Source organism: Dasypus novemcinctus, chromosome 15 (assembly GCF_030445035.2).
Source record: "Dasypus novemcinctus isolate mDasNov1 chromosome 15, mDasNov1.1.hap2, whole genome shotgun sequence".
NCBI classification, from domain to species: Eukaryota; Metazoa; Chordata; class Mammalia; order Cingulata; family Dasypodidae; genus Dasypus; species Dasypus novemcinctus.
Window position 1 is genome coordinate 31,787,664 of NC_080687.1, and position 111,546 is coordinate 31,899,209.

General features: G+C 37.0%; 3 protein-coding genes and 2 pseudogenes across 5 annotated transcripts in view; 2 read left to right on the forward strand and 3 right to left on the reverse strand.

Moving 5' to 3' along the window:
* The window catches only part of LOC101416123 (putative methyltransferase-like protein 21E), a 26,221-nt gene extending 16,270 nt beyond the window's left edge, over positions 1–9,951 (reverse strand). Inside the window, exons 1-3 of one of the 2 annotated variants that reach the window (XM_058276448.2) lie at positions 9,645–9,951; positions 8,661–8,731; positions 5,009–5,179 (exon numbers count right to left, since the gene is read on the reverse strand). Coding sequence is in view for 1 of the 2 variants with exons in the window: in XM_004458378.3 (XP_004458435.1) it covers positions 8,661–8,682 (22 nt within the window). In the remaining variant the exon portion in view is untranslated. The remainder of the gene's footprint in view (positions 1–5,008; positions 5,180–8,660; positions 8,732–9,644) is intronic. The other variant, XM_004458378.3, reaches the window with a different exon arrangement.
* A 10,318-nt stretch (positions 9,952–20,269) lies between these two features.
* ERCC5 (ERCC excision repair 5, endonuclease) lies at positions 20,270–92,233 on the reverse strand. The gene is made up of 24 exons (XM_071208210.1): positions 92,101–92,233; positions 87,039–87,634; positions 78,220–78,346; positions 73,351–73,446; positions 72,960–73,064; positions 72,646–72,740; positions 61,854–61,986; positions 59,427–59,513; positions 57,050–57,146; positions 55,248–55,479; positions 46,870–47,045; positions 46,459–46,574; positions 45,864–45,950; positions 44,431–44,491; positions 42,054–42,197; positions 37,305–37,512; positions 35,475–36,590; positions 32,997–33,259; positions 32,551–32,670; positions 32,170–32,383; positions 30,821–30,965; positions 23,694–23,896; positions 22,553–22,635; positions 20,270–20,944 (listed from the first exon to the last, which is right to left on the reverse strand). The coding sequence occupies exons 2-24, from the start codon at positions 87,514–87,516 to the stop codon at positions 20,366–20,368; spliced, it is 4,965 nt and encodes a 1,654-aa protein (XP_071064311.1). The 5' UTR covers positions 87,517–87,634; positions 92,101–92,233; the 3' UTR covers positions 20,270–20,365.
* LOC139436526 (protein-L-histidine N-pros-methyltransferase pseudogene) lies at positions 38,288–39,218 on the forward strand (annotated as a pseudogene).
* A 49-nt stretch (positions 92,234–92,282) lies between the features above and the next one.
* POGLUT2 (protein O-glucosyltransferase 2) lies at positions 92,283–106,212 on the forward strand. Of its 2 annotated transcripts, XM_004458381.5 has the most exons (10): positions 92,283–92,936; positions 95,457–95,662; positions 97,189–97,394; positions 97,523–97,600; positions 99,634–99,806; positions 99,920–100,157; positions 101,485–101,694; positions 102,518–102,607; positions 103,797–103,904; positions 105,976–106,212. In XM_004458381.5, the coding sequence occupies exons 1-10, from the start codon at positions 92,752–92,754 to the stop codon at positions 105,991–105,993; spliced, it is 1,512 nt and encodes a 503-aa protein (XP_004458438.1). In that variant the 5' UTR covers positions 92,283–92,751; the 3' UTR covers positions 105,994–106,212. The 2 variants fall into 2 exon arrangements, with proteins under 2 accessions (XP_004458438.1, XP_058132432.1); XM_058276449.2 differs by lacking the exon at positions 102,518–102,607.
* LOC139436574 (small ribosomal subunit protein uS5 pseudogene) lies at positions 94,380–95,013 on the reverse strand (annotated as a pseudogene).
* Positions 106,213–111,546: the final 5,334 nt, after the last annotated feature.

Consider the following 111,546-nt stretch of genomic DNA (forward strand, 5'->3'; position numbering starts at 1 on the left):
TTCCAACTAAGGTTTTTGAGATACTTGATATAGTTACTCCATACTTATTTCAAAACTTGAATAATACATACCTATGAAAAGAAAACTTTGCAAAGTTGTACAATGTATACAAAGTTGTATAAAGAAGTACAAGGGGTGGGAAAAGACTTGCTCTATTAGATATTTATATATACAACAAAGCAACAGTAATTTTTTTAAAAGTACAGTATTGGTGCAAGAGATAAATGGACCAATGAACAAAATAGAAATAAAAGAGACAATCCATGTAAATATTGATAAAGGGTAAACTAGCACATTATATGGAGAAAAATAAAACTGGCTCCCTATGAAACATCTTTTATAAAAGTGGATTCCAGATGAACTGAAGACCTAAATGTGAAAGGCAATACAATTAAATTAATACTAAATAAGTTTGTGACATGGGGGAGGAGAAAAAAGTCTTAAATAAAACCTGTATCCTTATATTGAAAGTGAAGATTTCTATTCAATGAAGGACATCACAGACAAAATTAAATGAAAGATGACAAATGGGAGAAGATACTCTGCAATGTCTAAAACTGAAAAGAGACTAATATCTAGAATATACGGGAAATCTATATATTCTCCAAATCAACAAGGAAAAAAGAAAATGATCAAAGGGTATGAACTGGCAGATTACAGAAGAAGAAAACAAAAAGCCACAATGCAATATGAAGATGTTCAAATTCAGACAAATGCAAATTAAAGCAACAAGGTATCACTCTACACCCAAAGAACTGGCAAAAATTAGAAAATTGGACAGTGGGTGTTAGTGGGTATGTGGAGCCTCGAGTACTTCTGGTGAGAATAGAGAATGTTGCAGTCATTCTGAAAATCGATCTAACAGTATTTTGTTAAACTAAATATAAAAATATATTATGATCCAGGTATCCTGTGCCTGTGTATACTTCCCAACAAGTCCATAAGCGGATATGTAGGAGAATATTTATCAAATGTTGCTGATTGCTGGGGGCAGGGGAGGAGTTGGCCCCTTGACAGAGATGAAAGGAAAACAAAGAGATGAAAAATTTATATTCTTCAGCAAAAGCCACCTTTTCTAATATATTTCAGTATACTTTAAGTTCCTTAAACAATTTCATGCATTCAAATTTAGTTAAAGCCCTAGAACTAAATAATCTTGGTAATATGTTTTATTTGAACTTTAATTTCATTATATTCTCTTTCCTTGCTTAGATTAAGGGGAAAGTGCAACATTTGCTGGGAATGTTCTTTAGGGAAAAGTAGAGAACATTAATTGCTTCCTTGACCTTTAGCTGAATTTGTCCTCTAGGGCCTCCTTGCACACTCCTTGTAAATGCAGCACTTCTTTGACAAGTCACCTAAGATATTAGGAATTAATAGATGTTAGAGAACACTAAATCCCAGGAGCATCTCCTAAAGTTCCAATCTTTGATATATAAACGTTGCCAGTGAATATTTACTGATATAATCTGATATCTCTGACTTTGCACTTTCTTTTAAAGGTTAGTTGACCAGGTTAGTATTGCTGTCCTAACAGCTAGAGGGTAATACATGAATTCTTGTTTTTTGACTGCATCTTTCTAAATAAACAGAGCTAGTGATTTCTTTTTAAGACTGACCACATCTTTATCTTCATAAGGGAAATGAGATTTTCTAAAAGATATGTTAACTTATAATTGAAAATTATTTGCACCCCCAAAATAAAGGATTTTCAAATAGATTTTATGAAACACTCATAAGCACTATTAATTGCATTCACACTCTAAAAGAGCATGACTCAATTCATCATACATGGTAATCCAAAATTAGCCATCCACCTAGAATGACCACATATCATATGGGAAACATCAGGTTGAATAAAACTTACCTGAAAATGTTTCATTGTTTCATTTTTAAAATCTCTTTTACATTTAAATATTATTATGAATACTACAGGTATTCCATTTTAAGTAACCCTCATAAAAATAATTAGCATATTGACAGCTTGAAACCAAAATTTCCTGAACTTGGTTGTTTAAAATACTTTGTCTAGATATAATGTGTGAGATTTTAAAAGCAATCAAGACACACACATACATGCACCAATTATTTCTGTCTTAAAACTTTGACAGCTCTTTTCCAACATGAACTTCTATTTAAAGATTTTGAGGGAAAAATTCTAAAAATAAATTTTAATTTAAATCAAAAGACATATTTAATTTTAAGTGTTAGTAATATCACAATCATTTTAAGGATGATAATAAGTCTCTTTGAACTGGAATCTAATGGGAAGAGCTGCATTATTATAAGGGCATCCCTGAAGCAGCTTTGTTTTAATAAGAGCAATAAATCTGTTCTCCAAACATAATTTAACCAAACATAACCTGCATGCTTGATTATTTGTGGAATACAGGATTAAATTTTTAGAAGAGTAATGAATTAATAGATACTCTTTGGTTTTTAGTTAAGATTTGAAGAGCAATTTCCTCTGAAAACCAATAGTATTACCATATAATGGAATTCTAATATACATTTCTGAAGAATACGTTTTCCACATATATTGTCCCCTTATGTACCACTCAGGCTCTAAGACAGACAACTGGAACAGGTAACCTTACATAAAATGCTGCATCTTAGTTTCCCTATATAAAAATACAGAAAACTTATAATTTTCTGTACCTTTAGATAAAAGATATCTACCATAATATTAGAATAGTATTTTATTAATGAATTTTAAATTAAAACATAATCAAGAGTTAGAATTACAATAGGTTGCTATCTTGGCTTACCTATTTTAATGCTTTTTTGTATATTATCTTCATTTTATAAATAAGAAATGCCAACACTATTTTCTTGCTGTTAAATCTTTGCTGATAGTGAATAAAATCTACCAGATGCTTTTGTTCTACTGAGAATTAAAGGAGTTTCAAGTATGAAGTGAAAATTAGCAAAATTATAACACATTATGATGATTTTCTTCAGAGGAAAATTCAACAGTGAATTGCCTTCCACTGCTGAATTGCAGCAAGCCTTCAAAATTAGAGGCTCTGTCTATGTTCTTCTCTTTTCTACTTTTAAGATCAATAATAACGATAATAAGTGAAAGAGTCAGAGCACAGAAATATACCAAACAACAACAACAACAACAACCCCATTCCTTTAATAGGTATTACAGTGAATTCAAGTTTCCATCTGAGGTTGTCATTAAAATCTGTCAGCAAAATTTAAAGTAAAAACCCCTCAACTAAATAAAGAGACTGTCATTCAACTGAAATATCTATTCAAAGACGAATGTCATATCTGTCTTAAAAATGTGTAGAGATTCAGAAAAGGGGGGGGACAGATGTTAAAGATATTTTCAGATTAGTAAATGGTCACAGGCTAACCTTGAAAGATATAATTCTGAATGCCTCTGCATTGTCAAGGTCTTGGGTCCTTATGTTCAAACTAATTCCTGAGACAATTCCACAGATATTTTCTGCTGTAGGTCTGCTTAGTTTCAAGAACTGGTCAGATGCTGTAACTCTGATCAAGTAGACCAAACAATACAAAATTTTATGTCTTTACAGAAGAAGAAAAAATTTATCTTTTACTAAAACTGTCCAGGGTGCAAGTGAGGGGAAAAAAATTTAATTGTACTCAAAGTTTGCTGCTGGTATGATGGAGAGAGGAAGGGTGATGGTATGGGAAGCACCACTGGTTGACTGAATCAGGAGAAGCATTAAAAATGTGGAGAATTTTGGGAAATGAGAGATGAGTTTGAGAGATGAGAGAAGGAAGAAAGTATAGGCAAGACAGATGAAAAACCCGCCATGGCATTAGAAGCTTGGTGAGGCTAGTGTACAAGGTGTTTTATGTTGGTAAGTTGTAGAAAATAAGCCTAAAGAAGTAGGTTGGAGGGAAACGGACTTTGGCCCAGTGGTTAGGGCGTCCGTCTACCACATGGGAGGCCCGCGGTTCAAGCCCCGGGCCCCCTTGACCCGTGTGGAGCTGGCCATGCGCAGTGCTGATGCGCGCAAGGAGTGCCGTGCCACGCAAGGGTGTCCCCCGCGTGGGGGAGCCCCACGTGCAAGGAGTGCGCCCGTGAGGAGAGCCGCCCAGCGTGAAAAGAAAGAGCAGCCTGCCCAGGAATGGCGCCGCCCACACTTCCCGTGCCGCTGACGACAACAGAAGCGGACAAAGAAACAAGACGCAGCAAATAGACACCAAGAACAGACAACCAGGGGGAGGGGGGGGAATTAAATAAATAAATCTTTAAAAAAAAAAAAAAAAAAAAAAAAAAAAAGAAGTAGGTTGGGATCAGACTTGGGTGCAATTCTGATCTTTATTCTAAGATAAGGAGGAGTCAGTAAAAGATTTTTAGGACAGGAATTAACATGATCAGATTAGATATTTGAACTTACCTCAGACAGTAGTGTAATAGAAGGGCTAGCTACCTTAAAAGCCAATTTAAAAACAAAACTTTTATTCAGACAAAATGAGACAAGAGTCTATAATAAGACAGCAGCATTGGGTCCAGAAACAAAGATTGAACCTTTGTGCTTTTGAAGCAGTGGTATGCCTCCAAGAGAGCAACAATTGACACTCAAAGTTGACATTCAAACCTGAGTTTTGAAGATATTTGTGGTAGTTATATTAAATAGTTATTTTTATGCAGCATGAAGACAATGTATTAGTCTTATCTAGCAGCTACTTATTCAGGTTACTTTTTAAGCACTTAAATGTATGTTAATAAATGATACTTGTATTAGTAATTATATGCACTAGTTTTTAAAATATATTGCCTCAGACCATCGTTTGATACATTTCTTAAACAACGGTAATATTAGTCAAATTTTCTTTTTCATACATTAAGGCAATATTGTTTATAAAATCTCTATTACTATTGTATTAGTCAGCCAAAGGGGGGCTGATGCAAAGTACCAGAAATCTGTTGGTTTTTATAAAAGATATTTATTTTGGGTAAAAGCTTACAGTTACAAGATCCTAAAGAGTCCAACTCAAGGTACAGTAAGAGGTACTTTCTCACCAAAGTCAGTTGCCACGTGTTGAAGTAAAATGGTTAACCTAGTCTTTCCTTCCTTCTTCCTCTTAAGGCTCCATGAGTCCAGCTTCTTCCAATCTCAGCTGTAAACTGGCATAGGGTTGTTTCTTTCCAGAGTTTCCTCAGCTCAGATGCTCTTTTCTCTTCAGCTGCAAACTATCAAGAAAATAGCTCATTTCTCTTTTTGGAGGTGCAGGATCAAAGTTCTCTTCTCTGCCATGTTTTTGGAGCTCTCTTTCTTCCTATGCCTTCTACTTACTGTGTGTCTTCTTGAGTGAGTGTCCATTTATATATAGCCACCAAGGAAGTGGGGACTTAAACTGAGTTACACCATACTGATGTGGTCAAATCAAAGCCCTAATCTTAACATAATTTAATCAAAGACATCTCAGGTGAATCTAATACAATCAAAGGGTATCAAGCCCAGAGGAACAAACCAGTTTACAAACATAATCTCTCTTTTTGGAATTCATGAGTAATATAAAACTGCCACACTTATTAACCAAAGTCTAAAAATTTATGAAGATCCTCATGAAATATTTTCATGTGATACCTCTGAGCAGTAATTTGTAGTATATCCTGAAAGGAATCAACTGACTGGTGGCCAGGAACACAGGATCATCATCAGTGAGAAAATGGTATTCCAGTCAATAGGCCTAAATTACATTTCATTCATTCATTCACTCATTCAATAATCACTGAATTATTAAGCACCAGAGCACTATGAATACAAAGAGAGACCAATATTTAAATGCTACTATATAAACTTAACTAGGCAATTCAAAAATAGAAAAGAGAGGGCCCTGTGCCTCTAGAGAGCTCAGGAAAAGTTTACCTGATCTTTGATGATTATGAATTTGTCAGTCAAATAAGAGAGGGGAAGGTGTTTTATACACAGGAAATGACATGTACTAAAGCACAATGGCAAAAACAAAATCCCTTCATCAGTTCTCTAATTTAGGAAACTCTAAGAACAAGAATATAAGATCCTTGAGGCATGAGATAAAGCACTCTTTATGCCATGCAAAAACATTTTCTATTTTATCTACAGGAAATATTGAGGCACTGAAATTTAAGTAGAAGACAAATGTGACACAATTTGAAATGTTAGATAATGCAGGCTGTATTGGGGAGAAGAACAGGAGAGGGTAAACAAAGGGAGCTAACCCAGCATGGGAGCAGCCAATTAGAAGACAATTACCACAGTCTAGAGAAGAAATAACAATAGACTTGACTCAAGGCAATTTACAATGGAATTGGGGGTAGGGAAAATAATAGGGAGGTAAATTCAACGGGATGTAATGATGAAGGGTATGAAGGAGAGGAAGGAGACTAGGATAATTCCCGGTTTTTGACTTGGATAGCAGAAAGGATGATTTTGCAATGAATGGAGATAAAAAATACATGTGGAGAGGCAAATGAGCAAAGTAAAATTGTGGGTTTTTAATGCACATTAATTCATGACATAATGTGCCAGGCGTGGAGCATACCACTCAGATTAAAAGAACCTGCTGCCACTAGGATAGCTGACTGACAGTGCCAGCTGCCACACTTTAGGTTCCATGGAGACCAAACTTCCCCCTATTGCTGCCTTTGAAAGCTCACTCCTATTCAATGTAGTACTCCCCATTAGCCTGCCAGAGATGTTCTCTGTGATAGTCTTAGGTTTTCCTAACAAATCTGTTCTCTCTCTCCTTTCACAGGTGTCAGACCTGCATCATAATCTACAGGCTCCTGCCTAGTTCTTTTCCTTTCTTCTTCTTTTACAAACATTTTCCCCAATATATTTCTTACATGTTTAATCCTATTTTATTTTTTTGCTTTGTTTTTTTTTTAATCCCATTCAGGTGTCTGTTTCTCAAAGGATCGCAGCTGACTCAAGACAATATGTAAGATGTCAAGTAAAACAATTAGAGTGACAGATTTGGGAGTCACTGAACCTTGAATTAGGATTAAGTTATCTCAAGGCAACAGGCCTTCAGGAGCACCCCACTATTTTATAACACATTGTTGCATAAGCTAAGAGCTGGAGAATAGCTGTTGACAAGAGGCAGACAACATAGGATATTTAGAATAGTCAATGTGGATGAGGTTTTAGAGAACTTAGATTGCAATATGGCATTAAAAAAAAAAATCCATATACAAAGGAATTTTTTAGCATCTACCATAGTCCTAACTTTAATATTTGTATAAATGACACCTATGATTCTTGGATCTTCATGCCAGTGCTGAAATATGAGAACTGGGCTAAGGGATGATTCTACCCTTTCCACGAGCAAGGTACTATGAATAAAAGAGTTAGTGCAGGAAACATCAATATCCTCCAGGACTTGAGAACTAAGTGTTCCTCTAGTTAGTGGAAGCCTTTCCAACAAAATGTTATCTGACTCTGCTGTAATAAAACATACTTAATTCCATTAGCACTGAACATGTGAACATATTTTAAAGGTTTAATAAGCTACATAGATGATTATGGGGTGTGTTTGTGTTGCAAAATATTTTAATACTAGCTCTGTCTCAATCTTACCTTGAATTTCTTCCTTTTCCTTTGTAATTTGCCAAATTATTGTGTGAACTGTTGAAAGCAAGAATTGGTACTAATGGTAATGATTATGATGTAATTCTATTCATAAACCCAAAAGAAACTGCATCTTCATTCAAATCATCTAAATGGCTGAATTCTCTAAGTGATTACAACTTAAATGTTTAGGGTTGCAAAAATCGCTACAGTAAAACCGTTCATGTTTAAACTACATAGGCTGCCAGCACTGGGCATACACCCAGTTATATTAGCCTAAAAATATGCTCACTGAGGTAGAAGCCACCTGGTACATCTTATAAAAGAAAAAAATCAAGTCTATTGTTCTTAGAAAAGATATGCAGTGTGTAGAAAAGGAACGAGAGATAAAGAAACCCAGATTACATTTGTATTACAACTGTTCTACAAAAACATGGTAATCCTTCAACTCTATGTCAAGAGTGTTATGTCTGCACTTTTTATCCCTAGACAAGGGGGATAGTTATATAATCTAACACAAAGTTGCACTTAATATTTAAACCTATGTATAAACAGTGGGTCAATTCCAAATAATTACACTTGTAGAATTCAAACTTTAGATTCTCTTTGCATTTAGAGGTCAAATTTACATTTTGGATTTGCCTTTAATTTATATATTAGAGGGACCATAAGTAGAGACTAGAAACATGCTTATAGTTTAAATTCATCTTTGCTCTAAACATTGTAAAAATTTGTCATTTTACATAAAAATATTTTTACTTTTCTTAGAATCTTCTCATCTGAAATATATTTAGTGTATAGCTCTTGGGAAATAAATTTATTCTCCTCTGCGGATCACAAAAAACATCTAAATTATTAAAGTCTGTATATTTAATTTATTACCTGTCAAGTTTATCTCTAACATATCATAAGAACAATAGGTATTACAGAAGTAGACATTAAACATTATTAGAGATATTTGAAGATTAGCAAACATAAGCCAAGATATAATATGCAGTAGATAAAAGACCAAGCTTCCTTTAAAATGTTAATAAATACTGCAAAGCTAAGATTTTATATTCTATTGTTTATCTGTTTTAGAATTAGTTAAGTTACATAAAGAAACATTAAATGGTTTACCTTTTTGAGTTTCTTGATCCATTTAGTGAAGATGGCTATATTGTGATGTTTTCTTGATCAATTCTTGAAGACTAGGCAATTAATACATTAAAACATCAAATGATAATAATTAATTCAAAGTGTGTACTGAGTGCTTTTATATTTACCTCATAAAACTTAACTTCGATGTGAAACAAGTATATTAAAATATTAATAAGTCATGATTAAAGAAATACCATTTAATCACAATCTAGTACCATTCTAAATTAGGACAAACCTTCAGTCAGAAATTTTAGAAGCTACTAGAAAAGAATACCTCAGCTAACACGAAGATATCATCTATATTTTGACTAAAATAGAATTTCTAAATTTTAAGAGGTAATGATTAAAACATCATGAGGAAATGGGTTTAATTCCGTGTAGTTAAAACCCTGGTATAAATCTAAAACAAGGTTTCCTTCACAGCAATAGACACAAAATTCAGTTGTTCCCATTGACATATACATTAACTTACACAATGACAAACTGCCTGAATGCCAAATGATCTTTTGAGTAGTTTCTTCCTTAATGATTCCTTATAATCCCAGCAAACATATTTAAAACTGAACGCATTATTTTATTGCCTCTCAAGTAGAGCATATAACGTGAATAAGCTTAAACAAGCTATTATTCAAACTTTGGAAAACAACAATCTGATGTTTTACATTCTCATAAATAATGACTACACTATCCTGAGTTAATATAACACTCCTTTCTTCCAAGTCTCCCAAAACAATTCTCATTGTCACCACATTTTTCTTTATAATATCCCCCAGTTAGAAGACAAACTATTTTCCCAACCATTTACAAATGAAAATAAGCAAGAGGTTAAATTAAGTCACAGAGGTCACATAGCTAAGCGATAGCAAAACTGGTCACAGATTTTGTTCCCAATTTAGTATCTCTTTCATTAAATGAAATAGCCTTTATTATACAAAACTTATTAAATGTTAAGTCTGCACATACCTAAAAGAGTTAGGTGAGTTTCTAGAAGGTTAAAAATGATACTCCACATAACATTTGTTTTCCTGATGAGACTTCCAATAAAAACAGAAAGGATACCACTAAAGCAAACAGTTTACTACTATCCACACTGGCAACAAATCCACACGGGAGGGATTAAGGATCCTGACAGCTGCAGCTGCACAGCCACTGGTAATACAGCAATGAAAGTTTGAAACACCCATAAATAAAGAGGCTGAGGAAAAGCCGGAATATTCCATGTGGGTGTCTCAAAGAAAGAACAGGGCTAGAGCTAAGAGGTGAGTATAAACCACTCCTGCAAGCGAGTGAAGGCTATCTGGGGAAGGCTACTCATTTTCTAATATTGATGCCAAGAATTATTCTAGGGCTCTAAGGCTATGACAGCCTATCAAATAGAGACTGCGTATGTTTCCTACCACCTGCCTGAGAGAGAGGAAGAGAGAGGAGAGAGGGAGGGGGAGAATAGAACTGAAAAAGGCAATAAATGAAATGAAGAACTCAGTAGTTGGGTTTAGTATCAGATGTATATAAATATAAAGATTAATGAATGAGTAAATAATTTTACTGAAAAAGCATATGGTGGTTGTCATTCTAAATAAGTTTTAGGTATACTAACTTGCATTGACTAATGATAAATTTACTTTACTGCTGTTCATTTTAAGGAGGCAGCCTTTTTTTAATAGGTAAAATGGTTCCCTGGATTTTTTATTAGAGAAATTGAAGGTTTACCAAAACATCATATAAAAGAGTTCACAATACAGTTTTCTCTGCTAATAATACTTTGCATTAGTATGAATATTTATTACAATTGATGAAATAATACTATTATAATTATACTATTAACTTGAGTCCATAGTTTCCATTAGAGTACAGTTTGTGTTGTACAGTCCTATATTGCCATTTTTTTCTAGTGATATATACACAACCTAAAATTTCTTTTTAATTGCATTCATATATATAATTCACTGTTATTAATTATAATCACAATGTTATTCTACCATCACCATCTACCATCTACCATTACCAAAACTTTTCCACCACCCAAACAGAAATTCTGTAGCAATTAAGCATTTATTATCACCTATGACCCCTGGAAACCTGCATTCTAGTTTCTGACCCTATGAATTTTCTTATTCTAATTATTTCATATCTGTAAGATCATAAAATCTTTGTCCTTTTGTATCTAGCTTACTTCACCCAACAGGATATCTTCAAGGTTCATCCACGTTGTTGCTTCTATCAGTATACCATTCCTTTTTATTGCTGTATAATATTCCATTGTGTATATATACAATATTTTATCCATTTATCCATTGATGGACATTTGGGTTGCTTCCATCTTCTGACAATTCTAAATAATGCCACTGTGAACATCAGAGTGAAAATATCATTTGAGTTCCTGCTTTCAATTCTTCGGGTATATACCTAGAGATGGGATTGCTGGGTAATATGGTAACTCCACATTTAACTTTCTGAGAAAACCAAACTGCTTCCTACAGTTGAGCCATTTGATATTCCCATCAAGAAATGAACAGATATTCCTATTTCTCCTCATCCTCTCCAACATTTGTTATTTTCCATTTTTTAAAATAGTAGCCATTCCAGTGGGGGTGAAATGGTATCTCATTATGGTTTGGATTTGCTTTCCTTAATGGCTATTTGATGTTGAACATTTTTTCATGTGTTTATTGGCCATTTGTGCATCTTCTTTGGAGAAATGTTGATTCTTTTGTCCATTTTTAAAATTTGCTTGTCTTTTGTTGTTACATTGTAGTATTTTTTATATATTCCAGATATTAAACACTTATCAGATATGTGATTTACAAATGTTTTCTTTTATTCTGTAGGTTTTTACTTTAATGCAGAAGTCTTTTGATGCAGTTTTTAAGTTTGATGAAGTCACATTTACCTATTTTTTCCTTTAGTTGTTTGTGCTTTTGGTGTAAAGTCTAAGAAATGATTGCCAATGTTTTAGCTTCCTGGCTGTTAAAACAAATACCATGCAATAGGTTGGTTTAAACAAAAGGAATTTATTGGCTCCAGTTTTGAGGTTAGGCAAAGTCAAACATCAAGGTATCACCAAGGTGATGTTTTGTCCCTGAAGATCATGGTGTCCTGGGGCTGGGTATTGATTATCCTTGGTACTTGGCTTTCTGTCACAAAGCAATGGCAGCCTCTCCTGGCTTTTCCCATCTCTTCTGTGTTCCATTGACTTTCAGCTTCTAGCTGCTCCCTCTGGCTTTCTCTCTGTGTGTATCTAAATTTCATTCTGTTTATGAAGGACTCAGTAATAGGATTAAGACCTATCCTGATTCAGCTGAGCAAGGGTTCATGCCCACAGGAATAAACTAAGTTTAAGAACATATTTTTCTGGGATACATAGTTTCAAGTCATCAGAGCCTGTCATAAAGTCTTGCAGATGCTTCCCTATGTTTTCTTCTAGGAGTTTTACAGTTTGGGTTATTATATTTAGATTTTTTTATCCATTTTGAGTTATCTGAGTTAATTTTTGGATAAAGTATGAGGTAGAAGCCCATTTTCATTCTTTTGCTTATGGATATCCAGTTTTCCCAGCAACATTTATTCTTTCCTGATTGAGTGGACTGGGCACCATTGTCAGCAATCAATTGGCCATAGATATGAGGGATTAGTCTGAACTCTCAATTAGATTCCATTGGTCTGTATGTCTCCTTCTGTAAGTACCATGCTATTTTTTTTTTTTTTCAGTTTTCTCTCAAGATTTTATTTTTTTTTTTTTTTGGTCTTTTCTTTTTTTTTTTTTTTTTAATTGACTTTGTAATAATATTACATTAAAAATATATATGTGAGGTCCCATTCAGCCCCACCCCCCACCCCCCTCTCCCCCCCCCCAACAACACTCGTTCCCATCATCATGACACATCCATTGGATTTGGTAAGTACATCTTTGGGTACCTCTGCACCTCATAGTCAATGGTCCACATCATGGCCCATACTCTCCTCCATTCCATCCAGTGGGCCCTGTGAGGATTTACAATGTCCGGTGATTACCTCTGAAGCACCATCCAGGGCAGCTCCATGTCCCAAAGACGCCTCCACCTCTCATCTCTTCCTGCCTTTCCCCATACCCATCGTCCACCATGTCCACTTTTCCCAATCCAATGCCACCTCTTCTATGTGGACATTGGATTGGTTGTGTCCATTGCACCTCTATGTCAAGAGGAGGCTCAGATTCCACATGGATGCTGGATGCAATCCTCCCATTTTCAGTTGTAATCACTCTAGGCTCCATGGTGTGGTGGTTGTCCTTCTTCAACTCCATCTTAGCTGAGTGTGGTAAGTCCAATAGATCAGATTGTAGGTGCTGGAGTCTGTTGAGGCTCAGGACCTGGCTATCACATTGTCAGTCCAGAGATTCAAATCCCCTAAATATATCTTAAACCCCAACATTAACTGCACCTCCAGCACATTAGCATGAAAGTCTTATGAAGGGAGATCCCATCTGAGTCCAGATTCATCACACATAAACACCATTTCCAAAGAGGGGCCATCTGCCCTGGTAGTTGACCCCATTGGCCATGACCATAACTCCCATGGGTCTCTTTAGCCCTCACAGGAACCAATATCTGGGGGTTGTATCTGCTTTATCTGTCTCTCTGACTCTGCTCAGTTGTGCATGAGGGCAATCCTTCTGCCAGCCTCCAGACTCTTTTTTAGAAACTCGTAGCCATATAAACTCATTTCTCCTTTCCATTTCCCCCTTACTTTAGGTCAAACAGCATTTTAAAGTCATGGTATTTTATGTAGACATGGATATTCTGCCGATCCGCATTGAACCTTCCGTATAAGGTCATTTTCCAGTTGCATCATCAGTTGAGTACCATGCTATTTTGATTACTGTTGCTTTGTAATAAGTTTTAAAATGGGAAGTGTGAGTCCTCCAAATTTGTCCTTTTTCGTGATGGTTTTGGCTATAAATTTCATGATTGGCTTTTCTATTTCTGCAAAGAAGTCTGCTAAAATTTTGACTGGGATTGTATCAAATCTGTTACTCACTTTTGTTAGAATTGACATATTAATATTTATTTTTTCAATCCATGAACATGGAATGTCATTCCATTTATTTAATCTTGATTCTGTCAGCAACTTTTTGTAGATTTCCATGTACAAGTTCTTTACAAACTTGGTTAAATTTATTCCTAGATATTTGACTTACTGTTGCAATTGTAGATGGAATTTTTTCCCTTGATTTCCTCTTCAGATCATGCAATAATAATGTATTGAAACACTACTGACACTTGCCTGTTGATCTTGTACATTGTCACTTTGCTGAATTCATTTATTAGCTCTAGTTCTTCCAGTGTGGATTTTTCAGGATTTTCTTTAAGTGGGATCATGTTATTTGCAAATAGGGAAAATTTTACTTCTTCCTTTCCAATTTGGATGCCTTTTTTTTTTTTTTTTTTTTTTGTCTAATTGCTCTAGCTAGAACTTCCAGTACAATGTTGTAACAGTGGTGACAGTGGGCATCCTTGTCTTGTTCTTGATCTTAGAGGGAAGGCTTTCAGTCCTTCACCACTGAGTATGATTTTAGCTGTGGGTTTTTCATATATTCCCTTTATGATGTTGAGAAAGTTTACTTCTATTCTAATTTTCTAAGTGTTTTTATCGAGAAGGATGCTAGATTTTATAAAATGCCCTTTCTGTTTCAATTGAGATGATCATTTGGTTCTTTCCCCCTCCATTCTATTAATGTGGTGATTTACACTAATTGATTTTCTTGTTGAACCACCCTTACATATCTGATATAAATCCCATTTGATCATGGTGTATAATTCTTTTGATGTGCTGTTAGATTCAGTATGCTCTTTTTTTTTTTAAGTTTTTACATCTATATTCATAGGAGGTAATTTTATGTTTTTGTGGTATCTTTATCTGGCTTAGGTATTAGGGTGATATTGGCCTCGTAGAATGAGTTAAGAAATGTTCCTTCCTCTTCTATTTTTTGGAAAAATGTGAGCAGGATGGCATTGATTCTTGAAATGTTTGGTAAAATTCACCTTTGAAGGCATCCAGTCCTGGCCTTTTTCTTTGTTGGAAGGTTTTTGCTGATTCCAATCTCTTTACTTGTTATTGGTCTGTTGAGATCTTCTATTTCTTCTTGAGTCATTGTGGATAGTTTGTGAATTTCTTGAAAGTTGTCAGTTTCATCTAAGTTATCTAATTTGATGGCATATAGTTGCTCATAGTGTCCTCTTATGACATCTTTTCATTTCTTTGGGGTGAGGAAACTCCCCTTTCATTTCTGATTTTATTTGCATCCTTTCTTTTTCCTTGTCAGTCAAGCTAAAGATTTGTAGATTTTATTGATCTTTTCAAAGAACTTTTGGTTTCATTGATTCCCTCTATAACTTTTTTAATTCTCTATTTCATTTATTCCTTCTCTAATCTTTGTTATTTCCTTCCTTCTGCTCACTTTGGACTTAGTTTGCTCTTTTTTTTCTGGACCCTTTAGTTGTGAGGTTAGGCCTCTGATTTGAGATCTTTAATTTCAATGTAAGCATTTAGAACTATAAATTTCCCTGTCAGACTTACCACACTCAGCTAAGATGGAGGTGAAGAAGGACAACCACCACACCATGGAGCCTAGAGTGATTACAACTGAAAATGGGAGGATTGCATCCAGCATCCAGGTGGAATCTGAGCCTCCTCTTGACATAAAGGTGCAATGGACACAACCAATCCAGTGTCCACATAGAAGAGGTGGCATTGGATTGGGAAAAGTGGACATAATGGACAAAGGGTATGGGGAAAGGCAGGAAGAGATGAGAGGTGGAGGCGTCTTCGGGACATGGAGCTGCCCTGGATGGTGCTTCAGAGGTAATCACCGGACATTGTAAATCCTCACAGGGCCTACATGATGGAATAGAGGAGAGTATGGGCCATGATGTGAACCAATGTATATGAGGTGCAGAGGTGCCCAAAGATGTACTTACCAAATCCAATGGATGTGTCATGATGATGGGAACGAGTGTTGTTGGGGGGGGGGGGGAGAGGGGGGGGTGGGGGGGTGGGGTTGAATGGGACCTCACATATATATTTTTAATGTAATATTATTACAAAGTCAATAAAAAATAAAAAAATTAAAAAAAAAAAAATTTCCCTGTCAGCACTGCCTTTGTTGCATTCTGTAAGTTTTAGCATATTGTGCTTTTGTTTTCATTTGTTTCAAGTTATTTCATAATTTCCCTTGTGATTTCTTCTTTGACCCACTGGTTGTCTAAAAAAGTGTGTGGTTTAATTTCCACATATTTGTTAATTTCCTGTCCTCCATTATTGACTTCTAGTTTCATTCCATTGTCAAGAAGAAACATTGTATGTTTTCAATATTTTTTAATTTATTGAGACTTGTTTTGTGATCTATTGTGTATGATCTATCCTGGAGAATGATCCATGTGCACTAGAGAATAATGTGCATTCTGCTGCTGTTGGATGTAACATTCTGTATATGTGTTAGGTCAAATTCAGGGGTTCTTAACCTTTTTTTTCCACGGACCCCTTTGCCAGTCAGGTGAAAACCAAGGAACCCTTACCATGTCCACACTCTACTGTGTATTATTTAATAAATATATCACACCTGCACCAACAAATCCCCACAAGAATAATGTTTTGGGTTTTTTTTTTTTTAGTTTCAGTTCAAGTTCATGGACCCCTTGGTAAGAACTCCTGGTTTAGCTGGTTTATAGTATCATTCAAGTCTTCTATTTCCATATTGATCTTCTGTCTACATGTTCTATCCCTTATTGAAAGTGTACTGAAGTCTCCTACTATTAATCTGGAACCATCAATTTTGCTCTTCAAATCTGTCATATACTCAAGACATACATTCATATATTTTGCTTCATATATTTTGGGACTCTGCCATTAGATGCATATATATTTATAGCATTATGTCTTCTTGTTGAATTAACTCATCAGTACAAAATGATCTTCTTAGCCCATTGTAACAGGATTTTTAAAAACTTTATTCTCTTTTATCTGATTTCAGAATAGCTACCCCGGCTATCTTTTGGCTGCGATTTACATGGTATAGTTTTTCCATCCTTTCACTTTCAACTTATGTCGTTGAATTTAAGATGAGTCTCTTGTAAGCAGCATATAGGTGAGCCATGCTTTTCTTTAATTCACTCTGCTAAGCTCTGTCTTTTGACTGGAGAATTCAGCCCCTTTACATTTAAAATAACTATTCAGGACTTTCTTCTGACATTTTGCTATTTGGTCTCTGTAAGTCATATATCTTTTTTGGTTCAATTTTTCTGCTAATGCCTATGTTCATATTTATTTTATTTTTTGTCCATTTTAAGTCCCATCTCATTTTCTTCTGTATATATTTTTCAATTTTTTTGTGTGGTTACTATAAGCCTTAAATTTAGCATCCTAATTTGATAACAATCATATTTGATTTGATACCAACTTAGTTTCAAAAGCATACACAAACACTGTTCCTATAGTCCTCTATCCCCTAATTTTTTGTTGTACTTGCTACAAGTTATATCTTTATGCACTGCATGTCCCAACTCATAGATATATCATTATTTTTATGCGTTTGCATTTTAGAACCTGTAAAAAGTGAAAAGTGGAGTTACATACCAAAACCTCCAATAGTACTGGCATTTATATTTACCCACATGGTTATCTTTACCAGAGCTCTTTATTTCTTTATGTTGATTTGATCCACTAAACAGTGTCCTTTCCTTTCTGTCTGAAGAATTCCCTTTATCACTGCCTATAGGGCATGTCTAATGGTGACTAACTCCCCCAGCATTTATCTGGAAAAATATTAATCTCTTTCTCATTTGTGAAAAAAATCTCTACAGATATAAAATTCTTGGTGGTTATTTTCTTTCAGCACTTTAAATATTTTATTCCATTGCCTTCTTGCTTCCATGGTTTCTGATGAGGAATCAGTATCTTATTAGGCTCCCTTGTACATAACATATTGCTTTTCTCTTATAGCATTCAGAACTCTCTCTTTGTCCTTAGTATTTTAGAGTTTGGCTACTATATATCCGGGCATGTTTCTAATTTATCCTGTTTGGGATCACTGACCTTCTTAAATGTGTATATTCATATCTTTCAGTAAGTATGGGAAATTTTCTGTCATTATTTTTTGAACATCTGTCTGTCTGTCTATACAAGTTTACTTGATGGTGATCTACAGGTCTCTTAGGCTCTGTTCACTTTTTTCACTCTTTTTTCTTTCTGATCCTTAGCCTGAATCATTTCATTTGTCTTGTTTTCAAGTTGAATGATTCTTTCTTCTTCCAGCTCCAATTTCCTGCTGAAATCCTCTAGGGAATTTTTCATTTGTTATAGTAGTCTTCAACTCCAGTATTTCTATTTGCTTTTTTAAGTTTTCTATCTCTTTATTGTGAGTCTCACATTGTTCATTCATCCTTTTCCTGGTATCCTTTAGTTCCTCATTGATGTATTCCTTTATCTTCCTGAGCATATTGAAGATGTTTTTTTCTTTTTTTAACTATTCGTCTGGTATACCCAAAGCCTGGTCTTCTTCATTGAAGACTGAATTTTTATCTTGTTCCTTGTGTGGGCAATTTCCTTTTTGTCTTGTAATCTTTTCTTGCACATTGTACATTTTAATATTGTAAAGTGTAAACTGTGATTTAGACCCAGAATTCTCTTATGTTCGTTTCCAGCTAGTGGCATGACAGAGTGCCAGGAACTAACACGAATTTAAAAATGCAAAAAAACAAAAACAAAAACAAACACCTTTTAGTCTTTGAAAATGGGCTCCGAGTTGACTGGTGTTCTCCTTCAGAGTTCAGTCCTCCTAAAAAGTAAAAGAAAAGTGCAGGGTCCTCTCGATTTTTTTCTAAGCCTCCATCTTGTCCCGGACTTGTACTCATTCTTGGCCTTCCATTTACAGGAATCCAAACGTCTCCTCTCCTCCCTATGAAATAGGCTTTCTCCCCTCCCAGGTGCTCTTTTGTATGTCTTAAAGCAGGTAAGCTGTTGCTCTAGACCACTTCAACTTATTTTTTACACTGCTTTACCTGTCCAAAAGCTGTTTCTGCCTGAAGGGCAAGTTCTGGGAGGGTGAACCAGTGAGTTTCCTGGTTCAATCTCTTAGGCTGCCACCTGATAGACTGGCACCGCAGTATGCACATAGAGGCTACTCTTCTCCCTCCAGAGTAGAGCCGGAGACCACCATGGGAGTGCAAAATGGCCCCATAGCACTAGAGAGGGCACCCTGGATTTTGAATCAATAAGATTCTGGTTCAGATCACTTTTTTCTGCTAGATGAGTGAATTTGGTGAAGTCAGTTAACATCTGTAAACTTGCTTCTTCCTTTGTGAGATTTAGATCTTGACTACAGGGTTAGGGGGAAAAAAGAACTTATAACATGAAACAGTACAATACTGTACTTATGGCATATACTGCTGATAGTCTTGAACATCCATACTCCCCTCTTGGCCCATAGGCCAGCCAGAGATTACATTTCTGAGCATACCTAGGTGTGGCCACATGCTTAATTAAGGCCAGTGGAATGGGAGCAACGGTAAGTTTGCATTCACCTCTAATATAAGACAATCCACTTTCTCTGTACTTTCTTTCCTCTCCCACAGATTGAAATGCAGATGTAGTAGTAACCCCACTTGGACCATTCAGGAGAACAGCACCTAGGGGATGGCTGACATGGGACCCCAAGTGATCTCATGGAGCAAAATGGCTCTACCAGTTCAGACTGGCCAGACAACATGTTGAACAAGAGAAAAATAATGTTCTAGCTTATTTAGGCTACTGTTCATTGACATCTCTGTTATAGCAGTGTAGGCTTTACCTCAGCAAATACAGTGCAAATAATATATATTAAAAGCAACAGAATTATTTTTTCTATCCTACATACAAATATATATGCAGAAAACCTAACAATTATAGTTCTGAGAAGTGGGAATAACATGGAAAAGTTGCTCAACTGTTCAAATAACTCCAGAGAAAATGAGCATTAAGAAAACATATGGGAGAGCTGGTATAGCTCAGTGGCTGAGCGCCAGCTTCCCATATACAAGGTACTGGGTTCACTCTCCAGCCCGGTATGTCAAAAAAGGAAAAGAAAAAATGAGGGTAGAGGATATTTATGTGGGTCATTGTTAACCTTAAAAGAAAGCTGCTATAGAAGACTGACAGAAGCAGAAGTCATTCAAATTGGGATGGAATAAACAATGAGCAAAGAAGAACCGGGGCTATGATCCAAGCACTTGAAAAGGCAGACAGAAAAGTAAAAATGAGAACCTAAAAATAGCACCCAGAATCATTTAAAGATTCTTGGAAAGTATCTGCTTATATTTTACTTTTATTAGGGAAAATTTTTCAACTCTTTGAAGACAGGGAAAGAAAATAAGATGGAAATACTAAAGACTTTTTTTAAATGTAGTCAGAAAGCATCAAACATTATAAGATAATGGAAACAAAATAGACAAAGAGCCTGTGACAACAAGAAAATATTCAATGAAATAGAAAACACTAGAGAAATGGAACATATTCAACATTTGAAAAAACTGTAGTTTTGCAACCATATTTTTTTAAAAACACACACTAAATACAAAGACTGTACAAATGTGCTTAATTTTATTATTTCCACACAGCAAATTCATTAGGAAATGTTAAGCTATATCTAATTACAGAAAATACATATTTTTTAATTAGATTTTTCTTTTTCTTCCCCTTGAATTTCTCAGTTTCCCTTTTTTCTTCCCAAACACAGGCCTGGCAGTAACCATGACTACTTTTATTTTCTTTTCATCATCACTAGAGCTGCTAGTAGTCACACCTTCATCCTTTACATGATCATGTTTCTTTGTGTCCTGCTGTTCAGAAGAGCTGATTTTTGAATCTTTAGTTGTTTTTCCTATTTGGATGTTATTTAAAGATAAACTTTCAGCATCTTCACTTGAAGATGATTCTGAGAGATAGGCATCCCCCAAAAATCCACCACATTTATTCTCTCGTTTAGAATCAGAGAGCCTCTTTCTTTTCAGGCTTGATGAATCTTTCAATTTATTTGCTATGTTTCTCTTCTGGTTTTTTTCTTTTGCTTTATCAAGTAACTCAAATTCTTTCTTCATAGCAACAGAAATTGCTTCTATTTCACTGGCTGCGGCTTCTCTTTCTTTTCTCAGCATACAGGTCACAGCTCTGCTGAGTCTCTGGCTCTTAATACCCTTAGCATCTTGTTTGTCCTGTTGAGCTAATCTGAAGAAAGAATCAATTCGAAGCTGGGTCTAAAAAATAATAAATTGGACAAGTAAGTAAAACTTCTGAACCAAATTTAAAAACCCAACTTTAATCACTGGCATTGGATTACTATTTCAGAGAATACTAATTCATTATCTCTCAAAAATCAATTCTTTCCCAAATGAATTACTAACAATAAACGTTACTTTCTAGATCATTCTTAAAACAGTACTAACACCAACTACATCATTAAGTCTTCTGTCCATACCTCAAATATGAAATCTCTTCCTCGGCATTTAAGGGGTGTTAAATATTTTTCTGTAGCCATATCTATTGTCTTCCCTTGGAGCAAAATAATTTTATAGGATCTATTTCTAAATTCTACTATTTTCTTCTTTGAAAAACATTACTATACAAATATCTTTATAGGAAGCACTTTCACAGTATTTATTAGGAGCAATCCACTTTTAGGAATATATTCTTTAAAACTAGTTACATATGAGAAAATTGTATGCCTAATATCATCACAGCATTATTTATGAAAGCTGAAAATTAGAGGTTCAATAAGTTAATGAACTAATTACGGTAAATCCCCTTGATGAAATATAATCTGGTCATTTGAAATTATGAAAACTAGGGAACAACACAGAAAAAAATATTATGTTAATAAGTAGGGAGAAAGTTAGATACATGAAGTTGCATTTATATATGGTAAAAACAAATGTTATTAGAAGGAAAAAGCAAAAGGAAATAAACTTAAATGTTAACATGTTAGAGGAGGTAAATAATGGGTATTTTAATTTTTTTCACTTTCTAATAGGGTGGGGGTACATTAACTTCTATAATGAAAGGGAAAAAAGTGTTATAACATAATTGATCTGAAATTAAGGAATTACTAAGCCAAACAGATTTCTTTCTCTGTTGGTTTACGTTCTAGTAAAGAAAGTCATCAGACAAAAAAGGGGAAACTTTCTGGAAATGTTTACCTCAGTTTTGATGTTCTTTTGTTTTTCCCCAAAATTAACCAAACCTAATGGAAATTTATTTAATTTGAATATATAATCTTAAAATATATGACCTTATTTCTGCTAAATGGTTTACTTGTGTGCATATTTTGTGAACTGGTTCTACGTAGAAGAAAGCTTGTTTTTGTGTGGGTAGAAACATGCAAGTAGAGCAAGATACAGTTACCTATATGGGTAAACTAAGTACCATAACAAAAGGCCTCCTTCCTCCATCAAAAATATTTCCTACCTATAATGGCTGAACTTCAGTACTTAAAGAAATTCAATGATCAGAATTACTGTGCATTTGATACTTCCCAGACTTTTTAAAAATGAAATATCCACGAAGGATTAATATATTTTATCAGAAAGATTTCTCTGTGAAATCAATTGCCAGACTGTGTTTTATCAAGTGTGAAACAGGAAAGGGCACCATAAACCAGACCTAAATGTGATATTAGAAAATGAAGATATAGTCAAAATTTTCTTTTCCTGTTTTCCTCTGTTCTCTTATCTAAAGTGTCATAATTATAAAAATGTATGTGATATACCCTAAAATAAAAGCATTAACTGGCCTTTAATAACAGCCAATCACAGCTTTAATAAGTTTACTCTTTATCCTGATCTTAGAAAAAAGCCGACCATAATTACCTGCTGGGCATTTAGTTGCTTTAGTACTGGAAACAGAGATTCATCCGTCTTAGTCCTATTCCAGCCAAAATACCGCTGACAAAATATGCAGGGAGTTAAGATTTATAAAAGTTTTTAAAGATATTTAAGCAAGTAATAAAACAAAAGGTTCAATGATCCCACCCATGATTCCCCATATCTTCAAAGATTTGCATATTTATAAAGACAAAAGTGATAAAATAAAATTACAAAACAAATTATTTGAACATAATTGTCTGGCACTATATAAGATAAAACATATCCAGGTATCATTTTTGAGCATAAAAGACTTGACTACACTAAGATGTTAACCTAGAATGAAAACAAGTTTCAGATACCATAGATATTTCTTTGAAAAGAAAAACAGGGGTGGCAGACTTGGCCCAGTAGTTAGCATATCCGTCTACCACATGGGAGGTCCATGGTTCAAACCCCGGGCCTCTTTGACCCGTGTGGAGGTGGCCCAAGCGCAGTGCTGATGCGCGCAAGGAGTGCCGTGCCACGCAGGGGTGTCCCCTACGTAGGGGAGCCCCACAAGCAAGGAGTGCGCCCCATAAGGAGAGCCGCCCAGCATGAAAGAAAGTGCAGCCTGCCCAGGAATGGTGCTGCACACACGGAGAACTGACACACAACAAGATGACGCAACAAAAAGAAACAAAGATTCCCGTGCCACTGACAACAACAGAAGCAAACAAAGAAGACGACGCAGCAAACAGACACAGAGAACAGACAATCGGGATTGGGGGGGGAGGGGAGAGAAATAAATAAATCTTTAAAAAGAAAAGAAAGAAAAACAGGTGTTAGATTATTTCTATTGTAAACTTTTAAACATTTATCCAAATGATTAAACACACACAAAGAATACCAGTAATAAAAAGGAAAAAATGAATAATGTTTTCTAGTCTTTCAGAATAAATAATACTTAAGAATGATATTGTATCTATGAATGCTTAGCATTGTTTATTTCAAAGATCCTCTTTAAAAATAAGGAGAGGGAAAAACCTAAAAGAGATTCTTAAATATACAGAATATGAAGAAAAAACTGATCCAAGTTCATGTTCTATAAGTTTTAAACCAAAACACTTATTTAGCTCAATATTTATGTTTTAAGAAATAAAAGGATATTCTCTAATTTTTTCAAGATCAGGTTTCCCCCAAAGAAATGATCCCTTTGAGTCATCGACTACAGGTTTGAGATATGCTTCTGCAACAGCTGGGTTAGGAAAGCCAGGTATGAGTTGCAACTTCCGTAATTTTTTTTTCACTTTGGTGTCATAAGGATTTGGTCTTATCTTCTTATTCTTTTGAGCTTCGTGCCACCATTCTCTACAAGGCAAAGAAAACTATTTATAAAGCAATAAGACTTGTTAGATTGCACTATAGAAAAAGAGCTAAACTCAAAGTTAGAAGATATAAATTCAAGTTCCAACTCCAAAACAAAGTATAAGACTTATAGAATATTATTATTTTTAATATCATTAACAATATATGGCAAATATTTATTGAATGTTTACTCCATCCTTGGCACTGTGTTATGCATTTTACATTCCCAATAATTACACAAGTAGAGTTCTATCATTATCCTCACTTACAGATTAGAGAACTGAACTCAAAAAGTAGTAACTTGCTCAAGATTTCATAGCTAGAATAGATACATTCAGAGTCCTGGCAATCTTCCTCCAGAACCCACACTGATGTATGTATGGTATTATAAAAAGTCCCAACTTTTCTGAGTCTCTTTCTCTGTGGTAAAGTGGAAATAAGATATCTACATTAACTACCTTGAATCAAACACAATCAAAGAATACTGAATGGAATGTAAAGACTCAAAAAACATGTTAAAATTGAAAAACAGACATAACTATAGATAATGATCCCAATTTTGTGAAGAACATATAAATGTAGAGAAAAAGCAGATATTCAAAATAATGTCAATAACTATTATTTTACTGTGTGCTAGGCAATGTTGTAACCTTTTAACCCATTTAATTTTCATATCTCAAATATGTATCTACTATTCATTTTCCTTGTTTTACAAATTTGAAAACAAATTTACATCTACAAAAGATTGGAATGGAAGCTATTTATTAAAGTGGCTCTTTCTCTGAGAGGTGGGAATATAGTCATTCATTTTAAAAATATTTTATCTACCCTGGCACCAAGGGATTACTACCAAGTACCAGCTGATGATGTAACTAGAAAATGACCTTGAATAAAAGGTTCAACTTGGACCAGCAGAATATCTCTGTCTACATATAATAACAGGAGTTAAAAATGCTTTTTGACCTAAATCAAGGGGGAAATGGAAAGGACAAATGAGTTTATATAGCTATGAGTCTCTTAAAAAAGAGCCGGGAGGTTATCAAAGGGGTTGCCCTCATGCACATCTGAACAGAGTCCCAGAGACGATAAAGTAGATACAACCCCAGGTATTGGTTCTTCTGAGGGCTACAGAGACCCACAGGTTTTATGGTCATGGCAGATGGAGTTCAGTGCCATGTCAGTTGGCCCTTCTTTGGAGTTGGTGTTTCTGTGTGATGGAGCTGGACTCAGATGTGATCTCTTTTCACAAGCCTTTCCTGTTACTTTACCAGAATTGTAGTTGGTGCTGGGGTTTAATATACACCCAGGGGATCTGAATCTCTGGACTGACCATATGATAGCCAGGCCCTGAGCCTCAACAGAGTTCAGCTCCTACACTCTGGTTTATTGGACTTAACCCACTCACCTAACATGGAGTTGAAGAAGGTCAACCATTACACCATGGAGCCAAGAGGGCCTACAACTGAAAGCAGGAGGATTGCATCCAGCATCCATGTGGAATCTAAGGCCCCTCTTGACATAGATGTGGAATGGACACAACCAACCAATCCGTCCACAGGATGGAGGAATAGAATATGGATTAGAGTGGACTTACTGATATTCTATTCAAGAACTATTGTGATTAGTAATCAAAGAAAATGTGGCATTGGTGTGGAGAAAGTGGCCATGGTGGCTGCTGGGTATAGGGAATGGGAGGAAGAGATGAGATGTGGAGGCATTTTTGGGACTTGGAGCTGTCCTGGGTGGTGCTGCAGGGACCATTACCAGACATTGTAGGTCCTCCCATGGCCCACTGGGTGGAACATGGGAGAGTGTGGGCTATGATGTGGACCATTGACCATGAGGTGCAGCGATGCTCAGGGATGTATTCACCAAATGCAATGAATGTCTCATGATGATGGAGGAGAATGTTGCTATGGGGGGAGTAGTGGGGTGAGGGGGGTGGGGGGTATATGGGGACCTCGTATTTTTTTAATGTAATATTTAAAAAATGAATAAAAACAAAAAAAAATCTTCAAACAGCTAATTGAATAAAGAAAAAGTATTAACGATAAAAAAATATTTTATCTATTTTTCCTTTATAAGCAAAAATTATTATGGAAAGTTAAAGATAACCACATTCTTTGACACTCTTCCTATCAAGAAGCAGAAACCATATCAGGTGAGTTATGTGACCTATATAACAGAGAAATGACACTGTACCAGGACTTAAAAGGCTGCAATTTCTGCTTCCTGTCTTTTGGAAATAATGCTCTTGAAAATCAGCCAAAACACTATGAGGAAGCTCAAGCTCATGAAGAGACCCAAATGGAGAGGATCCAAGGCTCAGGGCTAACAGTTTTGGCTGAGTTCCCAGCTGGCCATCAGCACCAACATGCTAGTCACTTGTGTGAACCATCTGAAATGGATTCTCTAACCCTGCTGAGTCACCTTAGTTGATGTGATGTGGAACAGAGATGATACATCTCCACTGACACTTGACTGAATTGTGGATTCATGAGCAAAATAAATTACTTCTGTTGTTTTAATCCACTAAACGCAGAGATAGATATCTCTGTAATACAGAGACTTTTAAAAAATTATAATTAGGAAAAATAAACAGTTAACTTACAAATATAAACGTAATTCTCACAAATTCTTATGTTCAATGGAACCTTAAAAACCACCTGTATCTCACATTTCAGGATTTCATGTATTTAGCATTAGGAACTGATTCACAGATTTGTCTCAGCCAAGATTTCACCTCACTGATGCAGGAGTGCCATCTAGCATTTAAAAAGAGTAACTAAAGCTGTCACTGTAGTATTAAATGAAAAAAGAAAAAAAAAGGGTAGTTTTTAAAAATCAGTTTTGCATTATTGTTTCTGGGAGTATACTGGGGGAATACATATAATCCTTCTCGACTTTATTTTTGTATTTTTATCTTTGAAATGGTAATCATGTTCCAGCTAGGAGTATCAGTACAACACACTGTGAGCTCATGAAATGAAAAGGATTATCACTCTTTAAACAAGAAAGTGAGGCACATAGCTAAAAGATGAAGATGGCACCTGTCAATCAGCTGAGCTGTGGTGGTGACTGTGATGACATGGAAGGACTCATGCCCTGGCCAAGACAGAGGGATGAAGGAGGGGAATTGCTGTTACTCCATCCCAATTATTTTTGGGCCATTTGGAAATTTGGGACTAGTATTACCAGATCTCCATTTCCCTTATGATACTTTTCCCCAAAAACTATCTGCAAAATCTCCCCAAGTTAAATGTTGATAACTAATTCAAAATTAAAGTTCTATAGAAGTGTTCACCAGGGAGGCCAAACCAAATACATCTGAGGTGAATGCAGCCTGCAGGTCCAAAGTACAAAGAGTTGCTAGCCAGGGTCTGGTTATGAGAAAGTGAAAGCAGAAAAAAAGCAGGTCAACTTCTCAATTTTATTTCTCTTTCAATGGTCTTCCTGCTCTTTAACTCCACGTTCCTCCCAAATCTCCTGAACCAGGGCTAAGACACCTCATATTTCCCACCAAGGAGCCAAAGAAAGGCTAGAAGACCAAAGACAGAAATTATTAAAGCTGACTCTAAAATATTAAACAAATCAACAGGCAACAAAATAAGCAAACATTTTTGAACAATAAATAAAAAGGAAAATGACAGCAAGAGACCACTCACTATATCAGAAATGTAAATTAAGGACACTCAAATAATATTTATACTTCTAAAATACAGAAATAACAAAATGCATTTGATTAATCATGAAACATTCCAAAACACAGAATACTGTGGAGCTATTAGAAACAATGATATAAATCAATATACTTTATTCTATCACAAGAGGGTTGGGGGGGGGTTGGGCTATCTATAGGGGAAACTGAAGGAAGGAACAGGTGAACTCTTAGGAGGTTGAGGACTGGTTGAGAATGCAATTGTGGGAGTGTTCTTTTCTATGGCAGGGGAGGGATACTGGTACAGGGTGTTAGTGGTGGGAGGATATGTGGGAAAGGGTGCGTCTGGAGCATGCTTCTATGGAATACGAATATACTCACCCTGTCACAGGGTGTTGTCTCAGTGGGTAGAGACCCACACAATAAACAACAATATATTAAACTCCCATTCTGGGGAGCCTGCTACATTCTCTAATAGAGGGGCAAGAATCTCTAGAATACATGGGTAGTGCCTAGTGAAGAAGGACAAACCAACATGCCAGGCCCTTAATACTGATGGTTATACTTATGAACCTTGTTCTTGTGAAACTGAAGCTTAACCTAGGAAGATATATTGCCAAAGAGTTACTTCCTGAAAACCTCCTTATTGCTCAAATGTGGTCTCTCTCTTAATCAAACTTAGCATATAAACTCATTACCTCACTGTCCCCTCCCCAGTATGGGACATGACTCCCAAGGATGAGCCTCCCTGGCACAGAGGGATTAATACCAAGTGCCAACCAGCAATGCATTTGAAAAAGACCTTGACCAGAAGGGGGAAACATTAAATACAGAAGAGTTTTCACAGGTAAGAGTTTTCACAGGTAAGAGATTTCAAAGTGAGTCAGGAGGTCATTCCAAAGGTTACACTTATGCATGTCTCAGGAGGATCTCACTTACTGCCACAGTAAACAAAGCCTCAAACAGGGGTGCTCCTGAGGGCCCTAGAGATATCCACACACTAAGGCAAGGCACACAACTCCATGATATCAGCATCCCGTCCATGGGCCTTACCTCGGAATATATGACAACCTATTTTCCTGATGTAACAGAGTTAGACTCATTTATAATTTCCCTACGCATGGTTCTTCTACCCCCTTTTATTTGAACCTATAATTAGCACTATATCCATTAAATATATGTCCCAGAGGCTTAAATCTTTGGTCTGTTCATGTGCTGGTTGAGCCCTGAATCTCAGCAGAGTTGCGGCCAACACCTACTCTCCAATTCATCAGACTCACCCAGGACAACTAACAAAATGATGATGATGGACAACTCCCATCCCAAAAAACAGAGTATCCACAACTGCAAGCAAAACAGTTCCTTCCATCTGGCCTATAAGATCCAAGGACCCTCTCAATTTGAAGCAAAGTGGGCATCACCATAACAAAATCCTCAAGAAATAGGAATGAACAAACCAAACATAAGGGGGTAATGTAACTATGAACCAAAGTAGATTTATTATTATTGTAGTAATTACAGAAGAATTTATAACACTGATACAAAGATATTAGTTACCAGAGGTTCTGAGGGGAGGGAGAGGGAAGATTAGGTGGAACATAGGGCATTTTTAGAGTCTTGGAATTGTTCTGCATGATACTGCAATGACAAATACAGGCCATTATACATTTTGTCACAATCTATAAAATTGTATGGAACAAAGTGTAAACCATAATGTAAACTATAGACCTTGGCTGAAGCAATGTTTCAATATTGGTTCAACAACTGTAACAATTGTAACATTGTACATCACAGTAGTGTAAGATGTTATTAATAGGGGAAAATATGAGAGGGGGAGGAGAGTGGGGTTTAGGGGAATCCCTATAATTATAATGTAACTTTTCTGTAATCTAAAACTTCTTTAAACATAAAGTTTACTATATGAAAAAAAAAAATGCAATGCTGATACTATACTTCATTCTAACACCAAATGAATTAGAGGTAACATAAAAAATATGTATCATCAGCCAATTCTTGTTTTCTAAAATTATACACAGATAAACATACATGAATATGAGTAATATATATATATAAAAATATACATAAGCATACATGTGCATAGAAGTCTAAAATTATATAAACCTAAATGTTCACTGTAATCATTTTTAATCTATATTTTACCATTTTTCTATTTTTTATTTGTATAACAAAGTTATTTTTAAAGTATCTGTAGTTCTTAATGATATTTACATACCTTAATCTATGAGTTACCTAATAACTTACCCCCAGAATGTAAGTTTCCTCAACAATAAAGAAGTATAAAGAGAGATAAAGAAAGCATAGAACAAAATACACTATTACATGTACTAAGGTTGGAGGATGTCAATCATTAAAGCAATTTTGTATTTAATTGCTTATTCTATTCACTCATTCTGCAGGCTAGACCATCCCAGAATTTTTCCAACACAGGGAATATAATGAGAGAACATGACTGAATCATCATATCAACTACTGCTAAATAGCATCTCATGACAAACTGATGTTTACAAGGTGCCACAACAACTCGTGAAAATCCTAAAAAACTTGGAATTGTATAATTTAAAAGGGTGAATTTTCAGGTTTATGAACTAGTTTTTTAAAAAAGATGCTATCAAGGGAAAATCTTAAGAACTACATTCATAAACATAGTCAATTATTACAGTCATACTATTATCACCTTACAACCTCCAAAACTGAAAAGTGTACTTCAAGTATCAATTATGGATTCTGGATGGTAGAAGATTCCATCAATGAATCTATCACAGTATACACATAGTGGGGGGGGGGGACAGCAGTATTGGCTATAAAGTTCATGGCATTATATTTCCACATCCCTATCTGGCAGCACTCTTTTTAGAATACTCAACATACAGAAGTAATATTATTTTTGCTTCTTCATTCCATCCACCCCACTCCTCAAGAGACTAAAAGCACAGTCTAAGACTTACTCATCTTTCTAATTTTTCAAGGGCCACACAGTGCCTGATACATAGTTCAGCTACTCAATAAATGTTTGAACGAATGACATGGCAACTTCTACACTCATGAAATTCCACAGGACTAGGCTTTGTACCTTTGAACTAGGATAAGACCATCAACACTAAAAATAAGGGGGGGGGGGCTTTTATAACCCCAACCTCTTATTTTCTCAATGAACAAAAATTTGTGACATTTCATTATGCAAATAGCAGTTCCATTTGTTAATTTGGGTGGTTAAACAAACATGTGAATTAATGAAATTAAGAACTTACGAGAATCTTAGGAGAGGTTCCAGGCCATGTCCAGGGAATTCATTGAGAATTTCCATGGCTGTTACACAACCTACAGTTGGTATTCCTTCTGTATAATCACTTCCGAGCAAATAGGCCAAGTTTATTAATTTGTTCCGGTCCAATCCTGTAAGAGCAAAAACTATATATATCTTCCCATTCAAGGGTATTTCTTTTTTACTATTTGAAAATTTGAAAACATATTATTTTCTTTGTGTCCTGTCAAGATTTTGAAAGTTGCATCCAGCTTTAAATGTACATTGACCCCCAAATTTAGTTACCCAGCCCAGGTCCCTCCTCATCTATCCAACTACTCAACCTAACATTTCCACCTGAATGTCCAAAAAGCAATTCAAATTTTACATGTCCAATCCTGAACTCTTCATTACTCCGCTACTTGACCCTGCTCCTTTCACAGCCTCCCTCATTTATTAAATAGCAAGCTCATTCCACTTGTTGCTCAGGACTTGGAATCATCTTTGACTTTAACAACTTCTCCTTCTCTCACATCACACATCTAATCCACCCACAAATCTGTTCTATAACACACTAAACCCTACTAGATTTTGCCCTCCCCCTACCTCTCTGACCTCAACTCTTGCATTCTCCTCCTTACTCACTGTGTTCCACTCACACTGGCCTCCTTGTTTTCCTGGAATACACCAAGCAAGCTTCTGCTTCAGGGCCTCTGCACTAGTCTCTCTGACATGCTCATCTCCATATCTGCTTTCTGTTTCCTTCACACCCTTGCCCAAAAGTTACCTATTAGAAAGTTTTGCTGATGACCCACTATTTAAACCAGCACTGCATTCTCTGTCAATTTCTCTCTCCCTTTACTTTTTCTATATGGCTCATACTACTGTCATATTAATATTTAGGTATTTGTTTCATAACTGTTTCCCTACTAGACTGTTTTATTCTCTATTGTATCCCCACTGACAAGAACAACAACTGGCATATAGGAATATATGTTTGTTGAATGAAAGAATGAATCATCAGTGCCAGAAACACCAAGAGAACAATGAGGTTCATGATTCCAGTAGGAGAGTCTCCATCTGTTTCTCGTTACTACCATCTTTAGCTTTACTCTGGAGTTCTCAGGGTAACCAGTCACTTCCCAACCAGATGATTAAACTGCAGAAAATGTCTAGAGACTTAGATTTTAATTTCTTAATTCTAACTTAAAAAATACTTTTTATCTAATAGGCAAAATATCAATTATATAGAAACTGCCATTTCCATTAATTCATATTAGTTCCTTGGAAAGAAAGAATTTAAATTCTAGATTCTAAATGCAAATTTCAGAAAGTAACCATTCTCTGAAGTCTTACCTAGTTGATTGTGAAAGTCCACATACTGGTAATATTCTACAAACTTGTTTTTACTAAAAAAGTTTTTATAGACATGCCGTGCTCCAAATAGCCAAATATCACTATCATCAGTGATTGTTCCAGAAGTTTGATCACTCAGGTCCAGGATGGCGCACTGTGCCTCTGCTTCCATAGGAGCCTCAATATACGGAATGCCAAACAGGCGAAGAAGTTCCTGAAGAGTTACAGATACACAATGACCCCTACTGAAATACATTAACTGGCCTTGATCCAGAAGTGGGAACAGTGCTTAAAAAGGGTATTCAATGCATTCACTGGGAAACGTGATTAAGTAAAACTATCAATAGGCATTGTTAAAGCCCCAAGGTTGAGTAAACTTACCTGGCTTTCCAGAAACATCTGTCCTGTTACAGTAGCAGCAATCCTTTCTTGCTGCTGTTTTTGAGCTTTCAATGAATTCTGCTGTGTTAAAAGATTGCTCTCCAGAGTTTCCAGCTCTTCCTATATAATAATTTCATTTGTAGATATATTAATAATTCAATTAAGTTTGTTACAAAAACTTGCATTTAATCTGACCAATAAGCATTTTTTCTCCTTATGAAGTATTCCACTGGATTTCAGAGCAAGATCTGTAATATCTTTAGAGTTCTCTCACTAAATGACAGTATCCCAGACAGCAACCTTCATAAAAAGGAGCCATTACCAAGAATAAGATGCATATAAATGGCTAATATTCATCCTTAAAATGCTTTAAAACTCAAAAGCTACTTAACTTGTCTTCCTTAACAATAAGTTAGAGCAGTTAAAGCACAATGTTACATTATTACCAAATCAATATCTTGCCATTCATTGAATAAATCCTCTGCATCTTTTTCAGCTTCTTCATGTGGCTCAATATCCGAGTCCTCGATTTCAGAGTTGTCTCTTAGGAGGCTCTCAATGTCACCTGTGGTTACTTCCTTCTTAGGGTCTATTGTTTCCTCTAAAGCAACTCGATTTTCACCTTGTTCAGAGGGAGGTTTAGAAGCTTCGTGTAATTCAGGTTGAGGTTCATTATTACTGACTACACTGTCCACTTCAATGAAACTTCCTGTATCAAAAAAAAAAGGTCATTTTACCTACTGCTGAAACATTTAAATTATCCTGAAAAATGTTTACACTAAAAAGAAAAGATTTTAATAAAAAAGAAACCACTGGACAAGTTACTACTATTAAATAAACTTGATAACAAATGCCTAAAACTTCAAAACAAGTCTTTTCAATTCAATAAAATTGGCACTGGCTTTGAAATTAGTAACAACACTTTCAGAGATTTGCATATTGGCTTTATGCAAATATATACTAAGCTAACTAATACTGTTTTAAAATTAAAAAAGGATAGCGGGAAGCAGCCTTGGCCCAGTAGATACGGCATCCGTCTACCACATGGGAGGTCTGCGGTTCAAACCCTGGGCCTCCTTGACCCCTGTGGAGCTGGCCCACGAGCAATGCTGATGTGTGCAAGGAGTGCCATGCCATGCAGGGCTGTCCCTGCATAGGGAAGCCCAACGGGCAAGGAGTGCTCCCCGTAAGGAGAGCCGCCCAGCGCGAAAGAAAGTTCAGCCTGCCCAGGAATGGCGCCGTACAGAGAGCTAACACGACGAGATGACGCAACCAAAAGAAACACAGATTCCCGTGCAGCTGACAACAACAGAAGCGGACAAAAAGAATAACATGCAGCAAATGGACACAGAGAACAGACAACTGGGTCAGGGGGGGAAGGGGAGAGAAATAAAATAAAAATAAATCACGGTATATAGCAATATATGTAAACAACCATGGAAGTCATTAAAAAATGTTTTTATACTATTTCACTATTAACATAGTAAAGAATAAAGCTGTAACTCAGTAAAAAGAATACTGGAATACTCAAGAGAAACTCTTCTCTTCCATTTCCTTCCCTTCTCTTTTCTTTAAAAAATATTTATTGGTTCCCTTCCTTCCCTTCAGGTAGTGAGGCTTGATGAGGGCTGAGGCTTGATGAGGAAGTAATGAGGACTGAAGAGGGGGCTGGGGCTATAATCAACAGGAGACTGGAATCAGGGAGGAACCCATGACCAAGAATAAGGTCAGTGGGATCAGGAGATTGGTTACATATAGGGAGACAATCAACAAGTAAGTCAATATTTTGAAGCTAATGAGAGCAAAGTATTTCACTGTTAGAAAGGGATATGATGGAAAGGAAGGGGTGGGGGGACCACTAGAATCAACCCGGTGATGATGGACCGGAACTGGAGGTAATAGGAACTCATGAATTTTAATAGAGCTAGACAAAGAAATAAATATAGAGGTATGTGTGTTTGTGTATAAACATACATAAATATATTTCCTGGTTCTGTCACTGAGAGAGCCTAAAGCAATGACACTCCAGTAACAATGAGGATACCCAGTGCCCAGATACTGGTTTCTAAATACCATGTTCCACTAAAATGAACCAGGGTTTGTTAATGAAATTGCTGGTTCCAGAGCCAGGACAAGGAAATTACAAGATAAACCTGAAAATCTTGGCCAGAAAGTAAGGAAATGCTCAAAAAACAAAGGGGGATTGTGAAAGCCATAGGAGATAGCCTGGACAAAGCTAGAACAACTTGAGCAACAAAATGAATTATGATAGTTATCAGATTATAACTCACAGGATAAAATAGAAATCCATGAGTCCACCCTGACGTTAAAAAAATAATAAACTGAGAAGGGAAAGATCTTCCATATATTATGATACAATTAGAAAACCACCATTTGGCAACCATGATAATTCAAGCAAAAATCATCAATGGATACTAAAAGAAGTAGATAAAAGCCTGTTTAGGAGCAATGTATTTATATAACTCCCAAACTATATTTCCACAAAATACTTATTAATTACAAAAGGGAAAATAAAAACTTCAGAGTAGAAAAACCTGGCAGACACTGGAATAAAAATTAATGTGTGTACATATGTGTGTATTTTTATGTGCACATGTATGTGCACGCAGAGAAGGATACTAATAAAGCAAATGCTGTAAGATGCTAGCAATTGAGATACTAGGTGAAGCAATCAGTTTTTTTGTAATATCTTTCAACACTTTTTTAAGTTTGTAATTTTTAAAATAATAAGTTAGAAAAAATAAAAACTGAAGAGAAACTTACCCTTACCTTCTCCAAATAAGGCACTCCCTCCCTGGTTCATTATCTGGAAAAAGTGGGAAATGGACTAGACTAAAAGATCTCTTAGTTCCTACAGATATGAAATTCTACTATGCTCTATTTCTAAGAGTTTAAGCACCTACCATCAGATTCACTTTCTTCAGAGTAGATTTCCATTGGTTCCATAGACTTTGGAACTGAAATTAAATTCTGGCCTGCAGATTCAATAGTCTCACTTTCTTGAATGGTTTTCAGTAAATTCTCATGATCTTTAGTAGTAAATGATACCACGTTTTCCAGGTTATTTAGAGCCTCTGAAGAGACACTTACTGTGTTTCTCATGTCTTGCAAATTGACAGTGCCAATGATTTCAGAAGCATGATATTTTTCACATTCTGTTTCATCATCACTTAAAAGAACAGAGGAATTATATTTACTTTCAGATATGCAAAGATCTTTTTGTATGTCAAGACCTTCGGTACCGGTTTCACATCTTGATACAGTAATTGTACTTGTTGAAGATATTGGTATCAGTTCTCTTCCATTCTGGAGTGCAGGAACATTACTGTCTATAACCACTGTATCTTCTAAAGGAATTGGCTCTTTTCTATCCTTAATCATAGATTCATCACTAATTTGAAGGGCTTCATTCACTGCATGAATAAATGATGTTTGTTCTTTTTGATTAGATTCACTGCCTTGATAAAAGACAGTACTTAATAAATTAGCTGAGTCTGTCAGCTCTTTATCCTTTTTAGTGCTGGTCACATTCTCCTTTACAAAGTTCTCACTGGATGAATGACATACTATTGTAACTAGCATTCCTTTTTCATCTCTAACAGTAACTTCTTTATCATTTTCCTCATCAGAACTGTTCATAACCAATTTTTTCACTCTTGACTTTCCCATCTGCACATTGTCCCCAGCATGCACTTTTATTACTTCATCATCATCAAGAGCTTTCTGAATAGCTATAAGAGTCCTTGGCGATACAGAGCCCTCATCTATAGCAGCAGATGGAATCTTCTCATCATGTTGCCTTTTATTTTCACTCTCTAACTCCTCTTCTGAGCTATTTCCCAACATGGCAGCTTGCATAGCTAGTAAGGTTCTTGGAGAAGGAGGGGTAGCATCAGACTCTTTCTTTGGCTTCAATTTTTCAACTGGAGATGACTTCATGTCAAAAGATATATTATGTACTTTGCTGGAAGAAGGAAGAGACTCTGAATCCACTTCTCCAACTTTCTTTGCTTGAATACCTTAAGAAAAATTTAAACACGTCTCGTTACATATTTTTACAGTGAAATGACATACTACTGGTAGAATTCATAAGAGAATAATGGCTCTCATAAAATTACAAACTTTCACTTAATTACCAACTAAGAGTTAATTGTTTAAAAGTAGGTTGGGGGAAGCGGACTTGGCCCAATGGATAGGGCATCTGCCTACCACATAGGAGGTCCACAGTTCAAACCCTGGGCCTCCTTGACCCGTGTGCAGCTGGCCCATGTGCAGTGCTGATGCGCCAAGGAGTGCCCTGCCATGCAGGGGTGCCCCCGCACAGGGGAGCCCCATGCACAAGGAGTGTGCCCCATATGGAGAGCTGCCCAGCACGAACATAAGTGCAGCCTGCCCAAGAATAGCACCACACACAGAGAGCTGACCCAGCAAGATGACGCAACAAAAAGAAACACAGATTCCCGGTGCCGCTGATAAGGACAGAAGCAGTCACAGAAGCACACACAGCAAATGGACACAAAGAACAAACAACTGGGGGGGCGGGGGAAGAGAAATAAATAAATAATAATAATAAAAGTAGGTTGGCATGACAGATATTAATCCATTAATAGCACTGTACAATTATTACTAAATAGGACTTCATTATTATTATTATGCAGGGAGGTAATTTGTAAAGTTCAGAAACATGACATATTTTTGGATTTTAACCATCAATGAATGATGAAGCCTGATACCTTTTATCAGGATATAATGTGAAGTGTCTTCAGAAACCACTCTCCTCGACTCTACCTCCTTCAGAAAGCCTCCTTCATTTTCGTATTGCCTTTGGATTTGCCCTGAATGTTGCTGATTCATTTCCTTTTGCACATTCTCTATGTGCTGGTTCAGATGGTTTTTTTTAAGCAAGCCTTGGAGTTGATACTGTGAGAAGTCATTGGACTCCTAAAAGCAAAATAAATAAAATGACTTTTAAATTTTTAAATAGAGATAATATTACTATATTTTTACCGCCTTCCCCCAAAAGGGACAAAGAGCAATTGATTCTTCATTGGTAGTGTTTCCATATTATCAAAGTAAAATTTAACTGTCTGCTTTTTAAAGAGTAATCTCTAAAAAAAATGTAGGCAAAAGAAAGTAGACACCATTTATGATTTCATCACTTATACAAAAAACATTTGTTAACCATCTTGCATGCAAGTCACTGTGAAATTTTGATTATGAGTTAACAGATAGCCAATACTCTAAAATGCAAGTAAATATGCAAGTAAAGTGCCCAACATAGTCCCTGGCTCATAAAAGACATACAATATAGTAAATCATAATTATAACTGCAAGCAAATCATAAATATAATTGCAAGCAATAATAGTTAACATCTATAATGTACTTCCCATGTATAGGACAATGCTTTTAAGTGCTTTTACATGTACTAGCTCATTTTCTCACAACCAGCCTATGAAACAGATATCATTGCCGTAGTTCTACAAATGAAGAAACTGAAACTTAACTAGGTTAAATAACCTCCCTAGAGTTAGATGGCTAATAAGTGGTAGACCTGGTATCAAAGGCGGTGTTATCCCCGCCTACACCCTGAACGGGCTGGATAGGCAAGTTAAGCACGATGGCTCAAACCCTGGAGGCAGGGGCTCCTCCTCCTCCCCCTCCTCCTCTTCTCACCCCGGTGCTGGTGGTAATCAGAGCGAGCAGCCGTGGCTCCCCATGAGACTGTTCGTGGACTGGCTGCGCCTGAGACGGACTGGCATCCGTGTGGCTGGTGCAAAGATGTAGATGCTGTGGAGCCCATTCACCCACTCCTATGCGTGGACTTGACCAGCGGCCCCAGTGGGCCGGCAGCAGCCACTGCTGGCAACAGGAAGGAGAACCACCAGTGGTATGTGTGCGAGAGAGAAGAGAAATTACGCGAATCACTCCAGGCTGTCTTTGTTCAGAGTTATCTTGATCAAGGAACACAGATCTTCTTAAACAACAGCATTGAGAAATCAAGCTGGCTATTTAGCCAAATATATCATTTTTTTGTGTCATCTGTTTTTAGCCTGTTTATGTCTAAGACATCTATCAGTGTTTTCACCAGATCCATTTCAGAGACTGCTTAAAATTAATCCAGACTGGAAATCCCATAGACTTCTTGATTTAGGTGCTGGAGATGGAGAAGTCACAAAAATCACGAGCCCTCATTTTGAAAAAATCTATGCCACTGAGCTATCTGAAAGTATGATCTGGCAGCTTCAGAAAAAGTACAGAGTGCTTGGTATAAATGAATGGCAGAATACAGGGTTCCAGTATGATGGCATCAGCTGCTTGAATTTGCTGGCCCACTGTGATCAGCCTCTGACTTTGTTGAAAGATACCAGAAGTGTCTTGGAGCCAACTAGAGGCTGGGTCTTCCTGGCCCTGGTCTTGCCCTTTCATCCCTATGTGGAAAACGGTGGCAAGTGGGAGAAACCATCAGAAATTATGGAAATCAAGGGACAGAATTGGGAAGAACAAGTGAATTAGTCTGCCTGAAGTTTTCAGAAAAGCTGGTTTTGTGATCAAGGCTTTCACCAGATTGCCATACCTGAGGGAAGGTGACATGTACGATGTCTACTACAGTCTGGATGACGAGGTCTTTGTTCTCAAGCCTGTATAAGCGCATGGAGTCCACCCCAGAGGAGAGTCTATGTTAATGATTTTGTGAAGGGGGGTACCTTTGGGGACTGCCATTCTAAATATCATATAGGAATTTAAAAAGCCAAAATACTAATTACTTCTTTGTAGTGTGTAAATGGACTGTTTAAAAAAAAAAACCTAACAGAGAATTTTTATCGACTCTTTACTCAGTAATGCAGGTCATACTCCAATTATAATGGAAGATATTTTTTATACATAATTGCAGTAGGGACTCATTCCCAGACAAAGCAATAGTCATGACTTCACATAGAATCAATAAATGGATTTTAATCAAATGAAGACTGGCAATAAAGCTGTCCATTCAGTTCCAAATATTGGGTATATGGTATTGTCACTGATACTCTTCCATGTTTAGAAATTCTTTTTCTCTGTTGTTATTCAAGAAAGTGTTTTCTTTTTTTTTTTTTTTTTTTTAAAGATTTATTTATTTATTTAATTTCCCCCCCTCCCCTGGTTGTCTGTTCTTGGTGTCTATTTGCTGCGTCTTGTTTCTTTGTCCGCTTCTGTTGTCGTCAGCGGCTCGGGAAGTGTGGGCGGCGCCATTCCTGGGCAGGCTGCTTTCTTTTCACGCAGGGCGGCTCTCCTTACGGGGCGCACTCCTTGCACGTGGGGCTCCCCCACGCGGGGGACACCCTTGCGTGGCACGGCACTCCTTGCACGCATCAGCACTGCGCATGGCCAGCTCCACACGGGTCAAGGAGGCCCGGGGTTTGAACCGCGGACCTCCCATGTGGTAGACGGACGCCCTAACCACTGGTCCAAAGTCCGTTTCCCCAAGAAAGTGTTTTCAATCATGCTAATAAACTTTGAGATGCAAAAAAAAAGGTGTTAGCCAATATACTATATATATATATAGTATAAAATCTTATATATATAGTATATATATAAGTATATATATAGTATATAAAATCTTATATATATAGTATAAAAATCTTAAAAAAATACATACATATATATGTATTTTTTTAAGATTTTTTTTTCCTTCCCTGACCCCACCCTGCCGTTTTTTCTGTTTGTGCCCATTTGCTGCTGTGTGATCTTCTTTATCCATTTCTCTTTTTTGTCTTCTCATCTATCTCCTCTAGGATTCAGAGAGATTCAATCCTGGGGACCTCTGATGTGGAGAGAGATTCCCTGTCAATTGCACCACCTCAGATCTTAGTCTTTGCTGCACTTCACCTTAACTCTCCCCTTCATGTCTTTTGTTGCATCATCATGCTGCTGTGTGACTCACTTTGTGTAGGTACTGGCTCACTGCGCAGGCACAGTTTCTCTTACTTTTCACCAGGAGGCTCCAGGGATCGAACCTGAGTCCTCCCATATCATGGGCAGAAGCCTTAGCACTTTAGCCACATCTGCCTCCTCATTACACTATACTGCTTCAATTAATATTTATTATTGCTTCTATTACTATTACTATCATAATTTATCATCACTATGATTATCAATATTGAGTTTGACAATGTATAGATGATACAAAAGTCTAATCTGCTATGACTTAGAACTTCCCTACACTATCAAAATTACAGATCCAACTCAGTTGTTACCCCATACTACCCAACAGTGAACCAACCCAAGAGACAATGTGGCGACAGAAAGAAAATAGAGTAAATCATTAGGAACCGCCTCTTTTTCTCTTAATCATTCCTAATATATATATTGTCTATATAATCCAAATTCCATTTCCTCAAGTGCCACCCAGGTATTCTTTCATACTCAAAAAATAAAATGTCTGATTGAGAGCATGGGCTTTTCCCCTGAAATGAAAATAAATTTACTCTGCCCTTTGTGTACACAAAGACCCAAGAACATATGCACAAGCCCACTTATATGAACCTTAGTATTTTCCTATCATCACACAAAAAATAGAAGAGAATAATGGGAAAAGATATAGTTCCTGCTTTTTTCATATTTTGGTAGCAATGTTTAAAATGTGCAAAAGTCTATAGGGAAAAAAATGTCACCATAAAGGATAACAGTGCTGTAAAACTATTAATAGTCTGTTCTACAGTGGGTTAAAGGAGAACTACATTGGAAATAATAGGTGGTAGAAAGAGAGGGAAACAAAACTCATTCACTAACTAAAGAAAGTGAGAAATTAATGGTATAGCATGATCAAGGGACATCATGAACAAAACCCAACTCCACACACCATTCCTGCTTCTGCTTTCTGCATCTGTGGGAACCACCTCCAGATGATGTGAGTTCAGGGAACCTATATCACTGTTCAAAAAAATGGAAAGGGTGGGGGAGATTTGACTGCATTGCTAGGGCTGAATCACAAGACGATGTGCCTGCAATTTCAAGTTAGAGCATACTTTTCCATTGTGATTAGATTCTCAGTTACTGTTCCACAGGCAAGACATATTTTGGGTTAAGATAGCTCTGAGAGCTAGCCTGAGAATTGAACCACTAGCAATACCCTGGGTGCTTACTATGGGAAAAATATTGAGCTAGTTGCTGCTAATGCAGAGGTGAGCAAGATAAGCACATTTTGGTGTGATAAACAAACTCATTTTGCTAAGAGATGTCACCAGGTGCTAAGAGAACATATAACAGGAGACAAGACCAAATCTTGGGTGGAAAGTCAAGAATGACTTCCTTAAGGAAGTATTATTATAGAAGTTCAAACTTATAAATATGTGATGTTTCTTAGGATCTCTGAGATACACAAATGCTGTTCACTGGAAACCAACATATAAATAATGTTTATCGCTTTATTTTTTTAACGAAAAATTCTGAAGTTCTTAGTTCTAATTTGAAAAAAAATGTAATGTACAGTTGTATATTTTACCTCAGGCATTGCTTCAAACAATGTTCTTCTTCGCTTGGTAAATTCTTTCATATCAGTCAAGATTTCATGCTTTACTTCGGGGGGCAAGCTGGTGAAGTCCTCAGATTCAATATCTATCGCATGAGGATTATGAAAGAACTCATCCTGTAAAGAGTAAAGTATAACACAACAGAATTTACATTGCATGCGCTTAAATCTATTCAACATGGCAGATGTTTATTGTGCTTATATTGAAAGCACAGTACTACATAATCTGCAATAGAGAAGTGGCAGATTAGGAAATATATCCATTCACTCATTCATTCATTCAAAAGAAAAAGTATTTACCAGGCAGCTCTGATGTGCCTGGCACTATTCTGGATGCTAGGGTACTGTGGTGATTAAGCCATATAAGGTTCCTAGACTTAGGAGTGGAAGAAGGCATACAACAATAAACATTAATTAACAAGATAATGTTAGGAGCTCTGACAAAAATAAAGCAGGTTAATCTGATAAGAATAATTAGGAGAAAAGGAAAAAGAAAAAAACTGATAGAAATGATCTCAGTAAAAAGATAACATGTGAACAAGGACTTGAATGGCAACGATGAGCATGCTATGCAGTGATCCAGGACAGAACATTACAGGCTGAAGGAACAGCAGGTACAAAAGCCCTATAGCAGGAATGGAGCCTTATGAGTTTAAATAGGTTTTAATTTTCTTAACTATTAGATTAGTTTTAACCTGAAATCAAAAACGAAATTATAAATGAGAAACTCCCCAGACACAGGGAAGTGCAAACCTTTCTCTATACTTTAGCTGATTACCAAAATTTCTTTTAACCCTTCCTTATTATAGAAGATAAAACAATACAATTTGGTTGCCTGATGTATGTATACTGTTTGCATATGTAAAAAACAGCACTTTCCTGCAGTCCAGTCACATTGCTTCAGGCTTCCCAAGCCTTATCTCATTTAATCCTCCCATCAACCCTATAAGGAATATATCATTCTTCTGTTTTACAAAAAAAGACAAAGCCGTGAGGAAGCTAATTAATTTGCCCAAGATCACACAGCTAACAAACAATAGAGCTTGGACTTAAATGCAGGTCTTGCTGACTATGAGGTCCATGCTCTTCACCAAGATTACTATAAATTTGCAGTATCAACATGCAGAACTGCTACAAGTTGAGGAATTCTACATTTTAGTTCAGAGATATTCTACTAGATGTCCGAAAATAATACAAATAAACAAGAAATAATGAATTAAGGAATCAAAGAATGTTATAGCCTATAAGAAGAAACTTAAAAAATGTTTATTAAAAAAAACTTGTATATACAGTACAATCTCAATATGTAAAAATGTTATTTGCTAAAATATTTATGGTGGTGGTTTTAAAACATGTCCACAAACTCTTGGACATTTTTCCCATCTAATTCCTTGCCCCTTAACTAGGACTGCCCCTGGTAATGTGCTTCTAACAAACAGAACACAGTAGAAGGGATATCTGCACAACTTCCAAGGCTAGGTTAGGAAGGCAACATGGTTTCTCTTGGGATGCTTATTCTTGGAATGCAGCCACTATGCTGTGAAAAAGTCCAAGCCACATGTAGCGGCCATAGGCAAGTGTTCTGGCTGATGCCCACATGAAGGCCTAGCCGACATCCCAGTCAAATGCCAGGCGCTTGAGTGACTCCAGTCACAGCTACAGTCTGACTAAATCTGCATGGGAGGCCAGAGAGAGAACTAACAACCTGAGCTCAGCAAACCCCTAAAATCATAAAAGATGAAAATAATCTGATGAAATAGTTATTTTATGCCACTAACTTTCAGAGTGATTATTACACAGCCATAGATAACTAAAATATATGCACAAATATACATACATGGATATGTATATACACACATATCAATACACACACACATTCAGCTATACAGAAAAGGGGACAAAAGAAAGGAATAAAATATTGAAAATGCTACTAGAACTTATTTATGGGTGCTAGGTTTTCTATAATTTCTATACAAGCAGCTATTTCCTTCTATTTATTTACTCATTTATTTGCTATTTACTTATTTATTGATTGGTTGTAAAACAAAATGGCTTCGCTTATTTTGGATAATAAAGACATAGGTAATGGAAAATTCTATATATATGTATGGATACATGTATATTTTATTACATGCATATATACACATGCATATACATAAATACAACGTAAAGAAGTCATCTACTTTTTATGAGGAACTGTTATAAACTCATACTAAATCACTAAAAATCATTCATTTTCATGTCATTCCTTTCAAATAGAATATATTCCTTCAAAATAATTCAGAAATTATTTTAAAAATTATTTTTTAAATTATTTAAAAATTAAATAATTTAAAAATTATTTAAATACCTGCAAGGCTTGTTTTTGATTCATTCTTTCTTGCCATTCTTTTTCATCTTCTTCTTCTGAACTTAAAGTCAAGCAAACAGTTAAAATAACCACTTACAAAAATATGTCTTCAATACATGGTGCTGCTAGTTATAGAGGTTACACAAAGTGAATAAGTCAGCAAGATTTTTACCATCACTGATCTTACAGTCTAGATTATAATAAAACTTAATAACTACCATGACAGGGGAAGAGCAGGTTGCTATGGTGCCACAGAAAGTTACTTCATCCCAATTTGGAGTGCATGAAAACTTTCTGGAATTTCTTCCAATCGCATCTCTCAGAGTTAGCCATGAAAAAGTGAGAGGTCTGGTTATAGGGTAGGAGGGAGTTTCATGGAGAAAAGTGTTTCAGGCAGAGGAACTATGTTCTACAAATATGTGGAAACAAGGAGGAAAAAGCCTGTCTATGGATGGGGTAAAGAGAGAAGGAAGGAGATTGTAGAAGCAAGTAATAGATTTAAAAGTCAAATTAAAGGGTTGAAGTTTTTTTCCTAAAGAATTCTAGAAAGTATTTTAAGCAAGGAATGACAATATCAGATTTATTTTTTAAAATAGATTCTACAGTGCAGAGAAGATACTGGATTTGGCAGGAAAGAGTTATTGCTAGAGGGGTAAGATCAAAGGTGAAGACAAGAAAGTCTTTTGGAAGCTATTACAGTAATCTAGATAAAAGATGGTAGTGAACTAGATTAGGGTGGTGTCACTAGAGATAAAGAGAACAGGAGTGCTTTAAATGTTAATTTGCCTCTGGAGCCCCTGGGAAAGGAATGGGTATGGGTGGGAGGTGGAAACAAACTGTCAAGGTTTCTAGGGGTCCACTTTCACTTCAACCACAGAAGCCAGTAACAATTAAGAGGAGTCCAAAAAGGAGCTTTTGAAAAAGAGATTAGCTAAACTGGTACCAAGAAAATAGGACAGTGCAGTAGCACTATTAAATGGTGCCAAGAAGTCAAACAAGCTGAGAACTGAAAAGCTTCTACTGAACTTAACTAAAAGGATGCCATATGACAATCTTTTAATGTTGAGCCATTATTGGACTGAGAAGTCAGTAGAGAAAGAAAGTGTAGCTTAAAGTGAAAGGAAAACTAAAATCCATGTCTTTATGAATTTTAAATCAACAGTGCTAGCAGAGATTCTTCAGAATGAAAAACAATCGTGTCACGAACCGTCACAAATCACCAGAACACTAAGGTATACTAGTAAATTAAAAATTTAGTTTTTGAAAAATATTCCGAAAGGTATGGACAAATGTGTTAATTTCAAATAATATTAATTATAATTAATATTTCAGGTGCATTAATTACCACATAACTTGTCATACACACAAAACATATATGTTTACCTCTGTGGAAATATAGCCATAATTAAAATTTTAAATAGTTAAATATTTACCTATTTTTTTCTTCCTCTTGTAGAGGAGGTAAAACATAGATGTCATCTTCTCTTTGAACTTGAGTAAGACTCGGTAGTGCTTCATCTCTAAAATATACACATATATTTAAACAGAGATTATATGAAACAGTATTTTCATTTAATAATATCATCTCATTGCTTACACAAACCCTACCCAGAGATGAAAAGGACAAAAACACACTGGCAATGGATTTCTACCCTCACTGATAAGACTCTTACTGGGCCGCTGCTTTGAAAAATAAGTACAACTTACAGAAGAAAAAGGAAATGTGCTAAGGTTCCACAGTGCCTTGGCAATAGCTTCAACTGTATCCATGAAGAAGAGCATCATAAAAGTAAAACATGTACGTAATGTAACACTACATTTTTTTCCCTCATTATCAAAGTTGATTCTCACAGAATGGAGAGTTTTCACTTCAAATTATCAGGTCAGACAGCATCCTATTTATTCATGCTTATTTCACTCTCTATTTTCAGTTAAGAATTTAAATTAAGAGAAAGGAACCAGAGGAATCCAATACAAAAATAAGAATTTTTAAATTTGTCCTTAAAATTAATATAATTATCTTCTTGCCTTTTGCTTTTTAAGGCAGTTTTGATAGCCTGTCTTTTCAAAAATGTTTTCAAAAGCTTCTCTGTAGTTTTCTTGGAGTCACTGGCTGCCGAATCCTTTCTTTGCCTTCTCTTAGCCTGTGAAAAGAAAAGACGTAAATATTTACTTCAGGCTTTTAGTATATTAAAAACATTTCTGTGATTTTCTTTCCCATAGAATTTCTTTGACTAAGTTTTCAGACTACATTTGTTTTTGTTTCTGCTTTTTAGAAAAAAAATTTTTAAATACTTACATTACACAAAAAGAAGTTGAAATAAAATTGTATACAGGTCAAAATTAGTCTTGGTTTCTAAAATTCTAAAAGAAAACTTTTCTGTCACTTTTTTTCTTTCCAAGAATTCAGTAAGAAAAAAACAACTGAATGACACTTACCAAAGTCTGTTTCTTCAATAGTGGAGCATCTCCATCAAAAACAAAAATAGGACGAATTCGAAAAAACAGGAGTTTGCAGAGCCGATGAAACAAAGTGAGAAGGTGAGCATTTTCTATTGAGTTCCCATGGCGATCCCGTACTCCTTTAAGTGCTTGGTTTAACCAAATGCTAATATCTGGAAGAATTGTTAATGGAAAACATTTTGGAATTGTTCTCCCATCCTTACAATTTCAAATCTTAATAGTTGATATCATTCAAACATTGACCACTAAGCACATATCACTATTTTTATTTTTACAAATTGAAAAATGTTTGGACTTTAATGGAATACACCTAAAATCAGTCAACTTTGAGCCTTTGTAACTACCTACCTACCTACCTACCTATATATCTATCTATCTGGATTCCCACTTTATCTATCTATCTATCCATCCATCCATCCATCCATCCCAGAGCTCTTGCCTGACCCTAGATCAGTGGAGCCAATGTTCCAGTTAGTATCATTACCTAATACCTCATAAACATTTCAAACTTAACATAATCAAACTGAACTGTCTTCCTCACAAGGCTGCTCATCTCAGTGAATGTCACTCCCATTCCCCAGCTCCATGACTTGCCTAGACCATATTTTTGCGCACAGCTCTATCACAGAGCCTGTCATACGGTAAATAAAAAGTTGCCATTAACTGAGTTAAATAGTTTAATATATATTACATAATTTATTGCCATAAAGTAACTTAGGCTCATTAAGAAGGAACTTACTAAACACTATAAACAAAGTACTGAAAAGCAAGCTATTAGTCCTATAATATTTGAGTGCTACTATATGTCAGATATTCCTAAGATCCTAGGTACAGAGTAGTAAAGAAGTGAACAAAACAGATATGGTCCCTGTCCCCAAAAGTTTCTATTCTACTGGAGAAAATAGACAATAAAAAGGTAAAGTAACAGATAAATGATGTTAGGTTCTTGTTAAGTGCCCCAAAATAAACAAATAAAGAAGAATAAAGGGACGAAAGAGTGACTGGGGTCAAGGGTACTTTAGTTTGGGAAGGTCTATGTGAAGAAGTAACATTTAAACAGAGACCTGAACCAGGGAGTATACCATGAGTCAAAGGAAGAGCAAATGCAAATGCCCTGACACAGAAGCACACTTCCGTTTAAGGGCAGTGTGGGAGGGGCACAGAGAGAGGGAGGAGTGGTAGGAGTTTTTGTCTGACCTTACAGGCCATCATGAAGCCATGTATCACCTCACACAGCCACTAGGTTTCTAGAAGGAAACTTAAGGATTGCTCTGGTGAACATGAAGAGTAAACTAAGGAAACAAGTTATTAGTTACAATAGCCAGGTAAAAATAGATGGTAGTGGTGGGACAATGAGAAATGGTCATATAAAAAGATCTATCTCAAAGGTAGGACTTGGTGTTCATTTACATCTGTATTGCATTGGATAAATGGTTTTACTCAGCTTGTTCGTAACTATTGTATTAGATTAAGTTTCTATATAGCTCATCATTTTACGTTTTATAACCAAGTAAGAAAATCTAACGTAAGACCAGTAGTTTTCAACTCTGCTATTCATTAGAATCTGATACGAAGCTTTTGAAATGTATAGATTAATAAACTCCATATGTGTAAAATTCTAAATCACAGCAACAAGGACAAGGTGATTTTTTGTTGGTTTTTTTGGTTGGTTTTTTAAATTAACCATAGGTAGTGACAATTCTCAGCTAGGGATGGAAACTCTAGCTCAAATTTCTTACAGAGAAGTAAGAAACATGTAAAATTAAGGAAGCTGAAAATGTTTACATATTTAACTTGTCTAATTTCAGTAGTCTTACAAAGGTAAAATTAAATTTCTCCCAGTTAAAATTTGCAGCAAGTCAAAAATCACTTTAGAGATAAGTTCCAACAGACCTATAAATTTTGAAACAAAAACATAAATTACTTTAGTTCTACAGTATGTGACTTAAAATTTAATTAATCCCAATTGGTACGCACAGCCTAAAGAGAGTAAAATATTTTGCTAATACATTTAAATGCATTTCACAAATGTTAAGGTCCATAAGGAACAAGTTAAACTGTTATTCCCTATTATTTGGTACAGTATAAGTAAGCAAGACAATCAGCTATGCAGTTGGTAAAAGAAAACTATTTTAGGAATCTAAGAGTAAACAATGAACGTGATTTAGTCATAAATAAGTTCTTATTAACAAACAAAACTATAAAATCTGAACACATTTCAGATGTTTGAATTCCCATGAAAATGAAACAAAGCAAAATGAATTGTAGAAAAAGCAATCTTTAGTACTCTTCAGATAAATAATTCATTCTTTCAGAAAAGCCTAATATCCCCCATGAAAATGGCTTGAAGTCCCCAAAAAGGTGCCTCTTGGAGCCATCTAAAAATATTCTAAATTAATTATTAGTTTAAATTTAAACTTAAATTACATTTTAGTTTAAAATTAAACCTTTCCTTTGACAACGTCCTAAAAATTAGAATGCTGAACTTCATTGCCATCTCAATGACTTTAAAACTTCTTAATGCTTCTCATGGACTACAATATAAATTGATCTAAATCTTTGCTAAAATTTTAAGAGATCCTGTAACTTAAAACTGTGCTTTTATCCACAGAAAACCTTTAGAATGCAGACATACTGAAAAACCACTGGAGGGCAGCAGTAGCTTATGGGCATTTAAAAAATTTACACTGCCCCCCCCCCCAAGGTACCCTGCATAAAAACTTAAGAAAGCCAAAAAATACTTACCTATGTAAGATTAATCACATTGCAAAAAAAAAAAAAAGATCTTCCTTTATTTCTTAAAACGGCCAATGTTCCATTATTTGTAATTTGTGTATAATTTTAAGAATTATGGCACCTTAGTCAAAGGCTCCTTTCTCTTAATTCCCGCATTCTCTTTCACTGCACTTACTACCCCGGACCGCATTTCAGGTGAGGCCGTCACCCTACAAATGACTCTCAGCATTCAACAGTGAGCTGCGAGTGAGTAAAATCCGGATGCAAATCACCACATCCCAAGAATCAACGATGCGTTAAGGATACCAACAGCAAGAATCTTCCCTTCCAGCGTTTCCGGGTTAATCTGCCTCCCGGAGCACTCCAGCAGCTTCCAGAGGCCTTGGACTCCCATAAGTCAAGTGCGTTCTCACAGCGGATCCTCGGGAGATAGCAGAACAAGGATAAGCTTTTCCACTGACTGCCTTTTTTTCTAATTATTCAAAGACGGGTTGTACCAATGCCCAAGACCCCGGAAGAGGCTCCCCTGCCCCTTACTCAAGAAAAGACAGAATAAAGAACCCACGATTTTCCAGGAAAAACCGGCTTCAACAAGAATGTGAAGGTGGAGAAATAAAAGCCATGCTGGATAACTTCCCAACAGCAGACACCGCGTCCTGGAAGAAGGAACCAAAAAATGGACGGTGGTGGAGAAAAGGAAATAAACCCGAGTCTCACCCAGCGCTTTGGCCCAAACGTTTGTACTCGCAGGGGAAAACAGGGGTGAAAGACAACGAACGCATCGAGGTAAACAACCAGAAGGCGTGCCACCAACACCGATTGCTTTCTCGGGTGGGACCTAAACCCAGGGTTAATGGGACGTCTCGGTTTCCGTCTAATGCAAAACGCAGGGTGGAAATTCCGCCTCCCCGTAGTGACGTATATATGCTGCGTCCGTAGCGTTCTGGCTGTGTGCTGGTGCAGCCAATGTTCGTGTCCTTTCAACCTGATGCTCTTTCTTCACGTGCTCGTCCATGCACCCTGTGTCCTTTACACGTAAAAACACAGCGCCAAGTGCCTACTTGCTCAGTTGAAAAATTAATAGGCTTTTTTTTAGGTATCATTTTCTCCCCATTGAGCTGCAAATTAAGAAAATTCTTTATACTATTATTTTACACGTAAAGACACAACCAAAAGGTGGAGGATAGTTGTTTTTAAACTAAGTATCGATATGTATTCAATAGCATGTAATGACTAGATAGTAATACAATGTAAAGCTTTAAACATTGAAATATACCATCGTTTTCTCTAGCATCTAAAATGTGGGGTTTCACAGTTTTAAAGTCAGAAATTACAAGAAATTAATTGCCAGAGTGACCTCTGGAAAGGCCTAGGCTCTGGAGCCTTCAAGATTGCAATCCCGACCATACCACCTTACACAATTTAGCATTGTTCAAGTCACATTTGTTCAGAACTTCCATTTCTTCATCTGTAAAATGGATATAAAACTAGTCTTTCAGGCTTATTAGTAAGGGTTTGAGGTTAAGCAATAGTAACTTCAATAAATGATATACACAGTTCAGATATGATCTAATGAAACTAGATTCAAACTCAATGAAAGTTCTATTTAAATGACAGGTAATTTTTTTTAAATTATCACACACAAGTTTTTGAGAAAGTCATTTCTATGCCTCAACAGATGGGTTACAGTAGCAATGTTTAGTTGATTTAATTACAACTGATTTTCTATCAGAAATAATTCCAATAAGGTGTTTTTGCATTTCCTGTATCTGTAAAGTAATCCCCAGAAATTGCTTCTAATTGTATTTCACTGAGATAAATATAATTGCCTATTCAATGTTTGTGCACACACACACACACACCAGTAGACTGTAAACTTATTGAATCCAAGGACTATTTTGTTGACTTGTTATATCCTCCAATCCTAACACATAGCAGGAGTTCCATAAATATTGTCTAAATGACTTCTTCCAGCCTTCAGTCTATAGCTCTCCAGTGCATCTTGCACCCTGCTGAAAGAGATTTTGCTTCAAATCCCATCCAAGCCACATAGCAAACCTGTGATCCTAGGCAAGTTTCTTCACCGGTGAAAGGCTCAGTTCCCCTCAGTAAAATGGGGATACCATTAACCTCTGAGAGTTGTTTGGAGACCAGTGATTTAATATAAAATACCTAAGTAGATAATAGTGCTCGAATTAGTTTGTTCAGTGACTGGGGAGAAGAAATGCAATGGGTAAACTGAAATACAGAATGTTGGATCCCAGAGGAGATGCCTGAGCTCCTCATTGTCTGAGAAAATGTAAGTTTTCTTAGGAAGTATAGCTACTGCAGCAGCCTGGCCTAATTATGAGGCATAGTTCTTAAACAATAATAGTAATTGGGCAAAGAACAGTTATAGGATTTGATCTAAATAAATATTTTTTTCTGCCTGACGGCTGGGTAAACACAAATAGCCAATGCAGACACTTGAATACTGTACATGCCAGAACAACATTTCTTGAATATTTTTTTGAAGGAAGAGTATCTAAGGGGTGTATATTTGACTTACAAAGAATTGGCTTCTTTAAATGGTGTTTAAAGGATTCTCTATACAGGCTCTCAACAGTAAAATATACATCTTTTACAAGAGTAGTACTAGCAAGGATTTAAATAACCTACCCTCAAGGCACTGTTCTAAATTAACTTTACATATATGAACTTCTCTGTTCTTCAAAACAATTTATGAAGTAGAGACATTAGTGTAATCCTATTTTACAAAGAAAGAAATAAGCATACAAGCCATTATACATTTTGTGAAAAACTATAAAAATGTGTGATGAAAAATGCAAACTATAATGTAAACTATAGACCACGGTTAGTAGCAATGCTACAATATGAGTTCATCAGTAGTAACAAATGTACCACACTAATGAAAGATGTTAATGGGGAAAAGTGTGTGTGTGTGGGGGGGGAATATATGGGAATCCCCCTATATTTTCTATGTATCATTGATGTAATCTAAAGCTTCTTTTAAAATAAAAATTTTAAATGTAAAAAAAAAAAAGATAAGCATAGAAAAGTTCATCTTAACTTGCTCAAAATCACACAGACTAAGTGCAGAACCAGGATTTGAACCTACTTTTCTTCTACGGAGACTTCTAAGAAGAGTTGGCCAAGAAATAAAATGACAGGAATGTTACTCATCTTGAAAGAGAAGTATGCAGTAACTCTTCTTGAGTTTTCTGAAAAAGCAGTCTCTGTAAGCCTTACTGTGTATGGTTTTTAAAGATTTATTTATATCTCCTGTCCCCCCCCCCCAATTCATGTCATTCCCCCTATTGTCTGATCTCTGTGTCCAATCACTGTGTATTCTCCTGTGTCTGCTTGTATTCTCATTAGACGGCTCCAGGAACCAATCCTGGGACCTTCCAGAGTGGGAGAGAGGCAATTACTCTCTTGTGCCACCTCCACTTCCTGTTGTGATACATCTTATTTTCTCTCCTCTGTGTCTCCTGTTGGGTCATCTTGCTGCGCCAGCTCTCAGTGTTTGCTGGCTCTCCTGCACAGGGCAGCATTCCTGTGTGGGTCAGCACTCTGCGTGGGCCAGCTCACCACATGGGCCAGCTTGCCCTTACCAGGAGGCCCTGGGCATCGAACCCTAGACTTCCTATATGGTAGACAGGAGTCCAGTTGGTTGAGTCACATTCGTTTCCCCTTACTGTGTTCTTAATAATTGCCAAACTTGTAAGCCAAATTATTAAATGATCTTATATCGCAAGACTTTCATAAAAATTGATCATGATCAACAAGGAGTCTACATAGTCTCACCCTCTTTTCCTAGGTATCACCATACATTTTCCTTTCTTATTTTGTGTTAAATGTGCTTCCTTCCCACTTGGCTCTTCCTGCCTACCTGCTCTCTGAAATACATGAAACTGCTGTTGTTTATATTTGACCTAAAAATGACAACTTCATTTGGTTCAAGCTAATGTAAGAATCACGTTTTCTAATTTCTACTGTAAAGTCATAGAAGAGTCTAAAACTATACTATCATAATGCATGTTATTTCGTTGTTTATAAAAGTCAGATACAAGATGGCTTCTTATAACACAATTTAGACAGAATTGACAAATTATCATGTACTTCAAACCAAATTATAAGAGTTCTCTTTACTCAAGAGTTCAAAATGATTCACATGATTAAAAGTAGAAAACAAAACTTTATTTGATGAAAACTTTTTAAAAGTTCCAGTATGAAGTAACAATAACAACCTACAAATCTTTCAATCCTTTGCATTTTAAGCAAAATATTCTCTTCAAAAAATGACCATTTCATAATATATATCACCTTCTGTAGGCTAGGCATGTATGAGTGGATAATGGATATAAAAATTCAAGAGAAAAAACAAAATATTTTAAAAATAAAAATCTGAACCCTCTCCTTGAGGTGTATTGCAATATGGTTACCAACATATCCAGCACCTTGTAACAACCAAGTTACTTATTTGAGTCCTGAAACAAACCCCTGAAATGAGAGAAGAGATCCTAGTCTTGTGAATCACAGGTTAGCAGCAGAAGAAAAAAATTACAGCAGCTAGAGAGAAAATCAAATATATGAAATCCACACTTTCTGAAATATTTGACACTTTAAACAGCAAATTATCTATATGTTTTTAAGAAGGAAACAGCTCAGAATTGGAAATGGAATATGGATGGTTGTCCTCTGAGTCACTTGGGCATTTCTAATGCATCTTTAATGTTGTTATCAATATATGACTCCATTTTGAGGGGCCAAACAAATCTCAGAAGATCTCACTTCACAGATTACTTTGGGTATAGAATCTTCAGATGCTACTTGCTCTTTTACTCTACCCCTAAAAAATGTTTATTCTAGATAGTCTTTCAAGATTTCAGAGTCTTGTCATTATTTGATGGTAACGTACAAAGTCAAGAATGTCATGAATATCCTGAATCAATGCACTAAGTCAACCATTTGCACCAATAGAAAAGATGAATTTCTTGAGTCTTTTCTGTTTGCCTCTTTATCAAAAATCCTGAGAAATCATAAGAGGCAGGCAAGTAAAAGAACTGGACTCATTGAATAATCTTAAATGAGCTTTTACCTTAAGAGAGAAAACTAGAAATTGACAGCCCCGTTTTTTAGGGCCAATGGTGCCCTACATCTTGATCTTAGGAGTCAAACTATCTACAACAAATGCCAGGGGATGAAGTCATAGAAATCATGTCATGCTTAAGTAATTAGTGACTTGTTACTATTAAGTGAATTTATGTTTGACTTGTTTAGATAGCAGTTGTAATTTACGTGAATTTTGTGAAACTTTCTGTTCAGATTGCTCATATACTTTTAACTTTAAAAAGACAATCTGTGCTTATCTGCTCATATATCTGAGATCACCCAACATAATCATATACAAGCTTATTTACTGGAGAACTACAAGATTATGTTTTGTACCACAAAACCTACTCACACTTAATGGAGACTAAATAAAAATCTACTGACAGTACAATCCTGTATCTATATCAGTTGTACACATCAGTTGTTCAGTACCCAGCACAGTCAATCATTCCCATCATAATCACTGTAACCCTGGTAGCCACTATTTCTTCTCTCATGGATACTGGACATCTTTTTCCATGCCGAGTCCTGATGGAAGCTAGCACTGAAAGATCGGCCCAGACGCCCATGCTGTTTCTTGGAAATGTTGTCTTCACTCTCAGATTTGGCAATTCCCTGGACATGGGCTTGAGGTTGTGATTCTTGTCTAATGGTTCCAAATGGAAAGTTCCAAAGGCCAAATCTCTGCCAATTAAGTCTCTGGAATGTTATGATGCAATGCAAATTTCCTCCAACCTGGGAAGAAAAAAAAAAGTTGGTTGAAGAATATGAAGGAAAACTATACTAATATTTGGATCCCTATGAATAACTCTATATTCCCCTTTCACCTGCCTCAAAACTAGTACTTTTTCTTTCAGACATCAGAATGTATTATCCTGCATCTTTCCTGACAGTTGCCTTTATACATAAAATATAACTAGGCCCACAGGTCCCCAAATGCCTTTTCCCATTACCTCTTACATTATGACCTCCCCATCTACCTAATTCAAACATTCCCCTTCCTCTCTCTCCTATATATTCTCCATATATTAGTAGGATTAAATCGATAGGATATCTACTTAGTCCATATTATCTAACTTTCTCTGAGAACTTCCTTCAGCAACCTTGTTTCTACCACATGACTGCCCCATGGCAGGTGATTTGAATCAAGAGTGGACACCTGATCCAAGCTAAGTCAATCTTATTATCTCTCAAGACTATGGGACTGGGCCTAGGGCAGGACAGCTTCAGTTTGGACTGTTCATCTGAAAGGAGACATAAGTTGAAACATGACCTTCAGAAAGCATATAATAAAACAAAAAAAGACAAGAACAACAACATATAGACCCCAAAAGAATGAGCATATTAGCTACTTGGTCCCTGCTCCTATTCCAATACCTAGTATTATTCCCTTATGACTCTGGACTCTACTCCTTGCCTTTGGGTTTTAATGATACTGCTTTATCCTTAAAATACTTTTCCTTTTTTCTGTTTAAGATGGTGATGAATTGGGTTTCTGTTATTTATAACCTGAAGAGTACTTAGTAAAAGACTATTTTGGTCAGCTGGGAAATACCTTCATATACACACGCATTCTTTTTTTTTTTAACATTTATTTATTTTCTTCTCCTCCCCACCCTGCTGTTTTTGCTGTCTCTGTCCATTTACCATGTAATCTTCTGTATCTATTTCTCTTTTTGTCTTCTCATCTTTCTCCTCATCTTTCTCCTCTAGGATTCACTGGGATTTGATCCTGGGAACCTCTGATGTGGAGAGAGGTTCCCTGTCAATTGCACCACCTCAGTTCCGGGTCTCTGCTGTGCTTCACCTTGACTCTCCCTTTCATCTCTCCTTTGTTGCGCCACCATCTTGCTGCGTGACTCACTTGCACGGGCACTGGCTCACCACGCAGGCACTCGGCTTGCTACACGGGCAATTGGCTCGCCATGTGGGCACTGGCTCACTGTGTGGGCACTAGCTCACCACACAGGCACTAACGGGCATTCAGCTCACCACACGGGCACTCACATGGGTACTCGGTTCACCACATGGGCACTCGGCTCTTCACACAGGCACTTGGCTCGCCATGCGGGCACTCACATGGGCACTGGGCTTGCTGCATGGGCACTCAGCTCATGACATGGGTACTTAGCTCATCGTGCCTGCACTCAGCTCACCAAGCAGGCACTGGCTTGCTGTGCAGGCATGCTTTCGCTTCTTCCTTTTCACCAGGAGGATCCAGAAATTGTACCCAGCTCCTCCCATATGGTAAGTGGAGGCCTTATCTCTTGAGCCACATCCTCTTCCCATACAAAGGTATTCTTACCTTCTTTGTTTTTCGATACTGTAGCCCTCTCTCTAAGTGCCGGATATCTAGATATTCTGGATTTTGAGTGTTCAGATCAGTAACAATATCTGCCCATCTATAGTTAAAAAGAAAGAATAAAGCACAATATGCTTTAAGTCCAAATTACCATTGTGATGGAACTTTTCATACGACCAAATTGCTGCAATATTATTACAGCAAAAACTGGCAATATTTCTCTTATCTCAAGCTTGTTCCTTCTAGTAAATATTAAAATATTCTTGTTTTTATGAGAATTCTGTTTTTTCCAACTATTATCAACATTCCCAGTTTAAAATGGTGACTTATCATAGGAAATTAATATATATCAACTTGTTAGATAATATCCTGCAAGACTAAAGCAAAAACATTCTAAATTTTCTTTTTAATTAGTCAAGTAAATGTTTAAGAGAGTAAAAGTTCAGATGTCTTTATTCATATATGACAGAATTGTTTGTGTAGAAAATCCAAAGAAATTATAAAACACATATAGAACTAATAAGTGAATTTGGTCAAGAGGCATGATTCAAGGTCTATGTAGAAAACCAATTGTATTTTTTTACATTACCATCAGATAAATGGAAAATGAAATTTTTAAAAATCCACTTACAATAGCATCAAAAAATATAAAACACTTAGGAAAATTTTTAACAAAAGACATACAAGACTATGCTAAAAAATACAGAATGCTGCTGAAAGAAATTAAAGACCTAAATAAATGGAGATATACCATGTCCATAGGTTGGAAGTCTCCATATTGTTAAGGTATCAATTCTTCCAAAACTAAATGATAGATTTTATAGATTCTATCTTAATGAAAATCCTAACAGTCATTTAATGGGAATTGAAAATTAGATTCTAAAATTTATATGGAAGAGCAAAGATCCTAGAATAGCCAAAACAGTACTGAAAAAGAAAAATTCAGAATACTCATACTACTTCATTTCAGGTCTTAGTATAAGTTACAACAATTGAGACTGTGGTATTTATTGGTGAAAGGATACTCACATCAGTGAAACATAATAGACCAGAAATAGACCACACATATCTAGTCAATTAATCTTCAGCAAAGTCACCAAAGAAATTATATGAGGAAAGGAAAATCTTTGTAAACTATAAACAATTGGTGCTACAATAAATGGACAAACTTTGGGAGAAAAAAGTAAAAGTTGATCTCTACCTCAAAAATTCACTGAAATGGATCATAAACCTATACATAAAAGCTAAACTTTATATAAAACTAAAAATTCTTAAAACACACAAAAAAGCACTAAATATAAAAGACCAAACTTGTTTAAATGAGCTTAATCAAAAGTAAGAACTTCTATTCATAAGAAGACATCATTAAAATAAAATGGCAAACCAAAGACAGGCAGAAAATATTCACAATATATATGTCCAACAAATATTAACAAAAAAGACAACCCAATTTAAAAAAAAAAAAAGCACAGAAGACTTAAACAAACATTTCACAAAAGAAGTTATAGGAATGGCCAGTAAAAACATAAAAAGATGATACCATTAGTTATTAGGGAAATTCAAATTAAAAACACAGTGAGTTTCCATTCAACCCATTAGAAGAGCTAAACTCAAAAAGAGGGAGCCAATGTGGCTCAGGTGATTGAGCTCCCACCTCCCACATGGAAGGTCCCAGGTTCAGTTCCTGGTGCCTCCTGAAAAATCAAAAACAAACAAACAAAAAAACAACTCAGGGAACCCAATGTGGTTCAGTGGTTGGGTGCCAGCTTCCCATATACGAGGTCCCAGTTTCAATCCCCAGCCCCCAGTATCTCAAAAAAAAAAAAAAAAAGTTAAACTCAGAAAGAATGACAATATCTGATATTGGTGAAGATGTGTAAACCACCTGGAACTGTTATGCATTGTTGGTGGGAGTGTAACAGCTTTATTCACAATAGCCCCAAACTGAAAAGAATCCAAATGTTCATTAACAAGAGAATGGAAAAACAAATTATGATATATTCATATGATAAAGTAATACTCAGCAATATAAAAATAAACTACTGAAATGTATGACAAAATGGAATTTCGAAAAGGTTACTTAAATGAAGGAAGCCATACACAAAAGAGTATTGTAAAATTCCATTTACATGAAATTCAAGAATAGACAAAGAAAATCCAATGTGACAGAAATCAGATCAGAGGTGTCTATGGGAACTGACCGGAATGGACAATGACAGAACTTTCTATGGTAATGAAAATGTTCCATATCTGATTGGGGTGCTGATTACACAGGTGTACACATTTATCAAAAACTCATCTAACTATACTGTTAAGATCTGTATATTTTACAGGATATAAATCTTAACTCAATTAAAGAAAAAAAGGGAAGTTAACATACTTTTTACAGTGAATGGCAGGATGTTTTCTACTTGATTCTCCAATTAAGATCCAATATTCTACTTCTTGTGGTGAGAGTGGACCCCTGCTAAATATAAAATACATTCACAATAAGCTTTGAAAAGATAATTTGCTCCCTGGAGAATACTGCTTGAACTATATTTTAGTAAAGGATATACTAAATTTATTTAAAGACCACATTGACTAAATCTAGAATAGATATTTGAGTTTAGACTAGGGCAAACTTCTGAAGGCCATTAAGACAAAGCATAAATTAAATTAAGGTCTTAACCCCCTATTATGTAATCTAGGGCAAAAACATTGAAATACACTGTCTCTCAGATTCTACGAGTGAAAAACAAAACAAAACAAAACTTTAACATGCTACTGCATTCTTCAGCTACTCATCTTCAAAAATGTTCAAAAGGCACCCTAAAAATACAACCCTAAAGCAGCGAGTCACCTGGAAGTTTTAAAAAATACTGATGCTCTAAATCCTATATCAGGAAATTCTGACTCAAATGGGTCTGGAGTGTAGTCCAGAGATTTGCATATTTTTAAAGAGAACCTCAGGTGATTCTTAGGTTCGGGCAGAAGGAAGAAGTTCTCTAAAGGGTACAAAGTATCTAGGAGTAACATCACGTTTACATTTGATTTCTAGAGTAAGTGGAAGTTGTAGGATAAGGATAAAACTGTAAGAGAAAGACGATAATATACTCACTTACAAAATATTCTCCTCCAGATGAGGCAGGTCAGTATTGGGAAAAAGGGAAGGTGGCCAGGACCCGGCAGAGAACGCGGCTGGCAGAAACATGGCCGTGAGACCCTACCCGGAAACCTCCTGAGGGGAAGGCTGCTACAAAAGTGCATGGCCAGAAAGACCCTGAAAGACCCTGGCCACAACGTCCCTTTTGGAACTCTTTCCAGGGTCAAAGGAAGCCCTGGATACCTTCAAACAAAAAGGCCTCACCATTGGCCCCCTGAGAGCTAACAAGTGGGGCAACGAATCAGAACAGCAACAGCTGGGGCCCCTCCCCAACATTAGGAGAAGGGGGGAGGCAAGGTCTTGAAAAGGCCTAACTGGGGCTCCCAACTCTCCACTCATCCTGTAGCATGCCTGCCTGCCTCCCTGTCTAGGATTGTGTACTCTTTCTTGTTTCTTAATAAACTCTTTACTCCCTTGCCTACTCTATAGCATGTTCTTAAACTCTTATGTGACATAAGCCAAGAACCTAGAAGCCCAGAACCCAGAGTGTGCCATAAACACAGAGCAATGAATAATGCATTTCTGGACGGGGATAGAACAAGTGGTTTCCCTCTTGTTTCTCATTCACAAAAACAATGTTCAGCTTCCAGGTTCTCCCAGGTCCCCTGCCTGTCTCAGAATCTCACCAACTCAGTGCCTTTGAGGTGAATCAAAGGTCGCATGGGCCTACGTTCACAAAGGACCCATCCCACCCTCAGATGACCAAGACGTGTTATCCTAGCCTGACCTTTGGCCCTCCCATAAGAGACTGGTTACTGAGAGAGAAACACTGTCCCTTCCTCTTCCTCAGGTACCAATGCCACCCATCCGGATGCAAACAAACCAGAAAGTCAGAGAGGTGAGGGTAGCAGGGACTACCAATATTTTTGCTCAAAGTATTCATGGATTCTGTGTTTAGCATCCTCAACTAGGACACTTTTTCCTTTACTTTCAATTCTTCTAGAACTGCCTCAACCCATCATGAAGAAAGCTTACTAAGGAGGAAAAAATGTATTAAAATTCAGTCACCCTTTCTTAGGGATTGTCTCTTCCAAAAAGATACATTTACCTGTACATAGAGATACAGATAAATTAGAAACTCTGAATGAAGGAAAGAAACAAATCAAAAAACCATAAGGATTAATGTAGAACCTGTGACCAGAAATAAAAATTGGCTATAAGCTTCCTCATAGGCCAGAGAAACGGATAACGGTGATGCATTTCATGTTTTTCACTATGAGAAAGGAAGATGAGTTTTTTTGCTTCTGTTTTTTGTTTTTTAATTTATTTTTTGATGAGTTTTAATTTACTCAGTTGTAACGATCTTCTTGAGTTAGATCTTATAATATGTTTTTCATGTGGGACAATGGATGGGAACACTGAGACATAATATGTAATGTCCTTTGCAACTTTTATAATAAATGCAGAAGTGATTTTTCATATGGCTTTATCTTGTAACAACTCTGAACAACAGTATCTATGTGGATAATGTCAAAGCACAATTAACTAAATGCAAAAAGAAAAAGGAAAAAAAATAAATGCAATTCTGCAAAGAAAGAAGCTGAAATATTTCAAGAATGTAGTATTTGAGTGGCTACTCATTTGAGTGACTAAATATTTTCTAAAAACTTTCTACAACACATTTTTCTGGTAAATATCCATGTAAAATATTTAAATGCTTACCTGAATGCTTTATTAGCTTTAACAGGAGTTGCTTCAAAGCCAATTGGACAAAAATAATGATTTTGGCAATGATAGATGTAAGCCAGTGTTTCATCTTTCAACCCGTGAGTTAACTTTGACAAGGCACCTGCAGCTACAAAAACACACAAAACTGAGGAACCATAAAGCAATGTCCATACTTTACACAAAGGACTAGTAAAGGATTTAAAGACAGAAAAGACACTAGTTGAAATACATTGATATTGCAGAGGGGAAAAGGAGAGGCTATTGATGGATACAAAAAATATTGATAAACTTATTTTTAGTTTTACCCTTGAGACTGAAATTCAGATAAATAAATTGCAAATTAATGAACTAAAATCTTTCCTTGCTTAACAAAACCTTCTAACAACACACCTACTTCTCTGTGAAATGTAATTACTATACAAAACCTAGTACCTATTATATACAGCAATGGCCTCAACTTTTCTGGTTAATCACTAAAAACTTACTGCTAAAAATTTCTAATAAGTACCCCATCTAAGCATTATTTGTTTATAAATTACATATATATACCTACTGTACTAATATGTCCTCTACAAAATATATACAGAAGGGAGCGATTTTTAAATTAGATTAAAATATAAACATTCTAATATTTTCTTCCACACAACAGGGATCATCAGCCCCTGTAGTGCATATACCTCAAACTGAAGACTACTGATATATATGAATAAATACATAAACTACAGATAATAAATAAGTTTCAAAATTTCAAACTGCCCCCACTAACACACACCTTAATCTTTCTATAGAAATTACAGAAACTAGAAATTACAGAACCAAGTGATAAGAACATCTCTACAGAGATAGGTTGGCGGTACCATAATATTCTCTTAAAACCTTTCCTTCTTATGTATTTCTCATAACTATTCTATTCGTGAAGTAATTGCACAAGCACTGACACTAGGAACAAGTTTATACCAGCACTCAGTACTCAAAACCATTAACTGAGGTTTTACATCTCCTGGAAGAAACTAAATTATTTATTAACAAATAGCCCATTAAAATTGGAGACCCTAATAATAGTTGCAGTAGATAAAAGTTTATGAATGACATTCAATGACTGGCTTTCTCACCACTGAAATGGCTGAAGACCACAAAGAACAGCATGTTTAGTGGGGGTAGCAAAAGTCAGAAAACTTATATCCCCATCCTACCCTCACCCATGTAGACACACACACAACTTGTGATCCTCACGGAGACAGTAAGGTCTCTGGCTTGAACTCCTCCAATATCTCAGTTGTACCTTTACGATAGATTCTCATATAATGACCTATCATCTAAGCATTCCTACACTGCAAGGGGATCTCTTCTACCAAAATCCCCTTCATAGCGACAAAGGATAAATAAGTCTTTTTGCAGTTTTTTTTTGCATTCTCACAACAATTTAAAAACTGAAACCTCAGGGCAGCTTCAAATGAATTATAAGAACTAAAATTCAGAAGAGGCTCAATATTTCATGTTCCTTAGTTAAGCTTGGGTCTAGACAGGTTACAGGAAAGTGAACAAATAAATGTACTCCTTATAAATTCTATAATTACATAAGATGCTTACACATATAACTAATTTAGGGGGGAAAAAATCTTGAAACCATTTTAAAACTGTGAAAATGCCAAACAAAAATGTTTTCCCAATAACTGAAGCTTTTCATAAAAGAACTTTTTGTTATTATAACTTTTTTAATTCGATTTTTATTTTTTAAAATTATAACTTTTTAATGGAAATCTTTAAATACTTCACACTTTCTTCCTTTCTCAAATCAAATGTAATATAGAACAGGTGACTTTCTTTACTGTGCCTATGAATATTAATTAATGATATGGAATACATTCATGGTTTCAGGGGTCAATGAAATAGGTAAGAAATTATGTCTTACCCATCAAATATTCACATCATTTGTCTACTGCAAATACTCTTTTAACTACATTGTGGTGGTTTAAAGCTACATACCCTAAAAAACATGTTCTTAAACTTAATCTGTTCCTGTGGCTATGAATCCTTGTAAATAGGACCTCTTGTTCCTTAGAGATTAGAAGCAGTTAGGTATAGCCCAGCCCAATCAGGATAGGTCTTAATCCTATTACTGAAAACCTTACAGGGAAATCACAGAGAGAGAAACCACAGGGAGGAACCAGAAGCTGGGAGTCAGTGAACCCAGAAGAAAAAGAAGCTGGGAAAGGCTGCCGTGTGCACTGCCATGTGACAGAAAAGCCCATGACCAGGGATCATTGGGTCAGCCCCAGAATGCCAGAGTCTTCTGGGAGAAAGCATTGCCCGGATGATGCCCTGATTTTGGACTTCAAGCCTCAAAACCATGCAACAATAAATTCCTGCTGTTTAAGTCAACCTACTGCATGGTATTTGTTTTAGCTACCAGTAAACTAAAACACGCATCCTAGTTTTCTAGAAGGCATAAAGGTGTTTTTCTTGCTATAGAGTAATTTATGGCCTAAGGGAGAGCTAGTCGCTACTCAGAGATGGTTTCTCTTCTTACTTCAAGGGATATAATATTTTGAATTTAGATATCAGCAAACTTTTCCTGAGAGGGCCAGAAAGTATTTTAGGCTCATGGGTGATAGGTATTATGGGCACTATACTAAACTCTGCCATCCTAGCCTGAGAACAACCACAGACAAAAGCAGCCACAGGCAATAAGTAAGCAAATGGGTATGGCTGTGTTCCAATAAAACTTAATTTACAAAAGTTTGTTTGACATGCAACCCCTTCAACAATTAACACTTACATGGCCGGTTAGTCCATAAAAAGGAACAAAGTTGAGCAGCTGTGGTCCAAAAAAGGGGTAGAGAATCTAGGTGCCTACCCCTCTCCCCCACCAGCTCTTAAGGCCCCTCCATAGAACTTCTAGGGCTCTAATGAAAGCAATTTGAAAATTATTGAATTTCCTATCACTAGAAGACTAAGCTCCTGATAAAGGGGCTGGTTACCATATCTTTAGAAAGACTACAACTGTAGTTCTCACACTTGAACATGAAGGGTTCATTAAGACAATAGGTTGCTGGTACCCACCGCAAAAGAGGTACCTGATTACTGAGTGTCTGATCCAGCAGGTCTGGGGAGGGAACCAAGAATGTGCATTTCTAACAAGTTACCAGGTAATGCTGATATTGGACCAGGGACCACACTTTGAGTATCACTGGTATAGAGTTAAGAGGAAAATTTAATTTAACTCAATTCAATAAGCAATTTATGAGCACTTACTAACGATATCAGGTACTACAGGGAAACAAAAGACAGGCAATATGCAGCACCTCAAGCTCTTTTATTAGGGAAGATAAAACAAATGACTTTAAATTAAAGCAGAAAGAGACAGTGCCATAAAAGAGGTATAGAATTCAAAGGAGAATGAGCACATGTGGTTTGAAGCATCAGAGGGGGTGACATTCAAGATGGAACTTAAAAACAGAGGAAAGAGCATGAGGAGAAAACAGAACCACTGGAGAGGAAGGGATATTATCAAGGAACAGCAAGTAGTCAAATTTAGAATGAAGGGTATGAATGTCAGTATAGAGAAGCCTACCGTAGGGCACCCCAGAATTTCAGGACAAGGTCAAAAAAAGATCACCCTCTGAAATAAAAGACAGTAAATACAATATTTAATACATTAAGGTAGTTATCCAAGAAAGTAATTCTGTTCATGAGAAATATAAATATGCGTGTGATGGTTAGGCTACTGTGTCAACTCAGCCAGGTAATTGTGCTCAGTTGTCCAGTCAAGCAAGCATTTGGCTAACAGTAACACAAGGACATTTATGGTCTTCAGTCATCAGTGAGTTTACTGCATAGATAGCTGATACATCTACAATCAACAAGATTGCCGTCAGCAATGAGTAATGTTTTATCCGATCGGATGAATGCCTTAAATGGGGAAGTGATTTCAGCATTCAGAGAGAATTTCCCAGCTTGTCTTTGCACAGCCAACATCTCCCGGAACCTCATCAAGGATCTTCACTGCACTTTCATCGGAGTCTCTGACTTGCAGCCTGCCTGCGGAACCTGGACTTATGCATCCCCATGGTCACGTGAGAGACTCTTTTAAAATCTCCTACTATTGACAGATACCTCCTGTTGATTGTGTTCCCTAGAGAACCCTGACTAATACAATGTAACTGACGGAAGCTAAATTCAGAACTAACTCCAATCTAGGCCCAGGGTATATCTAAAAAACCTAAGACTTAAGTGATAAAGTAACCACTAACAAATGCAGAACCATGATCATATAGAAATAACAAAATAAAATTTGTGAGCTGGCCTGCTGCATTGCTGAAAGGTATATTTGACCTGGCCAGCCAACAAGAGAATTCTGATGCTTTTGATAGGAATATTGCACATTTTTAGTTAATAAATTAACACTCTAAAATGTTTTGAGATTGTTTAATATGAATTTGTCCCATAGAGATTGATCATCTCTAGAAGAACTCCAGAGAACTCGAGAAGAGCATAAAATTTATTTTTATACCTCTAAAGATAAGAACCAGGTTCTGGAACTATGATAGGTATTCCAACAAACTAATGTCATCCTGAAGGCCCTTTGACATCTTTCTAAAACAACACAAACATATAGGCCAGCAGTGGAAGGTCAGCATATAGTGGCTTTGAATGATAGTAAAGAGTTTACGCATTAAGTAAGCAGTAGAGCGCTCCTGAAGAGCAGAGGGATGTATTAGCACTGCACTTTTAGAAGATTTACCTGTAACTATGAGAAATATGAATTGGAGAAAACCAAGGGATGAGGAAAACAGAATATTAATGCCTAGTCCACCTGAGATATGCTAAGGTGCTGAAATAAATCAGTAACAATGGTAATGGTAAGGACATATTTAAATTATGTAAGGGAGAGACCAGAAAAAGGCATTCTCTGTTAAGCAAAAGTAAGAAATTGTAATATGTATCAGAAAAAGAAAAAGAAAATACATTAACATGAGCGTAACCTTCAAACTAACTTACTTTAAAAAAATGTATCTGGTATTTCCTTACTCAAAGTCAGGTAAGCTAAGTGAACCAAAAATGAGAAGCAACTGGAATGGATAGTTAAGGTTGACAACTTCTAGCACAATTTTAATTGTGAGTCATTATGTATCCAGAAAAAATACTTCAACTCCTATTAACAGTTAAATATGTTAATTTTATTAAAAGCCTTGAGCTTTGTAAGGTTACATTTACTGTAACCCAGTGGAGGTGAGCATGTCAGCAAGCATCAGAGTTACTAAGTTAAAGAAAAATAGTCTCTAGAAAAACTTAAAACAAGCCTAAAATTCCTTTATATATATATATATATATATTTAGGAGGTACCAGAGATTGAACCCAGGACCTCATTTTTGGGAGGCAGGCACTCATTCACTGAGCTACATACTGCTTTCCTAAAAAAAAAAAAAATTTTTTTCATTTTTTCTGTTCAGGATCTTGTTTTATTGACACTTAAGTTCTTAGCCTGCCCTTGTCATCGCTTATTGGTAGGTAAGGAAAAACTAATGAATCTCTCCTTTATTCAAAGCACCCGTCCCTCCTTCCATACCAACTTTACATTCAAAGGAAAACAAAACAAGCTAACTTGGAGGTGGAAGGGAGAAGAAAGGAGTAACCACATCTGTGTTGTTTCCTTCCTGCTTTATATCAGTGCTAAATAGTTTCTAGGTACAAAAAAAACAAATGTTATTCATTCAGAATCATGCCCAATGCTGTTTTCTTATATACAGCATTATATCTTTTCATGCAATACAAGTTCATATTCTCACCCACAAATACATACACACATATAAACACACATATATAGCCCACATTTTGCCACAGCAGAGTGAGAGACCCTCTTCTGTTATTAGGACACCCAGTGTGAAAAAGGATTCTTTTCCCATTAAGAATGAATATGATTCTTTGAAAATGAAGGCTTAAAATTGCTGAGAAAGAGGAATAAAAAGGAAGGGGAAAGGAAAGCAGCTGTGGCTCAATTGACTGGACTCCTGTCTACCATATGGGAGGCTCTGGGTTCTCGTCCCAGGGCCTCCTTGTAAAGGGAAGCTGGCCCGCACCTGTGGAGAGGTGACAGCCTGTGCCAGTGGAGAGCTGACGGCCTGCGTGCATCGGGAGCTGATGCAGCAAAATGACACAAAAAAAGGGAGACGAGCAGACACAGAAGAACACACAGCAAATGGACACAGAGAGCAGACAGCAAGCAAGCTGCAAGGCAGGAGGGAATAAATAAATTTTTTAAATTTAAAAGAAAAGGAAGGGGAAGAAGAAGCAGATATGGCTCAGGCATTTGGGCACCCGCCTACCACACAGAGGGTCCCAGTTGGGTCCCGGTGCCTCCTAAAAGAAGATGAGCAGATGTCACCTCCCACCACACTGAGCTCGACTCTGTCCCTGCTGCAACAAGCAGAGGCCACAAGCTAGCGGACGTCACAGCCTGCAGGGAACGGATGAGGCTCAGTCCGTTGGGTACTCGCCTCCCCTATGGGAGGTCTGGGTTCTGTTCCCTGTGCCTTCTGGAGAAGGCAAGCAGACAATGAGCAGACATCTGGGGGAAGGAGGGAATAAATAAAGAAAAATAACATAAATAAAATAAATCTTTAAGAGAAAGAAAAAAAGGAACGGAAGGATCTTGCATTAGTCATGTAAGGAATAGATATTGCTGGCATCTCTCTCATCTCAAGAAGGAGCCCTGGGAAATCTTGCTATTTCAGAAGATAAATCTTTCCTCCCTCTGTAAACAACATGGTAGTTTTTGTGGCATTATTCCCATCCATCTATGTCTCTAAACCACATAAAAATTAACAGACTTGTGATAGGATTTTCCAGGTCACCTGGGAAGTAAATTGTCAGTTTCTTGAACACAGGGTTCTGAGAGAGTGTTTCTTAATCACTTTATTTTCATATGGTGATTAAACAAATAGACCTGAGTCTATTGGAAGTTCATTATATCCAACAAGGCTTTGCAGGTGACTATAGGTCCCTATGGTATAGTGGAAAGCATAACAGAGTGGAAGGCAGATGCATATTCCAATCATCCTTCTGCTACTTGCCATTTGTCTGGACTAGGAGTAAATCAGTTAATCTCCTTGAACTTCATTTCCTTCATCAATGAAATGGATGTATTTAAATCTACCTCACATTGTTTTGACTTAGTATGCAAATAATTCTCTAATACATATGAAATGTAGTAACACACCTGAAAAGGCTTACACTATACTGGTGAATAGGTGCTGAATAATGTTACAGAAAAAGAGCTCCTCCTCTTCTCTTCCTTTCTTTCCAATTGTTTTTCCCTTGTCCTAATTGTTTAAAAAAGATAATTTCAAAGTCTTTTTAAAACAGAGTAACAACTGCCGATGGTTTTTCTCACTACTAAATATTCTGGAGACAAATGAGAAAAGTCTATTTTTTGGCAGCTCTGTCTTTCACAATGAAAGAGAACAGAAAAGATGCTTGTTTTACACATGTACCACTCCTCCCCCTCAATACCATCAGAAGTTACTGGGTATCATGTGTGAAATCATAGGGCACCATTTATCAAATCAAAGGTCTATTCAGTAGAGTTCCTATGGTCAAAAAGTTATACATGCATATTAAAAAGATTTTAAAAAATAAAGTAGCATATACCAAATGTCAGGTTTTAGATATGACAATTAGTACTATGGTAATTAGGAATCAAGCGCTACCACAGCCAAGAAAATTTCCAAGATGAAGTAGACCTGGAGTGGAACCACTGATAAGTAGAAAGAAAGACAAGAAAATTCCAAGGGAGAAGGCAGATTAATTACCCTTCTGTAAATACAAATAAGTAGAAATAGTTCAGAATCAAATATTCTAAAAGGGGAAATTAAAATAGGAAGAAAACTGGGAAAACATATTATTAAAACTTACTTGAAGAAAATTCAGAAACTACCTCCCTTGTTCCCACCAAAAAGGGGAAAACATCTTAGGTAGTTTATCCCATTCCTCAAATTAAAAAGAATGGATGTATGTAGGATGAAGTTTAATCATATAGGTATATAAGTAAGTAGGACCAAGCAACCACACATCCCACATTATTAGGGAAATTGGTTAACATACATATCAAATCACTAAGTTTTGGAAAAATCATGACAAACTTGGGAGTTACCAGAATATTGGGAAATAAAGCAAATAAAGTATGGATCTTCAAATGAGAATTTCTAATAAAATTATAGTATAAAATCTTAAAATTGGAAGGGGTTTTGGACAAAGTCTTTTAAAATTCCAGAATAGTGGTGACTAAATTAATTCCACCCAGGATCTTTTTGGCATTTTACTACATTCCATTAACAAATAATTACATTATTTTGGAATTTGATTAAATTTATATATTTGATGTCTCCTCCACATGCAGAGTTTCTCTGATATATTTTATTTTGCATTAAAATTTCTCTGGGACTTCATGTTACCCTTGATTTCCTTCAATTTCCTGGCCTTTCCAAGATCCTCCTACTCTATTTTGAGGCAGTTGATATTAATAGCACAAAAAAAACAGTAACTGCTATGATGAAATACTCTTACATTTAGTAGGCAGTAAGGCTAGCAAGTACGAGGAAGCAGCAGTCTTGGGCTGGTGTGCTGAGGATGGAGTCTCCCAGGGTCCTACTCATAGTGCAGTATTGGGACACAAACCTAAGAACTATATATTATAGCACATTTCCATTGCATCCTACACCAATGTCTGACATCCTCTCCATTGATTCTTTCTATTCATCCACAAATACATTTTGATCTAAGAATCCACAGTCTACTAAAAGAGATATAAAGGAGTCCATCCTATGAGTCAGTTAAGAAATGATTCTGAAAAGTTCTTAAGTTATTGCTAAGCTCTAAAGACATAAAGTTAATTAAAAACTTATTTCCTGAACTCAGGAATTCATAACATCTAGAAATTTGGGAATCTAAGAGGTAGCAATAGGATGCCATGCATTCTGATAAAAAGTAGTGATGGTCATTGATTGTACATTTTGGATGAACTGTATGCTTTAATATGTACAAATAAAATTGACTCGTTAAAAATAAGTAGTGATGGGGCTAATTCAGAAATGCAGATGATTATTTAATTAGGGGGATGAGTAGGGAGAGAGCAGAAGACAAGACAAGCTAAAGAAAGGGAAAAGTAAGTATCTCCCTTTTTGTATCATGAGAAAGAAGTACTTCCAAAAGAATGCCAGTTTTGGGACAGAGAACAACAAAATTCTCTGCCAGAAATGTGAATGATCCCTTCCTGAATTCCTGCTTCATTCCTCAACCAAGGTTTGATTAAAATAACTTCTGTTGAGCATCTATTACAAGGCATTGTGATGCATAAGTGAATAGGAATTTGGGTGCAGCCCTCAAGTAGAGAGTTCAGATTTTTCTTGAAGAAAGGATCAGGTATACAAAGAATTACCCAGCAATGAAATGAAAGCTCTACCAAAACAAAATTAAATGTAAATATTTTCTAAAGATTCTGAAGATTCTTAAATTCAACTCAGACCTCAAAGACTTCCTAATAAAAGAGATCCAGGTAAACAGATTATAGTTTTAACCCACACAAGTAAAGATAAGAAAAACAGCAGAAGCAGATACATAAAAAATCTCAGATGTTAGATCAAATGTTTGATAAATTTAAAAATAAAAGGGACTTGTAAATATGAATAAGGAAAGATTATTTTTTAAAAACTAATTTGAAAAAGAACTAGCTGTTTCTCACAATTAAAAATAATGAATTTTAAAAAAACTGAAACACAATAGTCGATATAAAAAGCAAACTGAACATACTTGAAATGAAAATTAGAAACCTAGCAAATACATCCTTTTAATTGCCTGATCATTTCCTGAGAGAGATGTGCCAACAATCTCACTAAAAACCAAAAAAAAAAAAAAACATTAACTCTGTATCAAACAGTTGCTAAGAACATTACAAATATATCCTCTTTAATCAACACATTGACCCTATGGGGTGAGTGCAAACATGGAAACATGAGGTCTATACTGGGGGTCAGCAAGTGAGAGCCTAAGAGACAAAACTATTAGGTACAGGAACCAAGATGTGTAGCTCCAAGTTTGCCTAACTCTTAACATAGGTTAACAGAGATACTATGTTCTACTCTATGTTCAGTCCTTGACCTTCGTAAATCAAATATCCTCTCTACATTGTAATTTTCTGATTTGCAAAGTCAAAGATTACTATGATAATTTTAAAAATGGAAGTTTGAAATAATACAAATTATTTCATTAGCACATAACTAAAACAATCCTTAAGATAAACTCCATTCATCTCCGTTATAACCAAGACTTTTCTAGAACACAACTTTGTCACTTCCAGAGTCCACTGTCCTGTTGTTACATGTTCTTATGCACATGTAACCTAACAGCAAATATTCTAAAATCCTTCCATTCCCTCTTAGGAAGAGGAACTGCAAACTCAATACCGCTTTCCAAAAGTTTTACTAATACACACACACACACCATGGACCCAAATACTAATAATGCACTAAAATGTGACATGCCTTAAAATTCTATAAGAAAAGATGAGAAGAGGTAAATGAGTTCAACTAAATATTGAGTAGTGCTCTACACATTACTACTATTTCTCCCCTGAATAAAGAGGTATAAAAAGGACAGTGTTTAGGGTTTACATAATATCCCAAGAATCAAGTCAGCCAACCTTTGAGATGGATCCTAAAGCATATAAGTATGCGTCTATGTACTTATGTATATGTGCTTGTGCATAAAATTTTCTCTTTTTTTACCTACCAGTTTCTCCAGCTGTTTTATTCTTCCCATGTGGCTTATATAGAACATAAGAATATCCTTTCACATGAAAGTGGTCATTAATTTGTCTAAACCATCTGAAAATAAGAAGAAGATTTGCTTATACCAATAGTTCTATAACAAAGATGACACTATTCCAATTCTTGAGAAATTTAAGCATATTTCAAGTTTGGCATGTCTACTAGAGGTTGGGGCCCAGCAGCTAAATACACAGTTTATTATGAAACACACATCTACAGTATTAGTATTTTTCAGAACTAGAAACAAGGTATCACCTCTAAGTGGGGGCTTCATACCTCATAAGTGTTGTATTTCCAGTGAAAGGGCCAAATCTAATATCTTCAAATGGGGGTTGAAAGCCCAAAATATGTAAAGCTTCTTCTTGGGTAATAGGTGGAAGACTACAAAAGAAACATCACCTTTCATTTTACAATTTCAATCATACATAAATATAACTGTCTCGATGTTAATGTCTGTGTGATTTGCAAATAATTTCAGTAATATTTTAAGTTAATTTTTATTTTATAAAAAATAATACATGCATATAATTTAGCTTAAAAGCTTAAAACAGAATATAGTGGTATTTTCTCATTCATATAATTATTCCTAACATGACATTATAGAAAACACAGATCAAATTACTTTTAAATTTGGAATTTGGGGATATCAATAAATTGACATACTTACTTTCCAGCTCCCATTGTGCTATATAAGAAATTCCAACAAGAAACTAATGAGGAGATACCACAAGATGTCTTATACTGTGGTCGGCTTATGCAGTACCTGAGAAAACAAAAGATTGTCTTCTTCATTTGAACAAACAGAAAATAGGCATAATAGAAATATACCCTTAAAATATTTTTATACTTATGAAGCACCAATCATAAGTGCATAACAATAAATCATGTATTTTTAAGAAGTAACTTAGTAAGACCAAGTTCTAAAATGAATGTAATCCAAACTATGGAAAAAAAATTGGTATGTAAATTTAGACACAAATTCTTAATATGTTGATGTAAACTTGTTGAACTGCACACATGATTATCTGCAACTTCAAACATAAGAAAAAACAAAAATCACTGCCCATATACCAACTTTTCAGAGAGATTCTTCAACTCATACCAAAAAGCTCATTTTTTACCTACTGTGTGTCCATCTAAAACCCTTGAGTAAGATGCCGTGACGCAGTAGCTTCATTGTCACAGAGGATTTTAAATCCTTTCATGGCACAATTTAGTTGCTCTAAGTAATGTAGATAATTTTTCAAATGGCTCTGTATCAGCAGAAGTGAAAAAAAGTGTAAAAAAAGATTATATAATATTAAGGAACAAATAAGGCTGGTTTTCAAATGATCTTTCCTTAAGTGCTTTCTAAGGACTATGCTAATAAGTGGTCAAAATGGAAAGGAGAAACAAGGTCTATCACCACTAAGCAGTCTTACTTAAAAAGTTAAATATAAAAAGAAAAATTACATATATTTATGTTTGTATATGTAATATAATGTGCATATTGACACATAACACTGATCAGCAATGACCCTTGTGTCTACAGACTGAACTAGGACCTTTAAGACTGAGAGCAAAATACAATAATGACCACTTAACGTAAGATATTAATTGTCATCTAGGAAACCTACAAACCAGTTAAGAGCCACAAAAGATATATCAGTAGCACAATTATGATTTTGTGTACACTTATTTGCAAGGCTGTTTAAATAAGAATTTCTACCCACAAAAATGATCCTAGCTTTAGAAAGTCATTGAATTATACAGCTCTCCTATTTCACACAAAGAAGCTAACTTTCCTAAGTGCTCATATATTTTTAGATCTAGTGAACATTCTGTTCTGTAACCAGAATTCTCCAAAAATGGATTTAGTGCGCACCATTAAATGTTTTCCATGGCTTTTACATTCCTGATTTTCTTTTCAGTATCTTGGTTGGTTTAAGATCCTTATTTATCATTAGGAGCCCAAGGTTGCTGTAGTCCCTGAATTCTTGCATGTCTACCTGCCTGTGGCTTTTACACTTGAATGACAATATGCATATATAATCCTTGGGTTACTGTTTCTCTCCCTGAGAAAACTAACTCATCTGGAGCCTGGCTGCTAGTGCTGCCATGGTGAAGACTGAGACCAAAGAGATATTTTCGAGTTGCACAATTTGTTTTTCCACCTGTACACCCCTAAGTCTTAATTTATGTTTGAAGTTCGGTAACGTCTACCAGACCAGACCTTGGTGCTGATCAGTCTGTATCATTTTCTCTTCCTGGGACATCATTTGCCCTTTCAATCTGCATCCTCCACCCTTTCCTTATTTCGGAAACATTTCTTTCAGTTGTATCTTTAAATATCTTTAAATATTAATATATATATATTATAATACATAACATTATTCTTCCTCGGGAATAGCATTTATTCATATTTGGACCCTTTGCCTGTTATCTATATAAATATTTCTATAACCATTTTCATAACTTTGTTCTTTTGCACATGGGCTTTGTGTGACTTTCTCACACCTGCCTACCATAGACTCGATTATGATTTTTGCTGTGGTAATTTTTACCCCTTGCTTCTAACATGGTTTTCACCTCTAATGTTTTTCTTTTTCTCCTGCCATTTCTTTCCAAGGGTGTGTCAACAATATCTCCCCTTCTGTTATCATATTTCTATCAGCTCATTTTTAGAAATTGTTTAAACTGTAAGTTTTTTGATACCATAAAGTATTTTGTCTGAATTTTTACTTTATTTCCTTGAGTAACTCCTTCTACGATGTATGAGCCTTTTGCAGATGCCCCCTTTTTGGTTTTGTTTGCAGTTTTTATACAAGTTAGTGAGCTGCTGCTCTCATTCTGATTATTACTCATCTTCGAAAAAGAGCTGACTAGTTTGGAAAGTAGCCCTAAAAATGAGAGGTGGGAGAGCCTGACTTTTGGTGTCAGGTTTGCTTTTTTCAACACGTCATCATCAAAGCTGTCATTTTCCCTCAGTTTTCAGCATTCAAGAAGGTAGCAGTGTTCTCACACCTCAAAATGCAGGCAGTCCCGTGTTCCACTCTAGCAGTCACCACCTCTCCCCCACCCCAACTCGCTAGAGGCAGTGTCCTTGGCTGAGAATTCAGTATGGGGTCTAAGATAAGGGAACAGCAGTCAGCATAGAATTCTTTCTGCATTTCTGCAGTGCTCTCCTGGATCTCCAAAAAAAGAACTCCCCTGCTTCTCCCCTGACATGACATGATCACACTCCAGGGCCTTTCAGGGCTGTGACAGGTAGTACTTTCAAGGAAATCTGATTGTATGAGGCTGCGATGATCTGTGCTTCTTAGTGTTCTTCTTCTCTTGCTCCAGGATTCACAGACTGGTAAGCATTCTTTAGAGCAGGGGTTCTGAACCTTTTTGGTTCCACGGACACCTTTGTCAGTTAAGTGAAAACCACAGGCACTTTACTAAGCCCACACTATATTGTATATTATTTAATAAATACATCACACCTGTACTGACACATCCCCACAAGAACAATGTTTTCTTGGAATTTCCATTCAAGGTCACTGACCCCTCGTTCAGAACCCCTGCTTTAGAGCCTATGTTTTGGGGATGTTGCAATTTCTTTGTTTCAATGAAGATGGAGTTTCCCATTTTTTTATTTTGTTGGTGCAAGGGGAAGGGTGGATGCTTTACTCTACCACATTATTTAAATCATTCCCTTCCATTTTAAATGCATCTTTACAAATCCTTGGGATCAATCCCATCAAAACTTATTTTTTCCTGCTGACATTTTACCTACTCTAGACTCATCGTGGCAACTAATTCATCAGAATTCTCTCAATTAATTTGTGAGAACCAGAGGACCCCCAGGAAACAAATAAGTAATTTACTTATGACCTTATTTAGGCAAACTCCCGCTTTAGCTGTTTAAATATGAGTATTAATTTCAACCTAAGAGATCTTTGTGGCTAGGTGGCTATTAAAGACCCTCTAATCATATACTGTATGGCTCGTCCTAATGGAACACATTTGATCCATTTTTTTTTTTTCTCCTGTGAACATTTTTGCCAGAGTTCAATCTTTGGGATTATTGTACAGTGTTTTATATGTTATAAAAATTGTCTTTACATATACTTAAAAAGAGAGTATTACATACATATATTTTTAAATTATTGTTTGACCTTAAAGCATAAAACAAATAAACAAGCAAACAAACAAACAAAAAATGAGAGGAGTTTCCCTTAAAACCTCATACAAAAGAGTTAAAATAAAAACTCTCAAATCAGAGATTAGTAATATTTAAAAAGCTACCATAAATTGGGCATTTTTCTTTAGAATACAAACTGTATATTAGGGTAACCAACAAAAATAAGTGAAAGCTCTTTTTATCAGAAAAATGCCAAATAATGAAGGTAGAAGGAATGATATAATTTTGAAATATCACCATTTTACAAGGATTCAGGCAAGGATCATCAATGAATTTGTACCTAAAATAATTAAGTGCAAAGTTGATGGGGAAAAGTATATTAGCAAGATGCTATTCTGTCATCCCGTGGATTACTTGATGGCACCAAAGGGGAAAAAAATAACTTTATAGGGTGGGATAGGGCTATCTCTCGCTGCCTTAATCCAGTAGTCACTTTAGAATCCCTAATACTGAGTAACCAGACATTATGTGTCTCCTGCTGTGAAGCAATATGCAGTACACAGCACCACTTAAGCAGTATTCTTGCCTAAAATGTTTAACCAGAATCTAATCAAGCCTTTATATCTTCCAGTTTACAGGAAATACTGAGGTCAGATAAGTAAATTCGATTTTAAAAAAGGCGAAAAATCAGACAAAATTAAGAAAGGTCTCTTCAAAAAGTCAATCTCCTGAAAAGCCAGAACAAAGCAAAACAAACAAATAAAAAACTCAAAGTGACAAGGGGCTGCTCTAGATTAAAAAAGACTCATGGGGGCACAGATGTAGCTCAGTGGTTCAGCACCTGCCTCCCATGTACGAGATCCCAGGTTCATTCCCTGGTTCTTTCTTTGAAAAAAAGAAAGCAAGAAAGAAAAAGACTCATGGGTTCATGGTTAGGTCTAGCCTTAAACAACTACATGTGAATATATTTTTAGGACAATCTGGGAAATAAGAATTAAGCTCGTGAATTAAACATTAAGGAGATCTTATATAATTTTGTTAGGTCTGACAGTGGTATGATGGATAAGTCTGTTTTTAGAGATGCATACTTAAGCAACTGAGTAAATGTCATCTTTGTAACAGAGCTCTTTGGCAAATAAAAAGTAGGTAAATAAATACATTAAAATTTTAACAATTGTTAAATCTAGATAAGAGCTATGTGGACTTCTATAGATGATTCTTATTATCAGGAAAGCTGGGAAATGCTGGCATAACTCAATATTAATCTACTTCAAATGTCTGTTCTACACTTCAAATATTTAGAAATTCTTTTCAGAACTAAATAATTCTACAACTAAAATATAGGAATATAAAAAAACAAAATCATTACTAAAATATATACTACATATTTTTAAAATTCAAAAATAAAAAAAGTCATAAAAATACTACCATCGTCTGAGGTCTAATACTTTGCGCTGCTTAATATCGTCAAGAGGAGAATGCTGAGGATACTCCCTCTGATGTCTTCCTTTTTTATCTGAAGATTTTTTCTTGGAAATTTGTTTCTTTACACTGCCTAGAATACAAAAGTATTAAATAAGCAAACTGCTTAAGATGAAGTAAACTAATGCAACAATAAAATTGTGTATCAAACTTTTAAAAAGTGACTGACACTCATTCTAACAATGTTATTTGCAAATATATTTAAGTAATACAAGTATATTCAAGAATACTCCCCTACCTTAGAAAGACAGAGAATAGAAACAAACAATAAAAACAGCCTTCTTTCCTATCAGGTCTTATATTCTAATTCCAGAGGTAGTCACTTAGCTGGTAAAAGAATCATTAATGAAATTGATTAATTAGTACCTAGAAAATTAAATTACTAACAGTAAACTATTTAACTAGAACACTTTCCAGAAGATGAATCCTTTCAATAAAGAATAAAATCACATTAATGCAATTCTGCTAAGCAAGTAAAAGCACTGCCTCCAATATTGATGATGTGAGGTTTAAAAATATCTTTAGGCCTACAGAGACCACACGTACATTATTAAAATGCAACCTTAGCTCCAGGAACTAGAATGGAACACAGTCAGTCCCCTTTCTATGTGTGTCGTTACTTACGTAAGTATAAACCTCACACACACACACACATTCTCTAAAAGACAAACCATACTAACAGTGATTACCTGGAGGGAAGTAGAAATTTGAAATTGGACAAAGGAAAACAAGTGTATGAGTAAGACTTCAAAATCATTATTGTTCATACATTTATTTCTGAACCATGCTAATGGATTACCCAGTCAAAATTATGTAAATTCAACAATAAAATCGAAACCTCATTTCACTAAAATACTATTAATATTTCAGTTAGCTGTGATCAAATATTTTAATATCTTCCACACATATTCTACTTTAGATACAGTAATCAAATCTGTTATAAAAACTACCTAAAGACTAATATTTTATTTTTACAAGATGCTCTTAAATTTTATTTTTTGATTAATTTATTGAAGTATACCACTCATACATAAATATACATAAACAATAAAGGTATAATAATAGTTGTGAGCTTACAAAACAAACATATATAACATCATACAGGACTCTCATAACTCACCCTACCAATAATAGCTTGCATTGTTGTTTAACCTTGTTAACTAATGCTTAAAGAGCATTGTCAAAATATTACTACTAACCAAAGTATTTTCCCCCAACCAACCCTATTATTATCTTTTTTTTAAAGATTTATTTATTTCCCCTCCCCCCCCCGCCCCAGTTGTCTGTTCTCTGTGTCTATTTGCTGCATGTTCTTCTTTGTCTGCTTCTGTTAGCAGAACGTGAATCTGTGCATCATCTTGTTTTGTCAGCTCTCCGTGTGTGTGCGGCGCCATTCCTGGGCAGGCTGCACTTTCTTTTGCTGGGCAGCTCTCCTTACGGGGCGCACTGCTTGCACATGGGGCTCCCCTACGCGGGAACACCCCTGCGTGGCACAGCACTCCTTGTGCGCATCAGCACTGTGCATGGGCCAGCTCCACACAGGTCAAGGAGGCCCAGGGTTTGAACCGCGGACCTCCCACGTAGTAGACGGACGCCCTAACCACTGGGCCAAGTCTGATTTCCTTTATATCATTTATATATGAACATCCATAAACAATTAAGTGTATAGTAAAAGTTGTGAACTTCCTAAGTAAACATGCATAACATCACACAAGGGTCCCATACATCAACCCACCTCCAACAGCTTGCATTGTCATGTGACGTTTGTTACAAATTATGAAAGAATATTGTCAAAATATTTCTACTAATCATAGTCCTTATCTTACATTTGGTGTGTTTTTCCAACCACTCTATTATTATATTTTAAATATATTTTTTATGACAGAAGTTGTAAACTTATAAAACAATCATGCACATATGCAGAATTCCCACACAACACTCCTCCATCAACATACCACACTGTGGTGGAACATTTGCTACAGATGAGATAATATCATCCGATTGTTACCAAGTCCATAGTGTACATCTGGCTCACATTTTCCATACTGCCTCATTAGCAACACAATACATCTTTCACATAGATGCAATGCTAACCACAGTCCATAGGTCACTCCAGCTGTATTTTTTCCATGCTTCTCCACATTCCCAACACCCTGCAGTAGTGATGTACATTAGCTCTAGCTCACAAAGACCGCTCTTGCTTATGTACCATCAACCACAATTCTCATCGTCCTCTTGGTTTACTGTGCTATTCAGTAGATTATTCTCTAGCATTCTGAAATTGGCATTTACATGCCTAGACTACCATTTTCAGCCACATCCCCATTTGTAAACTAGATGTTACTCATTATGTGTTACCGTCCACACTATGCATTTCCACACTTTTACAGTAAAGCTAATTAAAACTTCTACGTACATTAAACATCGGTAGTCCACCTCAGTCCTCCTCTTACCTCCTTTAAGAATCCACCACCTTCCACCAGGTCTTGAAGATATTTCCAACAATTTCTTCTAGAAGCTTTATGGTTCTTGCTTTTATTTTTAGGTTTTTTATCCATTTTGAGTTCATTTTTGGATAAGGTGTGAGAAAGGGGTCCTCTTTGTTCTTTTGGTTATGAATATCCAATTCTTTCAGCACCATTTGTTGAATGCACTGTTCTTCCCAAGCTGTGTGCATTTGACAAGCTAATCAAAAATTACTTGCCCATACATGTGAGGGTCTGTTTCTGAACCATCAATTTGGTTCCATTGGTCTATGTGTCTGTCTTAATGCCAGTACCATGCTGTTTTTACCACTATAGCTAGGTAATATGATTTAAAGTCTAGAGATGAGGGTTCACTTTTACTTTTCATGATGTTTCTGGCTATTCAAAAATTTGATGATCATGTTTTCAATTTTTTTTTAATGCTGGTGGAGTTTTTATCAGGATTGCATTGAATCTTATATCCATTTGAGTAGAGCTGACATCTTAATGATATTTAGTCTTCCAATCATGAGCATGGAATATTCTTCCAGTTATTTAGGCCTTTTTTGATTTCTTTTAACACTGAGTTGCAGTTTTCTGAATACAAGTGCTTTACATTGTTGCCTAAGTTTATTCCTGACTATTTGAGTTTTATCTGTCAATTTTTATTTTCACCACTCTTTTGACACTTTTAGTTACTTTTATTGATAAAATCTTCATTTCTAGACTCTCTTCCAGGCCTCTGTCTCCTCTCTTTTCTTTTCAGGCTCTAGCATACCCTTTAGTATTTCCCGAAAATCTTGTCTCTTGCTTAAAAATTCTCTCAGTTTCTGTTTATCTGTGAATATTCTAATCTCATACTCATTTTTTAAAAACAGTCTTACTGGATATAAGATACTTGGTGAAAGTTTTTCTCTTGTAGTATCTTAAATATATCAGACCACTGTCTTCTTGCTTTCATGGCTTCTGGTGAGAAATTAGCACCTAATTTTATTGGGTATCCCTTATATGTTATGCATTGCTTTTCTCTCACTGTTCTCAGAATTCTCTCTTGGTCTTTGACATTTGACATTCTGATGAGTATGTGTCTTGGAGTTGGTCTATTTGGATTTTTTCAGATGGGAGTAGGTTGTGCTTCTTAGACACCGATATCTATGTCAATATGTTCAATAGGGTTGGGAAATTTTCTACCATTATTTCTTCAGATATTCCTTCCATCCCTTTTCCATTCTCTTCTCCTTCTTGGACACCCATGACACGTATGTTTGCATGCCTTTTGCTGTCATTTAGTTCCCTAAGACCTTGTTCAATTTTTTTCATTCTTTTCTTCATCTGTTCTTTTGTATGTTCACTTTCAGGGACCATTTCTTCAAACTCACCAATCCTTTCTTCTGCCTCCTCAAATGTGCTATTATGATTCCAATATTTGTTTTTAATTTCATTTATTGCACCTTTCATTCCCAGAAAATCTGCTATTTTTCTATGTATGCTTTCAAATTCTTCTGTGTGCTCATCCAGTGTCTTCTTAAATCCTTAATCTCTTTTGCCATTTCACTGAATTTATTAAGGAGATTTGTTTCAACATCTGTAGTTAGTTATCTCAAATCCTTTGTCATATGGAGGCTTATCTTGTTCCTTTAACTGTGCCATAGCTTCCTGTTTCTTGGTGTGGATTGTAATTTTTTGTTGGTGTCTTGACATCTGGATTACTAGAATATTTATTCTGGGTGCAGATTTTTTCTTTAGTTTAGGGCTTCCTGCCTTTTCTCCCTTGCTGGTTGTGCAGTAGGAGCCAAGGTTGTAATTAATGCTATAAGCTGTGGAGGCTCAAGCTGCCCTCATTGTGCCAGGGACCAATGAAGCATCTCCCAACTTTCTCCTTTGCCAGGGGTAGGGACAGAGTCACCTGTGTGGAATAATCCAAGTTGTGCAGGCCTAGACTGTAGTTACCCAGAGAGACTGATGAACCTTCACATCCTTTCTCCCCTGCCTGGGGCGGGGATGGAGCTGCAGGTGTGGGCAGCAATCTATGCAGTGCAGGTCCAAGATAACCACAGTTGCCCAGGTAGACTTCCGGTTTTCAGTCTGCGCCAGCCAAAGCAACCTGCAGTTACCTGGATAGCCTGGTGCAGGGACTGCCAGCCTTCTCCCTGCCAGGGGTGGGGTTGAAGCCCAGTCTGATCTGGGTGAAAGGCTGATCTGAGTAAAAGAAACTGCTTCCTACCATCACTGTGATTTTCAGTCAGCCCGGCTGCCCCTTAGTCTGGGGGTAGAGTCAAAATGGTGGCCACCGGCCTCTTTGGGGCTTTGGCTGATTCATGTCCCAGCTGTTCCCAGGGTTATATCTTAGCCAGCTGAGTCTAGCAATCAGTAGCCAAAATGAGCAGCCAATCGTCTCCTCCTCCCCTGGTTTTGGGAAATGGAGCTTCCAATTCCAGCCACAGAATAGCTTCTGGGGTGTCTCGTGCAGTAAGAATAGGATAATCAACAGCTTCCACAGCTTGGCCAGTAATTTCCCAGAGAGGCTGGTGCAAGTCCCCGCAGCTTCCTCCTTGCTGGAGGAGGCACTGGGACCTAGGCTAGAGCTGCAATCTGCCCTGGATGGAAAGAAGCCGGTCCCCACCAGCATTGTGATTTTCAGTTGGCCCATTTCCCCTCTTGCCAGGCACACAGTTAAGATGGCGGCTACTGGCCTCTTTCTGACTTGGACAGGCTCAAACTTCAGCTGTTCTCAGGATTATATTTTAGCCCACTGAATCTGTAGCTGATTCAGTAGCTGAATCTGGTGCCCAACCGTCTCTTCCTCCCCCGTTTTTAGGAAGGGGAGCTTTCAATTCCAGCTGCAGGACAGCTCCCGAGGTGGCTTATGCCTCCAGTGGAGGATGGGCACTGGCTACATGGCATGGAGTGCTCTACTTACAAGTCTCTGCAGATGGGCAGTCTCCTCCTTCCATTCCTTCAAGGATGTTGCAGGATGCTCTTCTGACCTCCTGGAGGCCCCAAACAGGTGCTTCAGCTAGTTCCAGATAGCTCTGGGTGTTTACTAAATGCCCTGTAGCAGGAGCTGACACTAGGAGCTCCTTATTCAGCCACTATCTTGCTGGTCTTAAATTTTAAAATATAGATTTTATATACCTATATCCCTAGAAAATAAAAGTGGAAAGATGTCTATTTTTCTCATTTAAGAATAGATGCTGTACAATGAAACCATTTGGCAGTCAAGAACTCAAGAACTATATAGTTACCCAGGGAATTTCAATAATTTTTGTAAAATGTTATAATACTGAAGACTATAAAATCAAGTCCTCCATGTTGTCATTCTTTTCAAGTCCTCACAGAGGACATGTGATTTTTCAGAGTTGAACCCTAGCAAAACATTCGTAAAATCTCAGCCTGCCAAATTTCCGTCATTGGTGAAATAAATCTTCGAGAGACAGAACACAGAAAACTACTTTCCACCATCTCTTGAGATGTTTCAGTGCCCAATAATGACTTAATTCCCTAAATAATTTTCCAAGTCACTTAAAATTTTATCGATTAGTAAGGCATCCTTTGTCCCGACCAAAATCTGTGATCTCAACAGCCCACAGAGCAGGCTATATTCCTATGCTCTCCTGCAAGATTTACATGACCTTGTCCTCTATTCTCTTCCAATTTACTCTTATGATGCCTCAGAATAAGCATATAAGTTCCAAGTGAACAGACTTCATAAAATCCCCATCGACTTGGGGGAGAAAGCTATGTCAAAGTGGAAGTTTTAGACTGGGGTAGGAATATTAAAAAGCAATACCTGACTTGCTTCCCCATGACATTAACTCCAGTAACCTGTTCCTATTGTCCCTTTTCATAAACCATATTCCTTCTTCCATTTCTTACCCTACCCACAACACAAACACATAGCCCCAATACCAAAGATATACAGCTGTCCACCACACTGGCATTTAAAGAAAGCAATGAGGATAACAGAGAAGTAGAAAACCACCATCTTTTTTACTGGAAAAACCACAGGAAAGAATGTGGGGCAACTACAGTCACTGGAAAATGAGATGGGCGATCCCAGAAAGGAAAAACCAGAAGGGGACACCCAAATTCTGTGTCTAAATTAGGCCTAAATCTAGGGCTGACCCCTGAGCTATGAATGGACTCCTAGCAGCATAGCTAAAGCTAAAAGAACGGAACTGAGATTTGAGCTGCCACCCAAGAGACAGAATTTGCATATTCAGTCCAAGTTAATTACCTGTTAAAACCAAAAATAAAAAATGTTTGGACTAATATACCTGAACCCACAGTCTCCATAACATAATATATCCAATATTTAGGATAGACTCCCAAATTATTAAACATGTGAGGAAATGGGAAAATAAACCACATTCTCAAGAAAAGAGATAATCAAGACTGACTCTGAGATGACCGAGATGCTGGAATTTGCAGATAAGAATTTTAAAGTAGGTATTAAAACTATGCTTTCTATAAGGTAGATAAAACACTCTTGTAACCGATGAAAAGACAGCAAATCACAGAAGAGAAACAGAAACTATAAAAAAATGAAAACCAAATGGAAATTTTAGAACTAAAATAATATATAAAATAAACAATTCACTGGATAGACTAAATAGCTGCTATCTCTAAGAGATGCTCTTTAAAGACATCTCTATGTCTTTATAGAGATGCTCTATAAAGACACAGCTACATAGAAAATAAATAGATAGAAAAAAGACATACCATGCAAATACTAATCAAAAGAGAGCTGCTAGAGTAATTAAACTAATATCAAAGCAGATTCAGAATAAGAAATACTTCCAGGGATAAAGAGGGGCATTTCATGACAGAAGAGTCAATTCATCAAGAAAGCATAAAAATCATAAAATGCATATACCTAATAACTGAACTTCAAATGACAGGAAAAAAAGTTTATTAAATGGGAAAAAAACAACTTCACAATCACAGTTGATTTTTAACACCCCCTTTTAAGTAACTGGTAAAACAAGACAAACATTTAAGTTAAGACAGAGATCTGAAAAATATCATCCATCTTGGCCTAATTAATATTGACAGAAGACTATACTCAACAACTGCAGAATGTACATTCTTTTCATGTGAACATGGTGCATTCTCCAACAGAGACCATATGTTGGGCTATAAAACAAGACCCAATACATTTAAAAGGACTGAAATCATCTGTTCTCTCTCCACAGCGGAATTGAAAATCAATTAAAACAATATTTTAAAACTCTACATACTTGGAAATTAAGCAGCATGCTTCTAAATAATGCATGTGTCGAAGAAAAAATCACAAGGGCAATTAGAAAATATCTCCAATTAAATGATAATAAAAATACATTGTATCAAAACCAGTGGCTGTTAGCTAAAGTAGTACTTAGAGAACAATTTAGGGCACTTAAATGCTTAGACAAGAAATGTCTCAAATCAGTCATCTAAGTTTCTACCTTAAGGAACTGGAAAATGAAGAACAAAGTAAGCCCAAAGTAAGTAGAAGGAAGGAAATAGAAATCAATGAAGTAGAAACAATTGAGAAGATTAACAAAGCCAGAAACCATTTAAAAAGATGAACAGAACAAATAAAGCCCTACTTAGACTGATCAAGGAAAAAAAAGAGAAATTACATTATCAGAATCAGGAAAGAGAGAGAGGTTATCACTAAAGACCCTAGAGATGTTAGAGGTTATGATAGGGGAATACTGCAAACAATTTTGTGCCAACAAACATGACAATATAGTTGAAATGGACAAACCAAAATCTGGCAGAATTAGTGGGTATAAAGACAACTCCTAGATGAACAGTACCCTCATAAATTGTGCAGTGCACAACCTACTCAGTTGTACATGGAAGCCTTGCTGGATGCTCAAACAAATTTAACAACCAAAAAGGTACAATGTTATATGGTAGAAAAGAAAACTAGATTTCTAATCAAGAAATACAACTCTTATGCCTACAAAATTATGAAAGAATAATACGTTATTCTAGCCATGTCATTAACCTTTTCTAAGCGACAGGATACTTATCTGTAATATATGAATTTAACAGCATTCTCAGATTTTCAAACCTTTCAAAATGCAAAGGTTATACCTAATGGGTTTCCAGTGGCAATACATTAATGAACTAAATATTCTATGTGTAGGGTTTAAGAAAAAAAAAACTGCAATGATACAAGATGACAGTAATGTTCCTTGTTCAGTATTATGAAAGAAAAGAAAAACATGTTCAATGGCAAGTTTAAAAAATATACATGATTTGTTTTCTTACTATTTTCAAATGTGAACTTCATGGCTTCTTCCTTACCTGATTTGTTTTTCAAATTTGTGGTCACCACATCAAATTCAGACTTGTCAATTTCCCATGCAAGAGGTAGCTTTCCCAAGCTATTGGATAAATTTTCCAAACTATTTTCTTCATTATAGAGTATTTCTGATGTACTAGTTGGGATACCAATGTATCTTGATGAATTATTTCCAGCAGATAAAGAGGTACTATCAGGGAGGCAAGAAGAGCGTGTTGGGTTTGGAGTTTTATAGAATGAGGTTGCCTGGTTGAGAAAGGCATAGTCTGAACAGATGGCATAAATTTTTTCACGAGTATGAGTCACTGGGCAACTCCATGGATAATGGCCATCTCCTTTAGGACCCAAGGATGCTCCTGAGGCACTTGTGCAGAAAGATTTTATAGCCCCTTGCAAATTCTCTTCAGGAGATGTTCTCTCAGGTTTGTGCTCACCATCTCCACAATCATTTGTCCTTTCTGTTTCAGCTACGTTAGGCATTGAATGAAATTACAAAGTTTGTTAGGAGGAAGAAATTGCAACTCTTTGTTTCTTGGAAAACAACACTGACAACTGTTTACAGCATTCTACAAAAACTTGAGACCTGCAGAATGGGCTCCTAAGAAGAAAGGGAGGAGAAAGATCAATAATCCACCAGATACCACAAATAGCACTAAAAAGTCTTCAAATGTTATTCATATGCCTTTATTTAAAAGTACTCATTTCACAACTTCTGTATGCCTAGAGTCATACTGACCATTTGTCTCATTCTAAAAAACATCTTTATTTTAAATAAAATAACAGATTAGTTTAAAAGTATACAAGCATAAAAGATACATGGCAAATAATGGTCACAGATTTAAATAATCAAAAAATTAGAATTTAAAATTTCAAAATATCCATCAGTTGACCAAAAAAAAATAAACAGGTTCCAACCCAGGTTGTCAGTAACTTCTCATCCATCTCACAGGAAAACGGATTTCTTTTCACAAGAAAACAGAAAAATTTACATAGCAACTGAGGACATTCAAGGATGCTAAAGAGTTATACAGAAGGAAGTGCTTGGTGATTAAAATCATTACAGGAAACCTGGAAGACACCCTGACACAGGCGCCCTTGGAAAAAGAGGCTCCGTTTCACAGTGCTAGCGCACAAAAGCAGCACTTCCAGAAATTCAGCCTACCCTGTTTGACAGGTTGATTTTTACCAGTTAATATTTGGTTACTTAAAATTGGAAATAAAAATAACTTACATAGACTACAGAAAAACAGTTATATAAAAACCATCTAACAAATACTGAAATGAAAAAAACCTATGACTGAGGATACATGAAATAATGAACAGAGATGATTCCATTATCCTGAGACTGTGAGGAGAAAACTAGCAAAGCACTAAGATTTAGGAACTTAATGTAACTTAAGGAAACAGCGCTCCAGATTGGAGTGCTCTACAGATCCTAGATAAGGTTCAGTTTTCTTTACTTTTAAGGAACGTGTTCTATATAAAACCTTCAGGTGGTAAGTTTTTAAAAATGTGTGCAAAAATTATAGTTATCTGCAGAAGGGTGGTTTAGCAGAAGCTTCTTCAGTCACCAGCAGAGATGGAACCTCCAGTGGTTTCATTTTGCAAAGTTTCATTTTCTTTTTGGTAAAGAAATCTTAGAAGTAGGTATAGTGGGTCTCTAAACTTCTAGCTTTAATGCTTTCTCTTTCTTACTCATTTCTCCTCACTCTTTTCTTACAAAGCTCATGGTATAGTGGTTAAAGAGGCCAAAGGAAGCTCAGCACAGAACAAACTGATCTTTTTTCAGGATTCAGTTTCTCCAGTTTTTAGAAGATCACTGTTATTTTCACACCTTTCTCTAAAAGTCAGTGTGCTGCATAGAGGTATGTATGTATCTTTGGTGGTGGAGCTCTGTATATGGGTTGTGGGTAGGGTGAGCAATGAAAGGCAGCATATGTCAAGGATAAGGGGCAATGGACAAAGGTAACTGGAATTAGTCTGGCCCAGTGAGATAGAAATGGTCCAAGCACTGCCCTTTGGATAGTCCTATCTCAAGTTTTCCTTCATTTTTTGATATAGCCTCCTTCCTTAAATTGAGTAGAATTTTGCCTGTGGAACCAGCTCTCTGACAGTGTGGGTATTTTATGAGGTATTCTCATTTGGGACATACATAGTATATTCTGATCAAAAACACAGACCAAAGAAAATTACTGCACTTGAGCACAAAAGTTAGGGCTAAGCTTCATGGAAGCTAAAGACAAGAAAGAACCTGATTTGTTTTGTAAGGTTTTTTGTTCGTTTATCAATATCCGTCACTGAGCAAGAATGGTCTCCTTGGTGTGTGATCATCACATAATAATGTATTTTATATAGATTGTCAAGAAGTCAATGGTAAACTTAAAGTGATAAGTATCAAAACTTTCTCATTTGAATAATTTTTGATGGAAACTTCTGTTTGAAAGTATAATATTTACAGACTTCATAAGTAAAACATATTAGAGAAAAAAATTGCAAAATACAAAAAACTATAAAGGAAATCAAAATCATGTGAAACCAGAATACTCAAACATGGCTATTTTTCCATATTGTATATCTGATTAATAACTGTTCTTCCCACTACAATGTAAGCTCCAAGAGGTCAAGAACCAAGTATTTATTACTGTGTTCATGGTACATTGCTCAGGACCCTGCCTACTGCAGGTCGGGTCTGAGTGACTATTGTACACCCAGATTGGAAAATTTGTGTAAGTTTCACACAAAAAAAATATTTATATTTAAGGTGCCTAAATCATCCCTTTCCAGACATTACTGCAAGCACTGGAATTAGGAGTCGGGGTTAGAGAGAGGTTAGAAGTGCCTGTATGAATCAAGTATTGGAGATTCAACCAAGCTGCCTCCTCTGCTCCTCCCTGGTTCTCACTTGTAAGAATTGGATTTCCTAATGCAGGTAAGTGAGCCCATGCTATATTAAGACTTAGTGATAAGAAGCAGTTGTAGCTCAGTGACTGAGTGCCTGCTTCCCAGGAATGAGTTCTAGGGTTCAATTCCCAATACCTCCTAAAAAAAAAAAAAAAACAAACTTATTGATAAGAATTATTAAAGAACCTAACTGCTCAATTTAATGATTTATTCATAAAATCATGCCACAAGCAATAGAAGTATTTTTACTTCTCTGTGCAAAGCAAAATTTTATGAAGTGGCAAGACTTAAATGCATCAACATGAGTAACAATTTAAAGTCCCTGGACCGAACTGTTCTGTAAAATAACCGTTCCATTTCTAAAGTCAATAATCATTGCCTAGGGCATATATTTTAAATCCAGATTTGTGACGATCAAGTTTGCTTACAAAGTAATCATTTCTCATCAGTAATGCCTTCCACATACCACAATCATTATTATTTACATCCTGTACAGAAGGCACAGGACAGTTAAGTGATTTACTAAGGGTCGAATATTCACCGGACAGCGAGATCAGGAGAGGCCCCAAGAACCCATCCATCTTTTCCCGGTCCTCTCCCAACGCTGGCCACCCCACCGGTGCAAAGGCCCCTTCTCACAGAAAGACCTAAGACCCCTACCCGAGAGCAGAGGCCGCCTGCCCACGAAAGGATACCGGGGTTCCTCCCATGCACGGTCCCAGGATCGAGCCCAGGCTCGGAGATGGCCGGAAGAGTTCCGCACCGGCCCACCTCTGCAAAACTCGCGGCCGGACTGGGCTAGGAGGCCAAGGCAGGACGCAGGCGAGAGTCGACGCACGCGGGTCCCAGCCGCTCGGAACTGTGAGCGCCGAGGCGGCGCCCCCCCCCCCCGCGCCCCACTCGCGCGGCCGCCCCCCGCCCCGCGCGACCCCTCAAGGGCGAGCTGTCCGGCCCGGCCACCTGGCCCAGCGGCGCCTGCGCCCCACTTCTCGAGAGGCGGGCGACCTCCCCTGCAGCGGCGCAGCGGGCGGCGCGGGCCCTCACCAACACAGAAGCCGAGGCCTGCGTCCCTCTCTCCTCCCCTCGCTCCATCCCACCCCGGCGGGAAGATGGAGTTCGCGGCGGAGGGCGGAGCGGGGAGGTCCCGGGGCAGGACCCGACTGCCTTACGCTCCCGAGTGGTCTAGGTGCCCGGGCGAGTGTGGCCAGGGTAGTCACTGCACGAGGGCCAAGAGAAATTCAGCTGTTTAATGAACGATGTGATATCACTAATAATGATAACTGCAAAAAAATAAACAAAGCCCTGCCTTGGCTTCCGACCAGGCCCGCTTTGGATCACGCAGTCACACGAGCCGGTCTTGGGCTTTCGGGACAGCAGTCAAGGTCGAGAGAGAGAGGAGTGAAGAGGAGGCTTCAGGCCAGATTCCAGAGCTAACCGTGAAGTGCTTGGTGGGCCGCCCTCCTCTCGACCCCTCCTAGTGTGCCCCTCGTGCGGGAGTGCAGGCGCCAAGGGACGGCCACTGCGCTCTTGCCAGAGCCCCTGCCGGGTCTGGCATAAGGATTCCCCTGTATTCACGGGATTGACAGGGGCACCTCCAAATGGAGCTTTGTTCACAGGAGGACTCGTCCCTTCCCTTCCCAGCGCTTCCTTTCCACCCTTGAGGCTCACGCTCGGAAGATCTAAAGACGGCCTTTCACCCTATTTCTTTCTCCGGAAGAAAGGAACGGAAGCACTGGTCTTCCATTGGAACTGACACATGGCTCCGAGAAGGGAGGGCTCGCGGTGCCTACTCCAGGCCAGCGGGATCAGGCCCGGCGGCGGCGTCCAGAGGTTGCCCTGCGAAGATTCCCGCGCGCCGGGCGCGCCAGCAGCCGGCCGCGATCTCGGACCTTGCCCATAGCCCGGGGGTACCTCTGGCCTACACGGCGTGGTGGGGGTCGGGGGGGTGGGCGGGTAGTCGCTGCGGCCACGTCGGAGCCCGGTCCCGGGACACCAGCTCGCGGCCTGCGCGCCCACTCTGCCCGCGACGCGCGTCCTCGGTTACCCTGAGGCTGCAGTCTCCCGTTCCATTCCAGCGAGCAGGAAAAGTGCCCCGGCCGGCCGTGCGCAGCCATCAGACCTCAGAGGTCCTTTACAAAACCTTTCTTTCATCATGTTTTATACCTGCCCGCTGCATGTGCGGAGGATATGGTGACCAAAAGCAGCAGCAGCAGCAGCTTAGCTGTGTCTCCAGATCTGCGTGTCCCACGATTGAGCATCTGTAGTATTTATCTGTCCCCCGAAACCGGTGTTTGAAAAGTCAATAAATCAGTGAGAGATGGGTAAAACCTGGCAGGATTTCCGCTAGTTCAGTCCGGAACTACATATCCCAAGAAGCCCGCAGGGCTCGGGACGCGTGTCCACTCCTCCATCCACTTGGAGACCGCCTTACTAAGCCTAGTCCCGACGGCTCGAGCCAATCCCCGTGGCTTTCACCTTGGGCTGGAACCTGAGGCGGATTCGCCCCCAAAAGATGCTCCGGTTGCAGAAGTAGCAGAAGTTTATCCTTGTCCCAAGAAAGAGGAGCAGCGTAGTTCTGGCCCGTTTCAGCAGAACAACTGGCATCCTTAACCTGAACATGCCGGCCCTGTGGCTGTGGTTTTCCTGAAGGAAAGCAGGGATCCGCACGCCTTGCTTTGCGCCGTAAGTGACACCTTTTGACCGTGTTTGCCGCTGTGATTGGCATACGTGCCACCGCCGAAGCTGTGGCTGATCCTTTCTACACCTCACACTTCCTTATTTACCCGTGGATCATTTTGAGAGTTCGTCTTGTAAATGTTTAGCATTGTGCTGCTTTACTGCTTCTTTCTGGGAACAATTCCTGTTGCATCTGCGGAGACCGGGGGCGAGAAGCCACTGAGCCCGGAGAAGAGCGAAATATGGGGACCTGGACTAAAAGCAGATGTCGTTCTTCCCGCCCGCTATTTCTATATTCAGGCGGTGGATACATCAGGAAATAAGTAAGTTGAGAAACGACTCCCTCACTGTTTTTGTATTGCAGATTAAAAGTCGCTATTTCTCCCTTCAAGTTCTATCTGCCAAAGACTCGTTTCTCCCCAGCAATATCTCGGTGCTGTCCATATCTGGTTGTGCCAGCAGCCCCTTCCCGATCAAAATTTCTCTGAAGCTTTAGAAAAAATTCAGAATTGGCTTTTCTCCTAGCTGTTTTGATAGAGAACCCCGCGTTATCAGGGGAAGGCAAAGCCCCTCCACTTTTGCTATTTCTAACCCCCCCCCCCCCATAAAATAAGCTATTATAAGGGATTTAAACCTAATTGTCAGAGTCCAGGTTGGCGTCCTCTTTTTCTGACTCTGCGCTCTGTTTTCAGGTAGACATCTGCAAGTAAGCATGTTTTGAAACTCAAAAAGAGAAAGGAAGCTATGTTTGAAACTTTAGAGTTTAGAGGGAAAGTAGCAAAGTATGAATCTCCTCTGTGTAACAAATCTTTATTAAACTTCTAAGGAATTCAATACCTTATGAGTATATGAGTATACGTAAAATGTACTTTTATGTCACATACTTCTGAAATGATTGGTTTTTTTAATTGGTGGATGTTGACCATATATATCTTGTAGAAAACAAAGAAAAGAAAAACCAGTTTGTAAGTTTTGTCACTTAGCTATAAATAGCACAATTTGGGAAGCCAAACAGCTCTTAACAGCAAGAGCTTCTCTCCAAAAAACTTTTATACAGTGTCACTAGGATGATAAACGACCCACTTTGCTTTTGCCCATGGCTGAGCATGATTTATAATACTGACTTTTTAAAGAATCATTAGAAGTTTTTCTCCTCTTTCTTTCAGGCTTAATTAATTCACTTTATTTTTAAGCAGGGGCTGGGTCCTCTGCACTGAGATCCTGGTGTGGGTCTTTACAAGATTGTCAGTGAATTCATGACCAGGAAACTTGGCAAACACAGTAAACCTCTCTTTCCAGATGTTGAGGGTGGCATAGCTATAGATCTTGGCTATGACATTGAATGGTCTTGGCAAGGTTGTCCAGTGTGACAGTTTGGAGCTATGTACCCCTGAAAAACATGTTCTTAAACTTGACCTGTTCCTGTGGCTGTGAACCCTGTGTAAGTGGGACCTTTTGATGAAATTCTTCATTTAAGGTGTGGCTCAACTTAATCAGAATGGTTCTTAATCCTGTGCGTAGAGGCCTTTAGAAGCAGAATGAAATTCAGACAGATAGAAAACCAGGAGAAGCAAAAAGCTGAAGGTAAACAGAGCATGGAAGAGAGGCCCCCATGTGCAAGACTGTGTGACAGAGGAGCCAAGGACCAAAGACAGCTGGCAGCCAGCCCCAGAATGCCAGTCTTCAGGAAGAAAGCATTGCCTTGATGAGGCCTTGATTTGAACTTCTTCTAGTCTGAAAACTGTGAGCCAATAAATTTCCATTGTTTAAGCGACCCATTGCATGGTATTTGCTTTACCATTTGCTTTAGCAGCCAAGGAAAGTAAAACACCCAGAGTGGCCACACAACCCTGGGCCAAGGTGTAGCAGTGGTCAATACTAGCCAGCAGCCACTGCCTCTGGGGACAGGTTGAGGTACACCAACACAGAGCCACAGCGTCCATCACCTTGCAAGGGACAATTTGAGGTTGTTGTTCCCCCAGTATCGCTGCCACAAAGGGATGATGGTGAGCTTGGCCAAGATGATGGTACCAGGCATGGCAGTGACTACCTCCAAGGTGCACTTCACACCCAAACTGATATGGCCATTGTAGTCCCTGATGGCAACAAAGGCCTTGAACCTATTCTGCTGACCAACCTGGGTCTGCTTTAGCACAGGCATAATTTTCAAAACCTTGTCCTTGAGAGATCCAGGAAAAAGTCAATGATTGCAGACTCCTTGATGGGCAGAGAAAAGAAACAGATTCCCTCCAGGGACTTGATCTCCATGTCCTTTATCAGGTGACCCAGCTTGATGACAAGGAGCCAATCCTTGTCATCATCCTGGACTCCCTGAGCTCCCTGACCTCGGTCTGGGAACCTCCTGCCAAAATCTCCAGGGAAGACACCACAGCCTCCCATTCTAGGGCACCCAGGGTTTTCTCAAAGAAGTAAATAATTATCTTCCCTTCGATCATGAATTTTCAGATGTGATAGGCATAATATAAACAGAGATTGATAAGAATATTTCTATATATGTAATCATATGCATGTTATGCATGCTATAATATAAATATTCATAAGTTATATGAATAATACAGTGCCTAATGTCTATGTTTACATATGTAAGTAGTTGAACCCTTGTGATTTTCTAATGAAACTTTTATGTTATCTTGACCATCATCATCATCTTTTATTTTTTAATCTTTACGAACCGTTATATTCATTGCGGTACTAGAAACATAAGAGAGAAGATTAAAGTATGTGGTAGGGAAAGAATGCAGAGGAGAATAGTAACTTCATATATTGGAGAGCATAATCTTTGATAGTTTGTCCTTTACATCTGATCGTTCTTCTCAACACAGATTCACGTCTTCTCCAGGAGAAAAGGTGTTCCAGGTTAAAATCTCAGCACCAGATGAGCAATTTACTAGAGTTGGAGTCCAGGTTTTAGATCGAAAGGATGGATCCTTCATAGTAAGATACAGGATGTATGCAAGCTACAAAAATTTGAAGATAGAAGTTAAATTCCAACATCAACATGTGGCCAAATCCCCATATATTTTAAAAGGTAATTTGGAACATAATTTTAAAACAGTGTTTGAATACAATAATAAATATTATTCCATCAACAAACATAATTTAGAATGGTATTTTCTCATTGAAAAAAAAAACTGGGAGTTTCTTACTTGAAAACTAAACTGAATCCTGCTTGAAAAGAGGAATCCTACTGGAAGAGAGGAATTCAAGATTGGAACAGATTGGAGAGCAGATGTAGCTCAAGTGATTGAGCACCTGCTTCCCACATCTGAGGACCTGGGTCCATTCTCCAGGGCCTCCTGAAAAAATAAGATTGAAACACAAATTATAATTAGCTACAATGGATAAAACATACTAATAGAGAATATGTTCCCTATTCAAAAAAAACAGCAAGATATCCAGACTTTCTTTACTGGAGGTTTGTGACTTGAGTAACCAATAAGAATTACTGAAATTTGGCAGATCACTTCTGGAAGAGAGAGGACTTGAAGCCAAGTAGCAGGAAAGTTGACTGTTGTTATAGGCCTTTATTTCAATGCCATTTTTCCAGATATATTTTCTGATGTTTTCTTATGTAGGATGAGAATACTGCTTTGTTACCAAGAGCCATATCCTCCCCTCTCAGAGGAGAGAGCACTCCAAGACAGTGTAAAAGCAGTGTATAGAGGAAGGCATGAATCTTCTTGATCCCTCCCAAGAGAAAGAGACATTTTTTGAAGTTTCTAGGTTCCTTTTTTTCTACCAGTACCACATGGCACAGTACAAACTATGAAACCTTTAAAAGATATTCCATTAGTAACTACTTCCTGGGTAAAGGGGGACTCTGAGAATTATCAAAAGGATTAACAGAAGAATCTCAATTCAGATGCCGTCATATTAGTTCTATTTCTATACACATATACCATAATGAATTCATTATAACAATAATGAAATGGAATGCTTTGAGGTTTACCTTTGCTTCTTTATAATTCTTTTTTTAAAAATACCAAGCATAGTAGAGGTTCTTTGCTTATTTTTGTTGTTATTGATGATGATTTACCCTATACAGAATAGTACTTTAGAAGAAACTTTTTAAAATGTATTTATATGATAGATCATTAAAGTATTAATTTCATATCATTTTTGTCTTTCATTGAAACAGGTCTATTCCTCTGATATCCTTTGACTCATGCTTGGTTATTCTTAAGTACATAGTATATTTGAAAGACGATTAAACTATACTATATTAAACTATATATATATATGTTATATATATTTTAAACTATACTATCCACAGAAATTAGTACACGTTGGCTTTCTTTTGAACTCATGAAAAGTGGGCCCAATTATAAAAATATCACAGAACTTCACTGTGAAGAGCTGTCAAAATAGAGGAATAAGTTATTAGCACTGACCCAATATAATAAAAATCTATTTCTTTTAAATTTCGTTTTTTAGTCAAAATGCCCTTCCTACTAAATTAGACAAAATTTGTGATCTTTTATATTATAGATCTTTGTTATATGTTTCAAATGCTGAGTGAAATTATTTTTACACTTCATTAATTTATGTAATTAGGGCCTGTTTACCATGAGAATTGTGACTGCCCTTTGGAAGACAGTGCAGCCTGGCTACGAGAGATGAACTGCCCCGGAACCATTACTCAGATTCAGAAAGATCTGGCACATTTCCCTACCATTGATCCAGAGAAGATTGCAGCAGAAATCCCAAAAAGATTTGGACAAAGACAGAGCCTGTGTCACTATACCTTGAAGGATAACAAGGTACAATATGTGATTGAATTTTTTGTTTATTTTAGTTGATGTTTTTTTGACCCATCTGGATATGACTAGCTAAGTGCAGTCCATTAGCACTTTTAGACTAATATTAAAAATGTTAAATTCTCTTTTAGATTTATATCAAGACTCATGGTGAACATGTAGGTTTTAGAATTTTTATGGATGCCATACTACTCTCTTTGACTAGAAAGGTAAGTATATATTTTCTCTAGGTATAATGAACAAGTTTAAGTCCAGATTTTATAATGTAATTTGTCAAAATAAAAGTAATAATGGTATCAGTGATATTCTATTCTGGAGCCTTAAAATAATACTATTCTGAAGTTTTATGTCATGCACAATACCTGATAAAGGAAAATGTCTTAAAATAAAATTGTTTTGGTTCTAAATCTATTTGAATCCAAAACTGCTTGCCTTATACCAAATCTTGTTCGTTGGTATGATGTGCTTTAGCAAAGGTTCTAGAGGAGTTCTTTGACAGTGATAATAAAATGGCTGATGTGAAAAATGATGCCAACATTTTTACTACATGTCCAATTGGTATTTATTGAATAATCTATGTATACATCTTGATTGACTTATTACTGGAAAATAATATTACATTTCTCCTTAAGATTACAAAGTATTTATAGTAACTTAATTATGAATGTAGGTAATCATATAATGTAAGTTATTATGCTCCTTTAAATTAAGATGTCAGAGTCCTGACGAATTTATCTTGCTTATCTGTGTTAGTTCATGTAGAAATAGGGGTGTTCTTCAGGATTCCAATTCCTCAAGATGCTTCACACACTGACTAATACAGTTCTTGCCTTAAAAAAAAAGAAAAGAAAATTCTTTTTCTATTGCTTTGTTTCTATGTTTTTTGTTTTTTTAAAAAAGATTTATTTTCTTAATTATTCCCCCTCTCCTTGCCGCCTGCACTCACTATCTGCTCTCTATGTCCATTCACTGCACGTTCTTCTGTGTTTCTACTTTAGGAGGCACAGGGAACCAATCCTGAGACCCCCAATGTGGGAGAGAGGCGCTCAATCATTTGAGCCACCTCAGCTACCCAGTTTGCTGCTTCTCTCATTGTCCTTCCTCTGTGTCTCCTTTTTCTTGAGTCATCCTGTTGCATGAGCTCGCCGGGGGGCCTGCTAACCATGGCATCAGCCAGCTCTCTGTGCCTCAGTTCTGCATGGCATGGGCCAGCTCGCCCTCACCAGGAGGCCTGGGAATCAAACCCGGGACCCCCCGATTTGGTAGATGGAAGCCCAATCCCGTGAGCCACATATGCTTCCCTGTTTTTATGTTTTAATGCTTTGGACCCCAAGCATTTTACATGGCCAGATAAAACAGATTCCTTCAACATGTTCGTGTCATATGTTAGTAGAGGCATCATAGCTCCAAAGTTAGTGCTGGCTTTAATTTTGGGCTTCCTAGGTTCAAATACTGGTTAATGGAAGCATCTAACTCATTAACAAGAAACTAGGTTAGAGTCCCAAGGACTATTTTCTATAATGGTTTTGCAATGATTCTTTCTCTCTTTGATCATCCTAGAATCTTGTGGCAGTATTAACACAGAAATTACCTTTGCCAATTCATCCCTTATTGTAAAAAGTTTATTGGCTAATTGGGGCACTATAAAAGTATGTTTATGGGAAGCAGTTGTGGCTCAACTGATAGAGCATCCGTCTGCCATCTGGAGGGTTCAGGGTTCTATACCCAGGGCCTCCTGACCCGTGTGGTGAGCTGGCCCACGTGCAGTGCTGCCGCGCACAAGGAGTGCCGTGCCACGCAGGGGTGTCCCCTGCATAGGGGTGCCCCATGCACAAGGTGTGCGCCCCACAAAGAAAACCACCCCGCACAAAAAAACTGCAGCCTACTCAGGAGTGGCACTGCACACACAGAGAGCTGATGCAGCAAGATGACACAACAAAAAAGCGACACAGTTTCCTGGTACCACATGGCAAGAATGTCAGCAGACACAGAAGAACACACAGCAAATGGACATAGAGAACAGACAATGAGGGAGAAGGATAGAGAAATCTTTTTTTTTTAAATGGTATGTTTATGTTTATGCATGTGACAATATGTGTAAACTTGTCAAATTGAGGTAATTATCATTACCCAAAGCTTGTTAGGTTGGCCTTTCTTTTGATGCTAATTTCTAACTTTAGTGGAAAAATGGAAGGAAAAAATTGTGAAATATCCTCTATGTTGTTGGTTTTTTTCCCCTTAGGTAAAGATGCCAGATGTTGAGTTTTTTGTTAATTTGGGAGACTGGCCTTTGGAAAAAAAGAAATCCAATTCAAACATCCATCCAATCCTTTCCTGGTGTGGCTCCACAGATTCCAAAGATATTGTGATGCCTACTTACGACTTGACTGACTCTGTTCTAGAAACAATGGGCCGGTGAGAGATGGGTTGACCCAGAACCTTGGTTTTCTTTCTTTGGTGAGTTAGTTTCTAACAAACTGAGATGTGACGGTTTGGGAGGAATCTCTGTTGCACTTTCTGTCTTCTAGAGTGAGTCTGGATATGATGTCTGTGCAAGCTAACACAGGACCTCCTTGGGAAAACAAAAACTCCACAGCTGTATGGAGAGGGCGAGACAGCCGCAAAGAGAGACTCGAGCTGGTTAAACTCAGTAGAAAACACCCAGAACTCATAGACGCTGCTTTCACCAACTTTTTCTTCTTTAAACACGATGAAAGTCTATATGGTCCCATTGTGAAACACATTTCATTTTTTGATTTCTTCAAGGTATGAAATCATCAGTGGCCAATCTTTTCTGTTTTCCACATATCCTTATTTATATATAAATAGCACTATGGAGGAGGGAAATTGAGGCCTATCTATAAATTACAGGGAATGGGTGAGGGGAGCACAAAACTTGGTGAATAGCAAAACATGGGGGTCTCTGAGACTGATTTAAGAACCTGGGACCAGTCTCAGTACCATCCTGATATTGAATACTGATTGAGGGAGCTGGGGATCTGGGTAGAGCTATATTTTTTTTCCCACCTAGCCCTTAAGATGAAATATTTCAGCTCCAAATTGTGTTTTTGTCAATAAGTACATGTAAATCATTTCAAAAATATTTGTCCCCAGAGCCATATCGTCACAAAAGACTAAAGGAGCTATAATCCAAGTGTCTCTTATCAGGGCTTCTGGTGGAGAAATGAATTAAAACCTGCCACATGTTCTGCCTGAAAATTCTAGGAAATTCGGGTAGGGAATGTAGATAGCTCATTTCCTAGGAATAATCCTTTTCCAACAATGGCTTTTTTCAGACGATGAGATACTGTCCTGCTCACTAGACCACAGAGTGGTTTTTGAAGTCCCACGTGGTGGGGAAAGATGGGCAAAGGGTAGTCTGTCCTCTGTATGTAGGAAGGCAAGTGATTAGCAAGCTCTGACTGCCCTCTAGATGGCCATGTTTTCTTTGGATGAGTTATATGGCAGTAGACAGACCTAAATAATGCTAAAAACTGAATTGTCAGTGTCTTTTTTTCCAAATAGATATCTCAAAGACTGGGAAAAAACTGGTTATAATCAACAGAGCTGAAACTGACCATCCCTCCAGAGGTCTGCTATAGGATGTCCGAACTATTGAATTTTTGACAATTAAAGGCTGTTGATTACCATATGAATATTTGTATTCATGGATGCTCTTGCCCCAGAGCTTGTTAATTTCCTTAAGATATGTGCATAGCCATTGGGTGTTTAAAAGATATGATTAACACAGTACAGAATGTGTTATCATTAGGTTCACACAGTAAAGGAATTACAAAGTCAAAGTAAATATTTCTTTCCTTATTCTGTAACTTTAGGAGAACAGTTTTATCATTTTACTGGCCACTTCAGTGTTAAACTCATTGCCTCCTTTCTGATGTGAGAGGAGCATCAAAATGAGTATTTAGCTCTAGGTCAGCATGTTATATGATAGGACTCATTAAATGGCAAAGGCAGAGAGCAAAATCTAGCCAATTTGTACCTGGGAATGGTGAGAATTTATGTGTGGGAATGCGAGGAGAATAAAGGGAGTAGAATTAACTGGGGTTCTTATGCTTTACTGCTTGTTTTGCAGCATAAGTATCAAATAAATATCGATGGCACAGTAGCAGCCTATCGCCTGCCATATCTACTAGTTGGCGACAGTGTTGTGCTGAAGCAGGACTCCATCTACTATGAACACTTTTACAATGAACTGCAGCCCTGGAAACACTATATTCCAGTTAAAAGTAACCTGAGCGATCTCCTAGAAAAACTTAAATGGGCAAAAGATCATGACGAAGAGGTAAGGTCAGTCTTCTACAAGGCTTACTTATATTACACAAGTATCACAATATCAGGGCTTCATTTTGAATGTCTTGTGCTCGGAAAGTTTTCAGGATCCTCAGATACAGAATGTGTAAATGGGAAACAACCTTCCCATGGAATAAAAATTACACCAGTTCTCCTCAAAGTGAACACAGGATTTTGGTCTTGGAAGAAATGTCCATTGTGCATGTGAAACCAAAAGCTAAACTTGGTCTTGGTTATGCTCTCTCTGTTAATCAGGTTGTTTTGAGCCTCAAGCACTGCCTCTAATACCAATAGAAAAATTAAGATGGTCAGTCTGGCAGGAGGAGTAACTACCTGTGCTGTGCATTGTCATGAGGGATTGCTTGAAAATAAGCCACAAGCTAATTATCTGCTGAAAGTTGTGAAGGCAGAGAATTAAGCTTCATCTTGCATTTACTTTACAAAGGCATTGTTATTCCACTTAGTGTATATCTTTTCTATCCAAGAGAAGCTTAATTCTAGAAAGTTTTGATTTGGTTCTTTCCTCTTGTCCACTATGACTTTTCAAACTTAAGTTTTTAAAAACCTCCCTTTGATTTGGGCAAACACTATGTCAAATGTTCCCTTTACCACATAAGACTACCCCTAAAGGTATTTTTCCCACTATTGCCCCCCAAAACATATATACTTACATTTTATATAAAATGAATAAGTAGAATTGTCAAACTCATAAAAATACATTTTATATGTAATATTTATTTACTCTGAGAATCAGTTTGCAAATGTCTACATGGGAAAAATTATATTTAATTAAAGGATTTTTCATGTTCCCATAGGCAAAGAATATAGCCAAAGCAGGACAAGAATTTGCAAGAAATAATCTCATGGGTGATGACATATTTTGTTATTATTTCAAACTTTTCCAGGTCAGTGTTTTCCCGGAATATATATATATAACTTGTAGTTGAATATGTCCACAAGAGCAAATAATATTTCACTTAAAATTTTCCAAAAGTATATTAATATGAGATATAGGTACACCTCTGTGAATGAAAATCAGCAAACAAATATCAAATATAAGTAAACTATAAACCAAAGTTTAGCTAATGGAGAATACTAACAAGTCAGAAGTATTAATATTAGAACTATGTGGTATATAGTTAGGAAATTAACTTCTGGTCCTACAAAAAAATTTGCTATAAATGATCCATATTTTCTTTTTATACGATATTGCTGCTGCCTTATTATTTCTTGTTCTAAATAGTGTAGGTTATTTTTTAATCTTTTGTGCTGACCCCGTATGAACCATGGCTTCTCTTGGATGTTCTTTTCGTGGACCTAAACATTTAGTAATTATAATCAAACCACATCTGACCATTTAAAAGGCCTTTTAAAATATAAAGAGAGAATGCAGTAGTAGACAAGTAATTTGCTAATAACAACACTGGATCTAGATTTAGATTTTTATCTCAGTATTGCAGATATTAAGCCCCACATCTTAGGCTCTCCTTTCCAGCACTGGTGGTCTATTTCGGGGCTGCATTTTGGTGTCCCCTCTTTTTAACCTTTCCTAGGGAATAAAGAAGTGATAGAGAGGATGAGCTTTCTAAACTGAATGAACTGGGGAGAATTACAGTCTGAATTCCTCAAGACCCACAGGATGGCATTCTTTCATTCAGCTAATATTTACTTGGGCATAAGCACTTAGCACAGTGCCTACACAAAGTAAGCACATGATAAATAGAGATGATGACTGATGCTTGTCCATGCCACAGTGGATGGTAAGGCAGAAGTAATCTCTTTCCTTAAGTTCTCAATCTAGTGGGGAATTTCAGGAAGATCATGTTCACAGTTATTGTCACTATAAGGCAGAAAGTTATAAAAACCATGAGTCATGCTAATTTAGGAGAGTTCCATTAGGAATAGACAGCCAATGTTCAAAGGACAGCTGCTTCTCAGAAGCTCTGTATTTCGTGGTTTTGGAGGGTTTTGCATACACAAACTTGACATATGTGAATTAAATGATCTATATTACAGCAAATTCCAGTGTAATTAATTTGGTAAATGTATTTAAAGTACCATATAAGGAACGCTTTCGTATTATGACTCAAACAGGAATATGCCAATTTACAAGTGACTGAGCCCAAAATCCGAGAGGATATGAAGAGGGTAGAACCACAGACTGAGGACGACCTCTTTCCTTGCATTTGCCATAGAAAAAAGGTAACCAGAACTGACCCAACCAACATCAGAGTAAGAACAAACATTGATCCAGCCATGCATTCATTCCTTTAGACTTTCAATCATCAACAAATATTTGAGTTTCTCTTGGGACTTCCAAGGAATTTAGTCAACCTGAGAGAAGGATGTAGTAGAAAATAACAATTCAAAAGAGAGCATGCTAAAAGTGAGAAGACCTAGTGGCTCCCTGGCAGAGTTGAGGAAAGCCTTTTTTCTTTAAATAAAGTTTTATTGAAGTATATCATTCATACATGATCATATATAAACAATAAGTCTATAGTAAAATTTGTGAATTTACAAAACCAACATGTGTATCATCATAAAAGGATCCCATACATCTCCCCACCACCAACACCTTGCATTGTTGGGAAACATTCATTACAAACTATGAAAGAGCATCATCAAAATATTACTACCAACTATAACCTGTATTTCACATTTGGTGTATTTTTCCCCAACCCACCAAGTTTTTAACACACTATATTAGTATTATATATTTGTTATCAGTCAGGAGAAAACGTTCATATTGTCCTGTTAACCACGGACCATCATCCACCACTGGATTCCCTGAGTACAGTTCCATGAGAAAGCCTTTTTTAACGGGAGAATTCAGATCACATGGCATTTGTATTCATGTTTACAGCTTACAAAGTGTTTTCATATGTATCATCCAATATATATCATCTGTCTGCAAGGTCAGTTTGGCAAATGTCATTATCTCAATTTAGAGAGAAATAAATATATTACCATGATTTATTCATGTTTTCAAATTATTCATTTAAAAGTCATCACTGTTGATACCACTACATAATGATTTCATTTATAAAACTCAGATTCACACATGGACTTATAAGGCTAAAAAGGACCTTAGAAATCATCGCGTGAATGCCTTCATTTTCTAGTTAACACAACTGAGCTCAAAGAAGAATTTTGCTCAAATCACCTAGCTGGAATATAGCAAAGCAAGAACCAAAAACCGGTCTCTTGCCTTTAGATTCTGTTCTTAGTTCGTAAAGACATGGTGTGAAACTATGGTTTGTTTTGATTGTAGTTGTTTTTTATTTGAAGAAACATATATTGCATAAACTGTGGAGTATATATAACATGTGCTAGCCTTAAATATCAGGCTAGCACATTTTTTTAAGCAACATCAACATGTTTCTGAATGGTCAAACTCTAAACTGTAGTATTATAACCAAAGATGAGAAGGCAGATTTGTTAAGTATCACGTCTACCTGTCAGGAAGGTTTTAAAGAAGTAAACTGACCACTAGCCCTGTGGTGTGATAGAGCCCGCTCACATGAGATCACCCTTTGTTGAATATTCAGAAATTTTGCACAGTAGTTAAATTTTTGGTACCTTGGAATCAGTCTAATGGGAGAATTTACACCATGACAACAGCAAAGGCTACGAATGAGAATTTTGTTTTGTTTTGTTTTTATTAAAGAGCTAGTTTACTACTAACCCTCAGAAGTGGAACATCATTAGTGTTAACCCCTGTTAATGCTGCTAAGCCGTAAAAGCAGTTACAGCCAGTAACAAAGCATGGATTGTCAATATTGAATGTACCACTCACCAAGGTAGTGATTTGGTATCAGAACACTTCTCTTGGCTCCAAGTGAGACTGGGCAGTTCCTCTCTCTACTCATCTGTTTTATTTTTTTGTCTTTGTCCAGTGATTTTGAGGAGGTGCCAAATCAGAGTATTTTCCATTGATTATTAGTAGTTAGAAACTGGAATGATAGCTTTGCTTATTTCTTACTCACTGTCTGTTCTAGCTCTTCACTCCTACCATTCATAACAAAGGCTCTTTCCAATAGTACAGGCCCTTAGGTATGTGGGTTCCCCATCAATAACCGTCTGAAACACCATGTGAATGTACTCTTGGATGATTCTCCAGAAATAGTCCTAGGCCTTAAAAGCTAGCAGTAACTTGTTTTTTGGGTTTTTTTTTTTAATTTCCTTTCATATTTAGGGGGAAATAATTAATACACAAGTGTAGTAGCCAAATAAAACTTCTTATGACACTAAATATTTTACTTCTTAATTGCAGACCAAAGATGAACTCTGATAGGAAAAAAATACCTTCCATTCAAATAACGGTGCTCTGAAGACGCTTCTGAACTGAAAAGAAGAATATTTTTTAACTATTAATTCCTTGGACAATATAGAAACTGCTATGTGATTGTTTGGGTTGTGAAGATATGTTTCTTCTTCTTATACAGTATTCCTATGACTGTCCTTAAAACACACATTTAGAATTTTATAATAAAACCACTTTTATTTTAAAGGGCTGTATTTTGCTAATTATTATCTGTGTTCATATTATGGAGCTTTAAGGAGAAATGGGAATTGGATCCTGCCCTGACAACCTATCCAGACTTGCTTTACGTGACAGTTTTAAACCACACCATTTTGTATAATCAGTCATTCACAGTCAAATCTAATTATAACCAAAATATTATACAAGCGTTTCATAATCTAACTCCCACTTACATCTTTAGTCAAATCTCTCACCACTTCCTAATATAGACCTTCTATTCCAGCAAAATAAGTCCCCTTACAGTTCTTTAAAATCCATGTTTCCTTACCTTCCTTGTATATGTAGAAATCCTAACACTGAACTATAATATAACATCTTCCAAATTCCTTTACATAACTTTTCCCTCCATCCCTTTTTCCAGTTAAATAATCTTCTATACATTTCTGCCTGTCCCCCCACCACCCCCCAATGACTTCCTCAGCTATTTTGCTTGTTGTCTTTGCTTGGTTATTTTTTGCTCGCTATCTGCTCATTCTCTGTTTTTGTTTTCTTCTTTTAGGAGGCACTGGGAACCGAACCCAGGACTTCCCATATGGGAGGCAGGCACTGAACTGCTTGAGCCACATCCACTCCCTTCTCATTTGTTTTTTGCTCGCTCCCTGCTCTTTGTTTGCATGTTGTTTTGCTCTTGTTTTTGTTTGTTGTCTGCTTGTTGTTTTTGCTTGATATCTGCTTGTTATCTGCTCATTGTTTGTTTGTCTACTTTAGGAGGCACTGGTTACCTAACCTGGGACCTCCCAAATGGGAGGCAGGCACCCAACTGCCTGAGCTTCATCCATTCCCTATATATTTCTTTATCTGTGAAATGTATCATGCATATTAAAGAGTATAAAATATATATATGCAGTTTAAAATAATCATAAGAAACACCCATCCATGCCACTACTATTCAGATGAAGAAATAAAGCATCACTGGTTCCATAGGAGTGCCTTATGTGCCTCCTCTTATCTCATTCCCCTTCCCTGCTCCCAGATAACCACTATCTTGATGGTTATGATAATCTTTTCCTTGCTTGTATTTATATTTTTACCACCTATATGTGTGTCCCTAAGCAATATAATTTAATTTTGTCTATTTAAAAGTTATATAAATGGAATCATACCGAACACAATTTTTTTAAATGCTATCTGGTAGGTTTTTTTGTTTTGTTTTGTTTTAAAGATTTATTTATTTTTATTTATTTCTCCCCCCTTCCCCCCCACCCCCCTGCCCTGGTTGTCTGTTCTCTGTGTCTATTTGCTGTGTTGTCTTCTTTGTCCACTTCTGTCATTGTCAGCAGCATGGGAATCTGTGTTTCTTTTTGTTGCATCATCTTGTTGTGTCAGCTCTCTGTGTGGACAGCGCCATTCTTAGGCAGGCTGCACTTTCTTTCACGCTGGGTGGCTCTCCTTATGGGGCACACTCCTTGCACGCAGGGCTCCCCTACGCGGGGGACACCCCTGCGTGGCACGACACTCCTTGCATGCATCAGCACTGTGCATGGGCCAGCTGCACACAGGTCAAGGAGGCCCGGGGTTTGAACCGCAGACCTCCCATGTGGTAGACGGACTCCCTAACCACTGGGCCAAGTCCGCTTCCCCCGAACCCTTTTTTGTTGTTGTTACTAGCCTATTGGTACAAGTAGTGGCACTTCATTCATTTCTATATAAAGACAATATCTCTGACAACATTTGAACTGTTCCAGTTTTTGATAATACCAATCAATGTTCCTATGAACATTCTTATCCATGTTTCTTGGCCATATGTACTTAGAAGTGGAATTACTAGATTACAGAGTAGGCACATCTGTGATTTTGCTAGTTAATGTAATTGACTTTCCAAATTAATTGTCCTAATTTACACTATCTCCAATTGTGTACAAGATTTCCAGTTCTTTCATTTCTTTGTCAGCACTTGGTATTATCAGACTTTTAAAAAATTTTGCGTATCTGCTTGATGTAAAATGTAGCACATCATGTTTTAATTTTCATTTCTCTGATTACCAGTAAGGCTGATCATCTTTTCATATGGTTATAAACCATTTTTGTTGCTCTACCTATAATTTTTTTTTCTCACTTTTCTACTAAGTTGTTTGACCTTCTGGTGAAATACATTTTATGGCATGTCTTATACTCTCATTGTAGTGTCTTAATATTCAAACAATCATGACTTCAATGTGGAGGAATTTATTGGTTTCTTACTTCATGATTAGTGCTCTTTGTGTCTTGTTTAAGAAATCTTTCCCTATCCCAAGATCACTAAGACAGTCTCCTATGTTACCTTCTAAACACATTACCTTTGAAATTAGGAACAATATAATGATTCCCACCTCATGCACCACTCTAACATAGTGCTAAAGGTCAGCACTAGCTCAGAAGGTCTAGAAAGAGAGGTGAAAGATAAGGATTGAAAAATAATAAATAAAAGTGTTGTTAAAAGCAGGTCAGGAAGCAGATGTGGCTCAAGTGATTGTGCTTCCTTCTACCATATGGGAGGACCCAGGTTTGATCACCAGGCCCTCCTGGTAAAGGCATGCCAGGCCCGCACAGCAAGCAACTCAGGAAAATGATGAGATGCAATGCAACAAAAGAAAGATGCAGGGAAGAGTCAGGGTGAGACGCGACAGAAACCAGGAACTGAGGTGGCACAAGTGACAGGAACCTCTCTCCCACACCTGTGGTCCCAGGATCAAATCCTGGTGAAGCCTAGAGGAGGAAATGAGAAGAAAGAGAAAAAGAAACACAAAAGATCACACAGTAAATGGACACAGAGAAAAAAAGCAGAGTGAGGAGAATGGGGGAAAAAAACGTTTAAAATAAAAAGCAGGTGATACATTTCAGTACACAGAAAATCCAAATGCATCTACAGATAAATTGTTGGAATTAATCTGAAAATTTAGCAAGTTTGCTAGATTTAAAAAACCAACAAATAAAATTCAGCTGTGTTTCAATATACCAGCAATTAACAAAAAATGAAATAAAAATGTATAATTTACACAAAAATTTACAACTTCAAAAGCTATGAAGAGGGAGCAAATGTGGCTCAAGCGGTTGAGCGCCTGCTTCCCACATGAGAGATCCCAGGTTCAGTCTCCTCCTTTAGGTGCCTTCTAAAGAAAAACAAAAAACAACAAGCAAGAAAACAAACAAAAAAAACAACTCAGGGCAACTGATGTGGCTCAGTGGTTGAGAACTGGCTTCCCACATATGAGGTCCCAGGTTTGATCCCCGGCCCAGTACCTCAAAAAAATTTTTTAAAAAGTAAAAACTATTATGGACTTAATTAAGGAATTAAATTTCAAAATGGACAAGAGCTTTGCAGAGAAAATTGTGGGAACATTTTTAGAGAGATTAAATAAAATCTAATTAAATTGGGAGATATGCTTACATATTGCTAGATTGCTGAAATCAGTATTTTAAAGATGTCAATTCTTCCCCAACATTCTTTACAGATTCGATGTAATCCCAATTAAAATGCACTCCCTTCTTTTTTGTGAAACTTTACAAACTTTAAAATAAATTTTATGGACTTTCAAAGAACCAAGAATACTCAAACACTCTTGAAGAAGGCTGAATTGGGAAGACTTTCTCTACTATATATCAAAACATTTTATAGAGCAATATTATTTAGTACTGTGTAATATTGGTGCAAGGATAAAATAGTAAGATACCAAAATAGTGGTGCACATACAGACTCCTACATATGTGAAAACCCTATGATTGAGAACGGCAGATCATTGGATAAAATTTGCACTTTTTATTAAATGGAGCTGGGACAATTGGGTACCCATATATAGGAGAAAAGCAACTGAACCCCTAGCACACACTATACACTACAATCATTTCCTAGGATATTAATGGTGAAAGGCAAAATTTAACATTTTTAGTTAGGAAGAGACTATCTCTACATTATATTAGTTTAAACTTAAGTTGAAGTAGTCAGAATTATTATTTTTTTCATTTTGAGGCCTTTGGAGTAACAGCAAAAAGTAGCAACTCCAGAAATTTCTAGAACATGTGTTTCTCATTGTATAACTTTTTAATTCACCTGTGAGGAATGTCATTTTATTCCATCACAATGGCACTGCTACAAATGGTCCGTGTGTTCCCTGGACCTCAGATACCACATTAGCATTGCAGGAATTTATTTAATGGACATATGCCTCATGGTAAAAATAAGTGAAAATTAGGTGCTAATGGAAGGGAATTCATAATATATTCCATCTCGTCTTGTAAATCTTTTTTAAAAGTCTGAATGGAACGGGTTGATAGTCCCATGAGGAATTCAGGACTGACTTTGGTCATTGAATGTGGAGTGTATGACCTGGTAATTGATGACAAACTTGACCTGTCTCATTTGTCAGTATTTTTCAAAGTCTGGTATAGAGGATCAGACTGTCAGTTCTAACACTTGAATTAGGGTATGAGAAATTTATTGGAAGCTTTATATGTTTATATAAACGTATATAGAGAAGCTGTTGGGGCTCAATCAGCTGGGCTCCCGTCTACCATATAGGAGGCCCTGGGTTTGTGTCCCGGGGCCTCCTTGTGAAGGCAGGCTCACCTGCACGCTGCGGAGAGCTGCCTGGCTTGCAAGCACTGCGGAGTGCCACCTCAGCAAGGTGATGCGACAAAAAGGGAAACAAGCGAAAACGCAGAAGAGCACGCAGGGAACAAGACACAGAGAGCAGACAGTACACAAAAAGCTGCAAGGAAGGGGGGGGGGCATGAAAAAAAAACCAAAGTTTTTCCTTTCCAAAATTCTTTTTCTGCAACTTAATTTTTCACTCAACAATACATGATGGATATCTTTCCAAAGCATTGCATTACATTTTCTTTAAAAATAACGTTTTGGATGGGAGAAAAGGGATAGTGGTGGCTATAAAGGAGTAGCATAAAGAATACTAGTAGTGATGGATCTGTTCTATATCTCGATTGATTGTGGTGTTTATATTAATGTATACCTGTGATAAAACTATGTAGAACAACACACACAAATGAGAGCAGGTATAACCGAGGAAGTCTGAGTAAGCTTGTGGATTGTACTAACATCAATTTCCTGGTTTTGATATAATAATAATATTATATTTATGCAAGAGGTTACCAGTGGGAGAAATTGGGTGAAGTATACACAGGACCTTCTTGTGTTGTAGAATTTCAGAGAGGTTCAATTATTTGCGTATAGAAAGGCCAGGACTTAGGAAGGATTTTGAGAAGGAAAAACGGTTTATTGATGGCCGGCCAGACTCGGAAGCTTTCTGTTGCAAACCCGAGTCCTGAACAAGAATTTTGAGTTCCTTTTATACAGAGGAAGGGATAAAT

Bases quoted from the DNA above. Each gene is read 5' to 3' on its own strand.
- ERCC5 (XM_071208210.1), bottom strand. From the start codon at position 87,516: ATGCCTAACGTAGCTGAAACAGAAAGGACAAATGATTGTGGAGATGGT. The intron at 78,347-87,038 runs GTAAGGAAGAAG...TTTGTATTCTAG, and splicing joins AAATTTGAAAAACAAATCAG to GCAGTGTAAAGAAACAAATT. The intron at 32,384-32,550 runs GTAAGTTTACTC...GTAACTCTTCAG, and splicing joins AGATGTTTCTGGAAAGCCAG to GAACTTCTTCGCCTGTTTGG.
- POGLUT2 (XM_004458381.5), top strand. From the start codon at position 92,752: ATGTTTAGCATTGTGCTGCTTTACTGCTTCTTTCTGGGAACAATTCCT. The intron at 99,807-99,919 runs GTGAGAGATGGG...TCTGTCTTCTAG, and splicing joins GTTCTAGAAACAATGGGCCG to AGTGAGTCTGGATATGATGT. The intron at 100,158-101,484 runs GTATGAAATCAT...CTTGTTTTGCAG, and splicing joins CATTTTTTGATTTCTTCAAG to CATAAGTATCAAATAAATAT.